General features: G+C 45.5%; 1 protein-coding gene and 1 non-coding gene across 4 annotated transcripts; both read left to right on the top strand.

The window, feature by feature from the left end:
• Window positions 1–6,364: 6,364 nt before the first annotated feature.
• On the top strand, window positions 6,365–84,708 carry SPAG6 (sperm associated antigen 6). Of its 3 annotated transcripts, XM_051820695.2 has the most exons (11): window positions 6,370–6,542; window positions 6,641–6,736; window positions 30,760–30,926; window positions 35,301–35,484; window positions 56,326–56,531; window positions 57,280–57,453; window positions 58,588–58,740; window positions 61,916–62,107; window positions 74,162–74,278; window positions 77,560–77,705; window positions 84,499–84,708. In XM_051820695.2, the coding sequence occupies exons 1-11, from the start codon at window positions 6,518–6,520 to the stop codon at window positions 84,566–84,568; spliced, it is 1,530 nt and encodes a 509-aa protein (XP_051676655.1). In that variant the 5' UTR covers window positions 6,370–6,517; the 3' UTR covers window positions 84,569–84,708. The 3 variants fall into 3 exon arrangements, with proteins under 3 accessions (XP_051676657.1, XP_051676656.1, XP_051676655.1); XM_051820697.2 differs by lacking the exon at window positions 77,560–77,705 and having other exon boundaries at window positions 6,365–6,542; XM_051820696.2 differs by lacking the exon at window positions 74,162–74,278 and having other exon boundaries at window positions 6,365–6,542.
• Window positions 84,709–104,958: 20,250 nt separating this feature from the next.
• On the top strand, window positions 104,959–105,065 carry LOC127483666 (U6 spliceosomal RNA). The gene has a single exon (XR_007910087.2). It is a non-coding gene; the product is annotated as a U6 spliceosomal RNA (small nuclear RNA).
• The last annotated feature ends 38,778 nt before the right edge of the window (window positions 105,066–143,843 follow it).

Genomic DNA, 143,843 nt, shown 5'->3' on the forward strand with positions numbered 1-143,843 from the left:
GTGCAGGGGACTTTCTACTGGAATCAGGTCATTTCTACAGCATCTTCTCAATTTTTGACTTCCTTCCAGCCTTATCAATAAAACTCCTAAGTTTAAAAAGTACACTTTCAAAGTACACATGAACTAATTATAATGGGAAGAAGCAATGATGTTTAGAAAGCTTTAAGCTTTTCATGAGTCAGACAAATTAGTGTTATCAGTGATTAGTTCAGGGGTATTTTTGCTTTGGACATGATTCATTACAGTTTGTTTTCTAGTGTAACTGAAGAATCCAGTCAGAGTGAGTTGGGAAAATGTGTTTACCAGCTGTTTCTTTCTAAATATGCCTCATGACAATTTTCTTAAAATATTTTCACTTGGGTTTTCTTCAAATTGACCCATAATTTTCTAAAGAAAAAGAAGTTACCAGATTTAATGGAACCAACTCACTTTCACCAAGTGATAATTTTACTCAAATAATTCACTTATTAAAATGAGTATCACTTTGGGGAACACATCTTAGAAAATCCAGTATAATAAAGTAAGTTTATCATTGAATAATGTAAGCAACTTTTAATACAGACTTAGACAAATGCATCTTCATGAACCTTAACACATACAACTCATAGAACTTCTCCAAAATGCAGGGACACTGTGGTGCAACACAGGTTTATTATAGCTTCATGGTCTGCAGTGTATTCTGGAAATGTCATTTCCCAGAAAGATAACTGATACCAGTTACTTAGCATCCCTCTTAAATTTTTGCCATACACCTAAAGCATCATGGTTTTCTTTAAAAAAATTCAATGATTTTCTAGTCAACTGGGCTACAAAAAGTCTTTATACTCTTTACCTATTATGCATTCCTAGTATTTCAAGACACTTTGAGCCAGTTAATTGGTAAATTCTCTTTGGGATATGACCACAAACATACTTGAAATTATTTGTACACTTCCAACTTTATTTATAAACTTCAAAGCCCTTTACCCTTGACTTATAAATGAAGACCAATTGCGTATTATTCCACCGGGGAGAAAAAGACACTCCCAAAATAAAAAGCGTTTCTTTATAATTAATTTCCTTAAGATTAAATCTCTTACTAAGTGGGAAAAACTATTAGTATTTTCTAAATAATCTCATATGGTTCATATGAAAACCTTTACTCTTCAATCTAAAAAATAAATATGGGATAACACTGGGATGAGAGATAAGTCAGAGCAGTTCTTCTTTATAAATATTCAGCTTCCCTCTTAAATATTAAAAAACACGAAAGTGTAAAATGTAGTGCAAGGGTCTTCTCTGAAGCAATGGGCTGTGGTGCTATTGCGTCCCGCACTTTAGTCTTCATTTCAGCGGAGCTCACTCTCGGCTCTGATCATCCCTGTGGGCGAAACGGGACGGCAGGGTGGATAAACGGGAGGCACTAAATTTGCTTCAAAGATTCCAGAAATCCTCACAACCTCGTCTCTGCACTTTAATTTCCAGGAGTCAGCGCCTACTCAATTATTCTTCAGAGTGACCAGTGCACAAACGTTTTGACTTGGAACTTAGTATACCGAAATGACGCCAAAAATTAAAAAAAAAAATTTTTTTGGAGGCTGGCACATGCGCAGTGAGATGCAGCTGCCTGCCCCCCTCCCCCCACCTCCCCCTAACAAATAAGCCGTCGGCTCCTCTCCCCGCCTCTGGGATCCGGCCTGCGCCGCGGGGGCTTAGGGAGCTGACTTCGGAAGGTGGCGCAGGGTTCTCACCCTACACCTGGCACGGAGCCTGGAGCCTTCCCCACCCCGCCCGCGGCCGCAGGACTCTAACTCTTGGGAGGGAGAGTCAGGGCGACCAGGCCGACGCAGCGGCCGCGGAGGGTGCTGCAGACCCCGTCGGCTCCGAGTTTATCCCCGCGAGTCGCCAGCTGCCCGCACCTTCCTCGGGCTCGCGGGTCTGCCGCGCCGCAGGGCACTCGGGCCGGGACCTCTGCCCGCGACTGCGCGCCGCAGTGCGATTCGAGCGGGAGGCCCGGCCCGGGAACCAAAGCGAAAGGATAGAGGCCTCCTTTATCCTGCGACCGGCCCGCCGCGCCTTCCCTCGGGATCCCGGGCCGCCGGCCCGCGGCGCCGCGCCGAAGCCGGACGGTCGCCCTCCCCGGGCTCCCGCCGTGCGGCCCTGCGGCGGCCCCGGCCCCGGCGAGGCCCCGCGGGAGGGGGCCGGGGCGCGCCTGTGCCGCGCTTCCGCCCTGGGCCCTCGGGCCGCGCGCGCCGCCCCTTCCTCCCGCGACGCCCGCGCTCCGCCGCGCCGCCTCTCCGGCCTCGCGCGGCCACTCACAGCCGGACCCGGCAGGCAGCCGCAGGAGGCTCGCGGCGCCCCTTCCCCGGCTAGAAACTCTGCCGAGCCCACGAAGCTGCTCGTGGGACTTGCAGAAACTCTGGTCGAAGGGAAAGAGCCGAGGAAGCCAGAGACTTCCCTACACTCGGTCCACGCCGGACGCGGCTGCCTGCCAGATCTGGCCAGCGCCGTCGAGCCGGGGACCCCGGACCCACTCAGTGGGGGCCTCGCCGGCGTCCAGCTTGGAGCTCGCGCGGGCCGACCAGCCGAGGCGCAGCCTCTGGAAGACCCGCACCCGAGGGATGCGTGGGCCGCGTCAAGCGCGGCCTGGGTGGCCTCGAGGGGTCGTTTCCTACGTGGCACTAGCGGCCTTTGTGTCTCCCGTTGGGTGATAATAAAAAGGTGGTAGTGTGCTCTGAGCGACTCCACAATGCTGACATTTCAGAGAGCTGGCGAGGTGTTGAGAGGGAGTGACAGGAGGCTTAGGGTTCCCCATCCGGTGATGCAGGCTGAGGTACAATGTTTAATTACTTAGGAAACTCGCCTGAGTCTTTAAAAAGAAGATATTCCCGTCACTCACATAGCCGCCGCAAGCTCACCTTTTTTTTTTTTTATGTATGTTATTGCCTTTAAAAATGTTATGCTGTACTTTAGATTTCTATGTTAAAAGCCTCAATTTTTAGTATCAGTCATTTTGTACTATATAGTGTCTTCTTTGGGGAGCAAAAACGTTCATATGCGGAATCCCATCAATCACAGCTTTCTTTGAAAGTGGAAAAGATGAGTGTAATTCCTGCACTTGGTAAATTCCTGGAAAGGAAGCCATGGACAGCTATATCTTAAAGACTTTGGGACCAGCTAAAGCGCTGTCATCTTACTATTCTAATGGCCTTCACATTAAAAAGAAACAAAAACTGAGTTGACTTCAAAATAGGGTGGAAAAGACAAGAGCAGGAGATAAGACTTAAAGCATGGATAGAAATATTCATGTCCTTCTTGATGGAAAAGTCCAAGTCTTCTACTCTGCTGACAAACTCAATGGCATGCTTGGATGTTCTGCCCAGACCTCAGTGCATGGGACACTGGTTTCCCAAAAAAGAGACAATGCCACCTTCAAGACAGTCACGTTTGCGCCATCATTATACATAACATTTCAGGTCCTCTAACTTGGTTATGCAGTATGTAATACCTTTGTTTTTAATAAAAGTATGTAAATACGGAGTTATTTCAGTGATTTTTAGATTTTGTCTTGGTAAAATGATTCCCAAAGCTTGACCAATTACATGCAGTTGCTAACTGAATTCCCTATTAAATACTGAAATATTTTAATTCTCTTTTGCAGTAGATTTACTATCAGATAAAACTCAACTGATTTTTATTACAAACAAGCCTTTTATTACTTAAATGTTTTAGATAATCTCACCATGGCACCTACTTTACCCTAAACCCCATTTTGCTCCCTAAGCACTTACAGCGCCTCAAGCTATTACAGCCCTTAAAACAGTGACTAGTAGATGCTTGCTGATTGAGTTAGCACAGGCTGCAGTATATGCCAGTAGAGTAAGTAGATGTCCGTCTCTTACTAGACACAATCTCATTAACAACATGTTTAGCACATTGGTGTTTAATATGTATTTGCCTTGATTCACCTTAATAGCAGTTTTTGAAGTATAGCTGTTAACACCTACTTAGCATATATTACACTTTAACTTTTAAAATTCAGCCAACAGTTGGGGAAAAAATATGTATACTGAAGTTAGCAAAGCTTTTTAAAAATTTTTAAAAAGTACATGTAGCAAAGGAGATCTGTAAAGAAAAACAGAAGACTTAAAAATTGGCTTGTGTTTGCAGACTTTTGCAAAAGTAAAGAAGGAATTAAGTGAACAATTATTCTGAAGTAATACACTATAGCTTTTTACAAAAGGAGCCCCAAACTTCCAAGTAAGCATTTCATGGAAACACTTTTGCAAGTTGTTCAGATATTTCATGTCAGTCAAATGTATTGTTTCAAGTGTCAAATACATTGTAGATCTCCAAATAGGCTGGCACTTACAGTCATGAGTTTAATAACACTTAAAAAAAAAACAACCCTGAAGTATCCTTTTGAATAGTTTTTTCACTGGTTAACTATTAGCTTAGGGGTGTGTGTGTGAGATCTTGGGGTATTCAATTAATTTAGTAAAACAGTACTATTTTGTTTCAAGTTAGTAAGTTGAAAAATGTATCAGAAAATTTGGACTGGTTTTCTTGTCAGTAAAGGTAATGATTACCATATTTTATATTTGAATTACTAGTAATTTCACTTATGTATATCATGATCATTCCATATTACATTTCCCAATAAACTTTGAAGGCTTTTTAAAGAAAGCTAGAATAAAGAGCAGAGATTAGCTTTTTAAATATTTCCATTTTAGATGTGAAATAAAGTAAATGTCCTATATTGTGTTTTTCCTCAGGAACAATAATAGAATTCAACTCACAGACATTGTTGAATTCAACTCACAGACACTGTTAGTAACAAATACTGAGATTCTGTATTTTAAAATAATTAACATACCATTTGAACTTTCCAAAGTTTGTAGCATTCCCTATGTGGACTGTTTGATGTCTGTAGGTTTAGACCCCCACCTCTATGCCCACCACTGAGCTCTTAACACTTTTAAAGTAGGAAATATATAGTAAGACAATTGCTAGAAATGACAGATGTAGGAGCTTAGACTTTTGAGTTATTTAAGGACTGAAATCAAATATGAACCTTGTAGTGTTGAGGGGATTTTCTTCTCATGGTGCAAACAAGGAGCTGAAACAAATAGCCATGGTTTACTTGCAATCTTAGTAATTTCCTCACTCTGTTTTCCCCTACTTCTCTAAATGGGAACATACAAACACTTGACAGGACCTGTTCCCTGGGGAAAATGTGATCACTGTGAACCTTAGGTTTAAAGTTTGGTACATTTTGGCTTTTTCACTGGCTTCTGAACTACAGAAGCCAAAGACAGGTACCTTGCCCTGGGGGGTATAAGAAACCTGTCTACATACACTTACTCTGCTTCCTGATTGCTGACTCCTTCCCCAACTGTTCTGAGACCCACGAGGGATCAGGGCTTCATCAGAGATCTCGTGAGCATTAAGGTGAGACCTAAGATTACTACAGAGAATCACTCCAAATATGACAGCCAGCCAGGTTTGCATGCTGTCTTCTCTTGAAGAAGATACCCAGGAGTTTCCTGTGCTGGTCCTGCCAAGCCACAGCTGTGACTTAGGTACCCGCTCCATTGCTGGTGAATCACTGACGTTGACATTTGCCATTGGAACAGTCGGAATACGGCTTTCAAAGACGAGCTAGAAACCAGTGATAGACTACCTACTTCCATTTTGCTATAAGAAACTGAGTTGTTACATAAGCTAGGGAAAAGTGGCTTCCCAGGTGAAGATTCTCTCTTCTGCAAATGGCATTCAGCTACCTAAATGAAGGCTAAACTTAAAGACAAATACAAAGTGTGTCTTCAAATCACATGAAAGTGAGGAGACAGCAAACTAGCGGTACTTGGGAAAAAGCCATGCAACGCAGAGCATGTGCCATACTGTGTCTTGCTCTGCTTCCAGGGTGTACGCACACCAGAAACGCCACGCTTCAGCAACAATGCACCCGTGGGATCACACGCGTCACGTGCGAGATTCCGCTGGGCCGTCGGCGCTCGGACAGCTCGGCTGCTGCGGTTTGCTTTTCGCACCGCTCGCCCTTCACCCAGGCTCTGTCCGCACTTGGGGCTCTCCCCGCGCCCGGCCCGGCCCTCGGTGCAGTCGGGAAGCCACGCCGGCTGGGGTCGGTGTGCGCAAAACCCTGCACTCCTTGTGGACAACTGTACCACTCGCCAGCCCGGAGGGGCAGCGGCTCGGGCAGGTGCATGGTTCCCGCGGTGGTTGGGCGGGGTGGGCGCTCGCCCGGGCGGCCCCTGAGGACGGAGTTCCCCCGGGGCTGGCCGGGTTCTCGCCGCCCTGCGCGGGCGCTGGGACACCGCGGCCGTGACGTCAGGCCCGGGACTGCCCGTTGCCATGAGACGGCCGGTTTGCGATCCCGTCGGTTGCGCGGGCGCCGAGTGTACACAGAAACGGCAGAAACGGACCCCGTCGGCGGCACAGGCGCCGCCGCGGCCGCGCCTTCCGCGGATTCCCACGACACCTGGGCTCAGAGGGGTCCCAGGCCGCGGCGAGAGCCATGAGCCAGCGGCAAGTGTTTAACGGTAGGGCCGGGGGCGAGCAGTGCCCCGACGGGCGGGCGGCGAGTGGCGGGCGGCGGGCCACGGCGCCCCCGCCGCTCCACAGGGTCTCTCTTCTGCAGTGTTCGAGCAGTACCAGAAAGCCCGCGTCCAGTTCGTGCAGATGGTAGCGGAGCTGGCGAACAAACCGCAGAACATCGAGATCCTGCAGAACGCGGGTGAGCTCTCGCCCTGATCCCCACGGCTCGGTGTCCCAGCCTCGCCTGGCCCTTTGGACCCCGGGCACCCCCTGCGCCTCTGGCCTCGCCTCCCCCGCGTTCCCAAAGCTCCACCTTGTCCCCGCTTCCGGCCGTCCGGCTCCCCCGCAGGCTGAGCTTTTGCGGGAGCCGCGGGATGGGGACGCGAGGACCGCGACTTAAGTTCCTCACCCCCCTCCAACCCGCAAAGGCGGAATCATAGGGATGAAGCCCCCAGACTGGTGAGAGGGGCCCAGTGTTCCCGATTTCCATCTTCACTGAAGTCTGGCGAGTGTCAGGTTGAAAGTCAAGGCTGCACGAATTGCCTGGAAGTCATTTTACGTAAATGAGAATCTACCCTAATCAGACCCATTTTATCCGGGTGCCAGTGCGCGTCACCCTGCCTTTGATCACCTTTTGAATTCTTCACAGCAAAGGAATTCCAGAGTGTTTTGCACACTATTTCTCGTCTTGCATTAATGGAAGAAGGATATGCTTGAATCTTTTCCAAGAAATTTAAAAGTAGTTAAAAACCTGGCTTTGCCTAAATCCTTATGGTAACTCTCACTCCACTCTTCAGTCCGAACTCTTGGAGAAGAGAAAGGGATTTTCTTATCTGTGAACATAAACGGACAGAGACAATAATGGTTTTCTTTGTTTGATTAAGGATGATTCTGATACCGTCTGAACTGTAAGGTAGCATTTTATTACTGCTCTGTCATAAGAAGCCTTCAGTTTACAGAGTGTCGTGTTTAAAACTAATTTAGATTAACACAGAAAATAAAATTAAGAATATTGACAGTGCAAGAATATTTGAAGAGGATGTTTACTATATTTACTTTTTTTTTTTTTTGAGGGGAATTTCGACTGTTCTTATGTGGTAATTTCTTTCGTCACTGGGGTTTTGGTGTTTATTTCTCCAGTGTTTTCACTGGTGTATGTGTGAGTGGGGATGTTTAGCGAGGAGAAAGTGTATTTTATAGCCTCTAAAAAAGCTTTCCAGTTTGCAGTTGGACATAACTGTAGATTCACAAGCAGTTGTAAGAAATAATACAGAGGGATCCCAGGTACTCTTTATTCAGTGTCCCCCCTACCCCCAGCAGTGACAGCTTGCAAAAGTGTTGGATAATATCACAGCTGGGATGCTATTAATAAAAACTCATGGGTCTTATGTAGGTTTCCCTGCAGCTTTGTGCTTGTTTTGTCCAACACAATTTTATGCCACATGTTTCACTCCCTCCACAGTCAAGAGGCAGCACACTTTCATCATCACAAGGAGCCCTTGTACTGTCCTTTTATAACCACACCCACCTGCTGTCCCCAAGCCTGGCTGTTCTCTATTTCTAAAATGTCAATTCAAAATTGATCATTTTATTCTGTAATTGTTTCTTGTGGATGAATTCTCTCCTCCCCCCCCCCCCCCTGTAAATGTGTGGTATGTACAGAGAGTACTGGCCTCACAGTGTTTCAGATATACAGGTTAGATTTATTAGAGCACATCACATTTTTAAAATGCAGTTAATATTTAAATGTTTTCCCTGAGTCCTACTCAATGGCCTTTGTCAATACACACAAACATTAGCTTTCTGGGCAATATGTATAATGACAAATTGAAACCTTATTTTTTAAATGGTAAAATAATTGATATTTCAAAATTTTAATGCAGAAATATTGAAGTATACACAACACTTATGATATAGGAGTACCAGTTTTAGCAGAATAGGGGCAGGTTACCTTTTCCATGAGAATACAATGTAGAGTATACCATGGAATTTAAGGCTAAGTGATCATAATAGTTTAAATTACTGATGACATTTTACACTTATATTCTGGCTTATGAAAGAATGAAATGCAAAATGAATATGACTGTTTTAAAATTATTTGCACTCTGACTGCTATCTTAATGCATGCTAAGATTTTCCTTTTCCTGAATAACTTAATTTATTTTATAGTATCTAGGCTCAATTCAAGCGTTCCTTTAGTAATTTTTAATATAATATCCTTGAATTGAATATTCCACTATATTTTTCCTTTTAATTAAAAAGCAACCTGTAAGCTTTGTTATGAAGACTTTTCTTTACTAATAGTCATTAACTTATAACCATTCAATTGGCTTATTCTTTTTTAAAATTTACCATGGACTTCAGCTTTTTTCTGGTAAGTGTCCTCATTTTGTTAGCATACAATACAAAAGCCCTGAACTCTTGACTTATTGTTTCTTCTTCCCCACCTGCTCCATTTACTGTGTAAGTAAATGCATATCATAGATTTAAGATAATGTGAAAAGTATTTTCCATCTAGACATCATGATCAAAGCAATAATTCCCTTGCTAAGAATTTTTGAGCTCATTTTTTGAGAAAGGAATATTAAAGGTAAATATTGTCAATAGAATTTTTTCATGTTAAAGTTCTGATCTTTTCCATTGTGCTCTTGATGTGCTAATGAGAGAATTTGTCTTATTAAATATGTCCAAAGTAATTAACAAAGCAAACGAAGTGTTGCAAGATCTCTTCTTCAGAGTATTTAGAAAAGAACGAGTTTGATTTCTAATCAAAATTGTTATCAGACACACTGTGTACCGTGTTTATAACCTGTAGGTTTTTTTTTTAAATTGAGCTTTTAGTCCTTTTAAATCAGTAAAATACTTATAAAACATTAAAAAGTTAATGTTTGTTATTAAATCTTTTGTGAACCCTCAAACCATGTATGTTTGAGCCATTACATCTTGCAACTATTTAAAAATGAATTTTGATGCTTCCCCTCTCTGAATAATCAGTAACACATGACTGTAATCGTAGAGATAATAATTGTAGCTTCTACCAATTGTAAATGTTCAGCAATTGGAGCTGGTTGGTTAGTTATAAAATACAAGAAGCATTTTGTGGAATATTGGAATACCAGGCCACTCTTAGGTCTATTTAGGAGGTCTTCTGAAATAATCTAACAAAAGCTCCAAGAAAGCTATTTTTAAACTGCTTAGCTACATAAACTTCTTCTGAGCCTACTATTTATACCTGTGGGGTAAAGTTTTAAAAATGTTATTCTATGATACTTTATATATAACTATAGTAACATAGTAAATAAAACATGGCAAATCAGTAGTTTTGCACATTTTCAGAAGAATAGGAATAAAGAAGTTTAGATAATGGCTTGAATATGTATGTGTGCAGAAAGCTAATTTGCAATTTAGGGCAATTTAGTGAGTTCAGAATTCAAGAAGGTAAGTGATATATGTTGTTGGCATAAAATGATTTTACATCACATGTATCTGGAGCAGAGTGAAAGTCTTCAGATAAACTAGTAGCTTAATGTGCTGTGGGAAGGAAGAGCCCTTAGTAAGCATGTATAATGTATTTAAAACTCTCTTGGTGTACATATATGTGCCGTGTTTCTCTTACAAAACCTGCGGTCTCAAAGGGTATTGAAACTGAAAGGAAAATTGCAAAATGACTTCGAAAACTGTAACCTTTCATGCTATTTAAGTTTGACATATTTTGTTGATATAAAAGGAGTCTTACAGTTGTGAATGTGGAGGCTAATTAACTCAAAACATTGACCTTTTTTAAAAGATAGGGATAGAGAGATTTGTTACATATGCTTAAGTGGAAAATACACCAGAAAGCTACAGAAGTTCTGAACTTGTATGCACCTAACAATGTGTCCTACAAATGATAGAGTTTTCAGAATTTTGTGTTCCCAACCACTGTTTCTACATGTGCTTTTATTTTATTTTTTTAAAAGATTTATTTGTTGTGGCCAGTGTTGTAGCATAGTGTTGTAGTGCCGTTTTAATATTTTAAAACTTTACCTCACAGCCTGTGACTTAGGCACCTATATGAGCAGTTCAAGATCTAGCTGCTCCACTTCCAACCCAGCTCTCTGCTAATGCGCCTGGGAGATGGAAGATGGCCCGAATGCTCAGGCCCCTGTCCCTCACGTGAGAGACAAATTTGGAATTCCTGGTTCCTGACTGTGGCCTTGCTCAGCCCCAGTAGTTGCAGCCATTTGGTGAGGGAACCAGTGGATGGAAGATATCTCTGTCTTTCTGTGTCTCTCACACCCTCTCTCTCTGTAATTCTGCCTTTTAAATACATAAAAATAAATCTTAAAAAAAAAACTGAATAAGGGCTAAGATCTAATTGTTTTTTAAGAAAAAAAATGGATAATTAAAAAAATTCAAGTTACAGATGATCCCATAAGAAGGTGGGGCTTAAAAATGGCAACTTTTGGAGCCAGTGCTGTGGCATAGCAGGTAAAGCTGCCACCTGCAGTGCCGGCATCCCATATCAGCACTAGTTCGAGTCTTGGCTGCTCCATTTCCGATCCAGCTATCTGCTATGGCCTGGGAAAGCAGTAGAAGATGGCTCAAGTCCTTGGGCCCTGGCACTCACATGGCAGACCTGGAAGAAGCTCCTGGCTCCTGGCTCTTGGCTTCAGATTGGCACAGCTCCAGCCATTGCAGCCAAGTGGAGAATGAACCAGTGGATGGAAGATCCACCCCCGCCCCGGCCTCTCCTTCTCTCTCTATGTAACTTTTTCAAATAAATAAATAAACCTTAAAGAAAAGGCAACTTTTGTGGATTCAATTTTAATGTTACAGGTTAAATTTTTGATTTTTTTCCCAAAAGCTTTAGAAAAGTTGCTTAAGTATACCTTAATTCCACTTCACAGCTGAAGGTTGCTTTGGGGCCTTTGCCCTTCTGCCTGGAAATTTTTCTTTTACTTCTTTGCCTAAGTAGTTTCCATTCATTATTTTTTATTTACATATTTGAGAAGCAGAGAGAGAGAGAGAGAGAGAGAGAGAGAGAGAGAACATACTTCCATCTACTGATTCAGCCTCCCAGTGACCTCCAATGGCTAGAGACAGACCAGACAGAATTCAGGAGCCAGGAACTCAGTGCAAGTCTCCCATGTGGGTGGCAGGGATCCAACCACTTGAGCCATTACCTGCAACCTTCCAGAGTGTGTAATAGCAGGAAACTAGAATCAGAAACAGAGCAGGGACTCAAACCCAGTCTCTCCATTCTGATAAAAAATGTGGGTGTTGTAACTGCCAGGCTATGGCTCCTTACAGTAAGTTAATTGTCTTGATTTATGCTGCCCTTGTTCCCATTATTTCTTTCTTACCACAACTGTATTTAGTTTTTGTTTCTCCTTCTCTAACTTTAAATTCCATGCCTACCACAATGTTTAGCGAAGAGTAGATATTCAAGATGTTTAAATAAAATGAAGAAACAACAAGTTGTTTATCTAAGTGCACATCTTTTTAAAAAAAATTATTTGAAAGAATTTTTGAGAGAGAGGAGGAGAGATCTTCCATTCACTGGTTCACTCCCCAGATAGCCACAATGGCCAGGGCTGAGTCATGCCAAAACCAGGGGCCAGGAGTTTCATCCAGTCTCCTATGTGGGCAGCAGGGGTTCAAACATCCTTTGGTGCCATCCTTTGATGCTTTTCTCAGGCCATAGGCAGGGAGCTGGATCAGAAGTGGAGCAGCTGGGACTTAACTGGCTTTCATATGGGATGCTGGCCTTGTAGGCAGCAGCTTAACCTGTTACACCACAACAGCAGTTCTGTAAGTGTACATCTTTTAAAAAAGTTAGATATGACTCAGGCCTTTCTTAGACATAAAGAGTGTTGGATAATTGTCCTCACCACAAAGTGAGTTAGTGACCAAACTGGAACTAGAACCTCCTTGTTAGTTTCTGCTTTCTCTTGTGTTCTTTCTGCTTTACCTTATAGAAATTAGTAAAGTATTTCTAGATGATTCTAGGAATTCCTAATAAATCTTGATGTTAACTGGTGAAACAATAGGTTTTTTTTTTTTTTTTTTTTAGATTTGTTTATTTGAAAGGCATAGTTACAGAGAGGCAGAGAGAGAGAGAGGTTTTCCATCCACTGTTTCACTCCTCAAATAGCCACAATAGCCAGAGCTGGGCCAGGCTGAAGCCAGGAGCCAGGAGCTTCTTCCATGTCTCCCACACAGGTGCAGGGGCCCGAGGGCTTGGGCCATCTTCTACTGCTTTCCTAGGCCATAATAGAGAGTTGGATCTGAAGTGGAGCAGCCAGGACTGGAACTGGCACTCATATGGGATGGAGGCACTGCAGGCAGCAATCTTACATGCAACACCACAGTGTTGACCCCAGGCCCCATCTGTTTAGGTCTTTTAAAAGTATTTATTTACTTATTTATTTATTGAAAGACAGAGGGAGAGAGAGAGAGAGAGAGAGAGAGATCTTCCATCTTCCCAAATAGCTACAATGGCCAGGACTGGGCCAGGCCAAAGCCAGGAGCCTAGAACTCCATCTGGGTCTCCCACATGGGTGGCAGGGGCCCAAGTACTTAGGCCATCTTCAGCTGCCTTCACAGGCACATTAGCAGGAAGCTGGATCAAAAGTGGAGCAGCCATGGCTCAAAATGTTACTCCAGTCTGGGATGCTGGTGTCAGAAATGTTGGTTTAACCTAGTGTGCCACAGCACCAGCCCCCATTCAGGTCTCTGAGAACCAGTGGCTGTCCAACAATTGTGAAACTCAATGGCTCTTGAGGTCTCCTTGTGGACCATCATGGCAGTTGGAGTGGAGGCCAGATATGGAGAACTAACCTTAACTGAAAAATTCCTGGCGGTCAAAGGGTCTGGGAGTAGTATTTAGGGGTTAGCTGGATTCAGAGTCTCGAGGACCTTTTAGATCTCCTCTAACTCCCGAGAAAAGTCTTTCCAAACAAAGAGCACTTGAAAAGCATCCAAAAGTCTGCAATGCATTGGAAGTTGAGGAGCAAGGTAGTACTTCAGAGAGAGCTGTGGGACTGAGGTCCTGTCTGGATCAAGGAGAGTTTAGAGCCCAGGGCAGTCAGCTGCCTCATGAGTCCATGATGCCCTGGGCCTTTGAGATGAACTAGAGCACAGTGAAGGGGGAGGTACTCCATAAATGTGCTTTCCACTTAATCGTGCTTTTATTTTATTTCTTTTTAAAGATTTCTTTATTTATTCAAATGTCAGAGTTACACAGAGAGAGGAGAGGCAGAGAGAGAGAGAGGGTTTTCATTCGATGGTTCACTCCCCAACCAGCCGCAACAGCCGGAGCTGCGCCAATCTGAAGCCAGGAACCAGGAGCCTCTTCCAGGTCTCCCACATGGGTTCAGGGGCCCAAGGACTTGAGCCATCTTCTACTGCTTTCCCAGGATATAGCAGAGAGCTGGATTGGAAGTGGAGCAGCCAGGTCTCGAACCGGCACCCACATGGGATGCCAGCACTTCAGGCCAGGGCGTTAAGCCGGCCCCTCATCGTGCTTTGTGTGAAGTGCTTTTCCTGTTCACTGGAAGCAGAATTCAGGACTTCAACTGAGTAGTTGTGCTGGCCCTAGGAGAAACTCAGGGCTACATTTTTTAAAAAATTTTCTTGCATTGCAGAGGATGGCCTGTGGGAATACAGGTCTGACTGCCCTAATATCCAAAGTGAAATACTGGTTTTGCCATATACTTCATGTTTTCTATCTTAAGATAGAAATGGCTCTACTTTAAATTTATTGTATATTTGACTCTCTTAAAACTCTAGCTGAAGGCCAGCGCCGTGGCTCACTTGGCTAATCCTCCACCTGTGGAGCCGGCACCCCGGGCTCTAGTCCCGGTTGGGGCGCCGGATTCTGTCCCAGTTGCTCCTCTTCCAGGCCAGCTCTCTGCTGTGGCCCAGGAGGGCAGCGGAGAATGGCCCAAGAGCTTGGGTCCCTGCACCCTCATGGGAGACCAGGAAGAAGCACCTGGCTCCTGGCTTCGGATCAGTGCAGTGCCAGCCATACTGGCCATTAGGGGAGTGAACCAATGGAAGGAAGACCTTTCCCTCTGTCTCTCTCTCTCACTGTCTAACTCTGCCTGACAAAACAAAACAAAACAAAAAACAAAACACAAAACAAAACAAAAAAACACCTCTAGCTGAAAACAAATATTTGTGTGCATGTGTACACATGTGTCTCCTCCAGAGGAAATGGGATGCTGGCATCACCAATCGTGACTTTAACACCTGCACCACAATGCCGACCTCCAGGCGGAATGATTTCCACCCACTCTTGTAAATATTTCAAGTCCTATTTGAACAAATTAGAATCACTATTTTAATGTATGCATGGATATTAGATTATATTAGTTCTTCAGTTCGTTTTATTTATTTGAAAGGCAGAGCAACAGAGAAAGAGAGGGACAGAGACAGAGAGGGACAGAGACAGAGATCTTATCTGTTGGTTCACCCTGGAAATGATCCAACAGCCAGGGCTCTTCCAAGCTGAAGCCAGGGACTCCATCTTGGTCTCGCACATTAGTGGCAGAGATTTAACTGCTCGAGCCATCCATCATCGGCTGCCTCCCAAGGTGCATTGGGACGAAGTTGAATTGGGAGTAGAGGCAGAGAGGTGGTACTCAATCCCAGAAACTCCAGTATGGGATGTGTGGGTTTAGGCAGTGGTTTAACTAACTGCAGCACAATACCTGCCTAAGTTTTTCATAGTCTTTGTATAGACTTAGTATAATAATATGCCTCTTAAAAAACTGAAGTTTTTTTTAAATAGACATTTAAGTTTTCCCACTTTCTTTTAATCTGTCATTGAAGACATTGTCTATCTTCTTAGTTTTTTAAATATAAAGATACACTTGCCTATTCAACATTTTTTTTTTTTTTTGCCAGGCAGAGTTAGAGAGTGAGAGAGAGAGAGAGAGAGAGAGAGAGAGAGAAAGGTCTTCCTTTTTCCATTGGTTCACCCCCAAGTGGCTGCTACGGCCGGCGCGTTGCGCCGATCTGAAGTCAGGAGCCAGGTGCTTCCTCCTGGTCTCCCGTGTGGGTGCAGGGCCCCAAGTACTTGGGCCATCCTCCACTGCCTTCCCGGGCCACAACAGAGAGCTGGACTGGAAGAGGAGCAGCCGGGACTAGAACTTGGTGCCCATATGGGATGCCGGCGCCGCAGGTGGAGGATTAGCCAAGTGAGCCACGGCGCCGGCCCTGAAAATAGATTTTTTTGAACCGTATTTCTTCTGAATGTTTTCTCTTCAGATTTTATCCAGGAAACTTCTCGGGGCAGATAATTCTTTGAGTACTGTCCTAGTTCCTCTTTGTGCTGCCCATTTATAGATCGTGCAGTCTTCCACAGACAGACAGATGTGATAGGAATACTGTAAAAGAGAAAACACAATAGAAAAGAAAGACCAATTCAAAATTTGTGCCTCTCTAAACTTTCCAATGAAAATGGAATTATATCTATGTGGAATGATTTTAGGTGAGTGAGCAGTTTATTGTTTATTATTTTTTGAGACCTAATCTTACTAGTTTCTTATTCTTTTTTTTAAAAGATTTATTTATTTATTTGAAAGTCAGAGTTACAGAGAAGGAAAGCCAGAGGCAGAGAGAGTGAGATATCTTCCATCTGCTGGTTCACTTCCCAAATGGCTGCAATGTCCAGGCTGGGCCAGGCCAAAGCCAGGAGCCACAGCGTTGGCCCCAGATTTGTCCTTAAACGTTATTTTTTCACTGGACTCGGATTTTAGAAGCAGCAGTGCTCAGAGAAGACAGCCTCCGTCTCTTGACAGGCAGCTCCTGGCATTTTTCTCTGGTCTCCTCTGTTCTCTCAGCCAAAAGTTCCGCACATCCTGCAGCCTCTTCCTCAGTGGTCTTAGTCCAGGTGTCTCGGAACAACAGGCCTGGGTTTGTGCTGCAGGACACTTGCAGTAACGAGGCGCTGAACCGGGGCTGCCCTGGTCCTGGGTTCCTTACCTTCTCTGTTCAAGTCTGCAGATTCTCCCGACTCTTTAGGACTCTAGGCCACGAAGCATTGTACTTTCGGTCAGTCTAGGAATTAATCTCTCTCTCTCTCTCTCTCTCTCTCTCTCTCTCTCTCAACAATATCCAAGTTCAGGACACTCACATTGCAGCCCCGACACGGATTGGCACGTTCTCTCTGCAGCCCGCCTTAGTCTATAACAGGCCCGCGTGTCCTGAGCGGCAGGCGGACCCGGCAGAGGGTCAAGCCCCCTTGCTTCATGGGAAACCTGCCTTGTGCCCCCTACCACGGATTTGGACCGCATCACTCTTCCATTCTTCAGCTGCAACGTCTGTGGCCGTGCACTTCCCGTTAAATGCACGAGATCCTCTGGCAGCCAGTGGCTGGGAAAGGGAGACTCAAGCTTCACCTTGAGGCCGCCGGTGGCCCGTGAGGTGCCGGGAAGGAGAGGCCCGACTTCCGGGGTGGGCAGGCGCCTGGTTTAGCGGAAGTGTGAGGGAACAAAAATCAACGTCAGTCAAAAATAAATGTCAGCTTTGTTCACTCTAAAGGAGCTAAGAGTGGTTGACGCCATGTGAGAGAAAGCCGGGTGAGTCCAGAGTTTTAGCTGATGTTTCAGTGTGGCCAGCGTTGGTGTCCAGCAAAGAGAACCACGGAACGGCTTTTGGGGTGGCAGAAACCCTCTGCTGACGCCTTTCCCCGTCGCTACCCTGAAGGTGGGGAAGAAGGTAACACCACTGCCCAGTGTGATCCCAGGGACTCTTCAGCAGTCTCACTCCAGAGCAGGACAGAACGGAGAGAGGTGGAAGTCTGAACACACTCCCGTTCTCCGGGCCATCACCTGGGAGGAATCCTGGTCCTGTTCTACAAGTGCCTGTCAGGTTAGTGTTTGGATAGCTTCAGTCCACTTGGCTGGTTGAGCCTTGCTGCTGGCCTGGATACAGTGCTGTGTGCGATTTTTGCTAATCACTTTGAAGAGTTTTCCCTTGGCATTCCCTTTAACTCTCCAGAGCAGACGGAGGGGACGGAGGGAACGACTTCTTTGAGGTTATCTTTCGTTATCTTTAGTGACTTTTAGTTACTGCGAGATGAGCACACGCCTGGTTTAGCAGAAGTGTAAGGGAACAATTTAAATGGCCCGTTTGAGTTCCTTAAAGCTTTATGAGTTTATGGTTAACAGTATGTGTTATCCATATATTTTGACTTCTTATTCCAAAAAAAATGCATTTGAACACAATGTCATCCACTTTGTTTTTATTCTAACTAATTTACCTGAAAGTAGAGAAAATGCACATTAATTTTCACAGTTGGTTCATTCAACATTGAGGAAACATGTGTTGAGTATCCAAGGGCCACATGAATGCTTTGATGCTGATCCTGATACTGATCATGCAAAAAGAACAGAATGGTCTCTGCCCTTGAGGAGCTTATTTGCTAATGTGGAGAAATGTAAATATTTATTTGAAGGGCACCAAACTCAAGATTTGGGAATGAGGGGTGGTGGGCCAGGAGAACATACAGGAGGAGGTGGTGGTGCATGTGTTACATTTCCTAGAAGTGAGCTGGAGGGAACTACATTCAGGCGGAGAGAACATGACATGTAAAGGCACAGACACAGGAGAAAGGTGTCATGGATGGAACAGCCAGTGTTTCAGTGTGGCTGGAGCTGGGAGTAGCAGGGCAATGCAGGGGAGAGCTGGTTGTGGCTGCAGAAGGAAGCCGGCCAGATTACGAAGGACTTGATGTGAAGTTAGGGCTTCTCCTGAAACTGGCGGAGAACCATTGAGGATTTTAATCAGGGGAATGATTGGATCCATTTAGAAAGATGATGTTAACAACAGTGTGGAGAAAAGATTGGAGGAGGTTAAAACTGGGTCAGGAAGCCTGAGTGTTCATTTTTATTGCAGCAATTATGCTGGATAAGAGACAGTAAAGAGGTAAAGTCTGTAGGACAAGGGGTGGGGTTAGAAGAGATGAGTGTGCCGACTCCCAGGCTTCTAACTTCTTGGACACAGAGAGTCATTAACAGAGAAAGAGATATGGCAGTGTCACTGTTTCACAAAGTTGAGATTGAAGTGCGCTTGGGGTAGCCCCATGTCAGTGACTATGATAAGTAGTTTGAATGTAGGAAGCTGGAGGTCAGAAGAGAAACCTTACCTGGAAAAAATGGTCTGAACATGTGGAACTTGCAAGTTCATTTGCAAATGATCCTAACAGCTTATTTCACGTTTCCTCATGTAACTATAAACCTGTAAGTTCCAGTCATTTTATCTGGCGTATAATGTAAGTTGAACTTAACATAAATTTTGTGATCTATATTTTCACTCAGTTTGAAAACTCACAGACAATAGTGGCTGTGATATTGTCAAGAGTCAGCTGTACTGGAAAAAAAATGAGTGAAATTTTGATTTAACACAGTAATCGCAGAAGGCAAGTATGGTAGTGTTAATATTAGAATAATGTGAATTCAATGGATTATAGCATTTAGGATTCAGTCCAAACCTGGCACATAGGCCAGTTTTCATCAGTAGGTGGGCTGTGAGTGACAGCAGGGAGGAGAAACTGGAGAGGTAGACTCTGAAGCTAGAAAGAGTAAATCCTACTTCAGAGGACTGAAGTGAAGGTGAAATGGGTCAACATCTGTACATTTCTTAGGGAAGTTCCTGACAGGTGGGAAACATAGCAGATAAACATTTGTTAAATAAAGAACTACATTCGTAATGAGCTTCTTTGCCTTCAAGCAGAGTTGCTGGCTGCCCAGTCAGTCCTTTACTCACAGACTGAATTACCACTGATCACCCAACAGCTTAAATCGTGATCGACTTTATAATTGTGACAGTGAAAAAGCATTTCACAGAAAACAAGGCAAATAGATATGCAATGCTAAAATTTGTGATTTCCTTATCAAATGTGGAATCGTGGCCAGAGGATACAATCAATGAAGCCCAACAAGGCCTGAAAATTCTTACTCTGAAAAAGGCAAGGGAGGAACACAGCTATGTTCAAGTGAAAACATTGGTATGTTCCTACCAATGAAGGAAGTAAGAACATGTTATATACAGTTCATGGGTTTTGTGAAACTTGCTTCAGTAAAAATATGGTCATATGAATGGAAGAATCCTTGTAGAACTAGAAATGTAAAATTCTGTTTGAGTAAGGCTGATAAGTGTGATTACAATCAGGCTGTAGCAGAAGAACAGGCAATGCTGAAAGTAGCAGTCAAGTGGGTGGTAGTTTCCTTGCCAAGACCGCGGTGCTTAAATAAGGGCCAGCTGTATATTCAGAATCTGCTAGGTAACTTGAGAAATAGGAAAGTTTAAAATACAAGCTCTGTTCTAGAGATGTTTATTACGTTACTGAGGACATAAGGGCATTTATTCACATAAAACAAACCAGAGAACCACATAGCACGCTGTCAAGGATGGCTGCCATGTTTGCACAACTTCACGGGTGCAGTTTACATCACGATCCATAGGAATGACATCTCCTTGATTTGTGCAGTGCACAGCCAGCATAGCCATACATGGCAGACTTGCGGTTTTTCAGTCTTCATTTTAATTTATTCACTTCCCTGAGAGTAAGTGTGGCAAACTTCCAAGCTTCCCAATGGCTTCCCATTCCACTTAGAATAATATCACAAGATCTTCATGTGGCCCACAGCCAATTTGATCTGGCCCTTAACCAACCTTTCTGGGTTTATCTCTTGCCACATCAGCCCTCTCACTTTATGTCTCAGGCCAGTATAAATTTATTGAGGTTTCTTCCTCAGTTTGCAACAAGCATCTGTTGTCCAAACCAGAAACATGGGAGTATTCCTGATTCCTCCCTCTCGGTAATAATCAGTTTGTCTTCTAAATATCTCCTTAGACCATTCACTTCTTCCCTTCTCTTTGGTCAGTACCATTCTCTCCAGGCTCTCTTCATATCTGGCTCGGTTCCTACATCAGCTCCCTGTGTGGTCTGCCAGCCTCCAGCCTTTGCCCTGGTCACCCTTCCTCCCCACTGTAATCAGTGCTCCTTCTTTACAAACTGCAGGTTTGATCTGCTCACTGCACTGACACTAATGCTCAAATAAAGTTCAGAATACTAGAAACAGCTTCCTGGGCACCTCAGGACTGTTATCTCTGCAAATCTCATTGTCTCCTGCCTCCCTGCGTGCAGTCCAGTCACACTGCCGTCTTGTCATGTCAAATGCTTTTCGCTTCCGAGCTTTGTATACATTCCTTCTGGTTGGAATACTCTCCAATCCTTCCCCTCTCTACCTGCTCCAGTATTTTCAACAGGCACCCAGCCTGAGAGCCTTCAGACATTGGATGTCACTTCTGTGCTCCTCAAAGCCCAAGTTCAATGTTTGATTGTGGATTTGCCGAGACCCGCTACGTCTGCGTTACATACATTGTGTGTTGGGGTTATCTCTCACAGTCCTTTTATGAATTGCTTAAGGTCAAAGACCATTGTGGTCAACATTTTGTAGATTCTTAATAGATATATTTCATGAGTGAAGTATTCACTCTACACTAATTCTAAAATATGTGGTTAAAAAAGACTCTATGTGGGACTGTGAAATTTATATTTCTGCATTACAATAGAAAGTATTTATTAATGGGACATTTGCTAATAATGTGTTAATAAAAACATAGTCAACTTAAGAGACTGATTACCTTAGTACTTTAATTTTGCAAGACCTTGAGTCATTTTATTTATTTATTTGATGGTGCTTGCTTTGTCCCAAGTAACCTTCTAAGCATTTTAGAAATTTTAACTTTTCATTCTCACAACCTGATGTTTAGCCCTAGTATTTGTCACCATTTTAAACATGAAGAAACTAGAGCATAGAGGTGTTAAGTAACCTTGCTGAGGACCTACAGCTAGGAAGTGGCAGAGCCCAGATTCCAGACCAGTCAGCCTCCCTCTAGATTCTAGATTCAGTAACTACCTCATCTGTTGCCTCTCAACATAGGGAGTAATGTACCAAGGACAGCAAGATTCTCCTTCTATTTTTTTAAAATTTACTTATGTATTTGAAAGGCAGAGTTACAGAGAAGCAGAGGCAGAGAGAGAGAGAGGTCTTCCATCTGCTGGTTCACTCCCTAGACGGCCGCAACCACCAGAGCTGCGCCGACCCGAAGCCAGGAGCCAGGAGCTTCTTCTGGGTCTCCCATGTGGGTGCAGGGGCCCAAAGACTTGGGCCATCTTCTACTGCTTTCACAAGCCAATAGCACAGAGCTGGATCAGAAGTGGGGCAGCTGGGACATGAACCAATGCCCATGTGGGATGCTGGCACTGCAGATGGCAGCTTTACCTGCTGTACCACAGTGCCAGCTTCCCTCCTTCTATTTTAAAACAGGAATATATTATGTTCTCATTGGACACCAAACAATGCCTGAAGAGTCACCAATGAATCCTTCGCAGTGTAACAGTTATGCAAAAATCACTTCTTCGAAACTGTGGATAACAGGAGTTTCATAGTTAATGGTCACCTACAATGAGCTTTAAACAAAAAAAACATAATGTTGGAATTCAAATTTTTAAAGTTTTATAAAATTAAAATCAACAAATATTTAATGTATTTTGTGGATTTATATTAATTTACTTTAAATAGAATTGGAAGGATAAAACAAGTGGCAGAAATCATTCTAAGTCCAAAAAACAAAGAAGGACATCGAAGGACACTATCAAGGGAGTGTAAAGACAGCCCACAGAGTGGGAGAAAATGTTTGCGAAGCACAGGTCTGCTAAGAGATTGACATTCAGAATGTGAAAACAATTCCCATAACTCAGCAACAACAATGAAACAATCCAATTCAAAAATGAGCAAAGGACTTGAATATATTTCTCCATAGAAGATATACAAATGGCCAATAAGCACATGATAAGATGCTCAATATCACTACTCATTAAGGAAATGCAAGTAAAACCACAGTGAGACACCACTTAACACTCAGGGTGGCTGTCATGAAGAAATGAAACCAAATCAAAAGTGAATGTTAGTGAAGATGTGGAGAAACTGGAACATTTGTACTTTGCTGGTGGGACTGGAAAACTGAAAAACAGCTTGACAGTTCCTGAAAAAGTTGAACATGGGGGTTGGTATTTGGCATGGCAGCTAAGATGCCCATTCAGATGCCCATGTCCCACATCAAGAGTACCTGGATTCTAGGGGGCCAGCACCGTGGCTCACTTGGTTAATCCTCCACCTGCAGAGCCGGCATCCCATATGGGTGCCAGGTTCTAGTCCCGGTTGCTCCTCTTCCAGTCCAGTTCTCTGCTGTGGTCGGGAAGGCAGTGGAGGATGGCCCAAGTGCTTGGGCCCCTGCACCCGCATGGAAGATGGGGAGGAAGCACCTGGCTCCTGGCTTCAGATCGGCGCAACGCCAGCTGTAGCGGCCATTTTGGGGGTGAACCAACAGAAGGAAGACCTCTCTCTCTGTCTCTCTCACTATCTAACTCTATCTGTCAATAAAATTTTAAAAAATTGAAGAAAAAAAAGAGTACCTGGATTCTATACCTGACTTTGGCTCCAGATTCCAGCTTCCTGTTAAGGTGAATTCTGAAAGGCAGCAGTGACAGTCTCAAGTAATTGGGTTCCTGCCTGCCGCATGGAAGACCACTACTGAGTTCCTAACTATCAGCTTTGGCTGGGCTAGGCCAGGCCTCTTTGGGCATTTAGGGAGTGAACCAGCAGATGGGAGTTCTAGGGCTCTTTCTCTTTCTCTCTGCTTCTCAATATTTTTTAAAAAGCTAAACGTATAATTACCATTTGATCTAGCAGCTCTACTCTCTAGGCATATACTCCAATGAACTGAAAGTTAGGGACTCAAATGGGGACATGTGCAACTGTGTTCATAGCATTATTCATACTAGCCTAATTGCAGGAAAAAAGCCACTTATGTCCATAAGCAGATGAATAAACAAAACACAATACATACAAATAATGGAGTATTATTCAGATTTGGATACATGCCAGAACCTGGATGAGCCCTGGAAGTGTGCTCGTGAAATCACCCAGGCAGGAAAGGACAAACATCACATGACTCCACTTAAATGTGGTACTTAGAACAGGCAAGAACACAGAGACATGAAACAGAACACAAATGACTGGGGACTGAGAGTAGGGAAATGGGGAATCGTTGTTTATCATTTAATGGTGGTTTACGTTTCTGTCAGGCATGCTGAGAAAGTTCTGGAAATAGTGGTGTGATGGTTGCCCCACATTCTACATGCACTTAATGCTCCTGAATTATACATTTACAAATAGTAACAATGATAAGCATTATATATATATATATATGTATATATATACCACAATAAAAAAATAAAAATTTAAAAACACAACAGGGGGGGCCAGTGTTGTGGCATAACAGGTTGAGCTGCCATTTATGATGCCAGCATCCCATGTCAGAGCACTGGTTCAAGTCCCGGCTGTTCCACTTCCAATCCAGTTCCCTGCAGATGTGCCTGGGAAAGCAATGGAAGATGGCCTAAGTGCTTGGGGTACTGCCACCCATGTGAGAGACCTGGGTGGAGTTCCTGGCTCAGCCCTGGCTGCTGCAGCCATTTGGGGAGTGAATCAGTGGATGGAAGATCTCTCGCTCTCTGTCTCTTCCTCTCTCTGTCACTTTGCTTTTCAAATCAAAAAAAGCAGGTGAGAGGGTGATTTGGGCAATAAGATTAAATAGATTAAAAGTCCAGTTTGCACTCATTTTTATTTTATATATTAAATTCTACTTAATTTTATTTATCTGAAGGGGGGAGAGAGAGAAAGCGAGGATATCTTCCATCCACTGGTTCACTCCTCAAATGCCCTACAAGCTGAAGTCAGGAGCCAGGAACCCCATCAGGGTCTCCCACGTGGGTGGCTGGGGTGGCAGAGTTCCAAGCACTTGAGTCGTCATCCACTGCCTTCCCAGGATGCCTATCAGCAGGAAGCTGGATGGGAAGCAAAGGTGGGACTCGATCCCAGGCACTATGATACAAGCTGTGGGTGTTCCAAGCAGCAGCTCAACCTGCTATGCTGCAGTGCCTGCCCCAGATATTTGTTTTCAAATATACAAAGCTGAGATTTGTAAATATCTTTGTAAAAAACAACAGATTGTGGTTATACGTTATAATATGACTGTAATATGAAAATGAATGGACTTTTTTGTCATGGGAAATGTTTGACGATTTCTATATGCCATTGGCAAGAAAATTAGTGATTTGGCCTACATTGTATTATAAGGAATTAAGTGAAAGAGTTGTAATTATTTAAAGGTTATAACATAATCTTCTCTACCAGATTATTAGTTCTTAACAGTAGGTACTGCCTTAACTCATATGTATTCCTGTTTCTTGCTACTTGCTTAGCCTATTTTTTAAAAAGATTTATTTATTTATTTGAAAGTCAGAGTTACACACAGACTGAAGGAGAGGCAGAGAGAGAGAGAGAGAGAGAGAGAGAGAGGTGTCTTCCATCTGCTGGTTCACTCCCCAGTTGGCCGCAATGGCTGGAGCTGCACCCATCTGAAGCCAGGAGCCAAGAGCTTCTTCTGGTCTCCCACGTGGGTAAAGGGGCTCAAGGACGTGGGCCATCTTCTACTGCTTTCCTAGGCCATAGCAGAGAGCTGGATCAGAAGTGGAGCAGCTGGGATATGAATCAGCACCCATATAGGATACTGGCACTGCAGGCAGCGGCTTTACCTGCTATGCCACAGTGCCGGCCCCAGCCTATTTTTTAAAAAGATTTATTTTATTTATTTGAAAGGCAAGAGTTACAGAGAGAGAGAGAGGGAGAGACAGAGAGAGAAAGAGAGATCTTCCATTTGCTGGTTCACTCCCCAAATGGCTGCAATGGCCAGAGCTGGGCCAATCCAAAGCTAGGAGCCAAGAGCCTCTTCTAGGTCTCCCACATGGGTGGCAGGGGCCCAAGCACTTGGGCCATCCTCCTATGCCTTCCCAGGTGCACTAGCAGGGAGCTGGATTGGAAGTGGAGCATCCTGGACTTGAACCAGGGCCCACTGGGAAGCTGGTATTGTAGCTGGTGGCTTAACTCATTACGCCACAATGCCAGCTCCAACCCTAATCTATTTTTTGAATGAATGTGGACAGGATCAGTGAGATGACTTGTTTGTTTCTTTTGCATAAGTGTACTACAATGTAATGATTAGAAGTGGCATTTCCGATATGGCACCAGAACAAGAAAAGTTGAAAAGCTATAATCTGTTGGCATGTGTTGGAGGGGTTGGGCATTGTAAAGATTTATCCTTAAGACAAATTTCAGAAATATTTCACATAATCTCATTGGTTTTTATAAAATGGAATCATCTTCTAGATATTGAGTACAAATCTATGAATGATTATTTTTAATATTGGATGTAATGTTAGGCGGTACATAATGAGTACCCAATAATAGCAGTAGCTCCTCACTGGAGGTCTTGTTTATCAGATGCTGTAGCCACATTCAGACTTGTAATTTACTGACTGAAATTTACTCACCCAAGATCTCTGGATTCCTAATGGACAGGCAGATAAACGAAACATGTTGCCTTATTTTCTCTCCTTCCCTCCCTCCCATCTTTCCTTCCTTCCTTCCTTCTCCCTGCCTTTCATACTTCCTTCTGTCCATCATCATTTTTATGCCACTCCTCTTGATCTTTAGCTGTATTTTTAAGACAAACCTGAAATTAGAATAACAGTCACCATGGCTACTCCGTGTAAATGCTAGAAGCAAGTCCTTTTAGAGAAAGAGAAGCACCTATGTACTGATGGGTGTGAGGCACTAAAAGGCAATTCAAGAACTATGAATTTGAGGCAGTATTTTTGGGAGTTTATTTTCTTCTCCAATAAAAATGAACATATTCAGGGTAATTTATTGAATAAGGTTATTCAAAGCTGACAGTAGTTTTTATTTTTACAAGTTTGCAAATTTTTTTATTTTTCAAAAAATTGTAACGTTGTCTGAACTAATGAATGTGGGGAAACTGTGATAGGGCAGAAGCATTAACATAGAAGCCTGACTGATATTGGATATGTGAAGAGAAGGAAAGGAATTGAGTCGTTTTATTGGCCTTATATTTCATGAACCAGATGCAGTGGAAAAATGGAGAAAACATATAAAGAAGTATAAAATGAAGAAAAATATGGGGCCGGTGCCGCTGCTCACTAGGCTAATCCTCCGCCTTGCGGCGCCGGCACACCGAGTTCTAGTCCCGGTCGGGGCGCCGGATTCTGTCCCAGTTGTCCCTCTTCCAGGCCAGCTCTCTGCTGTGGCCAGGGAGTGCAGTGGAGGATGGCCCAAGTGCTTGGGCCCTGCACCCCATGGGAGACCAGGAGAAGCACCTGGCTCCTGCCTTCGGATCAGCGCGGTGCGCCAGCTGCAGCGCGCCGGCCGCGGCGGCCATTGGAGGATGAACCAACGGCAAAGGAAGACCTTTCTCTCTGTCTCTCTCTCTCTCACTGTCCACTCTGCCACTCTGCCTGTCAAAAATAAAAAAATAAAAATATGAAGAATAAAATATTCAAGGAAGAATTTACATTATATTTACATATAATATCAAGAAAAGATAAAATGGAGAAAAGATATAAATATGTAACAATGAGTATATGAACTAGTAAAACATGTTTTTAAGGTGTAAAATATTTTACTTCTAAACTGTAAACTGAGATTCCCCAAATTGGGAGACTTGTGATAGGTTGGCTAAATACTATAATGATAATTAAATACCATCACCCCAGATAAATCACCTCACTTTAAAAATCCTTAAATATACATGCTCAAAGTCTATGGATTTACTTTAAAAATAATCCAATTGAATAACCCGGTATGGATTGATTTCTCAGTTATATTTAAAAAGACAATAAAATACTACCTTCACATAAGTGCATCAAGTAGGCAAAGAAAAGGAAATACCAGAAAAATCTGGAAAAAATTGCATGAAATACATGTGATTCTTTGAAAACTATTTTAAGCATACTTTATATTTTTTGCCTCATGAGTGAATTTATAATGAAAAATTATATATGTTGACACATTTATTTTTTCTTTTTTGAGTCTGACTCCTTTTAGTTAAAATGATGCATACTGGCCAGCACCGCGGCTCACTAGGCTAATCCTCCGCCTTGCGGCGCCGGCACATTGGGTTCTAGTCCCGGTCGGGGCGCCGGATTCTGTCCTGGTTGCCCCTCTTCCAGGCCAGCTCTCTGCTGTGGCCAGGGAGTGCAGTGGAGGATGGCTCAAGTCCTTGGGCCCTGCACCCCATGGGAGACCAGGATAAGTACCTGGCTCCTGCCATCGGATCAGTGCGGTGCGCCGGCCGCAGCGCGCTGGCCGTGGCGGCCATTGGAGGGTGAACCAACGGCAAAGGAAGACCTTTCTGTCTGTCTCTCTCTCTCACTGTCCACTCTGCCTGTCAAAAAAATAAAAAAAAAATTTAAAAAAAATAAAATGATGCATACTTATAATAAAATGTCAAATAACACTCAACAACAGGGATGACAAAACACCTCAATTCCCAAGTGGGTAGAGGGCTTGGATAGGCATTTCTCCAAAGAAGATGCACAAATGGCCAATAAGGCACATGAAAAAATGGTCAACATCATTGGTGCTAGGGAAATGCAATCAAAATCACGTGAGATACCACTTTATACTCCTTTGTATGGCTATGACCTAAAAAACTGGAAAATAACAAATGCTGGTGAGCATGTGAAAAAATTGAAATCCTTATACTTTGCTGGTGACAAACAAAAAATGATGCAGCTGTTCTAAGTGGTTCTCAGATGGTAATGGTTATACAATATTATGAATGCACTTAATACCACAGCAATGGACACTTCAAAATGGTTAAATAGAAATTTTTATAGTTTATATTTACCATTTACATTTTTATATTTATATGAAAGGTAGAGTCACAGAGAGGCAGAGGCAGAGAGAGAGAGAAAGAGTTCTTTCATCTGCTGGCCCACTCCGTAGATGGCCATAATGTCTGGAGCCACACTGATCCAAAACCAGGAGCCCAGAGCTTCTTCCAGGTCTCTCACATGGGTGCAGGGGCCCAAGGACGTGGACCATCTTCCACCGCTTTCCCAGGCCATCGCAGAGAGCTGGATCAGAAGTGAAGCAGCTGGAACTCGATCCAGTGCCCATATAGGATGCAGGCACTGCAGGCAGCGGCTTTACCCACTACACCACAGCGCAGGCCCCCCACATGTTATTTTTATTGTTTACATTTTGCCACATAAAAACAACATAAAGTAACAAAGCAGACTGCAAAGAGATCAACAAACTGTCTTAAGTTGAATCTTCTAGAAATAATGTGTTAACAGTAGTCATTCTAATACCTTATTCTGTGTTGTGAGATATTTCAGAAGTTATCCTCTTAAAAAAGTATAGATAATATGTGCCAGCGCCTGCAGTGCCAGCATCCCATATGGACTCTGGTTCGAGTCCCAGATGCTCCACTTTCAATACAACTCTCTGCTGTGGCCTAGGAAAGCAGCAGAAGATGACCCAAGTCCTTGGGGCCCTACACACACATGGGAGACCAGGAGGAGACTCCTGGCTCCTGGCTTCGGGTCATCACAGCTCCAGCCATTGTGGCCAATTGGGGAGTGAACCAGTGGGTGGAGGACCTCTCTCTGTCTCTACCTCTCCTTTTCTGTGTAACTCTTTCAAATAAATAAATAAATTTCTAAAAAAAGTGTAGATAATAATAAACGCAACACTGATGAGCATGGGGATTATGTGTTGTGAACTATGACCCAAGAGCCAGCAGGAGACCTGTGTGTCTGTCGAGCTAAGCAGCCTGTGTGGGAGCCACACTTGGAACAAGATGATCGCATCTAGCCAACCTGCATAAAAAGTGATGACCAAATGAAGCTGGAACCGAGGAAAAGCCACTGGGCACATCATTAAATGTGTCTGTGAGAAGCATCATTGTCCTCTGCTTATGTTTTCTGGTAGAACTATTTCTCTTATTTTGGCCTACTCCCAAATGGTATTGTTTTCTTCTGTTGTATTTCAAATATGTCTGGATATTACATTATAGAACAATATTGCCATCATTTGCTGTTATGTCTCACTCAGATACATTTTTTCAAGAAAAGACTTCGTTACCGCATCGCGCTGAATGGCCTGGTATAACCAATGAAGTCTGGAAAATCAGGGGGCGCTTGGTGCAGTTTGAGTCGTTACTGCCTTCCCTGTGACCTCAGGCTAGGACAGCACCACGAAGCAGAAGTAGCAGGGGACAGTTTTTCAGGAAGGCAAAATGAATACAAAGAGAGGGACTACCCCCTAACGTGGCCCAAATGCACTCTTACCATTGGTTTCCTGTTCCCTATCCTCTCAATTTTCAATACACACATTATTTAACAATTATCAAACGTTGGGATTCTAACCTGGCTCTACCTTTTCCCAGTTGTGGGACCGTTTAACCTTTCTCAGCCTCAATTTCCTTATCTGTAAAACAGACCTACTAGCTGGGCCTGCTTTATAGGTTTGTTATGAGAGTTTATGGAAAAAAATGTCTTGGAACAATGCTTGCATATTATTAAGTGCTGAATAATTCAAATTTATTTAAATAAAGATAATGTTTAAAATTATTTAAAATGATTTTTATCATTGTTGTGTATTTGGTCTTAGGATGAATATTATGGGAGCTGGTAACATATTTTTCTTCCCTATCTTAAAGAATTTATTTGGTAATAATACTGATGCAGTTTTCCATGGATGTGAAGTCCTAGCCAAACGGCCCTCCTCGCTCCCTCACTCTGAGAGATAAATCCTGATAAAATTTTTGTAATAAACTGTAAATTCCACTAGAATAAGAAGACGCACCAAATGGAAGACTTCAGTGAGAAGAAAGGACCTGACCTGAGCCTTGGGAGATACGATCAGCGAAGGCTGGGGAACGAAACCCTTCCTGCTCACCACGCACCAGGCACTGGACCGTATCCTCCACGACCTCTCTCTGCGTTCCTTGGGACAGCCCTGTCAGGGTCACAGAGCTAGTACTTGCTGAATCAGGGATCTGATTCTCTTCCCTAAGGCCTTTGTTATTTCTGTGCCATGTAGGGCATTTCATAATTCTATGTCTTGGCTAGTTGGATGCTTCAAAATATCCCATTAGTTTTTAATGGACTGTGTGTGTGTGTGTGTGTGTGTGTGATTTTTTACCCTTAATTTTCTTATCTGTGTATATGCCAAATTGTATGTTTGCTTTTTAATTTAGATTTTGCTAATTTCTGCTTTTCATAATTCAACTCAGGTGTCATATCTTTACTGCGGCCCCTTCTTCTGGATGTCGTCCCTTCAGTCCAACAGACCGCGGCGCTGGCTCTTGGGAGACTGGCCAATTACAATGAAGACCTAGCAGAAGCCATTGTGAAGGACAACATCCTTCCACAGCTTGTTTATTCGATGACAGAGCAGAATGTAAGAATTTTGGTTTCTTTTTGTTTTTTTTGTTTGTTTGTTTGTTTGTTTGTTTTCAGAGGCAGAGGCAGAGGCAGAGAGCGCTCTCCTCTGCTGGTTTGTGCCCTAAATAGCTACAAGGGTCAGAGTTGAGCCAGGCCAAAGCCAGGAAATGGGAACTTAATCCAGATCTCTCACATGGGTGGCAGGAACCCAATTACCTGAGCAGCCAGCACTGCCTCCCAGAGTTTGCATTAACAGGAAGCTGGAGTCAGGAGCTAAAGCTGGTAGTTGAACGTAGGCACTCTGATATGGGATGAAGGTGATTCAACTGGTGTGTTAACTGCTAGGCCAAATACCTGTCCCAGAATGTAACAATTTTTAAAATGTATGTTTTCTATTTTCGATTTTAAAAAAAATTCAGTAGTGTAGGCACAGCTGCAAGCTTGTAGGTGTTAGAATTATTAGGATGTTAATACAACCTTAAATTGCATGATATCTTGGTGGTATTTTGCTTTTGGGCTGACATGTAGCTTTATCTCCATTGTTGTCCACATAAGAATAAAGCAGATTTAAAACTTTTTAGGAGGTTATACAGAACGTGGTATTTCTGTATGTGAGAGTTTTAGACAAAGCTGTAGGGTCTGTCTTAGGGAGGTATGTTGGGCCCTACACAAAGAAATGGTCGTTTTCGGGACTCCTTGTGTGCAGGTGAAATCTGGTTAGGGGCAACAGCAAAAGAGGCCTTGGAGCAGGGAGCAGAGAAGCAACCTAAAGGAGAGAAAGAATGTGATAATGGAAGGCGTGATGAAGCATTTTTTACCAAGTATACAAGCACGCCCGCTCTTATAAGCACTGCCTAAAGGTGCTCAGATTTTTCCCCCCACTCTCTGGCACCGCTCTGTATTTCTGTACAGAACCGCCTCCTTGGTTTCCATGATCATTAAGGACCTCCTGTAAGGCAGGTCATGGCTTGTGCATTCTATTCTGCTAGTTTATCATAACCTAGAACTATATCTTTCTTGACATAGCTTTGAGATTAAATCCCTGTTTGGGTATTAAAAAGACAACTGAAAAACTCGAGAAGGATTTGAACACACATTTCTCCAAAAGAATATATACAAAAGACCGATAAGCATATGAAAGATAATCAACAGCATCATTCATTAGGAAATGTACATCAAAAGGTAGTGAGATATCATTTCTTCACACTTATCAGGATGACTATAATTAAAAAAAAAAAAACACACTTTAGCGGCTAATCCTCCGCCTGTGGTGCTGGCACACCGGGTTCTAGTCCCGGTCGGGGCGCCGGATTCTGTCCCGCTTGCCCCTCTTCCAGGCCAGCTCTCTGCTGTGGCCAGGGAGTGCAGTGGAGGATGGCCCAAGTGCTTGGGCCCTGCACCCCATGGGAGACCAGGAGAAGCACCTGGCTCCTGGCTTTGGATCAGCGCGATGCGCCAGCTGTAGTGTGCCGGCCACGGTGGCCATTGGAGGGTGACCTTTCTCTCTGTCTCTCTCTCTCACTGTCCACTCTGCCTGTCAAAAAAAAAAAAAAAAAAAAAAAAAAAAAGAAAGAAAAAAAGGAAAAAATAGCAAACAAGTGTTGGTGAGGATATGGGGGATGTGGGGAAACTAGAACCCTCATCCACTGCTGATAGGAATGTGGAATGGGATAGGTTCTGTAAGAAGCAACTAGGCAGGTCCACAGCCCTTAAATGTTGTTATCAGACTCAGCAGTTCCTCTCCTAATTATGTATCCAAAAGAATTAAAAATAGGTGCTCAAATAAAATGTGTAGACGTTCATAGCCACGTTATTCACAATAACCCAAAGGCAGAAGCAACCCAAGCCCAACAGGTGAATGGGTGAGTGAAATGTTTATCCAGAAATCAAACAGAATAAAGTGCTATTAAATACTACACAGATGAGCCCTAAAAATGCTGTGCCAAATGAGAGAGGCCGGACCCACAGGGCCACAGACTGAAAGGCTCCATTTATGTGAAATACCCAGAATATGCAAATCCAGAGAGGTGAAGCAGACTAATGCTTGCCTGGGGCCAGGCAGGAAGGGAAAGGGGAGTGACTTGACTCACCAGGGGTAGCTTGTTGGAGCAGTGGCAACATCGTGGAACTAGGGATGACTACAATGTGGTGAATGTACCACATTTCGTGGAATTTAAAATTGTTAGAAGGATAATTAGGGTTGTGTGTATTTTACCAGAATAAAAAAAGATAAACATAAACATAAAATAAACATAAAAATAAATCCTAATTGTTTGGAAATTTGCCTTGGTTTTATGGATTGGAGGATCATCTGCTAATACTTGTTATGGCTCTACAAGGAGTCACAGAAATTTTTATTTTTCTTGTGGATACTCCATCTGTTGTTGGACTTTCTTCCTCCTAGGCTCTGAGCTGTTGCCTTTCAGAGCAGGATCTGTGTTTTGGTATCCCTTGTAGAAGGGTCTTAGAAGTCTTCTAAGTGGGAATGTGTGTCCACAAGTTGTAAAGGGACCAAAACAAAGTGTCTGAGGGCAGAAAGGTGAAGTGGCATGAGAATGTAAACATTATTTACATCCACCCATTAGCCTTAAGTCATTTCTCCTAGGGTACTCACTCAATCTCTTTACTCTGTACCAAGTCCTGTGGTTTTGCTTTTTTTAAAAAAGGCGATTATTTTTGTGAGAAGTAGGAGAAAAGAGGGTTAGGATTTGGGGGAAAGTGATATGGAGGATGAGAGAAAATGAGATAAGCAAGTGTGAATTAAAGGTGCTGAAGCTAGGAGTGACTACTGATATCCATAACTTGTTGTCTCTCGGTTTGATGATTCTGCAATATGAAAAGTAGCATGAACTTAAGGTAATGACAAGAAATGTGGCACCATGACTTTTCTGTCTATGGAAAGCTACTTTGAAACTCTACTTGGATTTTTATGATAAGTTAGTGGAAATTTGGTTATTGACATAATTTAAGAAACAAAAATATAAGAATACTAACAGCATGTTTCCTATGTTATCAACATATATTAAATTTTTGGAGGTGTTAAGGTATACTTGATGAATTTTTTCTCTCCTGTAACTTTTATGTATCAACATTTTGACCTAAGCAAGTAAAATGCTTTCAGAATAGGTATAGTTCCTTAGTCACTTTCAAGTAATTAGTGTAAAGAGATAAAAACTCAGAATGTAAAATAGGGAATTCACTGGGTGTTAGTGTTAAAAGGAAATGTTAGGAGGACATCACTAACCAATAAGACAAGTGAATGTTGTAGCCAAATAATTCCTACGCATTTAATTTTTTTAGCATGTTTCAGTTTCATTTTCTCCTTCCTTAATTAGAAAAAAATGTACATATAGAAAATTATTATAAATATGAAGACATTTAAAATGCACACAATAATAAGCAATTTGCTTTTACCTTTTTATTTTTAAAAAAGATTCATTTATTTTATTTGAAAGGCAGAGTTACAGAGAGGCAGAGGCAGAGGCAGAGGCAGATGGCTGCAATAGCCAGAGCTACACCGATCCGAAGCCAGGAGCCAGGAACCAGGAACTTCTTCCGGGTCTCCTACATGGGTGCAGGGGGCCAAGGACTTGCCATTTTCTACTGCTTTCCCAGGTCATAGCAGAGAGCTGGTTCAGAAGAGGAGCAGCCGAGACTTGAACCAGCGGCCATATGGGATACTGGCACTACAGGCGACTTTAACCATTATGCCACAGCGCTGGCCTCTGCTTTTACCTTTTTTAAAAAAAGTATTTCTAGAGGGGATTAAATAACTTACATCCCTCTGTTTGAGTAGTTTATTTTCCAGGAAAAGTTTTTAAATGTATCAGGAATGCTTTGACTGTATGTTCATTTGATAATTGGTAGGTGCATCTCAAGACATGGTTGTTACTTGAGGATAATTTGGGACACCAGAAGGATTAGTTGAGGTCATGAGAGGCCTGTGGTGCTCAGAAGCTGAGGGCAAGTAAGGAAAGTGAAGGGGTTGGTTGGCCCTGAGGTCAGCTGCACATGTGCACCAGCTCCCAGGGGTCCCACGATACCTTTCAGTGCAACGCAGATATGCACACTCTCATTATTTTATTATGGATTTGTGAAAAAGTGTTAGTATTTTATCTTATACACTCTCCAAATACACACTTCCCAATAAAACGTTGAAACATGATCTAAAACTTCCCTGGTTTTGAGTTTAGCTACTGAACGAAAGCAGTGGGGGCCATCAAACGGTCGAAATGCCTGCACAGCATGTTTTAGGATCCTTTCCGTCTTTGTCTTCTGTATCCGAAAGCCCCTGAGCCTTATGTGTGTTGATGTCCTTGAGTTTGGTCTCTGGAATCTGGGTTACGGAAGTGTGCCATTCATCGGGGGTTTGTCTGTCTCACGCCTGCAGCGTTTCTACAAGAAAGCAGCTGCGTTTGTGTTCCGAGCAGTTAGCAAACACTCGCCCCAGCTCGCTCAAGCGGTGGTCGACTGCGGCGCGCTGGGCATTCTGGTGATATGCCTGGAAGATTTTGACCCTGGAGTCAAGGAGGCTGCAGCTTGGGCCCTTGGATATATCTCAAGACATAATGCAGGTAATGGAGCATATTTTAAAACAGGATTGTTGCCGCTCGGATTGATTGGGTACATCTGGTTTTGCCTACTAAGCCATCGATGGGCTTTTAATGATGTTTCTGTACATTAGGAGAGAGAAGTTTTGAATGATGGCCAACTTGATTGGATCATATATTTGCAGAAAACCTATGGCCTTCAGTCTTTTTCTTTAATGAGTATAAGGGAGACTGAAAGAAGGGGAGAAAAGGAGAGCAGGCGGCAGGGTGTGGGGGAGTGGAGCAGATTCTCCAGACCTCGGTTAATTGACCCAGTTGGGAAGATTACTGAAGTTTGTCAGCCCTCAAGGGCTCCTGGATGTTCACTGTCACTCGTGAGAGGGTGCTGTAGACCAGCCAGGCGTCCTGTGACATGTGTGCCTGATGTGAGGAGGAATAGGAGGAGTACCTTCCTCCTCCTAAGAACTGACAGCTGGGGCATGTGGTCATAAAAACCACACAGGGAACAGAATCACCCCCACCACTTTGTAGAAGCTGCTTACGAACAGACAGCCTAAGACGAAAAAACACATGTAAAAATGATCAGCTTTGCCAACGATCACCAAACAGCATGTTAGATCATCAGTGAAAATGTATTTCCCACTTATATTATTTGGAGGTGGGAAGAGTAAGGCAGAACTACAGCCACGTGGCAGAGAGCACAGTGGCATCAGACGATCTGAGGTAGAGTCCTGGCACTAACACTTGGTTGCTGTGTGACCTTGAGCACAGCTTTTAAACTTTCAGAGCTGTAGCCTCTTCATCCACCAACCAAGACTCTTAGTTATCCTGAGAATGATGAGCTCATGCATGTAAAGTGCTGAGACCATACACGCGATCACACATGTCAGGTGCTTGGATATGATAATTAAGGTATTCACATGGACAGGAGAGGTTGTAGAGGCCCTTGTGACAGTGGTGCCCATTGATGTAGGAGCTACAAATTGTGGAAACTTGTGGGAACCAGTTTGACAAAAGGAATGCCAGTCATGAAAGTGTCCATGCTTACTCTCAAAATTTCCTGTTCTGGAAATTCATCCTAAGGAAAGAATCCCACAGCACGTAAAAGCTGTATTCATGCAAATGTTATTGTAGCCTTATTTGTAGTGTCAAAACACTTCAAATATTTGACAGAAATTCAATGGTTAAACTTTGATAGTCTTCTATTGGAATATCATGCAAAAAATTAAAAGGCAATTATGAACCCTACATGGTAACATGGAAAATTGGTTATAATATTAAAAACAGACTAAATTGCATGAGTATATTACTATTATAATAATGTGAAGATAAGTTTTTATGTAGGCATAAATTACAAGGCAGATGTGTTATTACATGGGGTAAATTAAGAATGTGTTTTTTCTTTGTTCCCCAGAATTTACAGTGTGTGTGTCTGTACTAAATATTCACCACTGTGTGTTGAGTAGTTACTGTGTGCCCCATTGTTTCATTTTGGTTGCTACCCTTGGGTGGGTGTGACTCTCATTTTTAAATAGAGGAAGAAACTGGACGTGGAGAGGTTCCTGCAGTTACATTAATGGTGGGATGAGAACTGGAGGCTGTATTTGTCTCCAAAACCTGTGTTAGCTACCACACCATAGGGCCTCACAGAATACTTCCTGAAAGAGTACTGAAGAAAGACTTAAAAACAGAAACAGGAAAGAGCTCTCCCACAGTTATGTTTTTGGTTCTTAAACTGGTGACATTATTAGAGACAAAATAACAAAAAAGCATAGAAGTAACTTGAGGGAAAAAAAAAAACTATTATCATGGCTTAGAATGATTCAGGAGTAACACAATATCAATTAATTAATATATTAATTCCTTAATGTCTAAATTTTGGTTTCCCAAGTAGCATCACCTTAAGGCTATTGCTTAATATGTGTTGACTGAGTAAACTAAGGCGGTGTCTTCAGCCAGAAGCTGGGCCCGTGGGAAGCTGCAGGAGGATATTTAGTAAGGTTTTTTTTGTGTGTCACCAGGACCTGTTAGGGACTGTAGCATGAACATTTCACAGAATGGCTGCCAGGAGCTCTGAGGGCCACCTGTACAGGTGCACTCCCTCGCAGGTGCCCACAGACAGCCTTTCTGCACTTTCCTTTGCTGAGGCCGGGTCGAGATGATTAGTGCTCATAAACAGGATCTGTCATAGGGATCCCGTTCCAATTTCTTATTATAAACTAGGTCCCACATGGGATTCCCACTGTAATTTCCATATTTCACAGTAGTTAGGGATCTGGGACCCAGAAGCTCCCTGAAGAGATTACTGCATCGATTTCTCCAAAGAAAAGGGAATTGTTGTCTAGGAAGCAGTAGATAGAGTCATTGTTCACATCTGTAACAGAGAAAATGGAGGAATTGCCTCCAAATAACCTGATTTCTTTCTCAATCATTTCCTAAAAGGGGAATATATTGAGGTTAATGAGAGGATATTCATTCAATGTTTTCTTCTTAGACATAAAATATTTGATCGGACAGTTTGAGAAATATAAATCTTAAATAGAGATGCAGAAGAAATAAAGTGTACTTTTACAGGCATTAGAAGGAAGAACTTTCCTGTATAGGAAACAAAAATAAAATAAGCATATAATAGAAGACAAGAGAAGCCAGTGAGAACTATCTGACTTTGGCTTATTTGAATAATAAAATTTATAAAAGTTGCTTCTGGGTATAGATCTTAAAGCATTCTACAGGTAACCAAAGGGCACTGGGCACCAACAACCAGAGATTGTGGAGTTTTTCTTTCCCCCCCTGGCACTCTGTACAAATCCTGGTGTTAATCTGATGATTGAACTGCCAGTTATTCAATGCATAGGCTGGTGTTGACCTCCTCTATGTGTTCTGCTACTCAGTGACAGCTGAGCTGGACTCCATCTCCGACTGACTGCGGTCTTTCTTCCTTCCCAGGGCTCTTTCCTGCTCTGCGGAGTTGTTCTATTAACATGTCTGTTCACTTCTTCAGTGTCAGGTCTCTCACTGCTTCTTGGGGATGGTCTTGCCTTTGGAGCTAAAAGGATGCCCTGGAGGCCTGTGCTGGGTAGAAGTGGGAGGGATAGTAGGATTCTGCAGCCTCCAGGCTCCTCTCTCTCGGCTCCTTCCAGGCAGGGTCTCCCGGGCCCTGTGAGTGCCAGCAGCCCAGCAGCGGCAGACAGCGCTGTGGACGGGCACTTGCAGTGACCTCCACATCCTGCTGCCTGACCATCCACCTGCCTGCTTCTCCGTATTGGGCTCACAGACAAGTTTTAAGCATTTGTTTTGGGGACTTCCCAACTTTTACAAATGCTGTCTCTCGGTGGTCAATCAAGCATGCAGAAGAGGAATACATTTGGTAAGGTATCCTACAACTTTTAACCCGCTGTTACAATTGTCATGTGTTGGATGACCAAATCCAAGGGAAGAGCTTCAAGGGTTTATTCTGGTCCCACATCTCTCCAGAGAGGAGCTGCCTGGAAACTACTCACAGCTTGTCAGTCTTCTTACAGTATGAGAAAGAAACGTGTACAAGATCTCATCATTCTTCTTTTGAAGCTCCAGGTCATATCGGGAAGTCTTGCCAGATACCTCTGTTTTTAATCCCTGATGGCTGGTTTCCACATGTGTGACTGCTCTTTCTCTTGTAGACCTGATTTATGTCCAGCTCAGTAGCAGTTAGGAAGGAGATGAGCTAATTTCAGCCAGACATGAGCAGTGCTCACAGAGACTGGCCCACGTGGGCACCACAGAAACACTTAGTAGATTATATCCTGTTTACTAAATCAATAATGCAAGGAAGGAATCAAGACCAAGCTGACCAACTGGGTTGTTTCCTATTTTATAGACAATGATAAAATGATAAAAGGCCAAAGAGCCTTTAAAATTCAGAATTTTTGAAAATATCCCTCTCATGCCACCCAAGTGCAGGTATCAGTAGCCTGAATAGTGTAGAATAGGCTTAGTTAGGAAGAGATAATTTTTTTTCAGCCATACTGAAAACAGTGGTGAAGACACTAAAAGTCTGCTCTCTGGGCATGGGTGTCAGGCACAGAAACGAAACTGCTGCTTGGGATGTCCACATCTCATATTAGAGTACTGGAGTTCAGTCCTAGCTCTACTCTAGATTCCAGCAGCCTGTCAGTTCTGCACCTTGGGAGGCAGAAGGTGATGGCTCAAGTAGTTGGGTCCCTGCCACCCTTGTGAAGAGACCTGGATTGAGCTCCCAGCTCCTGGCATCACGGTGCAATGGATTAAGCCATCACTTAAGATGCCTGCATCCATATCAGAATACCTAGGATCAAGATCAACCTCCAAAGGTTGATCCAGCTCTCTGTTAATACACCTGGGAGTACTGCTGGTGGCCCAAGTGCTTGGTTGGGTTCCTGCCACCTATATGGAAGTCCTGGATGGAGTTCCTGGCTCCTGACTTCAGCTTGGGCCAACTTTGGCTGTTGTGGGAATCTGGGGAATGAACCAGCAGATGGAAGACCTCTCTGTCTCTGACTGTCTCTGTCTGTCTCTCTCTGCTTTTCAAATAAATTTTAAAAAGTTAGCATTTTAAGCTGGCTCCACGGCTCACTTGGCTAATCCTCCACCTGTGGCGCCAGCACACCGGGTTCTAGTCCTGGTCGGGGCGCCGGATTCTGTCCTGGTTGCTCCTCTTCCAGTCCAGCTCTCTGCTGTGGCCCAGGAGTGCAGTGGAGGATGGCCCAAGTCCTTGGGCTCTGCACCCGCGTGGGAGACCAGGAGGAAGCACCTGGCTTCTGGCTTCAGATCAGCTCGGTCTGCAGGCACCACAGCGCCACGCCTGCATCGGCCTCAGGGGAGGTGAACCAATGGAAAAGGAAGACCTTTCTCTATGTCTCTCTCTCACTGTCCACTCTGCCTGTCAAAAAATAAAAAAATAAATAAAAAAGCATTTTAATTATAACTGTTTTATGCTTTACTCAGTTATCTAATTTATTGGTCATTTTCTTTTTTTTTTTTTTTTTTTTTTTTTTTGACAGGCAGAGTGGACAGTGAGAGAGAGAGACAGAGAGAAAGGTCTTCCTTTGCCGCTGGTTCACCCTCCAATGGCCGCCGCTGCAGCCGGCGCACCGCGCTGATCCTGGCAGGAGCCAGGAGCCAGGTGCTTTTCCTGGTCTCCCATGGGGTGCAGGGCCCAAGCACCTGGGCCATCCTCCACTGCACTCCCTGGCCATAGCAGAGAGCTGGCCTGGAAGAGGGGCAACCGGGACAGAATCCGGCGCCCCAACCGGGACTAGAACCCGGTGTGCCGGCGCCGCAAGGTGGAGGATTAGCCTATTGAGCCACGGCGCCGGCTGGTCATTTTCTTTTTAAAAATATTTATTTATTTATTTGAAGTCAGTTACACAGAGAGATAAGGAAAGACAGAGAGAGAGAGAGAGTGAGAGAGGTGTTCCAGCCTCTGGTTCACTTCCCAGTTGGCCACAATGGCCGGAGCTGCACTGATCTGAAGCCAGGAGCCAGGAGCTTCCTCTGGGTCTCCCACATGGGTGCAGGACTTGGGCCATCTTCTGCTGCTATCCCAGGCCATAGCAGAGAGCTGGATTGGAAGAGGAGCAGACAGGACTCGAACCGGTGCCCATATGGGATGCTGGCACTGCAGGCAGTGGCTTTAACCACTACACCACAGCGCCGGCCCCTTGGTCATTTTCAGATTTCAGTTTGTGTGCTAGTTAAAATACATTGTGATTCTTCTGTGTTTTTATTTCCTGCAGTTTTTTTAGTTAGGAACTCTTGGTTAATGAAATCATTTTTTTTTTTTTTTTTAGAATTTTGGATATGGAATAACAGGGAGTAATCAAATAACTTGATTTCTTAGTCATTCAGGCCTATAGCTTCTTATATGAAGCTCACAATCAATATCATCATAGTAATCATCAAAAAGAATGTGAGGATGGGGGTGTTGTGCTTGGGATGCGCCCATCCCATATAGGAGTGTTCTGGATTGAGTCCTGTCTCTACTTCTGCTTCTAAGCCAGCTTCCTGCTAATATGCCTGGGAGGCAGTAGATGATGGCTTGAGTACTGAGTCCCTGCTGCCTACCTGGGAGACCTGGATGGAGTTTTTGGCGTCTGGCCTCAGCCTAGCCCAGCCTTGACTGTTGCAGACATTTGGGAATGAATCAGACTGGATGGACTATGTCTTTGTCTTTATATCACTCTGCTTTTCAAGTAAATAAAAATGTATTGGTAAGCATCTAAAAGAAAGCATTTGAGGCACTTGTGTGTATTACCATTTCTGTTTTTTTTTAACAATATAAATTGGCTAAGATCTCACCTCTATGCCTTTTGACATGAGTTAAAAGAATTGATACAGATAAGCATAAATGATCATCCAGACATCTAGGCAAACATTGGACAGGAATGTGTATAATGCATTAGATGACCGTACAATGTACTAAGTGAGAGATGAATCATGAGGTACATTATCTTCTCTCATCCTCTGGTTCACTCCCCAAATGACTTTAATAGCCAGGGCTGAGCCAGGCCAAAACCAGGAGTCAGAAACTCCATCCAGGTCTCTTGCATAGGTGGCAAGGGATCAAGTACATGGGCCATCATCTGCTGCCTCCCCAGCATATTATCAGGAAGTGGATTGGAAGTAGAGGTAGGACATGATCCAGGTACTCTGATATGGGGAGCAGGCATCCTAAGGGGGGCAGCTTAACCCTCTGTGCCACAATGCCTGCCCCGTTTTCTTTCTTCTTAAGGACTTTATGAAATCCAGTACTCAGTAAACAGACCCTGGGGCAGAAATACAGGGGGAGGTGACATGTGCAGTTATAAGAGGAAGGAAAGTTGTCTGCTCCATAGAATAAATACCTCCTCTATCTAAAAGTACCTAAAATTCTTTTTGTCTAAGGCTTCATTTCTATTCCAATACCTATGGGAGAGATGGCACCTAATGTGTGCTGGGTGGCTGAAGGAAGCTTCAGGAGAAGGAAATACCAGCAGTGTGGAAATAAACCAGGTTTAAATAATGCCTTCTTGAACTTGGTTTATTTCCCAGTCATTTGTATGTCAGTCTACCTAGTACCTTTAAGATATTGAAGAAAAAAACACTTTTATTTACACTTGAGTTTCTAGAGGCACATTAGGCATAATGTACTTGATTGAGATTTGAAAATATTCCAACTGAGTATTCACAGACATCTGCAAGAGCATTATTAAAAGCTCAGGACTAGGGCCGACACTGTGGTGCAGTGGGTTAAAGCCTGGCCTGCAGTGCCGGCATCTCACATGGGCACTGGTTTGAGTCCTGGCTGCTCTACTTCCGATCCAGCTCCCTGCTAATGTGCTGGGAAAGCAGCAGAGGATGGCCCAAGTGCTTGGGCCCCTGCACCCATGTGGGAGGCCTGGAAGAAGCTGCTGGCTTCTGGCTTCGGATCAGCTCAGTTCTGACTATTGTAGCCGTTTGGGAAGTAAACCAGTGAATGGAATACCTTTCTCTGTCTCTACTTCTCTACTTTTTCTTTCAGATAAATAAATCTTTTTTTATCTTTTTAAAAACACAGGACTTTGTTAGCATAAGAATTTTACTTTGAAATAGGACATGCTCATCAATTTATCTTACTATTGGTTTTAAAATCCATACTCTACTAGCAAATAAGAACTATGTTGTTATTTTTTGTTAGCTGATTGATTTTGCAGTTAAGTTTTTGAGACCTACTTTGTTCTTCTCTATCATTCTGTATGAATGAACTAGCTTACTCTAAATGTGTAGAACAATCATCAAAGCATTGTATTCAAAATAGGACCTGTTGGGCGCCGGCACCATGATGTAGTGGGTGAAGCCGCTACCTGCAGTGCTGGCGTCCCATATGGGCTCCGGTTTGAATCCTGGCTGCTCCACTTATGATCCAGCTCTCTGCTTTGGGCCTCTGCATCAGACTGGAAGAAGCTCCTGACTCCGGCTTCGGATCAGCTCAGCTCTTGCTGTTGTGGCCATTTGGGTAATGAACCAGCAGATGGAAAACCTGTCTCTCACTGCCTTTGCCTCTCTGTTACTCTACATTTCAAATAAATAAATCTTAAAAAAAAAAGTTCCTGGCCGATGCCGTGGCTAATCCTCCACCTGCAGAGCCAGCACCCCGGGTTCTAGTCCTGGTTGGGGCGTTGGGTACTAGTCCCGGTTGCTCCTCTTCCAGTCCAACTCTCTGTTATGGCCCGGGAGGGTAGTGGAGGATGGCCCAAGTGCTTTGGTCCCTGCACCTACATGGGAGACTGGGAGGAAGTACCCAGCTCCTGGCTTCGGATCGGCGCAGCGCTGGCCATAGCAGCCATTAGGGGAGTGAATCAATGGAAGGAAGACCTTTCTCTCTGTCTTTCTCACTGTCTTTAACTCATAACTCTCTGTCTCTCTCTCTCTCACTGTCTAACTCTGCCTGGCCAAAAAAAAAAAAAAAAAAAAAGATTCCCTATTGAAAAAAAAGCACCTGTGACTTGGAAAGATCATTAACCATTTAAGAGTAATGTAACCATTTGTGTCCTAATGCTACAACTAACCATAAAGCATTTCTCTGTATCTCCTTAGATTTCACAGTACAGTTTAATCAGCATGGCAGCCACTAGTCTTATGTGACTGTTGTATACTTGAACTGTGGCTAGTGCATTTGAGCAACTAAATTTTAAATCTTACTTTTAGTTAATTCACATTTAAAAATTGATACTCAATGTAGTTACTAGAAAGTTTTAGATATGATTGAGAAAACTTGGGTATGTGGATCTACTTTTCCAACTGTAAACCTTGTGAAATCTAAATATAAATTGAGCACTTATGAGAACTAAGCAGCTGAATTGAATTTCAAGTATAAAATACACACTGGATTCCAAGGGTTGGTATGATAAAAATAATGTAAAATATCTCAGTACAGTTTAAAAATATTTATTGCATGCTGAAATTATGTTTCAGATGGATTGAATTAAGATATATTCAAATGTATTTCACCCATTTCTTTTTACTTTTTAAATGTGGTTACTTTCAAATATTAAATTATATTATGTGACTCACATTTCTTTGGGTAACACTAACTTAGAATTACTCTACCTATGCTTTGTGGATATTTGTTAGGAGGCAATGTGGTAGTTATGCTGTGGCCTCAAAAAGTCATACATAATATTTGTATTTATCAATTACTGTAACTCTAGTGTGCAGTAAGTTAAAAATACCATTTGGGGATAAGTAAATGTTGCTTCAACTTATAGCAATTACTTACTTGATATAAGAGCTACATGGAAAATATGTGGCTAAACTGTCAGTCTCATCTGATGTGTTTGTTTATAAGAATCCACACTTTGGAAAACAGTTTTCCAGTATATGTTAGGTTGACTTGTATGAAATCACCTGTATTTAACTTCTTAAAGGTTTATTTATTTATTTGAAAGGCAGAATGACAGAGAAAAGAGGGAGAGAGAGAGAAGAGAGAGAGAGAATCTTCTACTCTTGGTTCATTCTCCGTCATCCCACAACAGCCAGTTCTAGGTCAAGCTGAAGTCAAGAGCTAGGAACTCCATCCAGACCTCCCCGTGTAGGGCGGCAGGAACCCAAACACCTGGGGCACCACCTGATGCCTCCCAGGAACATTAAGAGGAAGCTGAATTGGAAACTCATTGTAGCTGGACTTGAACCAGGACCTGCTACACCACAACACCTGTCCCTATTTGATTGTTTTTAATCAAAAAAAAAAAAAAAAGGCTTAGTTAAAAAAAGTCAAGAACCTCAACAAACACCAACACCCTCTCCCCCAATAATTTCACTTCTGGTTGTGTAACTTAAGTCTCAGGTGTGCACACAAACACACGCGCTCGTGTGTGTGTGGGACCTGTACTTCCCAGCCTCCAAGGTCCTGTGCCCTCATCTTGACATCTTTGTGTAGTCTCTCCCAGTGTCCTAGGATTAGCCTGTGTGAGCAGCAGACGTCCTGCTATGTCGCTACTGAGAACAGCTATAGACATTCAGAGCTTCTGTCCATGACATACTCAGGTCACTTGCTCTGGGTCCAGTGCCATGTCGTGAGGACCCTACAGAAATGGGGTAGCTAGCTAGACATCGAGGCCTCTCGACAACTGACTGCCGCCACAACTTGCACCAGATTCTGAGCCCAAACCACGAAGCTGAGCTATACCTGGGTTCCTGACCCACAGAAACTGAGATAATACGTGATGTTGTTGTAAGCTGCTATGGTTTGGGTCATTTCTTACATAACAAGAGGTAACTAACCTGTCATATGAATGCAAAAGAGGTTTTTTATGCTATAACGCTTTATAGCAAGCAACCAAACCCAACCAACACAACACTGATTAAACGTCATGAAGGGGGCGCTTGTGTGAGTTACGGCATACTGGCATACGGCATACCGTGGAGTATTAATCAGTAGTTAGAAATGCTGGGTTAGGGCCGACGCTGCGGGTCACTAGGCTAATCCTCTGCCTGCGGCGCTGGTACCCCGGGTTTTGGTCCCAGTTGCGGCACCAGATTCTGTCCCGGTTGCCCCTCTTCCAGGCCAGCTCTCTGCTGTGGCCCGGGAGGGCAGTGGAGGATGGCCCAAGTCCTTGGGCCCTGCACCAGCGTGGAAGACCAGGAAGAGACACCCTGGCTTCGGATGGGCGCAGTGCTGGCCGTGGCGGCCATTTAGGAGGTGAACCAACAGAAGGAAGACCTTTCTGTCTCTCTCTCTGTCTGCCTGTCAAAAAAAAAAAAAAAAAAAAAAATGCTGGGTTAGTTCCATCCTCAGGAATGAAAGTAGACAGCCAAAGCCCATAATGGCTTCAGGGAACCCCCTGGGGGAAGTCAGACTAGGAACAGCTGGTCAGCGGCCACTTTTGGAAAAAAACACCATGCAAACCTTTGGATTCCCCCAGTATTTTGTTTCTCTTTCCTGTTTCCTCTCTCCTTTGCCTTGTAGAGAATTCCATAGCTTTTTACTGTCCAACCTTCTCCATCAGACTGAGCTCTGGAAGGCAGTGACTTCTTAGTCCTCGACTGAAGCAGATTTAACAGCAGTGACGCTTCAATAACAAAATACACGTTTTCCATGTCAAGTTTTTTTTTCAAGTGGAATGCAAAACTGTAGGTAGAGTGAAACCACAATTATTGTTGTAATGCTATATAGAGTAGCAAAAAGAGAAAAAGAAAAAAAAAACTTCTAGATACAAAAAGTCTATTTTGTAAAGATCTGATTGCAGTGAATTTATTACTTCATTCTTTGCCAGGACACTCTGGATCCTCTATGTAGCTTTGCCTTACTTTATTCAGCTGAGTCTCCGCTGCTGAAAGTCTAATATTACACTGGGGTGGGGGTTAAAATTCCTCTAAATTTTCCCCTACCTATTGTGTTCCAAGGCCCTACCCAAGTCAGTATTTCCTCCCAGTTTCTCTTCCTCTGACTTTTCCTTATCACGTTTTGAAGCTGCTTTTTGTTTTTATTTCTTAAAGATTTATTTATTTGAAAGGCAGAGCAACAGAGAAGGAGAGAGAGAGAGAGAGAGAGAGAGAGAGAGAGAGATCCTCCATGTGCTGGTTTATTCCCCAAATGGCCGCAGCAGCCAGGGCTGAGCCAGGCCAGAGCTGGGAGCCAGGAACTCCAACCGGCTCCCCCACTTGGGCTATAATCCATTGCTTCCCTAGGCAAATTAGCGGGAAACCGGATCAGAAGCAGAGCAGCCAGGACTCGAATGGGATGGTGGTATCACAAGCAGCGGCTTAATCTGCTGCACCACAAAGCAGGGCCCTGCTCTCCCTACTTGAGCTCCAAAAGAGCTCTCTTTCTATCCCAGCTGACTGTAATTTTTCACTAAAGCCCCATTAACTCCAGATCAATGGCTTGTTTGAGTCACTTGACTTTAAAGGAGCCTGAATTATTTAGTCTGCAAAGCAAATGTGTGTATATATGTTAACCTTTAAACTCTCACCAGGCCTGCCTGTCAGGGGTAAGCCAATGGCTCTGAAGACTGCAGAGGGAAGTGGGGTGGATGTGATGAGAGTAGGAAAAATGACATGTGAGTTGGTGGGGGGGATATAAAAATCACAGGTAGGCCTTTGTCATATGATATGCAAATTCCTTCTCCATGCTTTCCTCACTTCCACCTGTCTTAGGAGATGTCAACCTCAGCTCAGAGTTAAAGCCAAGGGGCCCAAGTTGTCACCTGTGGGGGGATGGCACCTCTCTTGGCTGTGTAGGTGCAGAACATAGGTTTTGTGGGAGCCAGCCTCTGGGAGGACCCCCAGGGTGCTGCCTTCTGCTGCTCAAATCCTTGTGGATTCCTCCCCCACAGGGCACTGATGAAATAGAGCAGGAGTGAGGGGTGCCACTCCCCGCAGCTTCTGCCTTGGGTCTTCTCTTTTGGCTCACTCACTCTAGGGAGGGTCTCATGGCGAGGAGCAAGGATGCTGCCAACACTCCCTGCCGCAGCTGCAGCCCCAGCCAACACCTTGATGGTAGCCAGGTGAGACGTGCTGAACCTGAACCCCTCCTCCCTTCCTGGCTAAGCCCCTCCTAGATGATGCCTGAGCTATAGGAGCTGAGAGATAGCACATGTTTGCTGTTCTAAGTTGCCGAGTTTGGTTTAGACACCTGAACCAGCTGTAAACTGGGTTAGACCAGAAATGAAACACATTTCTTTTACTTTGGAAGTGCTGTTACCAAAATCCTATTTGGAGGATGGTCAGTAAACAACCAGCTTTGGCGTTGGCTGCACCGCATTGCCTTTTGTTTTAATTTCACCCATGCAAAACCTGGTTGAATAGGACAGCTGATTATTATGAACATAAGATTAATATCATAAGTGGTAGACACATTTTAAATGTATATTTTTAGCCCACTTGATTTCAAAAAGGGTTTGAAGTATTACAGCTGTATATTTTTAGGGCTAGATGCAAAAACCAGCCCACTAAAATTTTATAAAAATTTGTTTATTTGACAGGGAGAGAGAGAGAGAAAGAGAAAAAGAGAGAAAGAGAGAGAGACTCCATTAACTTGTTCACTTCCCAAATGCCAACAGGCAGAGGCTGAAGCTGAGAGCCAGGAACTCAATGCAGGTTTCCCAGGTGGGTGGCAAGAACCCAATTACTTGAGCCACCACCTCCTGCCCACCAGGGTCTGTGTTAGCAGGAAGCTGGAGTCCAGAAACCCAGGCATTTCAGTATGGGATGTGGACATCTTAACCTCTAGGCTAAACCTCTGCCCCTATTTTATAATGGAATAAGTAAAATAGAACTTCTATAGATCTTAGACCTAAAAGCAGTGTTTGAAAATTAAAAAGCAATAAAACTGAACAAAATAAGAGTTCTAGAAGAATTTTGAACTAGTGTGCTAGGTTCATATTTTTTTCTTTGGGTCCCCTTTTTGCTTTTAGAGAACATTTTCAAGTCCTATTTATGAGTTCTCACAATCATTTAATTCTGTGCAAAGTCTTCTCTCCATGCTGAGATTAACTTTTTTTTTTTTTTTTTTTTTTTTTTTTTTTTGCAGGCCAGTTTTTAGGGTTTAGTCAATTTTCTTGGAATTCTGGTCTGAATTTCTTACATAACCTCTGTAGTGGTTCTCCCTTTATGACTTCAGGAAGCAACTGTGGAAAGAACATCAGCTTTTTGTGTCCAGAGAGCTCCCCGCAGGTTGTTCCAGAAGGTGCATGAGTTAAGCCTGAGGTTGTAAATGGTGATTTGGGCTGGGCTGGCCCACAAACCCATGTGTTTCCGTTGGCCCCAACTGTGTTGTCTCACACAGTGTTCTTTAAAAAAAAATAGCCGACACCTAAAACCCAGGCAACTTTGCACTGCAAAACCGCTCTGACAAGGGGTAGCCTGTATCCTGCCTTGGCCACCTCGGGCTGAGGCTCAGGGACTGCTGCCCCTTGCACATGAGGCTGAGATTTTCTCCACATCCCCACCACTCCCATTCTCTGTCTTTCTAACCTCCTCTGGCTTGGCTTCTTTCAATACCCTGCCTGGGCTCTGTGGGCATTTGAGTTTCCCACTGGCAATCTGAACAGATAGTTTTCACTATGATGTAATTAGGAAGAGAGCTGAGAGCACTGTGAAAAGCAAGATCCCTTTGGCTTGATTGGCCTGGCTTTCCCTGCATCAGCCCTGCCTCGCTCTGCTATGCCTTCCCTCATCAGCTCAGAGTCAGTGCTCACCTTCTGCGCAACCAGCTTCAGGTGGTACTAATGCAAGCAATGTTGTTGATGATAAAAATTCTCCCTTTGACCTGTGTTCTTTTTGCATTTTCAATTCAAAAGTTGCACTGAGGTTTTTGTTATTCCAAACTGAAGATTTTGATCCATTTAAATAGTAATACTTCAGATACATTAGTGAGAGAGAAATGCAACTTCAGCCTTTAGTTAGTTACGATGAAATCAAACAAACCAAAAAAACCGACTTTCCCAGGCAGCCCAGGATGAAAACCTTAAGAAAATGCAACTGTGAAAGCAACAAAAACCTGCCACCACCAAATTTCATGTTACTATTATTCAAAAAGTTGTGTGCACATAAGCTTCATAGATGTTACTAGAAAGAATTATGGGAAAACTGAGAGGCCGTGAAGTGTGATGCTACTTCCCACGCCTTGTCACAGTCCCAGGGGGAGGCTGCCTCAGTTCCTTCACTCAACAATGAGCTATTCATGAGGCCGAATAGAACTTGTTATTGCTTTACTGAAAACAGCTGACCACCATATCGGTGGACTGAAAATGTAGTTGTCTACATGTATGCAACAAGTGGCCTTAATATTTGTGAATAAGGTGCTATTAGTTAATTTTATCATCTTTGAGAATTTGTAGTCTAAGAATGGTTAAAAATTAGTAACTCTTAACACTTACACAATGTCACATTTTAAGGGCATGCATTAAATCAGCATGGTAAGTGAAAAAATAATTCAACGATGTTTCTAGTATATACTATAATGGTTTAAAGAAGAATAACTGCACATTCTTAATATTTTATCTGGAGGAGACATACATTCTTTCTTTTTTTTTTTTTTAAGATTTTATTTATTTATTTGACAGGCAGAGTGGACAGTGAGAGAGAGACAGAGAGAAAGGTCTTCCTTCTGTTGGTTCACCCCCCAAATGGCTGCCATGGCCGATGCTGCACAGATCCGAAGCCAGGAGCCAGGTGCTTCTTCCTGGTCTTCTACGTGGGTGCAGGGCCCAAGCACTTGGGCTATCCTCCACTGCCCTCCCGGGCCACAGCAGAGAGCGGGACTGGATGAGGAGCAACCGGGACTAGAACCTGGTGCCCATATGGGATGCCAGCGCCACAGGCGGAGGATTAACCAAGTGAGCTACAGCGCCGGCCCCATTCTTTCATTTTTAAAATAAAAAACTCTCTGCTTTATTGAGAAATAAGCTAAAAGTTTTGTATTTGTTTTTCTTTGGTAATAGAAATGGTAGTATAGTTAGTCCCAATAGCTATATGTATGCACAGAAGAAGGTTTATCTTTAAAAAATAACTCACTGAACAAAATTTGGCAGATACAAATAGAGAAAAAAAATATCACCAGTAGTACCATCAACACAATATAAATACTGTTAGTATGTTTGTATAAAATGTAGCTTTTTTCTTTGTGTTTATTCAACATAGTTATAATCACTCTAATCTATCTTGATATCTAACAGTATAACAGTATATAATTATGTGAAATGTTGTTGCATGTTAGAAGAAGATATATTTAAAAAGAAATAATTTTGGGATCAGGCATTTGGCACAGTAGTTAAAACACCACTTGGGATGGCCCCACCATATTGCGGTACTTGGGTTTGGTCCCAGCTCTGCTTCCAATGAGGCTTCCTGCTCATGCACACCCTGTGTGGCAGCAGATGGTGGCTCAAGTATGAGCACCTGCCCCCCAAGTGGGAGATCTGGGTTGAGTTCTCAGTTCTTCACCTGGCCCAACCCTAGCTATTGTAGGCTTTTGGGGTGTGAACCAGCAGGTGTAACATCTGTCTCTGTCTTCCTGCTCTCTAAATTAATTTAAAAATCCTCCTTGCAAAAAGTTATTTTAAAAATGATAAATTTCTTTCTTTTTTTTTTTTTTACAGGCAGAGTGGACAGTGAGAGAGAGAGAGACAGAGAGAAAGGTCTTCCTTTGCCGTTGGTTCACCCTCCAATGGCCGCCACAGCCGGCGTGCTGCGGCCGGCGCACCGCGCTGATCCGATGGCAGGAGCCAGGAGCCAGGTGCTTTTCCTGGTCTCCCATGGGGTGCAGGGCCCAAGCACCTGGGCCATCCTCCACTGCACTCCCTGGCCACAGCAGAGAGCTGGCCTGGAAGAGGGGCAACCGGGACAGAATCCGGCGCCCCAACCGGGACTAGAACCCGGTGTGCCGGCGCCGCTAGGCGGAGGATTAGCCTAGTGAGCCGCGGCGCCGGCCTTTGGTCAACCTTTTTATGGGCATCAAAGTCTATACACCAAAATTTTGTTTGTTAATATTAATTCTTTGGTTACTTTTTTAATGTTTATTTTTATTTATTTGAAAGGCAGAGCAACAGAGAAGGAAAGAGGGAGAGAGAGAGAGATTTCCCTTGTATTGAGTCACCCCCAAATGCCCACATTTGTTGCAGGGACTGGGCCAGGCCAAAGCCGGGAGCTAGGAATGCTATTGGGTCTTCCACGTGGGTGACAGGGACCCAAGTACTTGGGCCATCATCTGTTGCCTCCCAGGGCGAACATCTGCAGGAAGCTGGATCAGCAACAGAGCAAGACTGGATCCTAGGAACTCCATCCCTAGAGGCAGCTTCATCTGCCCATGCCGCAACATCTGCCCCATATATCAATCTTTCACAGCATAAATATGATAACCAGTTGAGTGTATCTGTAAGCTCAATGTCAAGTGAGACTGTGGCTCACTTGGCTAATCCTCCGCCTGCGGCGCCGGCACTCTGGGTTCTAGTCCCGGTTGGGGCACCAGTTCTGTCCCGGTTGCTCCTGTTTCAGTCCAGCTCTCTGCTGTGGCCCAAGAAGGCAGTGGAGGATGGCCCAAGTGCTTGGGCCCTGCACCCGCATGGGAGATCAGGAGGAAGCGCCTGGTTCCTGGCTTCAGATCGGTGCTGCGTGCGGCTGTGGCAGCCATTTAGGGGGTGAACCAATGGAAGGAAGACCTTTCTCTCTGTCTCTCTCTCTCACTAACTCTGCCTGCAAAAAAAAAAAAAAAAAAAAAATTAAAAAAAAAGTGAGCTCTGTGAGTTTTCTCCCAGGGGAAATAATATTTCAGCTGTGTGAAATTATGTTTTTTGGTTCTGTATGTTTTTTGCTTTTCTTAGAGTAGAAAGGTAGAGGAAAAACGAGCCAGGGAGAAAGAAGTCAGGCCGGAGCGTTTCCTGAAATGACACCCAGTGTCACTTTCCCAGTGATGGGTCATGTCCCCACCCCAAGCGGAGTCTGCTAGAACAGAATGGCCTTTTACTCTGATCTCCTTCCCTGAGATCTAGCCAAGTTCCCAGCACAGAGTGAGTGCTTAACGGACACAGGGAGAGTGACGGAAGAGAGGAGATCCTGTACCCATCCCACGCCTGAGAGAGGAACGCACTGCTATCAGGATTATTTTTAGCTGTAGTGGCAGACTATCAACCGCAAGTGACTAAAACATTAAGGATGCTTTTTATACACATGACACAAAGTTCAGAGTCAGGGTGGTGCCAGAGTCCTTCAGGCAGCTCGACAGTGTTGTGGAGGGCCCAGCTGTTTCTCATTGTGGCACGCAGCTATCTTTGGTGTATGGATGATTTCTTCCTTGTCATGGCAAGGTGGATGTAGCAGTTCCAGATATGAGTTGTAGACTTGACCACCTCCAACTGAGAACAGGTGGGGTGTTCTCCTGTGGACCTGGGTTTGTCACAGAGGAAAACCTTTTGCAGACGCTTGCAGCTGACTTCTGCTCAGGCTCCATAGCCAGGATTGGCTCACAAGCCCACGCTTTGGTTGACAAAGGCTACTGGGTAGATGCTGATGGTGACTGGCATAAAAACACGTGAGGAAGCAACAGTTGAGAAAAGGAGAGAGGAATGCCATAGAAATGAGTGGCGGAGGTGAGCCAAAAGAGCTAGCCTGTACAGTGTGTACTGCATAGTAGGTGTGTGTCACTTAAGCCTGTTGCATTCTTGTCTGTATATGTACTCTGTCTTATATGTAGAATCTGTATGAAGGTGGTTGAACCATATTACTTCTTTTGGAAATTTTATTTATGCTTTTGAGAGGCAATATGTATATATAATATATCTATTTGTATATATACTATATAGACTCTATATATACTATATAGACATACTATATATACTACAGATATACTATATATCTATAGTATATATAAATAGTGAGCAAGAGAGAGAGAAACTGTACCAGAAACAGAGAAATAAAGATCTTACATCTGCCAGTCTATTCCCCAAATGCCTGCAACAGCCAGGCCTGAGCCAGGCCAAAACTGGGGGCCAGGAACTCAATCTGGGTTTCTCATGTGGATGGCAAGGATCCAAGTACTTGAGCCATCACCTGCTGCCCTCTCAGGGAAGCTGAACCAGGACTCGAACCAGACACCCTGAAATGAGATGCTGGCATCCCAGCCAGTGTCTTAACTACTGCACAGAATGGCTGCCCCAACATTATTCCTGAGGACCAATGCATGTCACAAAGGAGCAGATGTCAGTTTCACACATCTGGAGATGTCGGGTATGAAGATGTGAAATTCCAAGCATGGCATTGGCAGGCCCAGTCCAGGTCCTAGGAAACTTGCTCACTTTCCCAGCCAGTGTTTCTCCAGTCATTCCCAGCCTCCTACACGTTTCTGATCCCTGCTCTGAAGAGAATAGGAAACAGCTCAGGACGGGCTTGGGGACCAAGTCAAAGGAACAAGGTTTGCCTTCGCACTAACACGGTAGTATTCAGGCGAAGGAGGAAATGGCACTCTGCTAACTACTCAACAGAAGAATAAAATGTATGAGAATTATAAAACTACTTATAAAACAGAACCTTGAGTTTTTGTTAACAGCACTTTTAAACAATTGTGGTTTATTGCATATTCTTTACTCTTAGAAACTATATATAACAGTGGAAATACATGAGTAGATTAATTGATTCTTATACTCTCTGGAAACAAAATGTTCAGCCCATTATATATATTCCAGGTAGAATTAAATAGGTACATAAAAGTTGATATTTCTGTAGAACACCTGTATAATCTGAATTGAACTGAATTCTTAAGTAACATGTGAATAACAAACAGAAAACGTGAGTGTTATGTTTAGAAATTAATTTGTACATCATATATGCTATTTTCTGCCCATCTCCCTTGGGTGGTGTGGAGCGGGGAGGGGAGAGAGGCAATGATGACCTGTTTCACCTGCTGCCTTGTTGATCCTCAGGCTGTTGGCAGTAGCATTGCAGCGGTTGCCTCTGGGGAGGAGTCTGTTTTATTGCTAGGTTGGTTCACCAGTCTGTTGTTGCTATTGACTTCTATAAAACCCCACAGAACATGTTCCTCTTATCTACCTCTGGTTCTTGAGATCACATATGACCTTCCCACTTTATACAATATTTCACACCAGATTTGAAAATCGAAACATCTAGCTGTTAATGAGCATGGTGTTCATTTATAGCGGTGTGTCATCGGCCCTGGAGTCGAATGAGCCTGGCACATAATAACCTTCCGTTAATACTCGTTTTGTGAAAGAGTGAGTGAGTCATTTCTACAACAGTGAGACTTTGAGGATAAATTATGATCATTTCAGCAAAACAAGTATTACACATTAACCTGTAGTTGCTAACGTTATTTTCTTTTAGAAAAGGAGATCTTAAGTAATCTTTTAAAAAATTAAATACTGTGTTTCCTTCAAATTACAGACTTTCAGTGATATGCTGAATAGATACCTCGGCTTAACAATTAAGACATTTATGTATGCTAAAGCACTATGAATCTGGGCAAATAAAAACATAATTTGCCAGGAAGAGATGATAGAAATGGGCGTATGTGGTAGAATCAAAGAGGCCCTGAGCCTGATAAAAGCAGATGTATAACTCTCTATGGTGCTTTATACTTCTGAGACTTTTTTTAAACAAATATTTTATATGGATCTGCCTGCCTTTTTCCCATTCTCTAGAAATTAAAATATGTTGTTTTTATGGCTATTATTCTTGGACACACAAGTAAATCAGCATGTGTATTCAGAAAATAACTTACTTGATTTCTGACACATAACATGGTTAAGATGACTTTATTTTCGGCATTTTATATATATATATAAAAGTATGTGGCTCTATCGTGAGTCTCATTTTCAAGGTATTTTTGTATGTACAATGAAAATGCAACTTTTAATTTTACATAAAGCTTTTCAGAAAATCTTCCAAAGTCCTGTGAGATGGAAAGAATTTAAAAATTGACATCATTGGCACAAGATTCATGTTAATGTTTACTCATGTAAATAGCACAAAATACTACCTAATTAGTGTGGTTGGTAAATTTTTGGTACTTTAATTTTCTGTGTTATTGTAAACCATGCATAAAATGCTTGCCTATTGAGAAGTGCAGAATTGTCAGAGCTTAAACAGCTGACATCTGCTTACTCTGTTAAAAAAAAAAAAAGAATAACAAGCCATTTCAGCCTAATCTACCTCAAATGTGTTCATGTAAATGGAGGTCCATCTATTGACCTGTGTTCTTTTCAGCTCAGGATTGGTCCACATGGTTTATGAGACCAGGAAGGCTGATTTGAAATGCAGATGTCGAGAGAGTGAAGTACACCCTCCCCTTTTTTCTTTGCTGTATCTGTCAGGGTGAAAAATGGCTTGCACAAGGGTCAGTCACCCATACTCACTTAATTACTTTTCTTGGACCCACAGAACTGTCACAAGCTGTGGTGGATGAGGGAGCTGTTCCTCTTTTAGTCCTCTGTATCCAGGAGCCAGAGATTGCTCTGAAAAGGGTTGCGGCCTCGGTCCTCAGCGATATCGCCAAGCATTGTCCGGAATTAGCACACGCCGTGGTGGATGCAGGAGCCATCCCTCACCTCGCTCAGATGATCGTCAGTCCCAATGCGAAACTGAAGGTATTCTCACATAAGGTCAAAACAGTACTCAAACCCTGCTGCTTACCAGCCGAAAGAAAGAAAATGCGTCTACATTTAAAAGCGATTCGTAAATGACCATCATAAAGCAGATTTGAGGATATCATATGTTTAGTCTCTTAATACGTGAACACAACACAGTAAGGCTTGGACAATAAAGATGTGTTTGGGAAAACTGTGATACTGAAAATTAGAAGTCACAACAGTGGTAACTTTAATACTGAAAATAAGGAATTGAATCCCAGGGTTGGAATGATGATTGAATGTCAGGGTTGAAGAGACCTAAAGGTGTTCTTGCCCACCAGAATAATATTGAAGTTTCTTCTGAAAATTGCCATATTTATACTAACCCTTTTTATAGCTTTCTAAAATCTGACTTTTCAGTGAATAGGCTTACATTATGCCGTTATATTCTAACAGATATTCTATAATGTTTTTAAATTGTTAACGTTAACTAGGCAGTGGAAAGTTCTTCAGGTTGGTATCAACATTGTGCCCATACGGGATGCTGGGCTGGCACTGCAGGCGGTGGCTTTACCCGCTACGCCACCGCGCCTGCCCCATATTTTAGAAATTAAGTATATGCCTAGGGTTTGGGTGTCTCAAGGCTCGGAAATCTCAGGTTACGTTTGCTACATAACTTTTTCCTTCTTTATAAAGCAAGCTGGATGTGTACACAGCTGTTGGGTGACACGCGGGCTCTGGTTCAGTGTTGATTTCGCTCTCACAGTGCCAGGTCCTTTCTGCGCTCAGCCAGATTGCCAAACACTGTGTGGACCTCGCAGAGATGGTCGTGGAAGCGGAGATCTTCCCGGTCGTGCTCACCTGTCTGAAGGACAAGGATGACGATGTGAAGAGAAACGGGTCTATCTTAGTGAGAGAAATCGCAAAACACTCACCCGAGGTAAAATAAACAAATAAAAGTAACGTATAGTCGCTCTTAGTTTTAACTAAAATGCCCGTTGTTTTGCAGGGCCCAGGGGTTGTGCCCCATGATCTGGTGAGCTCGGGGTGTCCCCTGCCCAGCATGATGGGTGAGGGCTGCATCCCCCACTTCTGCCTGCGAGATGCCAGCAGCCCCACTCCTTCTAGGCAGCAGCAATCAAAAATGTCCCAACACTTTGCCCAGTGTTCTCCAGAGGGCAGAATTGTCCCCAGTCGGGAACCATGAGGCTGTGTTGCTAGAGTGTGGGTTTGCAATTCCAGTTTCTCATCCTGCGCAGCTCTGCATTTCTGGGTTATGGGGCTGCAGACCTCTGCCGTCTGTATCATTTTGTGTCGCCTGGAAGCAGAGAGCCTGACATCATGCCTCCAAGTTGGGAGAGATCACAGAAGTCCCTGTCCAGTGTGACCACGCTCACGGCTGCTGGTAACGCAGCAGTTTCTTGCTCTGAGTTCTCAGCTGGAAAAGAGAGACAAAGCAAGGCTGTGTTGATTCCAAAGTTGTATCTTTTTTTTTTTTTTTTTTTGTCCTGTGTATAGTTTGGCTAATCCATTTTCATTTCATTATGCTTTCATAGTCCTCACTCTTTATTTCAACTGACATCTTTATTTGCTTGAGATTTTTCAAAATTGAAGTGCACCCAGCTAGGACTCATTGGCGGCAGAGGGGGCATGATGAGGTTGGAATATCTCAAGTTGGCGTTGCCTTTCGGCATCCAGTGCTTAATCCGCTCCATCCTCACGCACCGTGATTGGACTTTTGATGGTTAGCTAGTTAGGAGCCAGCCCTGGGCTTGGTGTCTAGGGGACAGATTTTGACATCCATTATAATAGAGATAGAAGTTGTGCCATCAATGCACAAGCAATTGAACCACCCAGCAAAGCTCCTCTCGGTGATTATATTTGTGCGCTCGAGACAGCAGGATTATCGCACTGGTATATTTCTTTCATAAAGGCAATCATTTTACTAAGAGGCATCTCTGTTTTCACCAGTCGTTTCTGGGTCCTGAGTGAGTGCGGCAACACTAAGCCAGCACTTAAAGGCCATCGCAGGCTTTATGGTCCCACTTACCCAGTTCTCGCTCTTTTCTCTTAGCTCTCTCAACTGATAGTTAACCGAGGAGGAGTGGCTGCTGTGATTGATTGCATCAGCTCCTGCAAAGGGAGCATACGGCTGCCCGGCATCATGATGCTCGGCTATGTGGCGGCTCATTCCGAAAACCTCGCTATGGCTGTCATCATTTCCAAGGTGTGTTCCCGCTCCGTCTTCCCCCAGTCACTGCAGTAACCACAGATTGAGATTCTCCCACGGACACCGAATGTAGCTGATTGGAGGGAAGGAACTCCCTGAAAAACAAACGATGCACTGCTTCAGTGCTGATTGCAGTATTCATTAGCGAGTTTCCCAAAGCAAGCCTCCAAGTGAGGGAAGTTTAAAAGTCTTGCCCACTGTTGAATACTAACAAAATGTCAACTCTTGACTATTAATATTATGTGTATTTAAATATTAAGTGTATTGGTATGTGGAAGGATTAATTGTGTATATTTACAAACCATGTAAGCCATAAATAACTAAGTAGGGGTGGGTGTTTGGCCTAGCAGGCAGGATGTGTGTTGAGGAGCCCACATCCCACATCAGGGTAACTGGGTTCCATGTCTGGCTCTGGCTCCTAACTCCAGCTTCCTGGGAGAGAGCAGGTGATGGCTCAAGTATTTGGGTCCCTGCCACCCATGTGGGAGACCTGGATGGAGTTCCAGTCTTTTGGCTTTAGCCTGGCTCAGCCCTGGCCATTGTGAGCATTTAGGAAGTGAACCAGCAGATGGAAGCTCTTTCTTTTTTGCACTCTGCCTTTCAAATAAATAAATAATAATTTTTTGAAAAACTGTTGTAAATGACATACCCAGTAGTAACTTTTCTCAGATGTCTCTACGTCCTCCCTTTCCTGCCATCTGAGTGGGAGGTGACAATGACTAAGCGCTTTGTTTTTATCCAGATCCCTTCTTCAGCTTGCATGAACTGAGTTATCTTCTTAGATGCTGGCCATGTCACAGAGCAGTGTTTTTGCTTCTTTGCTCTAGGGATTTGGCATTAGCTCAATTCACAATTTGGTATGAGTCCACCAAATATGGGGCAGCCCTGCATCATAGTGGGTGCTCAGAAAACATGGGTTGATAACTAAATCTAGAACCCCTGGAGAACACACCAGAGGCCATGTGGCATGTGTGTGTGCGTGCCGAGCCTCCAACGCATGGCTTTCTCACTCCCGTGGAAGAACTACTGCCGAATGTTAAACAGAAATGTGGCACCTCTCTCATCCCTTGCTCATCCTCTGAATTGAAAGGAGCCTTGGCCGGCGCCGCGGCTCACTAGGCTAATCCTCCGCCTAGCGGCGCCGGCACACCGGGTTCTAGTCCCGGTCGGGGCGCCGGATTCTGTCCCGGTTGCTCCTCTTCCAGGCCAGCCCTCTGCTGTGGCCAGGGAGTGCAGTGGAGGATGGCCCAGGTGCTTGGGCCCTGCACCCCATGGGAGACCAGGAAAAGCACCTGGCTCCTGGCTCCTGCCATCGGATCAGCGCGGTGCGCCGGCCGCAGCGCACCGGCCGCGGCGGCCATTGGAGGGTGAACCAACGGCAAAGGAAGACCTTTCTCTCTGTCTCTCTCTCTCACTGTCCACTCTGCCTGTCAAAAAAAAAAAAAAAAAAAAAAAAAAAAAAAAAAAAGAAAGGAGCCTTGCATGGTAGTCGTCTGCCTGTCCCACGGTGACTCTCAGCTCCCTTCTTGTTGGCGGCTCTCTGCCTTCGCTCTGCTGTGACTGCTGGAGCAGTAGTGGCGCTTTGGGAAGCGGCACAGCGACTATGTTGCTGCTGTTCTTGGTCCTTGGTTCTTTTGCTGATGGTCAGAAATCTTCTGGCTTCAGGAGACAGAGGAAAGCAGCAGCAGGTGCTCTTGCTTCCTCCCCATCCTCCTCAAACCGACCCAGAGCTCAGCCCTTCTTTGCACTAGGGGTGCTGCGGGCAGCTCCCAAGCTGGTTTGTTTTTCAAGAGAGAGCCGAAGATCAAGCTAGCAGAAGTAGCTGGAGGCAGACCGCACAAGTCCTATAGCTCTCCCTCCTTTTCCTTCGTGGCACTGTTTAGGACTGGTGGTAATATTCTACATTTAAGTGGCGCGTTGTAGTTTTCGAAGTGCACTCATGCCCCTGTGTCCTTTGCTTTGGGAACAACTGGAGCCCCTGGGGAGGAGCCGGCTCCCTTTGCTCCTGCGGCTGATCCGTCTTGTTACCTCCTGGCTGTGCTGGCTCTCCGGAAAGCCACTTCATGCGGAAGACAGGTCTGACCTTTTACACTGGCAGACACACCACAAAAAGGGACCGGGGAAGCAATCTAGCAGGTCTCCTCGGGAACCGGTCCTAACAACCAGAATAAAAGGAGGTGGGAAAAAAAGTGTACATGACGCTTTTGGCCTTCACTGTGGCAGCGTGACCACATGATACTGGTTTTTGTGGTACTAAATTCAAAGTGATTACTAGAGTCTCAAGTTAGTTAGAGAATTATGCCTATGCAGGTTCAGGAATTAGAATTTGGTTTGATTATTTGCTTCTTCCATGGGGATATAAACTGTGATGTATTAAAGTCCCTTTAAGTTAACTTCTGTTTCAGCACATAGATAAAACTGGAAATTGCCTACGAGGCAAAATATAAGCACATTTTAGCGATGTAACACACATGTTCATATCTACTTTGACATTCAATCGTGTTAGAATAGGCAAAAGCATAATTTACAAGTTAATGGAAAATTAACCAAAATTAATTGAAAAATATTCATGTGCTGTTAGGTGATTCCAAGAGTTCATGGAAAACTGACTTCACCTTTTAATTCCATTTTCCATGAACTTTTTGAAGTGCTCTCCTATTTCAGGACTTTGGGAAAACATTTCATATACAAGATGTGTAAGATCCTCACTCATCTGATTTCGAATCCATAGCACTTTTTTTTGTTCTCAGATTTGTTACACTTGGTGAAATGTTATTTCTTGCAAGATTCTAAATTGATGTTTTTTGGCAAGGGTAAACACAAGGTTTTAAAAACCCTAAGCATTTTTTGGATTGTCCTGATGGAATCCGGTTTTGCCTACTTTTGAGTCTGCAGCGTCTGCTGTTTGGTTAAATGCTCCCCTATTCGAGGGGAGACGCTAGGAGAGAGATTCTCAGTTTGGCTGGATTGTTACAGATAATTAAGGTCATTTAGTCCTAGTCATTTTATTGACTTAGAGAAATGACAGCCCCTGTGATGTGCTCGTTTATTGAGCCATTTAGAGAAGAAAGGATGAAGGCTGAAATGATTTCTTCTCATGTTTGAGCCCGTCCGAAGACTCTTTAATCCTGCTCTAGATTCATAACACTTGTTCTTTTGATCAACACCACAGGGTGTGCCCCAGTTGTCAATCTGCTTGTCAGAAGAGCCAGAAGATCACATTAAGGCCGCGACTGCTTGGTCCTTAGGACAGATTGGGAGACACACTTCAGAGCACGCCAAGGCTGTCGCGGTCACTAACACCCTGCCGGTCCTGCTGTCCTTGTACATGGCCGCGGAGAGCTCCGAGGACCTCCAGGTTAAGGTGAGCACGCGTTTCTTACAGGCTCGGGGAACGTTTATTAGACTTGGACCCATTTTAAAAAAATATATCATTTTAAATATCTCAATTGTCATTATGAACAGTGTTGCTTTTGTGAAGAAATACAAATCTACCAGGATTGAGGTTCAGTCTTCTTTGAAAATGGGTTACCCTTGCCTCTGAAACCCAGTGACGTGTTTTAAAGAAAGTGTCTACAACTGCCAAATTGCTTATAGAAACAAGCATCTGGTTATTGCATTTTACAGTGCTGTTAGCTTTTCTTATGAGGGACGAATTGAAGAATAATAGAATACTCGAGGTAGAATTTGGTCCATGTTCCATTTTTAAAATTGAGTGCAAAGAGAATTTGAGATGGCTTTCAAAGGTGAAATGTAATTAGTGAGAGGGTATTTGTGTGTGCTGTGCCTCTGCCAACCTTAAGACCACCTGATCTTTTTGTTACATGTCTTGTATTTGTTCTTTAAAAAAATTATCCACAAGGTTCATTAAATTGAGCATTTTAAAATCGTGCATTTTTAAAAGCAGATTTTGTGAAAAAAAAATTTTTTTTTTGACAGGCAGAGTGGACAGTGAGAGAGAGAGAGAGACAGAGAGAAAGGTCTTCCTTTTGCCATTGGTTCACCCTCCAGTGGCCGCCGCGGCCGGCACACTGCGGCCGGCGCACCGCGCTGATCCGAAGGCAGGAGCCAGGTGCTTCTCCTGGTCTCCCATGGGGTGCAGGGCCCAAGCACTTGGGCCATCCTCCACTGCACTCCCGGGCCACAGCAGAGAGCTGGCCTGGAAGAGGGGCAACCGGGACAGAATCCGGCACCCCGACCGGGACTAGAACCTGGTGTGCCGGCGCCGCCAGGCGGAGGAGTGAAAAAATATTACTAGAAACTAAATTGATTCACAAAATATGAATAAAAAGTAAGATGGGTTGTTTAAAATTTAAAAATTCAAAGAAAGGAGATGTTTTCCAGCATACTTCCTGTTAAAAAATATGTAACTTTTTGAAAGCAGCTTGCAGAATGACCAGATTGAGGAAAGTTCACGGGAAAAACAAAAATTCAAAATAAAATTCATAATAATAAATTAAGCTTAAGTTTCACTTAAAACAGGAAATTAACAAATAGGAAAAAACCTTGCTGAAACTTGACTTTTGGGTGGTACAGTGAGACAGCAAGGGATTCTGAAAGTTACATACAGTGAATCATTTCTTTGACTAAAAACTTTATAAAAGTGAATTTACACTTAGTTGGTAATATTTACATGTTATCTCTCAACAAACTCAGTGCGGGAAGTTGAATTCTAAGAGTAGCATTTTTAAAATTGTTCTAAGACTTTCTAGACCAAAGCACTGATGTGACAGACTCGGGGCTTCCGACACACGTCTGCCGCGTGGAGTGTGTGCTTCGGCAATGCATGGTGGAGACAGGCGGGTAGACGGTGTGTGCACTCCCAGAGGTCTCTCCTGGTTTGAGCTCTCCGATTCTGCAGCTGTCTGGGGAGAAACCACAACTCCATCTCCAGTTCTGATTTGTCCGAGTATGCTGATTTCCATTGACATAGAATTTTAGCCTTTAGGCCGCCTATTTCATTAGCCCGTTATCGTCATTTTCTTTCTGCTTCTCCTAGAGTTTCCTCCTGCCTCCCCCTCCTCTTGGCTTCCTGTCCTTTGCTTGGCCTCTTCTGCAGGCTGTCCCCGGGCTACAGTAGTAGATTTCGAGATTGTCCACAGATAAATGGTTGATGTCTTTAAAATGATTTCTATCCCCACAGATTCTTGCATTTAACAGCTTTTAGTTTCTTTCGTGCTTTGGAAATCAGGTAAAAGAAGAGATGTGCTAAAGTGTGAATCAGTAATTGTGGGTCAATAGTAACTACAGCTTGAGGAACCCTTGCAAATAATCTCGTAGGTAGCACTGTGTACTCTTTATATCCCAATAAGCTTTATATGACTTGATTTTAAGAGAAGTATTATGATGTTATATTGAATAAACACCACTGAAGTAAAATATATCTGAAAACTTCATTTTCTGGAGCTAACTTTTACTGTGTTTTAGTTTAACAAAGGTGATTTTATTAGGCTGTAATTAATGGAAATTAAGTTCCTTCTGCCTATATTTGATGCAGTATTTGCTTTCAGAAAATACTCTGGGTTTTAAATCAAAAAGTGGCATCTCTGTCAGTCTCCTGTTGGCGGTGTTTCGGAGGCGCTCAGTCCGTTTACTCTCCTTTTTCAGAGACTCGATCCTTCCTCTTTCTTCCCCAAGGTCTCTCGTGTTGCGTCAGTGGTTGTTTTAAAAGCTTTGGAGTGAAGTTCATTCAAGTCTGCTTGACTTGATATTGTCTCAGTAGGGAAAGTGTGTCTAGGAGCCTCTTGAGCGGCCCAACAGTGTTTCTTCCTTGTTGCTCTCTGGCAGCTTTCAAGTTCTAAGGCTATGTTGAAGTTCGTATTCCCCCAAAGGCTCATAGGTTGTGTAAGTGTTCTCTAATTGGTTCCAGTCCAAGAAAACCAATGATCAGCCTTTTGGAATCCCTCTCGTGTTGTCACATAGACTCACTATTTGCCTGCTCTTAGCTTATTTCAAATACCTTAATAAAAACTTTTTAAAAAACCTGTTATTTGGCCGGTGCCACAGCTCACTTGGCTAATCCTCAGCCTGCGGCGCCGGCACCCCGGGTTCTAGTCCTGGTTGGGGTGCCGGATTCTGTCCCGGTTGCCCCTCTTCCAGTCCAGCCTCTGCTGTGGCCCGGGAATACAGTGGAGGATGGCCTGAGTGCTTGGGCCCTGCACCCCATGGGAGACCAAGAGGAAGCACCTGGCTCCTGGCTTCTGATCGGCACAGTGCGCCGGCTGTAGTGGCCATTTGGGGAGTGAACCAACAGAAAAAGGAAGACCTCTCTCTCTCTTTCTCTCTCACTCTCTAACTCTGCCTTTCAAAAACAAAAACAAAAACCCTGTAACTTAATAACGTTACCTACATGAATTCTGAGACTACTTGGACATCTGTGTATTGATTAAGAGACATCATATTGTAGTGTTCCATCTCAGTCTGATATTTGAGTCAGTTGATTCTGTAGCATTTTGAAGCTGTGTATAGGATTTTTACATTGTGTTCTTGTGGTCATAGTTCCTCCCTCTTTTTTTTTAGTAGTTTTAGTAGTAGTACATATATCATATAATTTACCCATTTAGAGTGTGCAATTCAGTGGTTTTTAGTGTGTTGACGGAACTGTGAACTCATCAGTACAACCTAATTTTAGAACATTTCAATCTCTACAAAAGAAATCCTGTACCCATTAACAGTCAGTCCACATCCCCTGTGCCTATCTCCAGCAGACATTAATTCACTCTCTGTCTCTGGATTGGCCTCTTCTGCACGTGTCATTTAGATGGAATCACAGGATCATTCAGATAGCTTCTTTGCTGCTTAGTCTGAGTTTCAAGGTTCCTCCGTGTTGTGTATATCAGTATTTTGCTCCTTTTCACTGCTAAATAATATCCCATGGTATTAATATAGCACACTTTGTTTATTCATAACCTCACTAGTTGATGGGTATTGGATCATTGCCACTTTTTGGCTATGATGAATAGTGCTGCAGAGAAGATTATTGATCAAGTTTTTGTGTGGATGTATGTTTTCATTTCTACTGAATATATGTGGGGGGTCTTCAAAAAATTCATGGAAAAATGCATACTATGAAAAAACTATGCATGATTGTCAATTGTGGGGATTTTTGCAGCAGAATAAATACATTTTTAATTATATTCTTCTATAAACTTTTTGAGTATCTTTGTTTCTACAGCTGGAATCTCTGAGCCACTGGTGACTCTGTTTAACATTTTGAGGAACTGCCAAACCATTTTCCAATGTGCTGTACCATTTTACATTACCACCAGCAATGTACAAGGGTTCTAACTTTTCCTCAACCTTGGCAGTGTTTGTTATCATCTTTATTTCTGCTGAGAGCCATCTTAGTATGAACTGCAGTCTCATGGTTTTTTATTTGCAGCTCCCTAATAGCTAATGATACTGAAAATCTTTTCATGCATGTATTGGCCACTCAGATGTCTTCTTTGGAGAAATGTATATTCAAATCCTTTGCCCATGCTAAAATTGGGTTATTTACCTTTTTATTTTGTTGTATTTATTTATTTAAGATTTATTTATGTATTTGAGAGACAGAGTTACAGACCAAGAGAGGGAGAGATAGAGAGAGAGGTCTTCCATCCACTGGTTTACTTCCCAGATGGCCAGAATGACCAGAGCTGAGCTGATCTGAAGGTAGGAGCTTCTTCCATGTCTCCCATGTAGGTGCAGGGGCCCAAACACTTGGACCGTCTTCCACTGCTTTCCCAGGCTGTTAGTAAAGAACTGGATTGGAAGTGGAGGAGCCGGTGCTGTGGCACAGTTGGTTAATCCTCCTCCTGCAGTGCCGACATCCGATACAGGTGACAGTTCTAGTCCTGGCTGTTCCTCTTCCAATCCAGCTCTCTGCTATGGCCTGGGAAAGCAGTAGAAAATGCTTGGGCCCCTGCACCTGTGTGGGAGACCTGGAAGAAGCTCCTGGCTCCTAGCTTCGGATCGATGCAGCTTCAGCCGTTGCGGCATTTGGGGAGTGAACCAGCAGAAGGAAAATCTTTCTCTCTGTCTCTTCCTCTCACTGTCTGGAACTCTACCTCTCAAATAAATAAATAAAATCTTTAAAAATAAAAAAAAGGAAGTGGAGCACCTGAGACTCAAACTGGCACCCATAAGAAATGTCAGTGCTACAGGCAGAGGCTTAACCTACTATGCCACAGCATGGGCCCCTATTTCATTTTATTTTTGAAGATGTATTTATTTATTTGAAAGTCAGAGATACAGAGAGAGGGACACACACACACACACACACACACAAACACACACACACATTCTATCTTCTGGTTCACTCCCCAAATGGCCACAATGGCCAGGGCTAGGCTAGGCCGAATCCATGAGCCAGGATCTTCATCTGTGTCTTCCATGTGGGTGCTGGGTCCCAAGGACTTGGGCCATTTTCTGCTGCTTTCCCAGGCACATTAGCAGGGAGCCAGACTCTTGTAGAGCAGCTGGGACTCAAACTGGTACCCATATGGGATGCAGGCACTGGGAGTGGCAACTTTACTGGCTGTGGCACAGTGCTGGCCCCTATTTACCTTTTTATTTTTTAATTTTTTTTAGTGAACTTTTAAATAAATTTATTTATTTATTTGAGAGGTAGAGTTACAGACAGAGGGAGGGAGGAAGGGAGAGAGAGAGAGAGAGAGGGAGAGGTCTTCCATTCTGTTGGTTCACTCCCCAAATGACTGCCATAGTCAGAGTTGGACTGATCCAAAGCCAGGAACCAGGAGCTTCTTCCAGGTCTCCCATTGGATGCAGGGTCCCAAGGACTTGGGCCGTCTTCCACTGCTTTCCCAGGCCATAGCAGAGAGCTGGATTGGAAGGGGAACAGCCAAGACTAGAACCGGCACCCATATGGGATGCCAGCGCCGCAGGCAGAGGATTAACCTACTGTGCCACACTGCCCTCCCCCCCCCCCCCATTTATCTTTTTAATACTGAGAGAGTTCTTTACAGGTTCTCATAAGATGCATGATTTGTATGTATTTTCTGTGAGTTCTGTGAGTTGTCTAAATACTTTCTCTTTTTTTTTGACAGGCAGAGTGGACAGTGAGAGAGAGAGAGAAAGAGAGAAAGGTCTTCCTTTGCCGTTGGTTCACCCTCCAATGGCCGCCACAGCCGGCGCACTGTGACCGGCGCACTGCGCCGATCCGATGGCAGGAGCCAGGTACTTCTCCTGGTCTCCCATGGGGTGCAGGGCCCAAGCACTTGGGCCATCCTCCACTGCACTCCCTGGCCACAGCAGAGAGCTGGCCTGGAAGAGGGGCAACCGGGACAGAATCCGGCGCCCCGACCCGGACTAGAACCCGGTGTGCCGGTGCCGCAAGGCAGAGGATTAGCCTAGTGAGCCGCAGCGCCGGCCTAAATACTTTCTTGATGGTATTGTTTGTATCACAAGAATTTTAAATTTTAAGGAAATTAAATTTATGTAGTTTTATTGTTGTTGTGTTTTGGTGTTAAATCTAAGAAGGCTTTGCCTAACCAAGGTCAGGAAGACTTACTCCTGATTCTCCCTCCATTTAATCACTGAAACTCTTCGGGCCACAATACTTTCAGGACAAAATTAACTTTACGTTAAGAAACTTTTGAAATATTTTAGGCAGTTTTCATCAAAAACACCCTTTAAGGAAAGCAACAATGAGTGTTTCTTGTTATTTCCATTTTCTGTGACAAAGAATTGAAGTGGTAGCGAGTATTTGCAATTCTATTTTATTAGCATTTTTATGTGTGTTGAGGTTTAAAAAAAAAGTGTTGTCACTTAATGTGTTTTTTACATTATCCAATTTCAAAATGTACCACAGAGCCACTGATACTGGCTCAAAATCAAGATAATGTGGTAACTGTTCACAGAAAGACATATTTATCAATGGGATTGAATGGACAATCTGAGGTAAATCCTTTTATAGTCAGGTGGCTTTTCACAAAGGTGCCAAAGAACTTAACATGGAAAGGCTAGTCTTTGCAATGAATGGCGCCAGAACACTTATAGCCTCATGCAGGAATATTAATTTGGACTTTGCTGTGGCTTGGATGCAAAATGTTCCCCAGAGGCCCTTGTGTCGAAGGCTTAATCCTCAGGGTGGTAACATTTGGAGATGATGGAATCTTTAGGTGGTCAGAGGGGCTGTGCCTTAGAAGGTAGTTCTCCCGAGAGGGTTGTTATAAAAGCCCAAGTGTGGCCCCAGCCGGTCTCTTTTGTTTCCTGTCTAGTCTTGTGATGGCCCCCTCTCACACATGCTCACACTAGGGTGGTTTCCACCATTCTGCGATACAGTCAAACAAATGAGGCCACCTGATCTTGGACTTTCAGCCTCCAAAATAAGATCCTCTTTCTCCGATAAGTGGCCTGCCTCAGGTATTTCGTTGTGGTAAAGAAAAGCTGACTAAGCCAGACCCCTACCTCACACCACACACCAGAATTAACTCCCATCACAGATCTAAATATAAGCCTTATAACTACAAACTTAGGAGCAAATCATTGTGACCTTGGACTGAGTGATTTCTTAGATATGATACCTGTAGCACAAGTGATAAAAAAAAAATGTTGAAGTTTCATCAAAATTAAAAACTTTGATGCTTAAAAGACATCATTAAGCTTCTCCAAGAGAATACCAAATGGTGGATGATGCTGATGCAGCAGGAGGGCCTGGAGGCCATGGGGGCCCTGGAATGGGAGGCTCAGCAGTGGCATTGGGGTCCATCATCACAGTCAAGGTCAGGGCTGGGGCAGAGGCTGTGGAGCTCACGAAGGCAAGATCAAGCACAAGGAGTGGCTCCCCGTTACTAAGTTGGGTCACCTGGCCAAAGACATGAAGACCAAGTCCCTGGAAGAGATCCGACTCTTCGTCCTGCTCATCAAGGAGTCTGAGATCATTGACTTTTTCCTGAGGATGAGGGTTTGAAGATTATTTGTCGCCATCAGGGACTACAACGGTCATGGTCATGTCGACCTGGGTGTGAAGTGCTCCAGGGAGGTAGCCACTACCATGTGAGGGGCCGTCATCTGGCCAAGCTCTCCACTGTGCCCGTATGGAGAGGCTACTGGGGGAAGATCAGCCAGCCCCACACTGGGCCTTGCGTGCCGTGGCTCTGTGCTGGTGCCTCATCCCCACTCCCAGAGGCACTGGCAAAATCTCCACCCCGTCCTCAAGAAGCTGCAGCTGCTGGCTGACACTGATGACTGCTACACCTCAGCCAAGGGCTGTACTGCCATCCTGGGCAGCCTCGCCAAGGACACCTCTGATGCTACCAGCTCTCTGACCCCTGACCTCCGGAAAGGCACTGTCCCCCAAGTTTCCCTATCAGGAATTCACTGAGCATCTGTGAAGACCCACACCAGAGAGTTTATGCTGAGGACCCTGGCTCCACTCGTGGCTACAACATGGGTGTTTACAGAAGAGCAATAAAGTGAATTAAGGCTGTTTTTTTTTTTTTTTAACACCTTTAAGAAAGTGAAAAGGTAAGCTTTACAAACTTGGAGAAAATATTTGCAACTCATAAGTAACAAATGACTTGTATTTAAAAAAATATAAAGAGCTCTTAAAACTCAACAAAAGGAGGCCAGGCACTGTGGCCTAGTGGGTAAAGCCACCCTCTGAAGCATTGACATCCTATGTGGACACCGGTTCAAGTCCCACCCACTCCACTTCCCATCCAGTTCTCTGCTAATGTGTCTGGGAAAGCAGCAGCAGATGGTCCAAGTGCTTAGGCCCCTGCCACCCATGTGGAAGATCCAGAAGAAGCTCCTGGCTCCTGACTTTGGCCTGGCCCAGCCCTGGCTATTGTGGCCATTTGGGGAGTGAAACAGTGGATGGAAGACCTCTCTCTTTCTCTGCCTCTGCTTCTCCCTGTTCCTCTCCCTCTCTGTAACTCTGCCTTTCAAATAAATAAATCTTAAAAGAAAACAAAACAAAACTCAGTAATAGGAAAGCAAGTAACCTGATTAAACAAACTCGAATAGATATTTTACCAAAGAAGGTATACAAATAACCAATTAGCACTTGAAAAGTGGTTTAACACCTTTAGCCGCCAAGGAAATGCAATCAAAAGCCTAAGGAGGGGTGGGTGTTTGACACAGCGGTTAAGCTGCCTGTTGGGATGCCTGGGTTGACTCCAGCTCTGTTCCTGATTCCAGGTTCTTGCTGATGTACCTCCAGATGAGACAGGCATGGCTCAGATAGGGCCCAGCTTAGGATAGGCCTGGCCCGGCCCAGCCCCAGCTGGTATGGGCATTTTGGAAATGAACCAGCAAGTGAGAGCTCTGTCTGTCTGCCTCTCCCTTTATCTTATCTCTACCTCTTTACCTCTCAAATAAATGAAATAAATAAAATTCAAAAAACTTTAAAAAATAATGGTACTACTTCACAACCACAGGAATCCTGTAATCAGTCAAACTGAAAATAGTTAAGTGCTGACCGCCATGTGGAGAGCCTGAACCCACTCCCACTGTTTGGTGAGAACGTTCGATGCTGCAGTCATGCTGACAATGTTGGCCATTCCTCAAAATGTTAAACGTAAACGTGTCATCATTACTCAACAGCCCCACTCCTAGGTGTCCACCCAAGAGAGACGAAAACATTTGACACACAAAGACTTGTATATGAATCTTCATAGCGGAATTATTCATAAAAGCCCAAAGTGGAGGCATCCCAAGTGTCCACCGACTGGTGAATGGATAAGCGAGATGTGGTAAATCTGTATCACGCAGTGCTGTTTGATAATGACAAGGAAGGAAGTGCTGATGCATACTTTGTCTAGGGTGAACTTTACGAATATGATATTCTGTGAAAGAGGCACAAAAGTTCACATATTGTGTGATTTCATTTCTATGAATCGTCCAGAAAAGCCAAATTTATTGAGACAGAAATAGATTGGTAGTTGCCTGCAGGTGGCTGGGGGTTGTGGGAGGAGAGACTAGGAAATGCCTAAAATAGGCATGGGGTTTCTTTTTGGGGAAGATGAAAGCATACGCAAATTAGATCGTGGAGATGATTGTACAGTTTTATAAACTTACTAAAAATCATCAACTGTGTACTTGAACTGTGTGAATTTATGATATGTAAATTTTATCTCAGTAAAGTTGTTTAAAGATCCCAGGGTCAGAATTAGACATGTAAACAAAATCTCAATTAGGGGATGGCACTGTGGCACAGCAGGTTAAAGCCCCAACCTGTAGCACTGGCATCCCATATGGGCAATGGTTCGAGTCCCAGTTGTTCCACTTCTGATCCAGCTCTCTGCTATGGCCTGTGAAAGCAGTAGAAGATGGCCCAAGTCCTCAGGTCCCTGCACCCACGTGGGAGACCTGGAAGAAGCTCCTGACACCTGGCTTCAGATTGGCTCAGCTCCAACCACTTTGGCCACTTGGGGAGTGAACCAGGGATGGAAGACATCTCTCTCTCTGCCTTTCTCTGTAACTCTGTCTTTCAAATAAGCAAAAAATAAATGTTTTTCTAAAAATCTTAATTAGCTAATATTTCTTTCATGCTGGATGCTACAGCTGATTATTGATCACAGCATGTGAGCACATTCTTACCTGGAAGAATATATTTGTAAATTGAACATATTTCTTTTTTTTTAATAAAAAGAATTTCTCCTTATATTTATGAGGCTTAGATAACTTTGATTCTTTTTTTTTTTAATTTTGTTTTATTTATTTGAAAGGCAGATTTACAGAGAGAGAGAGAGAGGGAGGTCTTCATCTGCTGTCACTCTCCAAATGGCTGCAACAGCTGGGGCTGTGCCAGGCCAAAGCCAGGAGGTGGGAGCTTCTTCTGAGTCTCTCATGTGGTTGCAGGGGTTCAAACACTTGGGCCATCCTCCGCTGCTTTCCCGGGCCATTAGCAGGGAGCTGGATTGGAAGTGGAGTAGCTGGGACTCTAGCAGGCCCCCTTATGGGATGGCTTAACCCATGACACCACAGCACCGGCTCAAGCCTATTTCTTTCAGATGAAAAATAGTGAAGCTCAGTGAATTTCCTGTGTCATTGGAATCCTCTCTAGAGTTCTTCCTTAGTGACCGACAGCACCTCGAGTATGACTCAGTGGATGTGATTTCTGCTCTGCATCAGCAGCTGACGTCACTGAAAGCAGTGAGGGTAAACTGCAGATGGTTTGCAGCGGTACTTACTGTACCCAGGTGTGTTGAGAAGTGAGTTTAATGCCAGTGTTGGTTTGTTCTACTTGTGGAAAACAGTTGGACTGCATTTCTTACATTATGTAATCTAATTTATAAAACAGCATTTGAAGGCAAATATGTGGAGAGGAACGAGGTTATAAGACTCTTTAGTTTGGGTCTCCGGGAAACCTTACATTTAAGAGATCTTTTACTGATAGCACAAATGTGCTATGAAAGTTTTTCTGAGCCCACTTACCAAGTATAAAATTCATGGTGTGAAAATAAAAGGGCTGTTTGAGTCCAAGAGCACCGCTAAGCATTCAGCAGCAACGCCACGATCCCAGAAGACCTGACTGGCTGAGGCCTCAGAGTGAGAGCAGGGAAACAGGAGGCCCTGAGGCTGCACTGAGGCCCAGAACTTCAGAGGCAGGTGTGGACTCTCGTACCGAACAGCCACAGACACACGGCTGTGTGAGGCTTCCCAAAGAGGAGGAGGCAGCCCCGACACGAAGAAGGAACCAGCAACAGCGGGGCCTTGGAGCTGGCTGCAGCTTTGGAGGGGGGCACAGGGGACAGTACCCTGTGGTGTCGCTTGGAAAGAGGGAAGAACGCGGGGCGGGGGGAGTGGGAGAGGTACGTGTGGCACCTGCTCTTTTGCTCGGGGGCGGCACATTGGCTGTTGTAGAGAGGAGCGTCTCTCAGCAATCAAGTAGAGTCGAGGAGTTTTGCTTCCATCCGTGGATGTGGAAATTTCTGCCTATGCCTTGGGGCAGCTGTCTGCAAATGCTCAGTGAGCGCTGCTCGCGCTGCACGTTTCTGACCACATGCATGCAAGCTGGGAAACCTCTGGTGAACGCAGAATACCTGATAACGGCATCCTATAGCAAACAGACTCATTTTCTCCTGGTTGTCGACGGGAAGAAACGGAATATTAGTTATTTCACAGTTTCAATACATATAAACTTCTACGTTAATAAAATAAAAATGTGTGAATTTATGGGCTCTAACTTTATGCCTTACAACTTTAATTTCCTCATAGGTATTTTAGGAGCTCAATTATACACTATATGTTTTATGATTTAACACCAAGACCATTGTCAAGGTAGTCTGTGAAAAAACTAATCAAAAGTGGAAGGCGTTTTCCCGACCGCTATTTTTAAAAACAAAGGCAGTCCCAGGAGAGACTGGGAAATGGAGTTGATCTTCCAACTCCAGGAATGTGGGACACGGATTCTTGTGGCGCTCCCGCTGACCCCTCGCTTTCGCACGCATTTGGCTTTGTGTCTCCACAGTGTGAGAAATCCATGAAGAACATCCTGCAGAAGTGCACCCACGTCCCCGCCCTGGAGCCCCTCCTGCATGACGCGCCCCCCAACATCCTGAAGCACGTACTGGAGCAGTTCAGCAAGGTGAGAGACGTTGTCTGCGCCAGGAGGCGGCGAGGGAGCGCCACGGCCTGCTAGCTTGTGCTGGCTCCTGCACGAGGCTCCGCCAGTCAGCTCCTGCAGTTCACCCACAACAAAACACCCCCCCCCGCTCCCTCCCGCATTCTTCACAGCCTCTCTCTCTCTCTCTCAATGTTCCCAAGAAGTAATGAGTATGTCAACACATAGAAACTTTTTTTTTTTTTTGATAGGCAGAGTAGACAGAGAGAGAGACACACACAGAGAAAGGTCTTCCTTCCATTGATTCACCCCCAAAATGGCCGCCACGGCCAGCGCGCTGTGCCGATCCGAAGCCAGGAGCAGGTGCTTCCTCCTGGTCTCCCATGCAGGTGCAGGGCCCAAGCACCTGGGCCATCCTCCACTGCTCTCTCGGGCCACAGCAGAGAGCTGGACTGGAAGAGGAGCAACTGGGACAGAACTGGTGCCCCAACCAGGACTAGAACCCTGGGTGCTGGCGCTGCAGGCAGAGGATTAGCCAAGTGAGCCACGACGCCGGCCCATAGAAACTTCTTAATACAAAGAAGTCGCCCTCCCTGGGGGACACTGCTGAGATCTTATAAGTGGCAGTCACTGGTGCTAAGGAAGGAGATTCAGACTGCAGGAGGTGGGCACCACCACAGACGGGACCCCTGATGACAGCAAGGGATGAGAGAACGGCTGTACCAGCACAGTGCTTGGTGCTCGGGTGACTGTCACCCTGTGCTCCACATGTTCTGCATGGGTGACGGAGCACAGCAGGAGTGCGCCCTGGCCCTGGAGTCAGAGCTCGTGTCTCCCCTTAGCTAACTTACCCACAGAATGGGAATACTAAGAGTGCTTATTTCACAGGATCACTGTAGAGATTAAAGATATTCCACTTTTAAGAATGTGATCCCAGGGGCTGGTGCTGTGGCACAGCAGGTTAATGCCCTGGCCTGAAGCACCAGCATCCCATATGGGTGCTGGTTTGAGTCCTGGCTGCTCCACTTCTGATCCAGCTCTCTGCTATGGCCTGGGAAAGCAGTGGAAGATGGCCCAAGTCCTTGGAACCCCGCACCCGTGTGGGAGACTTGGAAGAAGCTCCTGGCTCCTGGCTTTGGATTGGCGCAGCTCTGGCCATTGCTGCCATTTGGGGAGTGAACCAGCAGATGGAAGACCTCTCTCACTCTCTCTCTGCCTCTCCTCTCGTGTAACTCTGACTTTCAAATAAATAAACCTTAAAAAAAAAAAAAAAAAGAATGTGATACCAACCTATGGAACACTCTAATACCAGAAACAACCAAAAAGTCATTTTGTAAGTAACAAAACATGCAAGTGATTATATTAAAATGTTTTTCTTAAACAGAGGGGAGCAATTTCATTTTAATAGCTTTAATACTATAATAAATGCACGACTGTTTGCATGCTACATTTCTGTAAATAACAAACAAAAGCCATATATCTACAGCATTGCAAGCAGGCCCTTCAGGGAAGCAGAGCCGGTTCTAGGTGCTCTGTGAAAGGGACCCGCCAGGACCTCCAGCCGTGCCTCCAGCATTGCCTCCAGCACCGTGGCTCCTGGGAAGCAGCCATTTTGCATTGCTGAAGCCATCTCAGGGGAAGAGGGAAAGGGAGGGGAGGAGGGGGAGGGGGAGGGAGAGGAAGGGGGAAGGGAGAGAGGGAGGGAGGGAGAGGAAGAGGAGGGAGAGGGAGAGAGGGAGAGGAGAGAAAGGGAGAGAGGGAGGGTTGGGGGAAAGGGAGAGAGGGAGGGGGAGAGGGAGGAGAGAGGGAGAGGAGGGAGAGGGAGAGAGGGAGAGAGGGAGAGGAGAGAGAGGGAGAGAGGGAGGGTTGGGGGGAAAGGGAGAGAGGGAGAGGAGGGAGAGGGGGAAAGAGGGAGGGGGGAGAGGGAGGAGAGAGGGAGAGGGAGAGAGGGAGGGAGGGGGAGAGGCAGAGAGGGAGAGGGGGAGAGAGGGGGAGGGGAGAGGGAGAGAAAATCTTTCTTCTGCTGGTTCACACCCCAAACAGCCACAACAGCTGGGTCTGAGCCAGGAGCTTCATCTGGGTCTCCCACATTCCCACATGCATGTAGGCACCAAGCATTTGGGCCATTTCCACTGCTTTCCTAGGTGCGTTAGCAGGGAGCTAGATCGGAAGTGGAGCAGCTGGGATTTGAACTGCTGCTTGTAGGGGACGCCAGCATCGCAGGTGGCTGCTTAAGAAGCCGCACCACAACACCTGCCTCTTCCTGAAATTTTCCTGTTTGGCTTGACTTTCATACTCACAACTGTAGTAATCTGCTCTCCACAGCCACCCTCCAAGTGCACCTGTTTCCGCTTCATTCTGCAGCGCTCTTGTCAAATGCAGTGATTTTTTTCCCCTTTAAGTTCTCACTGGTCGCCCTTTAAAATCTTCCCTTGGATTTATGGATTCTCTCCTCCTCTTCCATCTCTTCAACATCTCCTTAATCTGCTTTTCTTTGCCTATTGCTTAGTGAACTCATTCATTTGTTAAACATCTGTTGAGCATCTGTAGGACGGTAGGCAGGAGGGAAGTGACTGAATGAGTCACTGAATGAATGAATGCATAGTTTCTGCCTTCACTGACATTGACACATGACAGACATATAAATGGGTAATTAAAATCTTATGCGGTAATGCACTGATAGCGGTTTGACAGAGTGCTGGGGAGTGGGGGCGGGGAGAACCCAGCTCATCCTGGGCCAAGGGCGCCCCAGAGGAGGTTTCTTCACAGAGGAAACACTTGGGCTGTGTTAAAAAGGAGAGTAAGCCAGAATCAAAGGAAACGAGCAGGTGGTGGGTGTGGAAGGACTTCCCAGGAAGAGAAGAGGCCCCGGCAAAAGCAAGAAGAGGCCCGGCAGGTCTGCTTTGGTGTCCCTGAAACAAAGCTTGGGATGGAGCTTGGCTGGTGAGCGGCACCGGGGCTCAGGGCCCTGGCCTCGCTGTCCCGGCACTTGCCTTTCATTTTGCAGGCAGTGCAGTGAGTTGAGTGTGTGTAAACTTCGCGTTTTACGCTTGTGAGCCCATCTCCAGCACCTTGGCTCATGGGCACGGCCTTCCTTCTGTCTCCACAACATAAAAAGTTTAATGGATTTCCTGAAGGAGCACATCTCACCTCCCATTGTCAGCAGATTCGGGCCCATCCTTTTGAAGGTACAGAGAGCGGAAGTCCTCTTCCGCGTGTTCTCAGATGTACCGTGATGACTTCGGGCAGCAATAATGGGACCTGGAGTGGGAAGGCTGACCTGTTTCTGTGCTTGGTTATTGCAGGTGCTGCCGCATGACAGCAAAGCTCGAAGATTTTTTGTTACAAGTGGTGGCCTCAAAAAGATTCAGCAAATAAAAGCAGAACCTGGCTCTCTCCTTCAAGAATATATCAATAAAATTAACAACTGCTACCCAGAAGAAATAGTAAGGTGAGGAACACAGACTTTGGGAAATGTAATATTCCAGACACAGGGCATTTCGTCATGGTTAGGACACTATGTCCTATGTCAGAGTCCCTAGCTACAGTCCTGGCTCCAGCTGTTGCAGGCATTTAGGGAATGAATCAGTGGATAGGAGCGCTCTCCCCCTTGCTCTGTCTGACTCACAAATAATTTTAAAAATTATAGGGGGTCAGCACTGTGGAGCAGGGGGTTAAAGCCCCAGACTGCAGTGTCAGCATCCCATATGGGCACCGGTTCGAGTCTTGGCTGCTCCACTTCCGATCCAGCTCTCTGCTGTGGCCTGGGAAAGCAGTAGATGATGGCCCAAGTTCTTGGAACCCCGCACCCATGTGGGAGACCCAGAGAAAGCTCCTGGCTCCTGACTTTGGATCTGCTCAACTCTGGCCATTGCAGCCATTTGGGGAGTGAACCAGTAGATGGAAGACTTCTCTCTCTCTCTTTTTCTCTCTCTCTCTCTCTCTGCATGCCTACCTCTCTCTGTAATTCTGTCAAATAAATAAAATGAATCTTAAAAAATAAATTAAAAATTATAATGTAGTTTTTTTTAAGTTTTATTTATGTATTTGAAAGAGTTACAGAGAGAGGGAGAGACCAGGAGAGAGAGAGAGAGAGAGAGATATTCTATCCGTTAATTCACTCCCCATTGGCTGCAACGACCAGGGCTAGGCCAGGCCAAAGGCAGGAGCCAGGAGTTTCTTCCAGGTCTCCCATGTGGGTGCAGGGACCCAGGGAATTGGGCCATCTTCTGCTGCTTTCCCAGGTGCATTGGCAGGGAGCTGGATCAGAAGTGGAACAGCCGGGACTCGAACCAGCACCCATATGGGAGGCCAGGCTTTGCAAGTGGCAGCTTTACCCACTACGCCACAGCGCTAGCCCCAAGAGTTGAACGTTTCTGAGACAAGTAATAGACTGCATCACACTGGATGAAATGTGGTTACGGAGCACCGAGCTTAAGTAAGAGCTGCAGACTGGCCGCCGCCTCCTTGCTGCCTCCTCAGCCCCTGCACTTGCTCCGGCCGCCCATTCTAGCCTGCAAGCCCTTTGACAGCTAAGGGAGCCTGAGAGGTGCCAGTCCATCATGGGGGCATGGATTTGAAGCTCTCCGGCCAGGGCTCACCACTCACAACGTCTTTACATTTGCCCTGCACTTTGACAACACACAGTCATGTGCTGCCTAACAACTTTTCAGTGAGTGACCAACTGCATACACCAGGGTGGGCCCAGAAGACTGAAAACTTCCTGTCGCCTGGTGCTGTTGTAGCCACGGCAGTGTCATAGTGCACGGCTCAAGCCTTTGCTTGCGGTGCTGCCCTACGTGCCCTTTAAAAGCGTGGTGCATCCAAGTACGGGCAGTACGGAGCACTGGCGAGTGGCTTATGTATGTACTACGCTTTTTATTGTTGTGTCAGAGTGAACCCCCTCCACTTAGAAAAACTTCCCACAAAGTGAGCCACGTGATGCTGGCAGCAACGTCATGCATCTTGTGTTACCCCCTCTCCCGATGCCATCAGGAGGCCACACTGAGTGACTGACCTGCACCGTTTAGGTTTGACTAAGCACTCTCAGAGTCACACAATCATGAAATCACTTGATGACACATAGCTGGTAGCTTTACCCATTACCACACAATGCTGGCCCCAAGAGTAGGAGATATAAACTTCAGTTTTTAACATGTACATGTTATGTAACTTTTATCAGTTATTTATGTGTTTATTTTATTTAGCATCAGTCGGTTTTAATATACATGGTGACAGCAATTTTAAAGGCACAAAAATAATTTTAAGATTAAAGTTGTTTCCTCTTCACATATATTGAGTCACTAAATTCTTTCCAGAATTGCAAGTTTATGCTTACATACACACACATTCATATATAGTGTAGCAAAGTAATAGTCTATCATAACATGCATAACTACTACTATATATAAGATATACATGGGGCCAGTACTGTGGCTCACTTGGTTAATCCTCCGCCTGCAGCACTGGCATCCCACATGGGCACCGGGTTCTAGTCCCGGCTGCCCCTCTTCCAGTCCAGCTCTCTGCTGTGGCCCGGGAAGGCAGTGGAGGATGGCCTAGGTGCTTGGGCCCTGCACCCCATGGGAGACCAGGAGGAAGCACCTGGCTCCTGGCTTTGGATCAGCACAGCGCACTGGCCGTGGCGGCCATTACGGGGGTGAACCAATGGAAGGAAGACCTTTCTCTCTGTCTCTCTCTCTCACTGTCTGTAACTCTACCTGTGAAATTAAAAAAAAAAAAAAGATATACAAATATATACCAAAATAGTTTGTATAACCTAAAATATGTGTGAAACCACTAAATGAAAGAAACATGAAACTATTTTATCAAGAAAAATAAAATGGATTTTTATGCATGGAATATATGTCTCTTTAGGGAGAATGTCATTTCATGTAAACTTAAAAGGACTTTCAGTTCAATTTTGTAACATAAACAAAATTAGAGGAAAATGGAAAGAAAGCAAACTAAAGGGCTCCCAAATGGACTGGCCTATTAGAATCAATCAAGGTGCTTGCTTTAAAAGAAGTTTTTTGTTTTGTTTTGTTTTTTTTACTACTCTCTTTTAGAAATATTTCAACTGAGCACTGGAGGAAATTAAAAAAAAAAAAACTGTGATATTACAATTTAATCAAGTGCTTTGTGAAAATGCCATCGTAAATTTTTAGCTTCTTGAGTTCTGTGAACTAGGATAATCATTTTAAAAACTAGCTGATTATAGGAGCAAGAGTGTAGATGAGTTGGTTCCTGTCCCAGCTCTGTGATACCATCTTCCTGCTAATTCGTACTTTGGGATGCGGCAGCTGATGGCTCAAGTAATTGGACTCCTGTCACCCACATGAGAGACCTGGATTGAGTTCCTGGCTCCTGGCTTCAACCTGGCCCAGCCCCACTGTTGTAAGCATGTGGGGAGTGAACCAGAGGATGGGAGATTCTCTCTCTCTCTAAAAGACTGAGAGAGGAGGAGAGAGGGAAATAAATTGAAGTGAATCTAAAATTCTTTCATTTCTTAAAAGAATTTGCTAATTATGAAGAAGAATTTTGGCTAGCTTTTTCCGTTTCTGATGGTATCTTAAAGAAGTATGTGAAACTGTCTTTCTACAAAAATTGTCAAATGTAATTTTAAATGGTTTATTTTTGCAATTATTAATTCTCAAGAAGTACTTGGTGACAACTATTAGAAGGGAATTCTTTACAGAACAGCTTATGGGTGGATCCATTCTCTCACATGTTATCAGCCTGAATGTTGATTTCACATTGCTTTCCAGTTTTAGTGATCTTTAGAAATGTTCTAGAAAGGCAAGCGTGTAGGAGAGAAGAGGCCCAGAGCAGCCTGGAAGCCCCAAGCTGCGGCCTGGCTCCTCCACACCCACCAGGAAGGTGTTTTGTGAATTCCTCTGCCTATTGGATGTCCGCCCAGGCCCAGGAGGGGAAGTGGCTTTGGGGACACATCTGATTTGGGGAAGGAGGCCTGCCGTGCAGCCTGGCACTCAGTACATGTCTGGCATCCTGACCATATAAATGACAGCCCCCAGTCTGCATGGGTCTGTGTGAGGTTACTCTCTTCAAGGCCATTCAGAATTGGGACAGACAGCAGCCCCTGAGAGCCGGAGGCAAGGATTCTCCCTCTGTTCCTTTGCTTCTTTCATGCGGGTATGGCTCATAGCTAAGGCTTAGGTGTCAAACAGACCCTCATTCCTATCTCAGTAGCAAGTAATTACTGCCTGACTTGGGAGATAATATTTAACCCTTTAAGCCACAGTTCTGCATCTGCAAAATGTGGATAAAGATAATTACCTGTTTCATAGAGTTAGAATTAAATGAGATAATGTTTAGCCAAAGGGCTTACACACAGGAAGAATTCAATTCAGTAAATATCTGTTACTGTCCTCTTTTAACGCCTCTATTTTCACTTCTCTTTCTATTGAGATTAAACAGCATTAGGGGGATGAAATTTAATGTTATAAAAATGTTGGAAAATGATGTAGCAGTTCTTGGCCATGTATTTTTCACTATTTATTTTGATGATAAATGCACATCAAGCAAATTTTTTGTTCCTTTTTTTTTTTTTTTACAAATACAAAAAACATAGATTGCTCTGGTTAGATTCAAATTGCCCTTTGTGCTAATATAGGATTCCGGACTTTTTCCTGATGAGAAGCGGAGCATCAGATAGGTACTGGTCGGACAGGGGCTTTCTGGCAGTTAGTGGACAACTTGATAATCTCCATCTGTGGTCTGTTTGCCCCTCTGAGAAGTGAGGCAGCGCGAGCGGTGTGCTGTGCAGGGGAGGAGAGGGAGCTGAGTGCTGAGCGCATTTCCTCCCAGTGGGAATCCTGGAGACTGTGCAGTCCCTTTGGTCTTTGGGTTGACAGGCATGGCGGTGGCAGTTGGCTTGGGAATAAATCAGTGAGACCTCAAGAATTATCGACAGATCCTAACTGATTTTTAAAGAGACCTTTACTTTAAAGCAACACTGTCCAATAGGAATAGAATGTGAGCCACAAATATGATTTCAGATTTTCTGATAGCTACATTTAAAAAGTACCATGAAACAGGATACATAAACTTCAATTGATCTGTGTTAACCCAATGTATGCAAGTATTATAATTTTAACTTATAATCAATATAAAATTATTAATGAGTTACATTTTGATAATAGGGTTCTAGTATCTAGTGGATATTTTATCACTTCTAGCATATCATAATTCAGACACTAAATTTGATCAGAAATACTTGTATTTGGATTATGTAAAATTTGCAGCTGAAAAAGTCAACTCATAAGTTGTTCTAAGGATGCTTAAAAGTTTTATAATAATTTGAGTGTTCATTTTAAGTTTAATTCAGTTAAATTTCAGTTTTTCAGACCCACTAGTCATATTTCTAGTGCTCAATAGTCACCTGGGGCTAGTGGTTACCATGTTAAACTGTACAATTTTAAGCGAGTTTTAAAAAGCCTACCTCTTGCATTTATGTAAGAGGTATCAATTTGGTGTTGGACACTTTTTTTTTTTTTTAAAGATTTGTTTATTTGAAAGGCAGTTACAGAGAGAGGAGAGCGATCTTCCATCTGCTGGTTCATTCCCCAAATGGCCATATTGGTTGGAGTTGGGCCAGGCCAAAGCCAGGAGCCAGAAATTCTATCCGGGTCTCCCCCATGGGTAGAAGGGGTCCAAGCACTTGGGCCATCTTTTTTTTGCTTTCCCAGGTGCATTAGCAGAGAGCTGCCCCTGAAGTGGAGCAGCCGGGATGGGATGCTGGCATCACATTGGCTTAACCTGCTGCACCGCAGTGCCAGCCCCAGGTACATTTAGAAGGCCCAGAACGGTGAGGCCTGCTTTAAAACACAGGAGTAATTCGCAGAACCAGTGGTGAACTCCTTAGCATAGGTCCACTTTGAAGAAACCTACTGTACAGGACACCTGTTTGAAGGGTAGCAGCCTTTAGAGGAGAAACTTGCTTCAAGCGAGTTTTACAAATATGATTATTTTTAAATGTTTTTTAAAAAATTTTTAGTTTGTATTTATTGATTTGAGAGGCAAAGAGACAGAGAGCTCCCATAAGCTCATTCATTCCTCAAATACCTATAACGGCCAGGGCTGGACCAGGGCTGAAGCTGAGGAGCTGGGAACTCAGTCCAGCTCCCTCACAAGGGTGGCCCAATTACTTGGGCTATCACCTGCAGCCTCCCAGGCTCTGCATTAGTAGGAAACTGGAGTCAAGAGCCCTAGCTGGGCATCAAACCGAGGCACTCAGATATGGGACACTGACATGGTAGGTACTAGGCCAAATGCCCACATGTATGAATATTACGTATCTGTTTAGCCACAACTGCCTATGAGCACACTGTTGAGAAAATACAGCTCTATTTTGCCCATCTTAGCTTGACAAATTTGGAAGAAGTTAGTATAATGTCAATTATGAGTTTCTGAGTCAAGGATCTGCTGCAAAGATAACAAAGGACAAAGTCAAGTCCCTAACGTGAGGTTTGATCTGGGGAAAATGCCTGTGAAGGTGTCATTGTTTAGAGTGCTTGGGAAATTTTAAAATTACACTTCCCTTAAATTTAAGAAATCCATCTATCATATTCTAGAATGACTGCCAAACTTCCCTTGACATACTTTCATACACATATAAATTGTTTCTATGGCACAGCATGTATCTCACATCACATTAATCAATAATTTAATATTTTCATACTAAATCACTTATGAAATGTTCAATTTATAAATGTAAATGTATATATGATGCCCAAGAACCAATGAAAATGATGAATTTTCTAGATTTATGTGGTATAAATATTTGTAAACTATTTATTAAGTAGTTCTTCAGTGTGAGTTATACTCCTAGAAATCGTTTCTATGGGTGAGCAGATCTGATGAAAACACACACTGAGAAATGATCTTGAAGGCAACCAGGATGCCTCGGTGGAATGAGGACAGAGTCTCTCTGACCAACTGTTCTCCCTGGATGGCAGTCTCTCGCCTGACCACTCCCACTCCCATACATGTTTGCTGACGTCTCCGGCCCAGTGCTTCCTTCTCTCTCTCTCTCTCTCTCTCTCTCTCTCTCTCTCTCAGTAGCCCCCAACCTCGTGCATCAAGCATTCCTGGAGCATGATTACCCAGGGTGTATTTGAGGTTTCACTTGCAGAATTTTTCAGGTACCTGCCTTGTACTGAACATTGGTGCCCATGGTGCCAAATCTTTTTCATAAACATCTAATAGCAACTTTTCTTTTCCAGGTATTATTCCCCTGGATTTTCAGATGCACTTCTGCAGAGGGTGGACAGCTATCAACCTCCTACTAACTAAACAAAGTCATGTTTTTATACCGAGACCACAAAGTCTTTGTGAATAGTAGTTGTTGAAGTTCTTCCTAAATATTTTATCTAAGTAAATAATAGATTTACTCAATGCAAAATACCTTTAAATAAAGTTTTATGCATATATGTGGAAGGTGTCCGGTGCGTAACAAATCTTCCCAGCCAGATGAATCAATTAATTCACAGGCTTTTATTGGGATTCCGCTCCCGGGTGAGGTTTCTGGTCCCAACAGAGCAGGAGCCAGGGAAATCGCGCAGCAGAGGTTGGGAAAGCTTCTTTTACAGATATAAGGCGTGGGAAAGCTTCTTTTATAGATATAAGGTGTGAGGGTTAAAGGTCGAGGCAGGTCTGATCCTCATTGGTTGACCTTTAGGCACCCGCAGGGACCTTGACAAGGACTTTCTGTCCCTGGAAGTGTGGGTAGGGCCTCTCCATTCCCTGAAGTGTAGGCCTTCTCTCCTTGCGGATCCCAAAGCTACCAATATGCAGTACTTTAAAAATTACGAACTTGAATACATGAAGAGCTATTTATAGTCATTTGTATGCATAGAATTTTATCTAAAGGTGGTTTTTTTTAAAAGGCATTAAAGGCCGGCGCCAAGGCTCAACAGGCTAATCCTCCGCCTTGCGGTGCCAGCACACCGGATTCTAGTCCCAGTCGGGCACCGGATTCTATCCCGGTTGCCCCTCTTCCAGGCCAGCTCTCTGCTGTGGCCAGGGAGTGCAGTGGAGGATGGCCCAAGTGTTTGGGCCCTGCACCCCATGGGAGACCAGGAGAAGCACCTGGCTCCTGCCATCGGATCAGCGTGATGCGCCGGCTGTGGCAGCCATTGGAGGGTGAACTGTGGGGAGCAACTGGGAGCAACTCGGACTAGACTAAGTTACTGGAATTAAGACTTATTCTATGCATCTGCTCTCCCACAATATGGCGCTGGGAGAGGAGAAAACAGCTTCTACACAGCTGCCTCCAGTTCAACCAATAAACAGCTCCTGATTGGAGGAGAGCAGTGTACTCGGCGTGTGGGTAGCAGAGTTGGGATTGGCGGAAGAGGACTATAAAGGAGGAGAGAGACAACATGCACCAGGAACATCTAAGGGGAACATCTATCTGAAGGAACACCTGAGCAGCCCCCGAGAGAGCCGGCTGGCGGTGTGCCGCTCCCCCGCGGAAGTGGGGAAAGTGGCAGGGGGAACCGCCCTTCCACGGAGGTGGAAGGGTCGGTAGCCAACCTGGGAAGAACCAGCAGCAAACCCGGGGAGGGCCGAGCAGATAAAAGAACAGCGCAGGGTCCTGTGTCGTTCCTCCACGAAGATGGGGAGCGACAGTGAACCAACGGCAAAGGAAGACCTTTCTCTCTGTCTCTCACTGTCCACTCTGCCTGTCAAAAAAAAAAGGCATTAAAGGGTTTTTAAGGCATTTGTTATTGTTCTTTTAAAAACCACACACGTGCCCCCCCCACCTGATCTAGATGAGAGATGGTGTTTGAAAACCCTCGGTTATTTAATTATTTATTATTTTTTAAATTTTTTGCCAGTCAGAGTTAGACAGTGAGAGAGAAAGAGAGAGAGGGAGACAGAGACAGAGACATAGACAGTGAAAGAGAGACAGAAAGGTCTTCCTTCCGTTTGTTCACCCCCCAAACGGTCGCCACGGCCAGCGCTGCCGATCTGAAGCCAAGAACCAGGTGCTTCTCCTGGTCTCCCATGGAGTGCAGGGCCCAGGCACTTGGGCCATCCGCCACTGCACTCCCCGGCCACAGCAGAGGGCTGGCCTGGAAGAGGGGCAACCGGGACAGAATCCGGCGCCCCGACCGGGACTAGAACCCGGTGTGCCGGCGCCGCTAGGCGGAGGATTAGCCTAGTGAGCCGCTGTGCCGGCCAACCCTCAGTTATTTTGACCAGTTCCTCACAGGCACAGAGAAGGAAAACTGGCCTTGGGAGTTACACAGAAAAATACAGAAGGGAAGCAGTTCCAAGAGGAAGCTGATGGGAGGCACACAGGGCTCGTGAAAAAAACTGCAGTCCGTGGCGAACGCGGGAGGCGGGCTCCAGGCTCCCCTCCTGCGGCTGTGGGCGCTCTCTCCTCCCTGAGCTCCCCGGGCCCAGCGCGGCGTGCAGCGAGGGGAGGCCGCCGGCCGCTCTCAGGGCCGGCCGGAGGCGGGCTCCCCCACCCCTCCTCGCTCGGCCCTCGGCCCGGCCGCATTTCCGGGGATGCGGGGGTCGGGGCGGGAAGCTGCTCACTAAGGGGCCGTGAGGGTTTCGGTAACATCCCAAACACAGCCTTGGCCGCGTCCTGGGCCCGTGGCCCGCCAGAGGCGTCCCGCGGCTGGTTAGGGGCTGTGGGGTGCTCAGGGTCATCTCCCCGAAGAGGAGGCGCCGGGGGCCCGGTGTTCCCAAGTGCAGCTTTCCGTCTCCTCCCTTGTTGTTGTTCTTGCTCTCAAACGCCTTTCTTCGTGGCATTTTCGGAGTTCGTCTCTGACTGCTTTGTTATGTCTGAAAAACTGCGCCATCCCCACGTTGCCCGATTCTTCCGGCCTTAGTCAGGCGGGGATGGCTCAAGATTTCATTTTCCTAATACTTCCTCGGGCCTATTTTGTTTCCTCGCCGCGATTTCTTCAGCTCTGGAATAGGAAAGAGTAACTGTTTCCAATTTGCTGCCTTCCTGCCTGCCCAGTTTGCCTATGAACCTTTTACCAATCTGAGGAAATAAAGTCGTTTTTCTCTTTCTTCTCGAAGACCGTGTCTTTGACAGCCGTGTTGCCCATGACAGAAATTTCTATAGGTGAAAGCCCACCTAGATATTATTGGACGCTGAATTTCTTACCATATATTTTTGCCGTTATACTTTGTGCTTGGAAGTTTTCCCCTTGAAAGTTCATTTCATAATTGACAAACAGAACTAAGAAAGTAATGTAATATTTAATAGGGCTCAGATGGGTATTGTAATTTGATCATATACAATTTGGAAATTTATGCTATGACTACGTTCCTTAACAATGTTTCTTTAAGCAAGATAAAACTCCTTACTTTTTGAAGTCTATTGTGAGGTGTTTTTTTTTTTTTTAAATATATTTCGTTTGTGCTACAGCCAAAACAGCATCTACCATGGGCTATAATCTCTGATATCCTGTCCCCTGGTTTGAACTGTGTCATTTTCTGATTCTCTGTGTAGACCAGCCCCTGTCTCCAAGCGCCCTACCCACGCCCAAGTTTACTTCAAAGGGCATTCTCGTTGGGTTCGGTAACCTGGATGAACAGCTGTTTTTTCAGTACTTTGTGTTCAGGAATAGAACTGATTGAACTCAACTGCTATCATGTCAGTCAGGTTGCGGAAAGAGTGGAATCAGCGGTTCCTGGAAAGAGAGGCTGAAAACCCGGCTTCCAGGTCCGCAGTAGGGGCGACCCTACACGCTCGCTCACTCACCGGATGCTTGTGAAAACCCCATGCAGTGGAGCAGGTAAGAGTCTGTAAACTGTTCTGTACAAGCCTGATCAGTGACTTATGGGAAATCTGATAGCCAATGACAGATGGACACACTGTGGTCCGCAAGTGCGCAGTCTCCCCCAGGCCCCCAGCTCTTAGATAAGAGGAGTTTAAGCCGGATGATTTATGATAAAGAAAAGCTACATTTCCTGCCCTCATGGAGCTTTCTAATATAAACTCATTTGTCCAGACACCGAGAGTAAAATAGGCACAAGACACTGAACATGAAGCAGGCATACTTAATTTAGTATGTAAAAACAGACGACAACCTCGTATTTACAGGACACTGACCTGTTTTTCTAACCCTTTTCTCTCGAAGAAAACCCTGCCCCTAAAGAAAGGATGAAAGGTTTGCTTGTTTCAAAATTTGATTTGAGGTCCTGCTCAACAGAAACCCTGACCTTAAATTCCTGGGCGAGGCCATCTCCAATCCACCATGCTGTGTTTAGAAGCTGACCTTGAAAGGAGGAGGAATGTTTCTGTTGTGTTTCAAATAACCAGCCCCTGAAGACTGGCATTAGCAAATGTTGAGGCTTAGGTAGACTCTGGCTGATTTTGCCACAAAATTCCCTGTTCAGAAAGTATTGATTTGTAGCTATTCTGTTTTTTTTTTTTTTCCCAGAGATTAAAAAGATCAAATGACAGTCTTAACTATTGCATTTCCCAGTTGTCGAAGAGATTTTTGACTTTCAAAATTGGATTTGTTCAGGCATTTTACTTTCTAGTATGACTTCCTATGCTTTGAAAGGGCCTTGGCAGGCCTTACAACCAGGCACATGGTCAGGGATCATACTTTAAAGAATGGCGGGCTTATTGATTGTGTAAATATCACAGTTTTAAAAATTTAGGCAATATATGAATGGATTTTAAAAAGCAAAAGCATCACTCCGGCTGTCACAATCCAGAAAAGAATTGACACGAACAAGTTAACATAATTCCCAATAGCTCTCTAAGGCTTTGTATGGTGAGAACATGGTAGAAAAATATATTTATGTTATGCACCTTACTTTAAAATAATAGCGACAGTCATTTGCTTATTTGGAGGATGGATTTCACTTTTTCTTCTGTGGCTTAGGAACAAGTGTATCCTCAGTGATTGATCGAGGGGTCAATATAAAATATTTATAAATGGGCTCCTTTTATTCATGATTGATATATTTTCCACACAGGTTTTCAACAAAGTTAGATTAAGAATATTACATGAGCCGGCGCCGCGGCTCACTAGGCTAATCCTCTGCCTTGCAGCGCCGGCACACCGGGTTCTAGTCCCAGTCGGGGCGCCAGATTCTGTCCCGGTTGCCCCTCTTCCAGGCCAGCTCTCTGCTGTGGCCAGGGAGTGCAGTGGAGGATGGCCCAAGTCCTTGGGCCCTGCACCCCATGGGAGACCAGGAGAAGCACCTGGCTCCTGCCATCGGATCAGCGCGGTGCGCCGGCCGCAGTGCGCCAGCCGCGGCGGCCATTGGAGGGTGAACCAACGGCAAAGGAAGACCTTTCTCTCTGTCTCTCTCTCACTGTCCACTCTGCCTGTCAAAAAAAAAAAAAAAAAAAAAAAAAGAAAAGAAAAAATATTACATGTAGCATCACAGTGCAAGGTGGTGTGGTGTACATATTTATACATTAATTAAAGCTCCTATTTTTCCATGAATCTAGAACTTGTGGCAATGTACTCCTGCTCCAATTTATTCTAAAATAAAAGCATACATACACATATAATACATGCAACTACTGATGTGGCTGTTGTTTAAGTATTTTTGGAAATAAGGAGTCCAAGTTCTCTGCAGCACAAGCAGTGCAGTGCGACCCGGGCCGTGTTTTCCTCACTCACTCAGGCACGGCCTTTCTCTCAGCTGAGTGAAAGATGCCCTGTTCTCTCCCATCCCCATTGTCGCCCAGCGCCATGGTGAGCTCGCAGGAGACAGGGTGGCCAGGGTGGCGGGCTGGACTGAGGGCCACGCGTCTAAGCTCTCAGCCACCTGTAGGGCGGAGCTGGCCCGCTGACCAGGATCAAGTTTCTTCGTGTCCTCAGCTCCTCCTTCTCTGCAATGTCCTGGTGTGCTGCAAGAGGATCGGGCTTTGCACAGCCCAAGTCAGGGACCTGTGGCCAGTCCCCAAGAACACCTGGGAGACTACGCAGGCTGGTGAGGGTGAGCTCGGGGGGTGCAGTGCCACCACCAGTCCAGGTGGGACCTTTGAGTAAATGGAAAAAGGGGCCCTATCTCCAAGGCACCTTATTTTTATCTGGCAGAAATTATTATAATGTTTGTATTTTGTTGGAGCAAGACACTTGACTGCCATCTGCTGGAAAATTCTCTTTATAAATATGCAAATCTATGATGTCTAATATGTACACCAAGCTACGCTAGAAGTGCTGGTGCCCTTGTATAGTACACAACCTGCACAACTGTACACATACACTGAACTATATTTGCTAATCTTCTTTTTACTTGTAAATGAGATTTGGAAGAGAATTCCAGGTGAATGATGCGAATGTACAGGGGCACTACAAAAATTTTTGATATAGAAAATGTTTAAATCCATGCATAGTTTTTGCACAATATGCATCTTCTATAAATTTTTAAGGCCCCTCATATGCATGAATTTCAAAAGGGTTTTTGCACCTAAACATCTTTTAATTCTGTTCTCCATGAACTTTATGGAGTACTCTTATAAAGAAATTAAAAATGTCAAAGAGTCCAAGTTAACCTCAGTAAAAGAATCAGCATTTCATTACAGTCTTCCAAACACTTGTTCCCACTGCTTCCCTAACTTCCCACTTCCCGGTGGAAAGTATGTTCTACAATAAAACCTGCAATTTAAGTCAGCAGAGATACTAATTAAGTCATTTCTTTTGCATTTATAAACACTGGATGTAAGACCAAATTATGGGACGGATTTTATGTGTGCAAAAGCAATTTTGGAATAACCCACACAGAATTTTCATCTTAACTTTGCAAATCGGATCCAAAACACAATCTCTGAGGACAAGGTGGAACCAGATCTCTGGAAAGCAGCTCTGCTGGCTCCATCCACCTTCCTTCCTCTCAGAGCCCGGGCTGGGATGTTCACCGGTGACTCTCTCTTCCAGCCAGATAGTCTTATTGAAGAGATGATTAGAGTAACCTTTTGCACACAAAAGAAAGCATCAGGCTCATTTTCATACTTAGCAGTGCAATCATGGAAGCGACTAACTGTGAATAAAGAAGAGGGCTTGTTGATAACGGGAGCATTCTTCCAGTAGACAGCATTTATCACCCTGGAAAGGAGCCCAGGTGCTAGGAAGGGTCCTGGAAGCTTGGAAAAGCACAGGGAAGTGAAGTGGAAAAGCCACAGCTGCCATGGAAGACTGGAAGGTGTCAGGTACCTGACTGTGCCCCAGGCAAGCACCAGAGGACAAGTGACAGGAGTGCATTGCTAAGGGGTAATAGTCTTTGCGGGTCTCAGTGAAGGCCTGTCCTGTGTGCTAAGTTGCAGTCTTACAGAACTGGGCCCCTTAACTGGAACTGAGGATGATAGGCCCAGGCAGCAGTGCTCAACGGTCAGAAGCAGGGTTTGTTCAGTTATTCCAATTACAGGAAGATTGGTGTGGCATTCAGGGACCCAGTCCACAGAGAGCTGTGAGATGCTTAATAGAACCCCATGTTCCTAGAGGCAAGGTAAATGCGAAGTCGCCAGGGTGTCAGTTTACAATGCAAAAATAAATCATGATGCTGCAGGTGCTGTGGCGTAGCAGGTAAAGCTGCCATCTGCAGTGCTGGCATCCCATGTGGGTGGCGGTTCGAGTCCCGGCTGCTGCACTTCCAATCCAGCTCTCTGCTATGGCCTGGGAAAGCAGTGGAAGATGGCCCAAGTGCTTGGGCTCCTGCACCCACAGGGGTGACCCGGAGGAAGCTCCTGGCTCCTGGTTTCGGGTTGGCATAGCTCTGGCCCATTGCAGCCGTCTGGGGAGTGAACCATCGAATGGAAGACCTCTCTCTCTCACTCTCTCCCTCTGCCTCTCTATAACTCTGCCTTTCAAATAAATAAATAAATCTTTAAAAATAAGTAAATAAATAAATCACGAGTGGATGATCAGGAGGAGGCTGCAGGCAGCTGCCGCAGAGCAAAGTTCCAGTCACTAGCCCAGCTTCCGGATCCGAATCAGACCTCAGATCTGGAACCCATTTTCGGAAGGAGTGCTGGTCCCTGTGAGAATGGTGTCTGGAGCAGCTGAGCAACTGCATTTAGTAGCGGCTTTCCCAGCATGTCAGAATCCATTTCTAACCCTCATACCAAGTGCCACACTCTGCAGCAGCCTAGATACTGCCCTGTCACTCAGCAGACCCTGTGACATCAGAGGGATGTTACGGGGGAGGAATGCCAGGCAGAGCTACTGGGAGAATCTTAGCATGGACTCCTAGGATTCTGAAGCAAGGCCGTACTCTGGGCAGTAAACAATTGTACTTCATCTGGAAAGAGTTCCTGCAGACGGCTATGCCCGACTGAGATGGAGCATTTGACCATGGGACATCAGGTACAACGCAGTCAGGGATTGCCATCATGGTGCTGTCAGACCAAGCAAGGCATAAAGCAATCCATCATAAGATGGAAGTGGCAGACACAGGAGCGGGCATGAGCGGGGCCTACAGGGCGCAGGTAAGTTGCACCTGTTGGTGACTCAGATCTGCACTAGACTGCACTAGTGTTGACAACTTTTTCACTCTTTCAGCTGTCTCACAGCTGTAGCTGCATGGAGATGGCCCTTAGGGGCAGGGGATGGAGGAGGGAGACATTGACCTTCATTCCTGTGGTCTGACTCACCATTAGAGTTCAAACCAAAAATGGATGCGGCCGTACTACAACCTTACTTAGGGTGACTGAGTCCTCCAAGTGGAGCGCACCTGATCAGCCATTTAGTGTGGGGAGAAGTGTGGCTCAAGGCAAACTGTGCATTCGTGGATGGCGGTGAATGGGGCAGCAGTGTGGTCAGGGGCTGATGAGAAAGATGGGTATGAATACGAAGAATGAAGAACTTTCTGTCCCATGGAAATGCTCATCAAGGCATCCACTACCAAAAAGGCTACACAGGTTCACCATTCAGCCACTATGGTCGGTCAGCCTCTCTTACTCACTTACTGTCATGCTGGCACAGTGGACACGTAAACAGAGTGGCCATCGTGGCTGGGATGGTAGCTAGGATTAGGCCTAACAGTATGGACTTCCATTTATCAAGACTGATCCAGCTACTGCTGCTGCCACACGTCTCAATAACAGAAGCCAGGGCTGACTTCCCCATACTGCACCATCGCTCAAGGACACCAAACAGCCACCCGGAGGTAAGTGTTTTTGATGAACTTCGTCCACCCTGGAAGAGGCACAGATTGAACTAGACTGGATTCTCCTGTATTGTAGGTGTGAGTTGCCTTTCTTATCCTCAGAAGCCTCAGTCAGCACCACTGCCCAAACACTGACGAATGCTTGCCTTTGGGGCTGGCACTGTGGTGTAGTGGGTAAAGCCACCACCTGCAGTGTTGGCATTCCATAAGGGTGCCTGCCGGTTCAAATCCCAGCTGTTCCACTTCTGATCCAGCTCCCTGCTACTGTGCCTGGGAAAGCATTGGAAGATGGCCCAAGTGTTTAGGCTCCTGCAGCCATGTGGGAGACCTGGAAGAATCTCCTGGCTCCTGGCTTCAGATCAGCCCAGCTCCAGCCATTGTGGCCATTTGGGGAGTGAACCAGCGAGTGGAAGACATTCTCTCTCTCTCTCTCTCTCTCTCTCTCTCTCTCTCTCTTCTCTCTCTCTGCCTCTCTTTAACTCTGCTTTTCAAATAAATAAATAAATAAATCCTTTTTTTTTTTTTTTTTGACAGGCAGAGTGGACAGTGAGAGAGAGAGACCAAGAGAAAGGTCTTCCTTTGCCGTTGGTTCACCCTCCAATGGCCGCCGCGGCCAGCGTGCTGCGGCCGGCGCATCACGCTGATCCGAAACCAGGAGCCAGGTGCTTTTCCTGGTCTCCCATGGGGTGCAGGGCCCAAGCACCTGGGCCATCCTCCACTGCACTCCCTGGCCACAGCAGAGAGCTGGCCTGGAAGAGGGGCAACCGGGACAGAATCCGGCGCCCCGACCGGGACTAGAACCCGGTGTGCCAGCACCGCAAGGCAGAGGATTAGCCTATTGAGCCATGGCGCCGGCCAAAATAAATAAATCTTAAAAAAAAAAATGCTTGCCCACTGGCACTCAAGGTCCATGCCACACTTCTTCAGATAAGAGTCCATTGTTTCTGTCATACATTGCCCTTTTCCCAAGCCATTGGCATGACAGAATGGTGGAGTGGCCTCTTAAAGATGTAGCTGAGGCTGTAGCTTGGAGATGATACCTTGCAGGTTGAAATGGCACCCTAAATCAATGACCATCATATGGTGCCATGTCCCCAGTAGGCTGAATATGTGCATCCAGGAACTACGGGATAGAATGATGTAGGACTATCATTTCCAGTGGTATTTTTGCTTCTTATGCCCCAAATCTTAGGTTCTGTGAGTTAAGAGGTCTTGGTCTCCTTTGGGAACTTCATCAGTGGACACAGTGTCCCATTGTGCTTTTTGCTATACTGCCACTCAATGACTTCAGTTCCCCTGTGTCAAGAGACTTATAGGAAAGGAGTCATTGTCCTAGCAGAGAGCCTTGACCTGTCATCAGAGGAGGTGGGCTGTGTCACAGAATTAAGAAAGCTGAGAATGTGCGGCATGCAGCTTATCCAAAGGGGTATCATTTTAAAGAAATATTTTATTTCTTTGAAAGAGTTACAGAGAGAGGAAGAGGAGGAGGAAGAGGAGAAAGAGAAAGAGAGATCTTCCATCTGTTGGTTCACTTCCTAGATGGCCACAGTGGCCAGGGCTCGGCCAGACTGAACCCAGGAGCCAGGAACTTAAGGGGTATCTTGATGCTCATATACCTTGGTTTAATGGTAAACAGACAAGAACAAAAGCCATGTCTGGGGTAGGCATGGCAACCAAGGACTAAGACTGGTGGAGATAGGGTTGGAGTCACCCTATTAGGCAGTCCTTCTAGACCAGCATGGCTGCTGAGACCGAGGCTGGGGCGATTCTAGAGTGAGGGAGAGGGCCCGAGAAGGGGTTGAAGTACCAGCTATCTCAAGCTTGAGATCCATTGCAGCTGGAGGGACTAGAGTTTTCTCACTAACCTTGCAGGCTTCTCCAGTAATAAAGGCCACCAAGAATGCTAGGATTACTGGTTACTAAGTGGGTGCGCACATGGTAAGAATCAGATGGGTCTGAGCAGTCCAAGGGGTGAACTGTAATAAATACTAGAGGGTTCCTTCCATATCTCCTCTTTCAGGCAAAGGCCCAATGACTCATGTACCAGCTCCTGCAGGTTTTGAACCACGCTTTTTCGTTTCTTTACCGTAGAAATGAACTGAGCTAAATCCTCAAACCGCAACCAGAGTGAGTCTTAAAAATTTGCTACATCTTAAAATTAACACCTTAATTTGAACCAAAATAAAACTTTTGAGAACACTTAGTTCAAATTGGAATCCAACCAAACCAGAACGTCACATTTTTCCCAGATCTAAACCCAAACCAGACACTTGGCAGGTATCGCCCTGGGTGGACTCTGTGGCCTTAGGGGCACTGCTCATTAGAAGCTCCAGATTTTCCCCTGGGAACTTAGCTGCCAAGTTTCTTCCAAGGTGTGGTATGCTTGAGGTTAGCAGAAATGGCTAGAATTTTTTAAAAAATACATTTTAAAAATTATTTACTTCAGAGGCAGAGGGAGAGAGAGAGAAAATGTTCCCATCCACTGGTTCACTTCCCCAATGTCTGTAATTGCACTCGGAGCCTGATTCCAGTCTCTCACATGAGTGACAGAGACCTAATTACTTGAAGCTTCACCTGCTGCCTCCAGGGTGTGCATTAGCAGGAAGCTGGAATTGGGAACCTAGCCAGGACTCAAACCCAGGCACCCTGACATGGGATGCAGTCCTCCCAATGGGCATCCTAACCACTAGGCCAAATTCCTGCCCCTAGAATTTTTTTAACTTATCTTTTAAAATGTGTTGGTTCAGATAGGGGAGAAAACTTTAGTTATTTTACAAAAAGTAATTCCATACTCCAACCTCATACCATCCTAGTCACACATAAACAGAAGTGCTTCCCAGCTGTGGTTATTTGGGAAGTCATTCCACTTCTCATCTGAGATAGCCTAAGGAGGGTTCTGGATACCAGAGTATGAAAGCATGAAGTCTTTTTTTTTTTTTTTTTTTTTTAGGATTTATTTATTTTAAAGGCAGAGTTACAGAGAGAAGGAGACACACACAGAGAGAATTGAGAGAGGTACATACACAGAGACACATACACAGATAGACATACACACACAGATCTGTCTGGGGCTGAGCCAGGCCAAACCCAGGAGCCAGGAACTCCATCTGTGTCTCCCATGTGGGTGGCAGGGGCCCAAGTAAATGGGCCATTAGTAAATGGGCCATTCTTCTGCTGCCTTCCCACATGCATTAGCAGGGAGCTGGACTGGAGATAGAATAGCCAGGACTTGAACTGGCATTCATTTGCGATGCTGGCTTTTTAACCCCCTGCACTACAAGGCTGGCCCCCACAGCATGCAATCTTAACCACTTAACACAGACAATTGCCTCACAATTCAGGCAAATTTCTTAGGGGCCTCATCCCAGGTTGGTACAATTAAGAAACTGCAATTCATATGAAAAATTATTCTTGGAAGCCCTCAGGTCATTGTCCACAAGGAGATACAGATCTGGCTTCATTATGCACCACGAGGGCCGACATCACACTGGGGTCGTTTTAGTACCCAGTGCAACACTCAGGCTCATTGCCTGGTACTCAGCTGGTGATCAAGAAAAAAATGAGGCCGGTGCCGTGGCTCACTAGGCTAATCCTCCGCCTTGCGGCGCCGGCACACCGGGTTCTAGTCCTGGTTGGGGCGCCGGATTCTGTCCTGGTTGCCCCTCTTCCAGGCCAGCTCTCTGCTGTGGCCAGGGAGTGCAGTGGAGGATGGCCCAAGTCCTTGGGCCCTGCACCCCATGGGAGACCAGGAGAAGCACCTGGCTCCTGGCTTTGGATCAGTGCAGTGGGACAGCCGCAGCGCGCTGGCTGTGGCAGCCATTGGAGGGTGAACCAACGGCAAAGGAAGACCTTTCTCTCTCTCTCTCTCTCTTTCTCTCTCTTTCACTATCCACTCTGACTGTCAAAAAAAAAAAAAAAGATTGAATGAATGAATAAGGCTGCAGAGTTCCATGGCCATCCCAACTGCTGGCCACCCTCATGGCGGCTTTGGCCAACACGCTTTTACGTTGTACTTTGTCCCAGCATGATGTGGTTCTTTTCGGGCTCTGTCCTATTTTGCTGTCATTCTGCTGTCTACACTGTTGATATCTACCCAGCTCAGGTGAGCAGTACCTGAACTAGTTCTTCCTCTTACAGATTTAAAGTGGTAGCGAAAAGGACATGTTTGGAAGGAAAAGAGCTGCACTAGAGGGTGCTTTTCAGAGTGTGACAACTCGGGTGTGTGTGTGTGTGTGTGTGTGTGTGTGTTTATGCCTGCCATTCAGATTCTCCCAGGAATTTTAGATTTGCCACAGAAAGGCAGTGATTGTGGAATCAGTGGAGCTGGTAGCTGAGTCATTAATGGAAGTCCTTTGGGGAAACTAACAGATGTCAGTCTCTGGGGTCCTGGGAGCTGCTGTGGGCCAGCTCTCCCTGAGAGAGGCTTAGCTTGGATCCCATGAGACCCTTGCACGTATGCCTGCTAAAGAAAGACTTTTCCTTTGGATCTCTGGGCTGCTTTCTGTTCTTCGAAAACAGAGGAAAGGCATCTTGGAAGGTGGGTGTGAGTGGGCGGGGCTCTGGAGGAAGTGGTGGGAGGAGAGTCCAGTGGCAGACTGGGTGCAGGCTGGGAAAGGAGCACTTTTCTGCTCAGAGTCAGCTGTGGGCCAGAGGCCTCCAAGCAGGCGCTGGACCTGCGCAGTGGAGCTACCAGGGCCCTCATGAGCGAGGTGGGCTTGAGCAGGCAGCTAGCACAGCAGTGAAGCTGCCGCCTGCAATGCCCCATCACCTCCTGGAGTGCCTGGGTTTGAATCCTGGCTCCAGCTTCCAGGTGACGACTCAAGTAGTTGTGTCTCTGCCATCCACATGGGAGACCTTGATGAAGTTCCTGGCTCCAGGAGCAAGAGGTTTAAGGCATTTGGGAGCAGTGGATGGGAGCTCTCAGTATAATAAATAAACGAAATATCCATTTCAAAAGCGGTGGAGTGCTGGCTCTTCTCTTCTCTGCTTAGGGACATCTCAGTTCTTGCTCTGGCCACTTGAATTCCTCCTTCTCCCCCTGCCTCAGCTGCCTTCCACACTGCTGTCTTGAGCCCAACAGGAGGGCCCCCGGATATTCTTTCTGATTCCAGAATTTTTCTGTGACTCAGCCTTTTTAGGCAGCCCAAGGAACTAACTCAAACAGGACTTGACCCTTGCCCTTTTTGCCTCATTTTCCCGAGTATTGCATTGTGAGAGTTTAGACCAGAGATGCCTCTGGTCCAGCATCTCGAAAATGAACTTATTGGATGCACCTGGGAAGGAAAGGCGACGTTGGGAAAGGGAAGAGTTGTGAATTTCGGAAAAGCCACAATAAATCTGCATGGGAAGAGGGAAGAAGACGACGATGACTCGACCATTTATTTGAGGCATGTCTTCCTGACAGTTAAACACAGTGGTTTGTTCTGTTTTCTGCCACTTGAGGCTTATTTAATTAAATTCATGACCTAGGATGCTAACCAGCCCCACATCTAAAATAATTGCTTCTCTGTTGGTGAGATGTGAAGTTGGGATTGATTTTTCCCTCCGGCCGATAGCTCTCCTTTCTGACCCATGAATGTCATCTCCACTCCCCTCCCCACGCCATTTGATCTCTGTATTTGATCCCTGTTTAGTAGTACACTTCGCTAAACGGATGTCTGAGTAATTAAAATCCCACATGGGCACACTCTTGAGCCAGTTACATCTACTTAACAGTCAGCTTAGAAACTCAGTGTTCTTCCTGCCCTGGGGTCACGTGTCACTAGCATGTAGCAGGTTTAAAATATCAGAGTTCACTCCTGCTTGCTGTGTTTGTCTTCCTGTATCCTTAGAGCATCTCTTTGCATTTCCTTCCTGCATTTCTCTTACAAGCTCCTGATCTCTTTCTCCTTCAACTCACCTGGATTTTCCACCAGCAGTCAAATTCTCATTGGATGAATCATCCTAGATTTCATTCATGCCAGCACCAGCAATCAAAAAAAAAAAAAAAAAAAAAAAAACCTCAGAATGATGTTGTAACCACAGATTAAGAGTGCCTTTTATTTTTTTTCCCCTGAGGCATAGCCAAAATATTTCAGTTTGAACAATCTTTAACCTATCTGAGATTAAATACTGGAAACCTGTCTGATTACTCCAGGTCCCCAAAGGATTTTGAAGACAAAGAATTCTAGAAGGAAAGAATGCATGTGTGGAGCAGGCAGAGGGTAGGAAGGGTTTACTACAAGGAATTTACTCACTTTTGAAAGAGCATAAAGGTGGAAATACTTATGCTAAAGAAATACTGTCTTTGATAAATCTTACAGTAGTGGTAGAACAAAACTTGAGGATTCTGCAATAATTTACTGTAGGTAAAAGGATTTCCCTTGCAATTGATGTAGCATACTGATTTTAAATTCTGAAGAACAAAACATTTTGAAATAAGTATAGAATATATGCATCTGTTCTGATATTTATCAAGTCAGACTTAAACAAAATCAGATAAATGAGTGACAGCCTTATAACAACAGGATTAATTCCATACTTTTCAGTAGGTGGAGTTCTAGTGCAATTAACATGAATTACTTTATAAAAGTAAGCTTCTCAGAACATGGGTGTTTCTTTGTAATCACAATATTTCAGAACTAAAACTGTGATCTAAAAACAAGGCACGGTTTCAAAGGTTAACAGATATTGCTTTTGTTCTAAATAAGCAAATTCTAAAATTACTTCTATAAACTTTATTACCGTGATTGTCTTTGGAAACTCAGTGCACAGCCTGTTGTTCAGTGGGAACTTGGTTTTGGTGGCTCAGAAACAACTTCTAGTCTTGTTATGGAAACTAACTCAGGCCATGTAAGTAAACAGAGACATCAATTAACAAGATTCCTGGACAAACAGGGACGGGAGGAGCCCTCGAGCTGTGGCACAGCAGGGTTAACGCCTTGGCTTGGGGCGCCAGCATCCCATATGGGTGCCGGTGGTTCAAGACCCGGCTGCTTCACTTCCCATCCAGCTCTCTGCTGTGGCCTGGGAGGGCAGTGGAAAATGGCCGACGTCCCTGGGCCCCTGCACTCTCGTGCTCTTGGTTTCAGATCGGCACAGCTCTGGCTGTTGTGGCCAACTGGGGAGTGGTTGGGAAGTGAACCATTGGATGGAAGACCTCTCTCCCTCTCTCTCCTTCTCTGCCTCTTCTCTCTCTGTGTAACTCTAACTTTCAAATAATAAAATAAATCTTTAAAAAAGAAAAGAAAAAAGAAAAAACCAAACAAGGACAGGAGCCAGTATTTCAGAAAGGTAGAAGGCTCCAGCTCGCGGATTGCTGAGCGGGCGCTGTGGCTGTTCTCGGCGTGCCCACCCCTTGCTAGGAGCCCAGCTTCCCCTCCACCGGGCTTGTTTAAATCTGTTTAAAAGTCGGGGCTCTTCTTTCCCTGATTCCAGCTTTTAAAGCCTGCGGAGGTGAGCAGGATGTAAGGATCCTGGCTGAGCCTCGGTCTTTGGAGGAGTGGCAGGTACCTTTAGCAGCTGCCTCTCTGTCCTCATGGTGCCCACTGGGCTTGGCTTCTCCTTCAGTGACTTTATTTAGAATGATTTGTTTAGGCTGATTTTTTGAGTTTGCTGGTTATTAACGCCATTAAAATACCTGGAAAAAGGTCACAGTTAAGAGGATGCACCGCTGGGGCTGTCAGGAAATCAATCAATTGATCTCTTCCCAGGACACAGGGGGAGCACAGCATTCAAGGAGTGCTTTTGAAACAGAAACTGGAGAAAAATCAGCATTTGGCATCCACATGTCTCCTTGTACACAGTAGGAGAGGTGAGAGAGAACAAGCAAAAGAAAACATAAACAACAAAACCCTAGCGCTCTGAAAATGGGAAAGTGATTCTTTCACATAAACTCTCGTCTTCAAAGAAGCTCCCTCACGGTTTGTGCTCATCCTACAATGATGTTCTTGCCCAGTGGGTTTTGCAATTCCTTATCTCAAGGGCTGTTAAGGACCTGGGTGCAAATACTCACTCTCTAATTTTAGGATATTCGTGACAAATATTTTTCTATTCTGCAATTTATCTTTTAATATTGAGTTTTTTTAACATATATTCTAAACAATCATGCAGATAAATCTCTGATTTTCCACTGTTGTGTGGTTAGTTCTTTCTCATCCCAAAGTAAATGAATAAATATTGATTTATATTTTCTTTTAGTACTTTACCGTTCTCTTTTTACAGTGGCCTCTTTAATCAGTATGGGCTGTATTCCAATACATAGTATGACATGAGTGAGCATTTAGGCTGATTTCTTCTCTCCCAGATGATTGGCCTGTTTCTCTGTCCTGCTTATTGATAATTCGTGCTTCTTTTATGGGTATATTGGATTTTCATTCAGGGCTATCTGTTCTAAATATCAACCTATTTCTCAGCCTTCTTTGTAATTGCTATGGCTTTATAATATGTATTAATATCTGGTAGAGCAAAACTCTGGCTACTACCTCTTCCTTTTCAAAGGATTCTGCCTACTCTCTAATCTCCTCCACATGGAAATTAATTTGTTCAACTTAAAAAAAAACTCACTGGAATTTTAGTTAAAATGGCAAAAAAAAAAAAAAAAAGAGGGGGGGTGGAATGGCATAGCAGGTAAAGCCGATGCTGGCATCCCATAGGGGTGCTGGTTAAAGTCCTGTCTGCTCCACTTCCAATCCAGCTCCCTGGGAAAGCAGTGGAAAATGGTCCAAGTCCTTAAGCTGCTGCACCCATGTGGGAGACCCGGAATAAGCTTCTGGCTCCTGGCTTCAACCTGGCCCAGGCCTGGTTGTTGGAGCCACCTGGGGAGTGAATTAGTGGGTGGAAGATATCTCTCTCTCCCCTTCTTTCTCTTTCTCTCTCTTTCTCTTTCTCTCCAACTCTGCCTTACAAATAAAATTTTAACAAAAAGAAATAAATATATTTATCTAGGAGTATAATGTATTTTTCAATTTGCTTTTTTTTTGCACAGATATCTTTCAACCCTTGCCAATATTATTCATATGTGAGTAGGAATTTTTAAAAACTTTATTTATTTGAGAGGCAGAGACAGACTGACAGAGTCCCCTCTGCTGGTTGACTCCCCAAATGCCCACAATGATTTGGGCTGCACCAGGCCAAAGCCAGGAGCTAGGAAACCAACCTTGGTCTTCAAGTAGTTGGCAAAGATCCAACTACTTGAGTCATCACTGTTGCCTCCCAGGGGGTACATTAGTAGAAAGCTAGAATCAGGAGCTGGGTCAAGATTTGAATACAGACTCGCTGATATGAGATTCAGGCATCTCAAGTTGTACCTTAACAACAAGGCAGAGTCACAAAGAGGCAGAGGCAGAGAGAGAGACAGAGGTCTTTCACCGACTGGTTCACTCCCCAGATGGCTGCAACGGCCGGAGCTGCGCCGATCTGCAACCAGCAGCCAGGAGCTTCCTCCAGATCTCCCTCGCTGGTGCAAGGGCTCAAGCATTTGGGCCAACTTCCACTGCTTCCCCAGGCCATTGCAGAGAGCTGGATTGGAAGTGGAGCAACCAGGTCTTGAACCAGCACCCATATGGGATGTCAGCACTGAAGGTGGCAGCTTTACCTGCTGTGCCACAGCACCAGCCCCAAGTTCTTGATTTTTAATAGTTATTTTATAATAACTTTTCAATTGGGTCTCTGATGTTTTCCTGACTAAAGTATTGACTGCAGGGCTGGCAGTGTGGCATAGCAGGTGAAGCTGCCCCCTGCAGTGCCCGTATCCATTGTGGCTGCCAGTTGGAGTTCCAGCTGCTCTACTTCCAGTCCAGCTCTCTGCTATAGCCTGGGGAAGCAGTAGAAGATGGTCCAAGTTCTTGGGCCCCTACACCCACATGGGAGACCTAGAGGAAGCTCCTGGCTCGTGGCTTTGGATCGGCACAGCTCCAGCTGAAGGAAGACCTCTCTCTGCCTCTCCTCTCTCTGTGTAACTCTGACTTTCAAATAAATAATCTTTTTTAAAAAGTATTAACTGCAAATAAAGGCAGTTTTCTACTGCTTTGCAACATTCTACCTATTATTTCTGCTTATTGTCTTGTTACAGAATTATTTCAGCATAATTTTAAACAATAGTGGTGGAAGCAGGCACCTTTATACTTTCAATGAGAATGAATCTACAGTTATATCATTAAGTATAGAAATTTTAAAATACACACAAGAGTAAGTTGAATGATAAAAGAACATCCAGGTGCCCCTCACCCAGCTTCAAAACGACCAATATTTTTACATACTCTTTTGATGGGATTGTAAATTAATCCAACTTTCTGGATAGTAATTTGGAAGTATCTCTCCTGATACCAATTCCATCTGCAATTCTGTTGCTAGGCATTAATCCTACCCGTACACCTGTGCCAGCAGGCAGACACTCAAGGATGCAAACTGGAAACATGTATGTGATTGCAGAAAATGGAAAAGGAGTCTAAATGGTCCCCAACAGATGACTGAAAAATTAAAGATTCATTCATATAATTGTACTCAAGTCTCGTGAAGAAATTTGATGGGAGAAAATGCTCAAGGAACTTCAGTGAGTACAGGACAATACATACAGCAGGATTCCATTTTTTTTCCCCTCAAAGGGGTTATTTATAATTTTTTAAGTGCATGGAAATTTCTGTTAGGGTAGTCCAGAAACTGGTCATAGAGGTCTGGTAATGGACATTTGGCACAGCAGTTAAGACACCACGTGGGATGTCCAGAACTCACATGGTAGTGCCTGGGCGGGAGTCTCAAGCTCTGCTCTCCATTCCAGCTTCCTCTGCTGCACACACTGGGAGGCAGCAGTGATGGCTCAAGCACTTGGGTCCCTGCCGCCCTCACGGAGTTCTGGGCTTCTGGCTTCAGCCTAGCCAAGCCGCTGCTGTTTCAGGCATTTGGGGAGTGAACCAGCAGATGGGAGAGCCCTGTCTCTCTCTCTGCTTTTCAAAAGATCTTGATTTTTAATAGTTATTTTATAATAGCTTTTCAATCAGGTCTCTGAAGTTCTCTTGACAAAAGTATTAACTGTAAATAAAGGCAGTTTTCTAAAGGAAGGAAAAAGGAAAAGAAAGAAGTTATCATTCGGGAGGGACGATGAGGCATGATGATGGGACGTTGAGGAGTTTATGTCTTCTATCCTTCCTTGTAGTTCTGCTGTCTTACTGTTAGCATCATTATTTTTTATAAAATTAGGGGGAGGGTGTTGTAGGACAGCATCCCATATCAGATCTCTGGTTTCAGTCCTGGCTATTCCACTTCTGATCCAGCTCCGTGCTAATGTGCCTGGAAAGCAGTGGAAGATGGTCCAAGTGCGTGAGACCCTGCCACCCACACGGCAGACCCGCATGGAGTTCCTGGCTCCTGGTTTCAGCCTTGCCCAGCTTTGGCTGTTGTGGCCATTTGGTGGTTGACCCTGTAGTTAAAAGATCTCTCTCTTCTTTCCTCCCATTCTCCCTCTGTCCCTCTCTCCCTTTTCCCCTTTCTCTCTGCCTTTCAAATAAATAAATCTTTAAAAATATTACCAAAACATCTGATATCAACTATTGATTTAATATTTATAGAGAAGTTTTTTTAATTTAGTTGTCTTAAGCAGGAGTTGAGTGCTCGCTTCGGCAGCACATATACTAAAATTGGAACAATACAGAGAAGATTAGCATGGCCCCTGCGCAAGGATGACACGCAAATTTGTGAAGCGTTCCATATTTTTGGCCATTGGAGGGTGAACCAACGGCAAAGGAAGACCTTTCTCTCTGTCTCTCTCTCTCACTGTCCACTCTGCCTGTCAAAAAAACAAAAACAAAAACAAAAACAAACCAAAAAAAAAAAAACAACAACAAAAAAAGCAGGAGTTGATATTAGATATTTTTAATCATCTATCAAAATGATTAAGTTTCTTCTTACATGGCCTAAACGGTTGACTGGTTTATATCTACTATTTTTCTGCTATTAGAATATACTGCTTTTTCTAGGATACAACCTCCCTGATCATGCTAACAACAACTTACTTTATTGAGTTTATTTTGCTGGTATTTTGGGGGAATTTCTGGGCATTTAGGTTTCTTTTGTCAGCTTATATTTTTTTGAGTATTTTGTGTCAGTTTATAGGCTTTATAACAAAAATTGCTTAATTCATAAAATGAATGAATTGAACTTTAATATGTGTATGCATTAGCAAGGGAAGTACATGTCCTTCAGAATTTGCAAGCATCTGCCTGTAAAACTCTAGGCAAGAAGCTTTTGTAAGTTCTTCCCTGGCTTTGATTCACCTAGCTTTTTTACTTTTTGATTCAAATTGGCAATTTGAGTTTTTCCAGAAGAACATGTATTAGCACACACCTGATTTTACATAGTAGTATTATGCAATTTTAAAAGACAATTCTATCTGTTATGTCCCCTTAAAATTTTAATTTATATTTCCTCTGTGTTTTTGCTCTTTCAGCAATTTCTCTGTGTTTAAAATTTTTTTTCCCAAAGAATTCCCTTTGGAATTGAATAATAATTGAATAATACTTGTATTTGTTTTTTAATTCACAATCCCTGCAGCCATAATCTCTTTTTTCTTGGCATTTACTTTAATTTTTAAAAAAGTATTAGCTCACTTATTTTTATTCTTTCTGGTTCAATTTTCTCCCCTTACTTAACAATGGTACTAAGCTCGGTGTGGTTTCAGATGACTTTAGGGTATTTCTAAAAATTAAATTTCCCTCAGGAGAAAGGTTTTCTATCACTAATGATGTCATTCAAAAGAATCTGACTCAGACTCTTGTGGCAAATTTCAAAAGAATTCTAAAAATGTTTGAGTAAGGGCAATGCAACTGCACCAGGTTTATGACCCCTGCTGAAGGGACAGATACCTACTGCAAGGCATTAAACCCAAGGCTCTGCCCTCACATATTTGGAAAGGATTAAGTGCTAAGATTTAAAGAGGAGCTCTCCTATTCGCTTATTGGGATATCTTCTGATTCTGCAAAGATTTTTTTCTTCCTTTTTTGTGCAAATGTATTTAAACACATCGTGTGTATAGCCTGACTTTATTTCTGCCTTCAACTGAAATCAACCTCTTCAAAACATTTTTCAAAATCAAATATTAGGATGAAAAACTTCTCCCTGCCAAAAGTCAATTCATTATGATGATGTGGATGAAGGCAAAGCAGGTTTTTAGAAATACTTTTGAGGTGTTTCAACAGACTAGAGTTATAAGGAACAAGAATAAATCTCTAATAAAAACATTGTGTCAGGGGAAAGGTAAATTTGCAGGTGTGACCTCTGCAGGGGCATGCAGCAGAAATCACCAGATCCATGTGTTTGTAGATTAGGTAACAGTTTTTTAGTGGCCAGGAAAGGGAGGATTTTGTGGTCAGAAAAGTGGAAATGTCCTATTTAACATATGACCCTGGCCAGACCCATCTCAGATTACTGTTGATGGAGTTACAGATGGTTGCCAGCCAGGTGGGAGGGAAGCTGAAGCCAGACCTGACACGCCTGCAGCACACAGTGGAGCACAAAGCCAGTGGCTGTTATCATAAAAACATCAACTTATTGGAGTCTCTGATATTTACAAATGAGGCAAACAAAAATTGTGCTGGAAAGCATTGTGAACCCTAAAATGTTGCTAAAAAGGGCTTCAACATATTCAACATATTCTGCCCTGATGACTATAGGAAAAATAGAACGTGGTTTTGTAAGCAAAGCAAAAACATGTAACTAGATCCAGAGACTCAGACCTTCATGATCTGAACTGAAAGTGTTTTGTTTTGTGCCCACATGTGTCTCAAGCTTTCCAAGCTCCCAGATGTTCAAAGCAGGTCAGTGCCTACACCTATGAGCTGACAAGGTACCACCAGGAAACCCAAAGTCTGATCTCTGCCAGCTTTAAATAGGGGCATGTCTACACACATTTATACATTCGTGTTGGTTGGTCTCAACTGGTTGCCTTTTAAAATAGTACTTTAGGGGCAGATTCCGGTAAACCGCCACCGCCTGCAGTGCCGGCATACCATATGGGTGCCAGTTGGAGTCCTGGCTGCTCCATTTCTGTTCCAGCTCCCTGCTAATGCACCTGGGAAGGCAGTAGAAGATGGCCCAAGTGCTTGAGCCCTTGTACCCATGTGGGAGACCCTGAAGAAGCTCCTGGCTCCTGGCTTCAGATCGGTTCAGCTCCAGCGGTTGTTTCAGCCTTTTGGGGAGTGAACCAGAGGATGGATGAACTTGTTCTCTCTCGCCTTCTCTCTGTGTATCTCTGCTTTTCATATACATAAATCAATCTTTTCTCTCTCCTCTCTATGTATCTCTGCCTTTCAAATACATAAATCAATTTTGAAAAAAAGATAGTACTCTAATGCGACAGTAAGCCAGAACCAAAATAGAGGGAAAAATAATCTTAATTTTGTTTGTTGTTGTTCTGAAATTTTCAGAAAAGCCCAGACCTCAAGCCCCAAGTTCGCCAAAGGACTCCCTGAAAAGAAGATGGAGGCCAAATTTAAGGGCTAAATTGTACTAGAAGGTATGATCCCAGGGCAGGAAAGGGTGAGGGAAAGTGAAAAGGAAAGCATTCAAAAACTCATGGAAAATGCGTGTTAGGAAAACATTGCAAAATTTTTGCTCCAAAACGAGCTTATCTTTTAATCCCATTTATCCACCAGCTTCTTTAGGTACCCGCATCCAAGGCAGTGCATTATTGAGCTGGTTGCCCCGCGTCTTGTCTCGGCCCCCACCCCTACGCAACCCCCACCCCCCACCCCCACCCCCACCACCGCTCCCGCCCAGGGCCGGACCTGCAGGCCTCCAGGACGGCTGGGGGGCTGGGGCGGGGAGCAAGGGAGGGAGTTCACAGTGTCTGCTCAGGCTCTGCCCCGCTTTCGTGACCGTTGGCTTCTCGGGTCTCAAAGCCCCTCTCCTGCTCCGGATGTCATACCTGCCCTCCCCAGGCAATCGCCGGCGAAGCAGGCATCCTATGTAAGGTACCGCACCTGAGTCTGGGCAGGTGGGCGCCGCCTCACTCAGCCCGGGAGAGGCCTCCGGAGAGGAAGCTGAGCCTGGGCCCTGCGCCAGAGGCTGGGGCGGGGGCGGTGCAGGACGGCTGCGACCTGAGCTTGGCGTGGCGCTGGTATTGTCAGGTTCTCAGAGGACCGGAAGAGGCCCCTCACTGCAGAGCAAGCATGCGCTCCCAGGTTTTGTGAGGTGTGTCGTCCTCCACCGCCCTGTCCCGCCACCTTCTTTAACCCTTTTGCTCCCAACTTTTCCTGAGAAAATCGTTTCCTGTCATTTGAATGTGAGAAACAGGCCTCGTTTAGAACGGGTGACTTTCGGCACCTGCCTAGGTCCTGCGACGCGGCCCTGTCACTGGTGGCCCCCAAAGCTCCCTCGGCTCCTCCGCCTTCCATTCTGTCCCTGGCTCACCCCATCCCCAGGCAAGCGCAGTCGCTCAGCACCGCTGGCCTCTTCCGGAATTTGACACAGATGGAATCAGACAACTATGCTCATTTGTCTTTTCCTCCATAACGTGTTTTCCAGATCCATTTTGTCGCGTGCGTTAGTGCCGTGTCGGTACTCAGTGGACTGGGGGGAACTGGTTAGATACTGTCAGGCGATTTTACCTGCATGATCTCACTTCAAATCCTCACAACCTTCCTGAGACCCCCGCCGGGCCCGCGTTTGTTCTAGCGAGGGAGCCCCCGGGTCCGCGGCCCGCGGTTCGGCGCGGCCTGGCGCGGTGTGCGCAGGCGCTCGAGCCGCTGGCGCCCTCTGCGAACCCCCGCGCCACTTCCCCGCTCATCCTCTTCCGCGGACCCTGAGGAAGCAACATCCTCCCCTGGCCCGCCAATTGCTCAAGGCGAGGGGGTCGGGGCTGAATTACCCAACGTGTCTGTGGATCCCTCGCTGCTTGGCAGACTAGGTCGCTCGGGAGGCTTTTAAAAAGCACTGCTTTTCTGGCCCACCCTGGACCAATTAAATTAGAATCTAGAGAGTCCCAGCCCTTGTGTTTTTAATACGCTTCCCAGGGAGACGCTAATGAACCACCGGTTTGATAAGCAGTGCAGTGAGCAGCCCAAGTTCTCAAGCTTCAGGTTTCAGAATCGCCTAGGGGCCTGGGTTTTAATCGCCTGGGGGGCTTGTTAAAAACCCGGCGTGCTGGGCCTACCCCTGAATTTCTGATTGCGCAGGTTTGCGGTGAGGCCTGGAAACCAGCGTTTCTTCCAGCTTGGCAGGTGGTGCTAATTGTGCTAATGCTGCCAGCTCCAGGGTCACACTCTGAGAGCCGCTGCTCTAGACACGAGCACAAACAGGGACGTTTAAAAACAGAAAAGAAAGAAAAAAGAACAGTTCGGATGTTTCAAAGCTGTGAGTTCATTAACATGCACGTCGGAAACTTGCTGGCCTCTTTATTTTAGGGCTTACCGTGTAGTGTCATTTTGATTTAAAAAGAGAGAAGGAACTGTTATAATTCTAAGGGTAGGTTCTGCAGGTCTTACGCCTTGTAATTAAGTTCCCCACAAACCATTGCGTTTCTCCATGTGAACTATTCCTTAAGCTAGATTTTGCTTGACCATAACAAGTCCTGGAGTGACCAACAACAGAATGTTATGTGGAGAAGAGCAAAATAACACACACACACACACACGCACAGCCCTCACCCCTTCCAGTGTGCTTCTCTTGGCTCCTAAGTGTTAAGTGATATATATTGCATGGTCAAGCCTAGGACAGGGATCGTGACACGTGGAGGCTATGTCAAGGTCCTTGCAGAGAACCTAGCAGAGTTATGGAAAAGAAAAACACTTTTGCTTGTGAACAGCTTTGCCATCTGTTTTTGCAGTTTATGCTCTTCCTACCAGCCCTTGAGATATTTCTATTCTACACGGAGAAAAGCAGGTGGAGGGAGCTTTGCGACTTGCCCAGAACCTACAGCCAACACGTATGAAGTGAGGACTCGTGGCTCCCAAACTCTGCATTCTTTTCTGTATACCACGCTGTAATTCAAATGCCAGAACACTGGATTTGAAGGAAGAAGGAAAGGATTTGATGTGATTGAACCGTTGTAAAGTGAAATGTAAGAAGAGTGGGGTTTTCAAGTCTATGAAACAGTTATCATGTAGTTAGAAAGGATTTAGAGGCAATTTTTGATGACTGAGGGGAGAACTTCATGAAAGCAAATCAACAGACATAGAAAAGATTTGAGGAGAATCATTGGTATGGTTACCTCTTCATCCTAGGATCAGAAAGAAATGTTAGATTGGACATAAAGACTCATGGGTTCAGCTAACTCCTGCTGTGGTACCAGTCACCCCAAAATATAGTGGCTTAAAAAATATATCTTATTTGTTCACAACTCTTTGCGTAAGGAATTGGGTATGGGAGGAACAGCAACTCTTCGCTGCCCCATTGAGGTCTTGACTAGGGTCCCTCAACTGGGGCTGGGGGATCCAGGGCCTTCTCCTCATGTCTGGCCTTGTGTAGTTGTGGGGGTAGGCAGCGTGGGCCCCTTCCATACCATCCCTCTCTCTCTCTCTCCCGTCTATCTGCACGTAGCCTTGTGTGATTCAGTAGTCCAGTGCAAAGCGTGACAGGGATCACAGCGCATTCCTTTGGCTGCATCCTGTTTGTTAGCGAGTCAGAGGGCCAGCGTGCATTCAGGGAGTTGGAGTTGAAGGGAGGATGGTACAGGCACACTGCAGAAGGGTTGTGGTTGTGCGTGAAGGAAGCCAGACACGTAAGAGTCCATTATATATGCTTCTATTTATATGAAACTCTAGAAAAGGCAAACTAATCTACAGTGACTGAAAACAGATCACTGGTTGTCTGGGGCCTTGGGGTAGGGGTTGCCAGCTAAAGGCATGAGGGAACTTTCTGGGGCTGATAAACTCATTCTGTAACTTGGTGGTGGCAGTGTGGACACAGGTAGATCCATTTGTCTAAGCGTATGCATTTCATTGTGATTATTAGTAAAGTAAACCTTAAAAACAGTAGGAGATAGGGATTTTCATGACCATCTTCAGAAATAATTTCTATCTGAAGGGACCTTAGAAGATTCTCTGGTCCACTGTCTCCATTTCACAGACAAAGAAACTGAGGCTCAGAATTTGCCAAAGTTACTCTGCTAGGTAGTGAGAGAATCAGGACTGCAACCCAGACTCCTTTTCTCCACGTCTTCTAATGGGGTGAAGGGAAACAGTGTCCCACTGTGACTCACTCAGGAGCTCGCCTGGGATTAAGGGCTGGACTGCACCAGCTGTCAGCATCCCTTGGCGCCCTAGAAGTTTCTAGGACTCTACAAATACAGGCCAATACAAAAAGGACAGAGCAGAGGTTACTGTGCTCTGAACCGGGTACTGAGAGGCTATGGGCAAGTCCTTGTTAACTACTCCACAACTCATGTCCATAGGAAAGGTGAACAGAGTGCCATTTAGAAATAGAGTAGAACACTGTGTGTGCATGTGTGCATGTGTGTGTGTGTGTGTGTGCGTGTGCGTGTGCGGTGGGGAGAATGAAAGAGGAGTGGCCAGGTCCAAGCCCTGCGCTGTCCCCAGGGCTATCGTGGAGGGCTCTGATGGGAAAGACAAGGGCGGCTGTGGAACTGTCCATCATTTTCGCTGACCTGGCTTTCACTCAATTAACAAACCCGCCTTTCAGGCTGCAAGGTGAGAATTATCACTCATTCTTGTAAAGTGCTCCATTGAGGTGAAATCATAAACAGTATTGCAACCAACCCATAATAATATGCCAATGTTAGTGTCTAGGAAATGTGAAAACAGGAGTACAATCTACTCTTTATAGAATACTTTCCCTGCTTGGAAAAAAAAAAAAATGACTTTGAACCTCGTCCAAAGCGTCTCAGACATTTATCAGATGTCTTCAGCTCCTTTGGATGCCAAATAACCTTTTAAAAAATATCTACAAGAGAAGGCAGAATGCTGTCGGCTGAGGTGATTTGCTGCTGGTACTTCAGAGAGCAGTGCCCCGCCGAGCCGGGGCAGCCACCAAGAGAACAATGGACTTGAACTGTGGGTGGAATCTGAACTTCTTACTAACACAGAGCCACATTTGAAAAATGAGTGATTCAGCAGGGTAAGTTTTGCTTTTTTTTTTTTTTTTTTTCCAAGAGAACCTTGCTCAGATTTCTGAAGCTTGGGCTTTTCTTCACTTGAGTTTTTAGTTTTGTTACTTTCCTGGTTTTCTGATACCGATATCTTGAAAATTATTACGTAAGGAACATGTTATTGAACAAGAGAAAGGCTGCCAGTTTGCGTCTGGAGGTGTGGTTTTAGCTCATAGCTGCCAGCGGGAAGGAGCCTGTTGTGTCACAGAAGTGAAATGCAGTTGCAGAATTAAATCTGCTGGCCCAGCGCTAATGCCGGGTGGGAAGTGGGCATCTGTGGTAGTAATTTCAACCAAAGCAATCTGTGTGGTTTGGATTACCCCAGCAGGTGAGGGTTCTGGTCCTGAATGGATTCCCCTGGCTAAAGTTGGGTTAGGAGGGAAAAACAGTACTTGATATAAGTAGGAATAAAAGCCTGAGGCTCTCTGAGCTTAACCTCAGCAGTCCCATGACATTCAGCTTACTCTAGACTAGAAGGTCTCAAAGACGTCTTAAAATGTCTCTGCTTCCCAGTACGTGATGCTGATCATAGCCCATGCAGGTTTCGCCTGGGCAGGTGCATGCATTGCTCAGGGGTTTTGTCAATAGCATTGGTAACCGTGCACAGGTAGCCAGTGCCACCCTGGGGGACCTCAGGAGCCCAGCAGGACACAAACCCACGAACATCTCGGCATCTGCATCTTTGCCTACCTGGGTCCCCCTGCCCACCCTTCCCAGTCTTCTCCTAGGAGTGAGGTTCCTGTCACCTCCTGTTTTCCACACTGCCACCCTAGGGTTAGGGGTCGTCCGCACACACAGCACCTGACACTGGGCCAGTTAGATTGACAGCAGTTTATGAGTCACAGACCCTCACAGCCAGCTGGAGAGGAAAGCAGCACCAGGGAGCCAATGGTGGCTGTCCTGAGGGACCCAGTGCGTGATCAGGGGCTGTGGGAGGGGGCTTCCTAGTAGCCCTGCCTCCCACAGGAAGAGGTGAGTGGCTTATTTCCATTCCAGGTTGGCAGGGAACCCCAACTGCTATCAGGGAGAGGCAGAACAGCACCTGGTCCATCCTATAAGGAGGGTGGCTGTGCCAGGGGACCTCATTTGATGGGGTTAGGTCATTGGTGTCTCCCCTGGTTTCCCCCAGATGTCAAGTTGTACATAATACTGGACTTTAACTCCAGGCCCAGCGAAAAATCAGGTCATGAAGCGAAAAATCAGGTCATGACTTCTAGACCACCCTGGCCATACCCTGGTCCCAGTGGGAGCGAAAGCAAAATGGAGTGAGGCACTGACCTTTCTGATCAGTGCTTTGAATTGGACACGAAGTCAAGGTTCCCTGAGCATCTTCATGTGCCAGCACCAGTCCAGGCACGGGGACGAACAAGAGGGGCCCAGTCCCTCCTCGGAAGGAGTCAAGGGGAAGAGCTATGGAGGACGCTGATGATCCCAGGGTGCCAAGTGCAGAAACGGAGGTGTGTACTCGTGCAGTGAGAGCAGAGGTGGGACCTACTCACCCAGCCTGGCCACTGAGAGGGGTCTCACAGGCACAGGTGATGGTGGCCCTGAGCAGGCTGTGGAGCCTGAACCAGAGTCTGCCAGCCAAAGAAGGGGAAGTTCAGGACCCTGGGATGGGTGGGGGTCTTGTCCCTGCTTTCTACTTCCCTCACTCCTTTCCACCACCCCACACCACCCTTGAGTGCTTCTTCCTCCACCGCATCTTTTCACATCTGCACAATCAGGGCCATAGCTGGCGGGCCTAAGAGTGATAGGAAAGGGAGAAAGAGGAGGGGACTGTGCTGAATGACCGGCTTCCCCAGGCTGCCAAAGGCCCCAGGCACAGACCAGGCCCTGCTACTGCTATCACTATCACCTATCACCGCTCAGACCCCCTGCCGAGTATCCTCAGCTGCTCTCGCAATACACACTTCCTCTGCCCTTTGGCCAAAAGGGATCAACTCTTCCCAGAGACCAGGGAGGCAGGAATGAAGCAGCTGGTTTTCTGGAGCAGAAATAGAGGAACGCGAGCTGAAGCTGGCGTCACCTGCCCAGGCGCGCCGTCACCTGGGTTCCTGCCTCAGGTGGGCGGGTCTCCCAGCCAGATGCAGTTCTTCCGTGACCTTCTCAGGAGCAGATCCTGAGGGTCGAAAATTACCTGCGGCCGGCGCACCGCACACGGCGCTGATCCAAAGCCAGGAGCCAGGTGCTTCTCCTGGTCTCCCATGGGGTGCAGGGCCCACAAGTACTTGGGCTATCCTCCTCCCGGGCCACAGCAGAGAGCTGGCCTGGAAGAGGGGCAACCGGGACAGAATCTGGTGCCCAGACCGGGACTAGAACCCGGTGTGTTGGCGCCACAAGGCGGAGGATTAGCCTAGTGAGCCGCGGCGCCGGCCGATGGATAAACCTTTCTCTCTGTCCCTCTCACTGTCTGTAGCTCTACCTCTCAAATAAAAATAAATAAGTAAAATAAAAGAGACCTAGGAGACACACAGTCAGTTGCAATGTACAGACTAAGGGGGAATCTTTTAATGAAATTATTTTTAATTGAGTTGTGACATTAAGAGAACAGGAAATTTGAATGTTGACTGAGTATTTGATGACACAAAGGACTCATTATTAGTTGTTTTAGATGTGTTGATGGTGTCTCTATTATCTGACAACTAGCTGTTAAAATTTAGAGATAAGCACTGAAATGTTTGTAAGTGAAATTGCATAACCTCAGGAATTTGCTTCAAAATAGTGTGGAAGGGAAGAAGTACACAAGAGAATGAGTGGTGCACAGTGGCTGGGGTTGTCGGCTATTGCAGGTGCGTGAGGGCATGTAAGGAATCACTGTGCACTGCACGTGTTCTCATGCGTGCTTGAGATTGTTTACAAATCAAACTGTTTTCTGAGGGGTGAGTGGTGTGGCATAATGAGTTAAGCTGCTGCCTGTAGCATTGGCATCCCATATGGACACTGGTTTGAGTCCCAGCTGCTCCACTTCTGATCCAGCTCCCTGCTAAAGGCCTGGGAAAGCAATGGAAGATGGCCCAAGTGCTTGAGTTCCTGCATCCATGTGGGAGACCAGGATGAAGCTTCAGGCTCCTGGTTTTGGCCTGACCCAGCCCTGGCCATTGCAGCCATTTGGGGAGTGAACTAGCAGGTGGAGGACCTCTCTGTCTCTCCCTCTCTCTTTGTAACTCTGCCTTTCAAATAGATAAATAATCTTTTTTAAAAATTGGCAAAATGTTAATAATTATAATAATTATGATTTTTTGAAGATTTATTTATCTACTTGAAAGGCAGAGTTAAAGAGAGGCAGAGGCAGAGAGAGAGAGGTCTTCCTTCTGTGATTTCACTCCCCAGATGGCCTCAACAACCAGAGCTGTGCCAATCCGAAGCCAGGAGCTTCTTCTGGGTCTCTCATGTGGGTCAGGGGCCCAAGGACTTGGGCCATCTTCTACTGCCATCCTAGTCCATAGCAGAGAGCTGGATTGGAAGTGGAGCAGCCGGGACTTGAACCAGAGCCTGTAAGGGATACCAGCACTGCAGGTGGCGACTCTACCCACTATGCCACAGCACCAGCCCCAATAATTACTTAAAAATTTGTTTTCTGATACAGTAACTATCTTATTTATTTATTTGAAAGGCAGAGTGATAGGGAGAGATACAGAGAGAGGTCTTTCATCCACTGGTTCACTCCCCCAAAGGATTGCAATAGCTCCTGACCTTCTCAGGAGCAGATCCTGAGGGTCGAAAATTACCTGCGGCCGGCACACTGGTCCAGGCTGAAGCCAGGAGCCTGGGACTCCATCAAAGTCTCCCACGTAGGTTTAGGGGTCCAAGCACTTGAGCCATCTCCTGCCGCCTTCCTAGGCACATTAGAAGGGAGCTGAGTCAGAAATGGAGCAGATGGGACTTGAACCAGCACTCTGATAAAGTGACGATAGCATTGCAGGTGTCAGCTTAGCTCACTGCACCAAACAGAATTTAAAAAACAGAATTTAACAGAATTAAAAGGGTATCCCTCCCCTCACTGTGAAAAAAATTTAATGTATAGACGTGTGGTTTTAAATGTTATTATTAACATCATATTATTTATCCTTTATTATTTTATTATTGTATTCTAAGGTATTTCCCACAGGGGCACCTTCATTTTCAAGAAGCTCGGTAAAGCTGGTTAGGATCGCCTCTGCTTCCCAGGGTGACGTAGGACACAGTGCATCCCCCAGGAAGCCGTAGAACTTCACTGTTCTCTCCAGTTGCAGGCAGTCCTCAGGTGCAACGGGAATTTGGAACAATGATTTCTAAGCAGAGTCACTGACAGCGTTAGCAGCAAGTAGATTCTGAAGTTTGTTCATATCCCAAAGTCCAAAGTTCTACGAGTTAAGCAGCAAGTTTGCAAGGGTGCTTATCGCTGTGGTTAATTAAACAAGGTGTGGTGATACCGACAGTGAGCAGTGCTTTGGAAAAAAAAATTCGTTGAATCTGTTTGCACGATATTCTTAGGAAGAAAATTGTGTTCTATTCTTCATCAAATTAACATTGCCTACAACTTGAAAAATAAGAAATAGTTTCCAAAACCTAAGGATTGCAAGTTCAGACTTGTATTTTCATTTGTCAGAATCTGAGGACTGGGGCTTGTTACCCTGCAGCTGCTGGTCAGTCCCCGAGAGCAGGGGGCGTGCACTCGCTCAGTCCTTGGAACTCATGGCTGCCATTAGGTGTGTGGGTTTTATTAACATAGCAATGTTACATGTTAACGTTCTATTTTTCAATTAATTCAAACCCCCTCGATTTTAAATGTACCTGAAATGCGTGTGTACATGTGTCTGCGTGCTGTGTGCAACTGGGAGACAGGCATGGAGGCAAAGAAGCAATCTGCTCAGGAGGGCTCCTCCACCAGCCAACGTGCTAAGTGTTTTGGGGGTGTTACTTCATTTGGCCCTCCCTGTACATAATCGAGAGGAGTTCTGCTCTGCCTGCTTTGCACATGGGGAAAGTATGGCACACAGGAAGTAAGAAATTTGCCCAAGATCGCACGGATTGCAGGTGGTAGAGCAGGAAGTCAAATGTAGGTTATCCTGGTTTTATGCTCGTTTCCATTCCATGTTATCTGATTAATCGTTTTCTCCTCAAAACTGCAAGCTCCTTGAGGACGGTCTTTGATCAGTGTTTGGGGCCTTTGCAGCTCCTTGACCCAAGTAGATGTTTAATGAAGACCACTGGATAGTCCCAGGAGAACCTTCCAGTGTCGGTGCCACAGCTGGTGCCTCCTTGGGCCTGGCCTTGAAGGCTATTTGCTGACATTTTCTAATCCCGTTTTTGGAACTGACCATGGGTGATAATCCAGTAGCCATTTCAGAAAAATGCCTGAGAACACATCTGGAGGTTTAACATTCCAACAAGAAACGTGCGAAAAGGAATGATGCCAGAGACTGGAGTCAAGGTTGAGGAAAAGAGAGATTGAAATTCAGAAAAGGACAGATCAGCCAGAAGGGTTGACACAGTTTGAGTTTCACTAGAACAGGTAGAGATGCTAACAACCCTGGGAGAAAATTCCTACTTGGGATTAAATCGAAATACCTGCTGGTTCTGTGAGACAGCGTATCAGAGATTAAAAATATAAGGACTGGCTCTGTGGCATAGTAGGCTGAGTCTCCGCCTGCAGCGCCGTCATCCCATATGGGCGCTGGTTTGTATCTCAGCTGCTCCTCTTCTGATCCAGTTCTCTGCTGATGGCCTGGGGAAGCAATGGAGGATGGCCCAAGCGCTTGGGCCCTTGCATCCATGTGGGAGACCCAGAGGAAGCTCCTGGCTTTGGATCAGCCCAACTCCAGCCATTGTGGCCATTTGGAGAGTGAACCAGCACTTGGAAGACCTTTCTCTCTGTCTTTCCCTCTCTGTCTGTAACTCTGCCTCTCAAATAAATAAATAAATTCTTCAAAAATGTATATAAAACCAGACCATTTGCTGAATCCTCTCCTCCAGCCCCGGATATCTGCCTGCCTTTGCCTGGCCATGAAAGAGCAGCCACCTGCTGGGGCATTATCAATGGTGTCAGTGTGGCCTCCTCAGAGTGAGACTCTTGACACATGCTGCCATGGGATCTGATAGGTGAGGTATTAAATATTGGCTAATCACGTTATCTACCACTTAGTGCATGCCCCATATGCACCAGAAGTGGTGCTAAGTATGTTTCACATTAAAAATCTAATCCTCGTAGAACCAAATGAAGAAACAGGGCTCAAATAAGTGATTTTTTTGCTAGGAGGTGCAAAAATGGGTAAACCTCTAAAGCCGGGCCTGTTCCTGCAGGGGTTACGCTAGATGAGGGTAGGCAGCATTGCTAGGAAAATAGATTTGTGATTAATAAGCTTTGTGAGAAAGTTTGTAAGCAGTTAGTGTTACCGAGCAGCCATGCTTCAGGGAAATCTACAGAAAACCAGGGAGGCAACAGATGGGCCCAAGAGTACAGGATCACTGGTTCAAGACCCCAAAGGATTCTCTTTAGCAGAAACTCGGCATTTTTCAGTCAGAGTGAAAAGTCAAAAAGTAGTGAGGTGGGTGTTGTGGCACAGCAGGTTAAGCCACTGCTTGGGATAACCATATTCCATGTCTCTCTGTCTCTGTCTCTATGCCTTTCAAATACAATGAAAATAAAAACATAAAAATTTTTAAAAAGAAAAACTCTGCAAAGATGTCAAAAATTGTTTGCATCAAAATAAACTTATCTTTTAACTCTACCTTCCATGAATTTTTCTAAGTACTCTGGAGCCAGCATATTCATAGCAGAACTATTCCCATTAACCTCAAGCTAAAAACAGTAAAAAGTCTCTCTACAGTAGAATGGATAGGTTAATTGTGGCATATTTAGGCAATGGGATTCCCACACAGCAGTGGCATGAAGAAACTACAGCTCTACGCAGTAATATGCATGGCATCTCATAACATTGAATGAAGGAAGACACACATAAGCGAGCCATACTGTGTGATTATATTTATACAACATTAAGATGTTTATAGTAAAACACAAAAACAAATTGGAAAGGTAACTTCTCAGATGGCATTACCGCACAGAATCATACGTGTGGGTAGTGGCCAGGCCTGGTAGGATTCTGGGGAGCTACTTGATAAGCTGTCTGCCACGTGGTTTGTTTGTAAAGATTCAGCATGCTGGGGTTTTGTGGTGCAGCAGATTGTCGCCAACTCCATCACCCTGTATCAGAACACCAGTTCAAGCCCCAGCTGCTCCGCTTCCCATCGAGTGCCCCACAAATGCACTTGGGAAACATTTGGGTCCCTGCCACCCATGTGGGGGACCCAGACAGAGTTCTGAGCTCCTGGCTTCAACCTGGACCAGCCCCAGCTGTTGTGGTCATTTGGGGAGTGAACCAGCATATGGATAATCTCTGTCTCTGTCCTCTCCTGTTGCTCTGCCTTTCAAAGAAATAAAACTTTAAGGTAGTACTTTAAAAAATTAATCATATTGTGCACTGTGCATTGATGACTGGCCGACTTCTTCATGTTTGTTATGCTATGATGCAATTTGCAAAAAGATGCACAGTGGGTTCTCTGAAAAGTCTATTTAAAGAGGTCTTTAAAATCCCAAGTTAACTTTGACCTTGTTTCTTCACTAGGACACATGAACTAAATTCTGAAATCCCATAGCATCTAAAATACGGAAACATTATGATGCTTTACGTATTACAAATTATTAGCCGCAATGTGTTTTTCTGTAAATTAAGAGTTGTTTATTTAGAAAGAAGTCCACTTGCTAGTGTTTTTGTAACCAGAGTTTGGTGAGAAGCAGGTGAGTTTTGTTTGGCCTGAAACTACCCCTACAGTACGTGTGCTTCTTTAAAATGCCACTGGTTGCTGCTTTGTGAAGGAACAGGAAGGAGTGACAGTAACTGATCATTTCGAATAAGATAAAGTCTGGGTGTTGGAGTTTAGGCTGCTAGCCCGAGGATCACAAGCTGGGTGCTGTCTGAACAACTGAAGTGAGCTCTCATGGTTCTGGGGATGGAGGTCAGAGCTCAGCGTGCCAGCAAGGCTGGGTCCCAGCAGAGGCCTGTCCAGGCTTCAGGCAGCCATGTTCCATTCATCCTGGGAGCAGAGAGAGCTTTTTGGTGGCTATCATGATGGCACTAATGCCACCAGAGAGGGTTCCACCCTCTTGACCTACTGGCCTCCCCAAGCCCATCTCCTAATAATATGACATAGGGCCTTAGGAAGCCACAATATGAATTTTGGGGTAGAGGGCAGAACACAAGCATTCAGTCCATAATAATGGGAAATAAGGCCAGTGCCGTGGCTCACTAGGCTAATCCTCCGCCTGCATGCCTGCACCCTGGGTTCTAGTCCCGATTGGGGCACTGGATTCTGTCCTGGTTGTTCCTCTTCCAGTCCAGCTCTCTGCTGTGACCTGGGAAGGCAGTGGAGGATGGTCCAAGTGCTTGGGCCCTGCACCTGCATGGGAGACCAGGAGGAAGCACCTGGCTCCTGGCTTTGGATCGGTGCAGAGCGCCGGCCTTAGCGAACATTTGGAGGGTGAACCAACGGTAAAGGAAGACCTTTCTCTCTATCTCTCTCTCTCTGTCTAACTCTGCCTGTCCAAAAAAAAAGGGGAAGGTAAAAGAATTCCTGGCACCACTGTGGAATTAGAACACGAAACTTTTTTAAAAAACCACTGAGTAAGGGGCCGGTGCTGTAGCGCAGCAGGGTTAAAGCCCTGGCCTGATGTGCCAGCATCCCATATGGGCGCCAGTTCAAGAATCGGCTGCTCCTCTTCCGATCCAGCTGTCTGCTATGGCCTGGAACAGCAGAAGATGGCCCAAGGCCTTGTGCCCCTGCACCCACATGGGAGACCCGGAAGAAACTCTTGGCTCCTGGCTTCGGATGGGCGCAGCTCTGGGCATTGTGGCCATCTGAGGAGTGAGCCAGCAGATGGAAGACCTCTCTCTATGTCTTTACCTCTCTCTGTAACTCTTTCAGATAAATAAAATAAATCTTAAAAAAAAAAAAAAAACACTGAGTGAGCTGATAGCAGCAGTGTCCCCTGCCACTCTGGGCTCAGGGCAGCAAATGCAGGTTTCTCCCTCATCCCAGTGTGAGGTGTGTCACAGCTGCATGCTTGTTTGGATATGTTAACTGAACAACTCTAGCTGCTATCATAGCTTAAAAATCACAGACATTGGGAGCTGACGTTCTGGGTTCCAAGATGGTGGAGTAGGGAGGGAGCTTACTGGTCTAGCCCAGGAGAAGATAGTTTAAAAAAAGTGGAGAGGCCAGCACCGCGGCTCACTAGGGTAATCCTCCGCCTTGTGGCGCTGGCACACCGGGTTCTAGTCCTGGTTGGGGCACCGGATTCTGTCCCAGTTGCTCCTCTTCCAGGCCAGCCCTCTGCTGTGGCCAGGGAGTGCAGTGGAGGATGGCCCAAGTGCTTGGGCCCTGCACCCCATGGGAAACCAGGATAAGCACCTGGCTCCTGCCATTGGATCAGCGCGATGCACCGGCCGCAGCGCGCCGGCCGCGGTGGCCATTGGAGGGTGAACCAACGGCAAAGGAAGACCTTTCTCTCTGTCTCTCTCTCTCACTGTCCACTCTGTCAAAAAAAAAAAAAAAAAAAATGGAGAGAGTGTAGTCTCAGGGAAGAGTTAGGTAGAAAACGGCAGAGGAAACTCTCCTGAGCCTAGAGGGACACGGTGGACCTACATGGAGGGGCGCCCACAGCTCGGAACTCCAGCAGCTGACAGCCTACGTACCAGCGTTGGAAAGTGAGGTGAGACCAGACCGCAGCAGCCCAAGCTGCTGGTTAAAAAGCTACAGGAAGAGCCTGGAGGGAACCCGGCTTGGAGCCCCATGGGGGATAGTGTACCAGCCAAACTAGAGGAGGGAAAAAAAAAAAAACAACACAGGACAGATACACTTCTCTCTCCCTGATCACTTTACAACTGCCCAGTAAGAAGCCGGTAGAGGAATCACCATTTTGGACACATAATAGCTGTGCCAGCTCATGTCTGTGCCCAGCAACCAGCTGGGTGGAGACTCCTGAATCTGGTGGGGAGAACTTCCGGGGGCTAGGAGCTTGTGACAGTGTGAGGCTTCTGTACCAGGACTGTGAAAAAAACTGAGGGTGTGTGGGAGGACTCCCGGCGTGGCTGGGACTTGAGCAGTCACAGTGGGAGATTCTACATGCTCAGGGTTTCTTGGGAGCCGGGGTTGTGGTGCAGCAGGTTAAGTCACTGCCTGCCATGCGGACATCCCCTGTGCACGCCAATTCAAGTCCTGGCAGCTTTGCTTTTGCTCCAGCTCCCTGCAATGCACCCAGGAAAGCAGCTGCACCTGACCTAAGTGCTTTGGCCGCTGCACCCACGTGGGAGACCTGGGTGGAGTTCCAGTCTCCTGGTATCTGCTGGGCCAGGCTGTTGTCATTTGGGGTAGTGAATCAGCGGATAAAAAAAATCTCTGTCTCCCCCCTCCCCTATAATTCTGCCTTTCAAATAAGTCTTTTTTTTTTTTTTAAAGAAACCCACATAGATGTCACTCAAATCCAGCCAGTTAAATTATTCTTCCTTCCCACCAAGTTGAACACAAGTCTGTTTTTAGGAGCTGGTTTATTTCTTCCCACCTCTTACACTTGCATCCCCCTCCTTGGGTATTTAGTTGAGTAAGGCATTCGACTTCAAGCTCAAGGCCCCAAGGCAAGTTTTCACACCGGGTCTGCATGTAGCCCAGGGTCCCTCCAGCATTCTCCTTCCACAAGGCCCTATGGAATGGTAACAGTGGCAGTAACAGCCACCATTTGTATCACGCCTTCCACATGCTGCCAAATGTTCTAGATGTTTGCAGTACATGAACTTTTGGGTTTTCCCAGCAACCCTGGAAGGCAAGCATGGGACGGTCTCCAGCACCATTCCGTTTCACGAAGAAAAGGAAGGGAGGAGAGGTGAGTGCGTTTGTCCGGGGCTGTGCAGGTGTCAGGATTCTGGGCCGAGACTCTCCTCTTTGCACTGGGCATTCGCCTGGGCAGCTTTCGAACCCCATTGCCTGGGTCTCACCGACAGCGCCCCTCCCCCATTCCAGTTTCCGCTGTGATTGGGCAAGGGTGACCTAAGGAGCTGCCAAGGTCACCTGGCAACTCAGCGTCCCACAGTTTAGCCCCAGGGTAGGCCCAAGTTCCTGCGACTTTCCCCCATTAAGAACAAGGTGAGGCGAAGAGAATTCCGTCCGAGCAAGAGTGCCCGCGCGCAGTCAGCCAGGCACAAGTGATACGGCTTCTTCATCTGCAGAGCAAAGGTTGTGCGATGAAGAACCTCTTGGTTCCTATCAGCGCGAGGCTACGGAATCAGGACGTTGACCCCCTGACTATCCACAAGTGGCCGGGCCAGCGAAAATCTAATCCGAGGACCAGCTTCCTTCAGCCCAGCTTCTTATCGCCTGGTGTGCCCTCCAGGAGTCACCGTCTATTTTGGTTTGGGCTTAAGCAGGCCGGAATGAGGAATGGGGAAACGGCTTGTGTGTGTGCGAGTACACATGTGAAAGTCATTCCGAAGATAAATTCAATGGTTTCGAGGGATTATCTGCTCTTTTGCATTACCCACCTCACTGCCCCCTCCAATAGCGTTGATAATTGAAAGTTGCCTGAAGTCTGATTGCCAACAGCTGAAGGCTCTGTGTTTCCAAGGAACCCCTGGCCCTGCGCCAAGCCACAGCCTGATTAATTATCCCTTTCTGCCGTGCTGCTCCAGCCCTCCCCGCTCTGCCCTCGCCCGAGGAGCCTGCAGTTCCAGGAGCACCGGACGGAGCAGGGAGTCCCCCAAATGAACAGTGCCTATTTCGGGAGGCAGACAATACTTCAGAGAGACCGGTCGCCTCTCAGCTCTTCTGCTGGCTGCCGGACTTATTGATCACACCCAAGACGATAATGGGGCCCCCGGCGGGTCTCTGCAGTCACAGTGGCTCCCCGCCCCCCGCCAGGGGTTCAGCAGATAGGTGGGCCTGCTTCGAGCGGATGCATCCGGAGGTGGCCAAAATATTCTATCAGTGACTCCAACGTGAGAACAAGACACCGTGGCCGAGAGAGATCATGCCTTGCCCCCAGGGGCTTCAAAGAGTACTTATCCTCTGTATTTTATTTCCAGGTGTCAGAGAACACTCTGATGGCCTTTTCTAAACCCAGCTCCTAAGCATTCGGCTTTCACAGGGACAGTGAGCAGTCCCCGAAGTCGTGGCCCCAGCCTGCTTGTGATTCTGCCGGCAGATGACCGGACAGCCCAGGGATGTGCCCACCTGCAGGAAGGGCGCCTGGCCGCTGGGAGGGCGCAAGTGCCCCCACAGGTACCTCTTCCTCCGCAAGGGCAAGGGTTTCCAGGGCAGGACTCAGGCTCAGAGACTCCAGGTCGGAGACGCCAAGTCCCGGCTGTGCCTGCCCAGGGCCAGCTCCGCACAGGTCTGCGGGGCCTCCGGGAGGGTGGCTTCACTCAGCCCCCAGAACCCACAGAGCTCATCTTCCCGGCTGGGAGCAGCAGTCCATCCTCAGGCTTCTGCAGTAATCACCACCCTGAGAATCAGTTAGATTTTACACAAGTTTCAAGCGAACCTTTTAAGAGAAGGGTCCTGTCCCGGAGGCAGCTGGAGGGAGAGAAATTCCCTCTCAGAACTTGTCCTTTGAAGTGGGGTCCCTGCACGCTCTGCTCAGAGCTTTTCACCGATTCACTTGTAAATCGATCTGGAGGCGGTTCTTGCCTGTGTTGGGGGGCTCAGGGGAGCGCTCCCCTCCAGAGAGGTCGTTACAGACACTTCCACCAGGTCAATAAAAAGAAGTGGGGCCTCTGTTTCTATTAGTGCAAAAGCCGAGTTCTTAGAAGCCGGGACCCTGGTGTGGGCACAGCACCTTATAAACACCTCGCTCTCCTGTCCAAGCCAGATAGCTCCCTATCCTACACGTCCTGCATAGCATGTGCTTAGCTTGTCTGAATGCCTTCCCTCTGAAGAAAAGTTTATTTAGCCTTCAGAACACTCATTGATTTTTAAATAACAATAGAGCTTTATGAAAGTACTTGAGCTTAGTCTAAAATTGTTTCACTGGACTGCATATGCCACAAATTTACTTGACTGTAAAATAGCAAATTGATATTGCCTTTATCTCTTCACTAAATTACTTTATAGCTTTATCTGTTGCCCTGAGAATACTTGTTGAAAAATATGGAGGCCTATTAAATTTTACTAGTCAATGAAGGAACGTAAACTGAAACGAGAAGATAATGATTTTTTCCCCATCAAATAGTCAAGGAAATTAACATTGTCCCTTATGACTGGCATGCCGTCTAGAAACATCCTAACCCAGAACTATTTTTTAAACAGGAGGAAGAGTGTTATTTGCAAAGTTTTTTGCACTACTCTAACTTATAAAAATAATCCAAATATTCAATTACAAGGAATGGCTGAATGACCATTTTGCAATTAAAAATGGTTCTAATGAAGAACAGAGAAATGTTGGTGCTGTTACAAATACAAGAAAAGCAGGGTATGACATAGGTATGGACTATAAGAGCAACTATAACTTGAAAAAAACTGGGTAAAAGAGGTGTTCCTGGGGATGGCCCTGCCCCTCCTTAAACGTTGCCCTGAGGTTTTTTTGTTTGTTTGTTTTGTTTTTTAGATTTATTTATTTGAAAGGCAGAGTTACAGAGAAGCAGAGGCAGGGGGAGAAAGAGAGAGGTCTTCGATCTGCTGGTTCACTCTCCAAATGGCCACAATGGCCAAAGCTGGGCTGATCTGAAGCTGGGTCTTCCACATGATTACAGGGGCCCAAGCACTTGGGCCATCTTCTACTGCTTTCCCAGGCCACAGCAGGGAGCTGGATCAGTCCTGACTTGAACTGGTGTCCATATTGGACATTGCAGGCAGTGTCTTTACCTGATATGCCACAGCGCAGGCCCCTGCCCTGAGACCTGAGGCAGATCCAACGGGGCCGCAGCTCCTCCCCCGCTGTTCCCACACGGCTCTGCTTGTGTAACATAGCCTATTCTCCAGTGCCACCTGCCTCCAGGCCTTTGCACATGCTGCTTCTCTTGCTCACACGACACTTGTTTCTTCCCCATCTCGGTGCATCTCCCAGGCCACCTTGAACACTGCTTGCTGTGCCATCTAGTTGTACTTTCATTTTTTTTTCATATTGATCTGGGGCAGATTTCACGTACTCTACAGAATGCAAGCTCCTAGGATGCCTGTGATAATGTAAAGAAATCAGGCCGGTGCCACGGCTCACTAGGCTGATCCTCCGCCTGCAGCGCCGGCACCCCGGGTTCTAGTCCCAGTTGGGGCACCAGATTCTGTCCCGGTTGCTCCTCTTCCAGTCCAGCTCTCTGCTGTGGCCCGGGGGTGCAGTGGAGGATGGTCCAAGTGCTTGGGCCCTGCACCTGCGTACAAAAAAAAAAAAAAAAAAAAAAAAAAAAAAAAAATCTGAGATAGCTTCACAGATCCCTTACTGTGGGCCCAGGGAAACTTAGAGTCTGTGCTTCATGAGCCGGTCAAAGGTGGAATAAAGACGCATTTAACAAATCTTCACTCACATTGTGCAACAAACTGCAACTTACCTGAATTTGCTGGCTCTGGTGGGACAAAGACCTTGGAAATGACACAGCTGCCCCTGGAAACTGGGATAGCTATTCCAGGCTGCCCAGGCTCTACCCAGCCTGGACCCTGGCTGGTATCGGACAGACAAGTCCAAGATTGGTGAATAGCAAAGCACAGCTACTGCCCTTCAGGCAGCCAAGATAACACACAATGAAAATAGAAACGCTGTGTAAAGCGTCTGTGATGAGAAACGTATGGGGCAGGAGCCAGGCAAGGTTCATGACAGCCCCTACAGAAAGCCTCTCGCTATTTCCGACAATGCAAAATCAATTTACATTTAATACATTTTAAATTAGTCAACTCATCTATATTACTTGATGTGACTAATGAGAGCTGAAATTGTCTTTTAAAAAATTTTATTTAAAATCAGAGTAACAGAAAGGCGGGGGATGTCTTCCATCTGCTGATTCACTCCCCAGGGAATAAATCTTTTAAAAAAATTACGTTAACTAAAGCATAGGTAGGGAGGAATCCCTCCTAATAGAGGAGCTCCCTCATCCTTTCAAAGGATCTCTGTAGAGATTATTATTTAATTTTTGAGGTAACTTTTTAAAAAAGATTTGTTTATTTGAAAGGCAGAGTTTCAGAGAAGCATAGGCAGAGAAAGAGAGAGAGAGGTCTTCCATCTGCTGGTTCACTCCCCAAATGGCTTCAATAGCCGGAGCTGTGTCAATCCGAAGTCAGGAGCCAGGAGCTTCTTCCAGGTCTCCCACGTGGGTGCAGGGGCCCAAGGACTTGGACCATCCTCTACTGCTTTCCCAGGCTGGCACTGCAGGCGGCGGCTTGACCGACTATGCTACAGCCCTGCCCTGAAATTGAGTCTTAGTGTGGTTCATGAGTATATTCAGCTGAGGTTTATTATTCCTAAAAATGCTTTGTGTAATCACCATAGTTTATTGCTAAAATTGCTGGGTTTTGTAATACAAATATATGAAACTCATAATTAAAATGCTGTTGTCTATTAATGCTACCATAGCATTCTCCCCAGGCAGACACGTTTAAGAAATTTTGAACCCCTTGCCTATTCCTGTTGAACTCTGGTCTTTACTTTTGACTTGTTTAACTCTTTATTTAGTGGTACATCAAACCTTTGACTATGATGTAAATTAAAAATCTCGAGGCTGGGGCTGTGGCTAGCAGGTAAAGCCGCCATCTGCACTGCCAGTTTGCCATATGGGCATCGATTTGAGTCCTGGCAGCTCCACTTCTGATCCAGCTCTCTGCTATGGCCTGGGAAAGCAGTAGAGGATGGCCCAAGTCCTTAGGCCCCTGCACCCATGTGGGAGACCTGGAAGAAGCTCCAGGCTCCTGGTTTCAGATCAGCACAGCTCTAGCCATTATGGCCATTTGGGGAGTGAACCAACAGATGGAAGACCTCTCTCTCTCCCCCTGCCTCTGCTTTTCTGTAACTCTGCCTTTTGAAAAAATAATGTTTCAAAAAAGTTATCTCAAAAATTTAAAAAAATCCATACAGAGAGAGAGAAAAAAAAAAAAACATCCTTGTATCTTTTAAAGGACAAGGGAGCTCACTTGGGAGAGATTCCTCCCTACCTATACTTTCTTTAACTTTATTTTTTAAATATTTATTTATTTATTTATTTGAAAGGCAGAGATACAGAGACAGAGGCAGAGAGAGCAAGAGAGGTCTTCCATCTTCTGGTTCACTCCCTAACTGGCCACCAACAGCTGAAGCAGGGCCAAACCAAAGCCAGGAGCCAGGAGCTTCTTCTGGGTCTCTCCGTGGGCGCAGAGGCCCAAGGACTTGGGCCATCTTCTACTGCTTTCCCAGGCCACAGCAGAGAGCTGGATCAGAAGTGGAGCAGCTGGGACTAGAATTGGTGCCTATATGGGATGCTGGCACTGCAGGGGACAGCTTTACCCACTATGCTACAGCACTGGCCCCATTAGCTTTAAATTTAAAAATTGAATGGCAGTGAGATTGTGAGAGACACACACAGAGAGACAGAGAGTGAGCTCCCATCTGCCAGTTCACTTTCCAAGTGTTCCCAATAGCCAGGGCTGGGTTTGGACTGCAGCTGGGAGCTGGGAGCTTAACCCACATCTCCCATGTAGGTGACAGGGACCCATTTTCCTGAGCCATCACCTGCTGCCTCCCAAGGTCTACATTAGCATGAAGCTGACAATAGGAGTGGGACTGGGACTTAACTCCAAATACTTGGATCTGGGGTGTCAGTGTCTGAAGCAGCATCTAGGTCAATTGCCCGTCCCACGTCAGCTTTCTGAAATCAATAACTTCTTTTAATTATTTCCAGTTCCCATCGAGGAAAAAGGAAGTCAGAATTAATTGGTTTTCCATTTTTGTTAGATGCTCAGAGCATGTGACCAGCAAGAGGGACAGGGACTGCCCCAAAGAGTTGACGTACTTCCAGCAAAATGGCAAGTTCGTGACATTTTAATTCACCAGGGCAACTCTTGCAGCTGGCCTATCTATGATTTCTGGGAGGCTTTTTGAAGTATTTAAAATAGTCTTAGGAGTCCTTCCACCAGCATGAAGGTCCTTGATGGGCAGCAGAGTGGCCAGAGCAGGCTGTGCAGGCTCTGGGGGCCAGCCAGCAAGTGCAGGCCCGGGTTACACACGCTCCTGTGAGAAGCAGTGGGGTCGAGTGGATCTGTTTCCAGGGGTGGGGGCAGCTCTCAAGGTGAGGAATGAGAACTAATTGATGGAGCAGAGGTCAAAACAAAGCAAAGCTAAGTACACAAAAGCAAGCCCGTACAGATTTATATTTTAAAGCTTTCCAAAAAGCTTAAGTGGTACAAAGAAAAATGCAAAGAGAGACCCCAGCATACCCTTCAGCCACTGGGGACAGGTGAAAGACCGTGTCAACAGGGGAAGGTGGCACTGGGTGTGGGAGGCTCCCATTGTTCTCCGGCCTTGTCCCCATGGACTCACAGTCAAGTCCCAGCGTGAGGGACCCTAGCAGGAACAGCCACAGTTTTGCATCAGTTATAATTGCACCCAAAAAATGATGGAAGGCATGTGCTAGGTCAGGCACTGTGATAAGCCTCTCACATGAGGTCCATTAGTTTAGGCTGGAGGACACCACTTGGCCTAGAGGTGCTATGATCATCATTCCCATTTTTAAAAAAAAATTTTTTAAAAAGATTTATTCATTTGAGAGGCAGAGTTACAGACAGACAGAGGGAGAGACAGAGAGAAAGGTCTTTCATCTGCTGGTTCATTCCTCAAATAGCTGCAACAGCCAGATCTGGAGCCAGGAGCCAGGAGCTTCTTCTGGGTCTCCTATGTGGGTACAGAGGTGCAAGCACTTGGGCCATCTTCCACTGCTTTCCCAGGTTATAACAGAGAGCTGGATTGGAAGAGGAGCAGCCAGGACTCGAACTGGAGCCCATATGGGGTCCCGGGCTGCAGGCAGAGGCTCGACCTACTTTGCTACAGTGCCGGCCTGGATCATTCCCATTTTACAGTTGAAAAAACTGAGGCTTAGTGACTAGCCCTCAGTCACACGGCTAGAGAAAACAATACCTGGGACCCAGATCCCAAGTCTGACTGCAAAGCCCTTGCATGAAACTAGACAAGGAATGACTAAACGATGCTGGAGTCTCTCCTGGTAAAAAGAAAAGGATTAAAACTAAGCTGTTTGGGGCTGCTGCTATGGTGTAGTGAGCAAAGCTGCAGCCTGTGGCACCAGCATTCCTGGGCCTGGTTCTAGTCCCGGCTGCTCCACTTCTGATCCAGCTCTCTGCTATGGCAGGGGAAAGCAGTGGAAGATGGTGCAGGTGCCTGGGCCACTGCGTCCACATGGGAGACCCGGAAGAAGCTCCTGGCTCCTGACTTCGGATTGGCCCAGCTCCAGCCATTTCAGCCATTTGGGGAGTGAACCAGAAGATGGAAGACCTCTCTTGCTCTCTCTGCCTCTGCCTCTCTATAACTCTGCCTTTCAAATAAATAAATCTTAAAAAAAAAAAAAAAAAAAAAAAAAAAAAAAAAAAAAAAACAGAACTAAGCTGCTTCACTAACATTTCTAAGGAATGTAGAGACCAATAGAGTAATCTGAAGGCCATGGCAGGGGTGGTGTCTTTTCTAGGAAGCTTCCTCCTCCTCTGGCCACTTGCTGCCTCCTGCTCTGCCCTGGTCTCATGACCAATGGCGTGGGAGCCAGGATGGATGTCACACTCTCTCCACACCCTCTTCCCTGTTGTCCCTCAAGTGTTTGGGAGGAATCTGGGAACCCGAGGGCGGGGCAGATGGAGCGCTTGCTGAGTGAGTGACATGCGAAATTGTGTCTGCTGCTTGGACACTGCTTCTTCCCCCAAGCCAGCAGGCTGGGAAATGTTCCCGGGGCATCAGGAGTCTGCTCCGGGTCCTTTCCACACCGACAAAGATATTTTCTGATTGCAGCCCACGCTCTCTTGTGCAAAGACTTCATCAACTTCTTTGTAGATAAGTTTTCAAAATGTTGCCTGAAGTTCTGCTTTTCCCCTATGTCTTAGGATGGCAGAAAATGTGACTACGAGAGAGGGATCCTCATCACACAGCTCTCTAATTCCTTTACAACAAATTCTCTTAGTACAATTTCCCTAGCAACGAGGAAGATGTTCCACGGCCATCTTGAAAGACATTGCGTTGAGTGTGTTCACAGTGGGTGAGTTCCTTTGTCTACCCTGACACGTCTAGGATTTAGTGGGTCTGAGCCCCATCGGGGACACTCAGCTGCTCAGCCATCAAGCAGATTGCTTTATGATCCGATCTGACAGTTATAGACTAGCAAAGTAAGCAGAAGGTGGCCACAAGATGGATGGGTCTTCAAAGGTCTCGCAGGGGCACTCTGTTCTGGAACCTGCAGTGGTTCCCAGGATCCCATGGGATCCTCCTGAGATTGCACCTCCATTCTCCTTTCTCCCCAGCACCCAGGCTCCTCCCTGCTGCTGCTGTCTCCTCAGGGGTGCCCAGCCCTTGAGAACTCAGGAGGAGAGAGGTCCCAGCACTATGGCAAGCAAAGGAAAACTGCCCCATCAATTAGCATGCCATTCACTGGCCTGACAAGCACTGAGCATTTGAAAACCAAGGACAGGATTTTGTATTACTGTCTTTAAGACTTTAAAAGAAAAAAAAAAAGCTTTATATAAGGACTGTTAACATTTGTCAGCATTTCTACCTGAAATAATAAAAACCAGAGAACAGAAGCGGCCTCACGGAAGACAGCCGGCTCCCAGCCACTGAGATGTATTAAAATACACGCCAGCACAGACTTGCTGTCACTTTAAACATGTTGTGAATCCCCAAGCCAAGCAAGATGTTAGGGGCTTTGTGTAGCCGGTACTAAAGCAAAACGCAGAAGCGAGCAAACAAACCCAAGCAAACAAAAGGCCCTGCATGCTGACTTGGACAAAATAAACATTTCATTACTCCCCTAACCAAGACACCCCCCTGACTGAGGAGATGTAATTCCAAGTTGCCACCTTTCTGGTGTGTCCTGTGTGGGCAACTCTAACAACAGAGCGCTGGTGTTCTGTGGCCTTCCACGCTGGAGGGGGCCTGGAGGAGGACAGCTCTGCCCACAGTGCAACAGGTGCTGCCTGGGGCCTTGGTGGGGGACTGCACCCACACGCTACTCTACGAGCTCCCTGACATCACCCAGAAAATGAAAAATGGAGTATGGTTGAAAATGTGATTAGATGGTCTCCAACACGGATCTCAGGAAGGTTTGTGGGATTTTTTAAAAGAAAGGGGATACATGGCGGTGGGGGGTAGGGGAAGCAATCACTCAGATCACTTAGGCGGCTCTGTAACTCCATCCCCCCACCCCACTCCATTCCCACGGGTAGCTCCACACCCCCATGCATTCTCCAAGGCTTTCTTCTTCTTTCACCTTGGTTCTTTCTCATCACAACTTGGAGGGAACCATTGTTTCTTTAAAAATGGGAATGTGGGCCGGCGCCGTGGCTCAATAGGCTAATCCTCCAACTTGCGGCGCCGGCACACCGGGTTCTAGTCCCGGTCGGGGCGCCGGATTCTGTCTCAGTTGCCCCTCTTCCAGGCCAGCTCTCTGCTATGGCCAGGGAGTGCAGTGGAGGATGGCCCAGGTGCTTGGGCCCTGCACCCCATGGGAGACCAGGAAAAGCACCTGGATCCTGGCTCCTGCCATCGGATCAGCGCGGTGCGCCGGCTGCAGCGGCGGCCATTGGAGGGTGAACCAACGGCAAAGGAAGACCTTTCTCTCTCTCTCTCTCTCACTGTCCACTCTGCCTGTCAAAAAAAAAAAAAAAAAATGGGAATGTACACACAAAGGCTACACCCTGGCCCTGGATGACACAGCCAATAGGCCAAGAAGTAGACACCACAGCCGACCCCTCTCACGAGCAAAGCCTGGCAGTCCGGCTCCAAGCTGTGGGATCTCGGGGTCCCTCTACCTTCCCAGCGCTGTCAGAATCACCAGATGGATGATTTAAGGGTCTCTTGGCAGGCAGGGGACGGACTTAATGATGGTTTTATTGTGCTTCTATAGAGGCCTAGTGGGCCTCCAAGGAAGCCAAGTGCCACGTGCAGGAAGTAGGGCCTGGGCCTCGTTTCTTGCTAGTGATCAGTTGCACATGTTGGGAAGGGCATAAAAGGAAAAAAACAGATGTTTGCTGATGGGCTGTCATCCCGAGAAAGGGGTCCCACGCTGGCCCTGCAGCTGTCCCACCTGAGTGCGCAGAGGGAGAACCCCAGCTTCAGTGCTTCCTCCAGGAGTCTGGCCCAGCGGCTCTTCCCCTCTAGGACTGCTGGCTGGAAACTGGAAGGGCCAGGCAGCCATCTTGCCTAGCACTGGGGACACTTTCATCTCAGCTCCAGACTCCAGCTTCCTGCTAAGGCAGATCCTGGGAGGCAGCAGGGATGACTTACGTACTTGGGTTCCTGCCACCCGCACAGGAGACCTGGATTGAGTTCCTGACTCCTGGCAGTTGCAGGCATTTGGGTTCTCTCTCTGAGATGGTTTTTTCTCTCTAATCCTCTCCTGGGGGTGGGGTGGGGAGAATTTACCGCCATTTTGACTCCATAGCCATTTAGCTTAGTGAAGAGTTGCCGTAGCAACATGATTTCTGCAACAGGTTGATGGAAATGCATGCTCTCCTGGCTTGAAAAGAAAATTGGGCATTCACTCCCCCACCAGATAATTTATACACTGGAGCAGACAGTAGCTACAAATTCTGACTTTATTATTATGATTTTACATTTCAGCACGTGTTTGATCAGGTCCAGAAGTAGAGAGAAGAGTATAAAATGGCATGCATCTATGGCCCAGCTTCAACAATTGTCAGCACATGACCAACTTGTTTCATTCATATGCTCGCTCATTCTCTAGCCCTATTCCTGTGTTAATTTTAAACCAACCCAGATATTACGGAACTTCAGCCACAAACACATCAGTATAAGTCTCTAAGAGATAAGGTTTATTTTATTTATTTGAAAGGCAGAGTGATGGAGAGGGAGCTATAGATAGGGAGAAGGAGAGAGAGAGAGAGGGAGAGAGAGAATCTACCATCCTCTGGTTCTCTCCCTAGATGGCCACAGTGGCAGGGGCTGGGCCAAGTCAAAGCCTGGAGCCAGGAGCTCCATCCAAGTCTCTCATATAGGTGGCAGGGGCCTAAGTACTTGGGCAATTATCTGTTACTTTCCCAGGCACATTAGCAGGGAGCTGGATGGGAAGTTGTGCAGCCAGGATAAGAACCACTGCTCTGATATGGGATGCCAGTGTCCTAAGAGAGTTGGTTTAACCTGCTGTGCCACCATGCTGGCTCCATTACTCTATTTCTAATTAACAGTTCTCACAGGAATGGTAAATAAAAGATGAGAAGATCTCAGAATACAAGAAATCTGCCTTTCTCCCCAAAGAGACTATTTAAACTGCATCTGTTCACTTTTCTTAATATCTCTACTTCAGATACTTTCTATATTTTGGCTTAAAATATAAAAACACTATATAATAGGCAAAGTTCCAAGTTTACTAGCTTATCTCACTTAATTCTCACAAACAACATCACCATTTATTCTTCACATCAACCCTGACATCCCACAGGGAGGTCAGTACCTCAACCAATATGAAACAGGATGTGTACATGAGCAGACACATTGCTTCCCCCTTGAAATGGCCCCATGTTTAGCTTACAAACTGCAACACATCCAGCAGTGCCTGTTTTCCTGAGCCTTGCATTCTTGTACCCACCCTTGGGAGCTAAGAGACTCTTACTGAGCGGCCCCTGTAGGAAGCACTCTGGGTGACTGACTGCATAGCCTTGAGACAACTGTCTATTTTTATCCCATGTGGACTATGTTCAGCTGTGACCTGTACTCCACTAATCCTGAGCCGGATCCTTCGATGGAGACTTTGGGAAGGCACAATCCTGAGAGGCAACACCGTGAGACAGACACCATGCTGGATAGACCAGCTGTGTGATGAGAGCCAGTAGCCAGCTGCCCCCATCACAGCTGACTGCGTTCTGCTGCAGTGGTCTATCTACTGGGCTTCTGCAGGCAAGGAGCCAATTTGCCATGTGTTGGTTTGACTTTTGCGTCTAAGACTAAGTATGTTTTTCTAGATTTGATTCTCTGATCTTTTCATTTTTCTTTCAAATCAAATAATGACATACCTGGCAGCAACTACAATGCAGATTAGATTTTATAAAAAGCCATATAATTTAGGGAAAATACAAGTTCTTAAATTGAGGGAAAAGGTGTCATCTGATTTTCCACTGTGTCTGCCCTACTGACACTTTTCAATGTGCATTTCCCAGTACTTCACAGACTGACTCCTTGGAGACTGCCTAGGGAAAATTAGTATACATTACTTCAAGTTGAATTTAAGAGGTAAAAATTCCACTTGGACTGTCATGGCTAGTAGAAATCTTAGAGTATAAGAGATGGGCAGATCTTATGTGATAAAGTGATCATATTAAGTATGCAATTGATCATATACATAGGACCATCAGCTAAAGGGATCACATAAATAAGACCAAGAATTACAAAGGAGAGAAAGTTCCAACATGGGAAGCAGTCCACATAGCAGACTCATAGAATGACAAACACCATAAACAGTACTCTGACCTCAGAATCAGCCCCTAAGGCTTGACGAAAAACACCATGAGAGCATTTCAGGCATGGAAAGCCAAGACATAGTGGCAAGAACTGTTCTGCATGAAAGATCTCTGTAAGTGAGATCCTGGTGGAAAGAACAGGCCATCAAAGAAGGATGTCCTTAATGAAGTCACAGCAAAGCCTCACAAGTGAGCAGGAGCTGCTGCTCCCTTCCAGGCCCTTCGAGACATATTGATGCCCAAGAGCCCGAGAAAAAGCCCAGACCATGTGTCCTGAGTCTCTCCCGAGCCCACGCAGGCTGCCAAGCCCGGGCTCCCCATCTCCCCATGGTGAGTGGAGCAGGCCCCTGCCCCGGCCCCTCCAAGTTCCTGGTGGCAGGATCACTTCTCTTCTGGGCACAGAGTCGGCAGGGCTGTTGGCCCGCTGCCGTGAACGCCAAGCACAAACTTTCTGCTCACTTCAGTGTGACCGCTTGTTAGAAACCAAATGGAACCCCGTGGTTTTTTTTTTTTTTTTTTTTTTGACAGGCAGAGTGGACAGTGAGAGAGAGAGACAGAGAGAAAGGTCTTCCTTTGCCGTTGGTTCACCCTCCAATGGCCGCCGCGGCCGGTGCACCACGCTGATCCGAAGGCAGGAGCCAGGTGCTTCTCCTGGTCTCCCATGGGGTGCAGGGCCCAAGTACTTGGGCCATCCTCCACTGCACTCACTCCCTGGCCACAGCAGCGTGCTTGCTTTTGAGCTGATTTGGAGCGCGCTCACTTAAGCGCAATCGAAGCGGCAGCCTTTCCTCCGCGCCTGACCGGATCCCAGAGCGCTCTGCCCGCCGCCGCACTCCGCCAGGCCTTCTTCCCACAGTGGCCGGGGACTTCCCCGCAGGCCCCTTTCACACAAGCCTGCAGCCCGCTGAATCTAACACCAGAAAAGCTGCCTGCGTCTGAAAGGAAAAAAGCCTTGTGTTGCTGCTGCCATCGTAGTTCAGAAGTACAGAGAGAGGTCTCAAGATTAGTGACGAAACGACACCCCAAATTTTACATTTGTTTTTACTGATGTAAAAATCACAGTCCCGGGGTGGCCATGTGGCCCAGCGGTTAAGATGCAGCTTGGGTTTGTGTCCCACATCAGGGTACCTGGGTTCAACACCCAGCTCTGGCTCCTGACTCCAGCTTTCTGCTAATGTAGACCCTAGGAGACAGCGAGCAATGGCTCCACTGGCTGGGTTCCTGCCACCTACTTGGGAGACCTGGATTGTGCTTTCAGCTCTTGGCTTCAGACCCAGCCTTGCCAAGGGCAAATCTAGGCGTTGGAGAGTGAACCAGTGGATAGGAGTTTCTCTCTCTCTCAAATAAATAAAACTGAAAAAAGAAATTCACAGTCCCCAAAATAGGTAATGCTATATCTTGTATTATCCCTTATCTTATTATATTTTTTAAAAATTATTTATTTATTTGAAAGTCAGAGGTACACAGAGAGAGAAGGAGAGACAGAGGTCTTTCATCCTCTGGTTCACTCCCCAAATAGCCACAATGGCTAGAGCTGCACCAATCTGAAGCCAGGAGCCAGGAGCTTCTTCTGGGTCTTCCAGGTGGGTGTGGGGGCCCAAGGACTTGGGCCATCTTCTACTGCTTTCCCAGGCCATAGCAGAGAGCTGGATCGGAAGTAGAGCAGCTGGGACTCGAACCAGCGCCCATATGGGATGCCGACACTGCAGGAGGTGGCTCTATGCACTATGCCACAGCACTGGCCCCTATTATTTATTTTAAATGTAGGTATAATTCTATGGACAGCAGGAAATCCTGGGACAGCTTATTGAAACAAGACAGATTTTAAGAAGTAAATAACGCGCTGGCGCCGTGGCTCACTTGGTTAATCCTCCGCCTGTGGTGTCGGCATCCCATATGGGCTCCAGGTTCTAGTCCCGGTTGCTCCTCTTCCAGTCCAGCTCTCTGTTGTGGCCCGGGAGGGCAGTGGAGGATGGCCCAGGTGCTTGGGTCCCTGCACCCATGTGGGAGACCAAGAGGAAGCACCTGGCTCCTGGCTTCGGATCAGCGTAGCTCCGGCTGTAGTGGCCACTTGGGGGGTGAACCAACGAAAGGAAGACCTTTCTCTCTGTCTCACTCTCTCACTATCTATATCTCTACCTGTCAAATAAATTAAAAAAAAAAAAAAGTAAATAACTTGAGCCTAACAACTTACTGTGAAAAAAGTCCTGGCACCAAGATAGGTGAGTGACTTATCAGTAGTAGACAAATTCATTGTGACTTACTATGTGGCAAGTACGACATGAAGGATATTATATGAATTACATAACAATTTTCCTAACACACAAGTACTCGTGTTATGTCTCATTTTTAAAGGAGAAAACTGAATCTAGGGATATAATCTTGTCCAAGGTCATATGGCTAGCAATAGGTCAAGCCTGGCAGCTTCCTGTCCAGGCTCACTCTGATACCCAGGCTCTCACCTTTCCAGCCACACTGCCTCCTGTACACTCCTACCAGGCACCCTCACCCTCAACACCCACTCCAACCAATCAGGCTCTTTGATTCAGTAAGAGTGATTTCTCTGTTCACAAGTATTAGAGCTTCAAGTTTGTTATTAGTGTGCCCAGAAGAATAAGCAAATGAATTTGCAGGAGTGAAAGATATGTATGACAATCCATTTACACAAGTCTTAAAACTTCCTGAGAAATGTAAAAGCTTTTTGAAAGGCAGAGGTACAGAGAGAGGATTGAGAGAGAGAGATCTTCTATCTGCTGGTTCACTCCCCCAAAATGGCCACACTGGCCAGGGTTGGGCCAGACTGAACTCAGGAGCCTGAAACTCCATCCAGGTCTTCCACACGGGTGCAGGAGCCCAAACACTTGGCCCAACCTCCACTGCTTTCCCAGATGCATTAGCAGGGGACTCTGGACCAAGGCTCATCTAGGATGCTGGCGCTGCAGGAGGCAGCTTTATCTGCTGTGCCACAACATCAGCCCCTTGAGAAATTTGTAAAATGGTTAAATGTATTCAGCTGAATGAGGGACGTCGCTATAATTCTGTATAGGCCTTATTTTAGGGTTGAAATCTGGGTCAGCTGTGGCTGTAGCACAACTTCCAGCAGAGTGAATACTTTTTTCTCTGAGTTTTCCCACTGACAAAAAGCATGAGTCTTTTTCCACAGGAAATTATCCTGAGCTGAAAGGGGTGCAGTGGGGTTGTATCTGGTGGGACGTCCTAGAGAACCTCCTGGCGGGTTTTAACCAGGGTTACAAGTCAGGTGCCGCCCTCTTCCTACCATATAGGCAGGTCTTCAAAAAGTTCAGGGAAATGTGATTTTTTTTCCCATTGTATTTTGTTTTTTCCTATGAACGGATTTCAGAACTTTCCAGCACTAAGATGACATTATCTTTTAATCCCTTCTTACCACGGACGTTTTGAAGTCCCTTTGTACGTCTTTTCTCGTGTGGCAGGGATTTCTCTCCTGACGTAGGCTGGCTTCACACAAAATTCTTGGCTCTCGCCTCTGGACCCAGTGTTTGTCACAGAACTGGTGCGTGCATATGACCACAACGGACGCCCACTGCCACGTGGCTCTGCCCCTTCTTTGGATTCCCGACCCTCATTCACACAGCTGTGGGCGTGAGCTCCCAGCAGCCCCCTCCCTACAGGCCCTCCCACATTAGAACCTGGCATCCGTCTATCATCTGGACATTTCCACCTGCACGTTCCCTGGACCCTCAAACCCTTGTATCCAAGATCAAATAAAACCTTTCCTCTCCAAACCTGCTTTTCTTCAGATTGCCACTCAGTGAAGACCCCCAGACAGAAACCTGGGGGCTTCCATTGCTCTCTCCCCCATCCCCACCTGTACCTGGTGACCAGGATTTGCCTCTTCTGTCTCTGGAACTTAGACCTCTCTCTCTGTGCACAGCCTGCTCTCAGCTTCAGCTTCCTTAGATCTCGCCTGGATCAGTGCCAGTTTTCCATGACACCTGAGTTAACTTGGGATCCTTCCGGGGGGCTCTCTAGTTTGGGCTGGATGTCCCGTATGTTTGCGTTGCATTTTGTCCCGGGTGTGCTCATGGACGTTGCCCTGTGGATCTTCTTCCAATGCACCGCAAGCTTCTTGAGAGCAGTGCCTGGGCTTTGTCTGAACGGTCAGCTCTGGACAGCGCCTGCCTGACACCGGGTCGAAGCTCAGGGACTGTGGGAGGATGATCTGCAGTTGCCCCTGTGTTGGGGGATCCTGATGGAATCTGACACTGCCTCTCCACCTGGGGCTAGGGGTAGTTTCCCCAGGAGCTACATCTCTACATTTGTCCATGGCCCCCTTTGCAATAAGCAACATCAACAGCATTTGAAACAATGTTATGAAAAGTATCAGCCAGAGATAAGCTCCTGAAAGGAAATGGATAGGTCAAACAGGGTTCAATGCTGCGGGTTGATTTTTGTGCTCTGTGTAGTAATGCATTGGTTTTTCTACATTACTAAAAACCCAGCATATAGGGGACGGTGCCAGTTTGAGACCCAGTTGTTCCGCTTCCAATCCAGCTCTCTGCTTTGGCCTGGGAAAGCAGAAGATGGCCCCATTGCTTGGGCCCCTGCACCCGTGTGGGAGACCCGGAAGACGTTCCTGGCTCCTGGCTTCGGATCAGCACAGCTCCGGCCGTTACAGCCGTTTGGGGAGTGAACCAGCAGATGGAAGACCTCTCTCTGCCTCTGCCTTTAAATAAATAAATATTAAAAACAAAAATAAAACCAGCATAAAATACACTAGCATTATACAGCATATACTTAATACACAATAAAATGACAATGCTGGCTATGACTTTCCGAGTGCTGCCTGTGTGCCTCCTATTCTGAGTGGTATGAGAACATCTCATTTGGTGCTCACAATAACTTCTTAAAGTCAGTGTTATTATTATCCCTGTCTTAAAGCTGAGGGACTGGAGCCCAGACACGTTCAGCAAAATGCTGAAGGTCACTGGCGGCCGGTGCTGGCAGCAGAGATGGGCCTGGCCATCTGCTTTCAGAGCCCATTTGTAGTCACTACTGCCCAACTCAGGGCACCCGTGACTACAGCTATGTCAGGCTCTGCTCAGCTGAGCTCCCGGCCAGCAAGTCAGAGCTGTTGAAATATGGTTTGCAAGCATGCAGAGAGAATGCAGGATTTTGTTGCTAACAACCTTTCTGATACTTAGGTAACTTACTCAAATTCAAATAATCTTCAAATGTCACACATGATAAAAAGTTTACCATTATGTCTTTTCTTAGCTACAGTTAAAAGTAGACTTTATTAGAAAGAAATTACTGCTCAAAAATTTCATTTTCTCTCCCTCCCCAACATGATCATTTGCTCATATTATTTAATATGTGTAGGAATGGAGATTATTTTAGAATGTATGGAAAACATATTTAATGCTAAATCACAGATTTTTGCAACCTCTTATTTCATGGTGGAAGAGTGGAAACCAGCTGCTGGCTGCTACCCACACCTTTGAACAGGCTTTCACCTTCCATGGCTCAGTTTGTGCTGTGAATTGGGAAAGATAAGCATAACATGGGCCAGAACTGTGTCGGTGTGAACGTGGCTATGGTAGCCCAAACCATGTAAAAGACAGCCCAAAGAAGCACTGCCCAAAGCAGCCTCTGACCTGACCACAAGGTCTCTACCCCACTGAGCAGGTTTGTGATTTAAAAAAAAAATGTGATTGCATGAATATGGGTGAGGAATACAGCCTTAAATTTTATCTTATCTCTGTTGTCCACTGACCTGTATTACCAGCCATAAAAATGTGATCCACTCTGCCTGCTAGTTGGAAACTCCACAGAAATGGAGGGGAGAGCAGATTCTATTAATTCACTGCTTTACACACAAGCTTAAACTGTGTCTGCCCTGAGTCCTGGCTCATAGGATCAGCATTCACAGTGATGTTAAGACCACTGCTTCTGGGGGCTGGCGCTGTGGCCTGCAGTGCCAGCATCCCATAGGGGTGGCAGTCCTGGCTGCTCCACTTCCAATCCAGCTCTCTGCTGTGGCCTGGGAAAGCAGCAGAAGATGGCCCAAGTCCTTGGGCCTCTGTACCACGTGGGACACGCAGAGGAGGCTCCTCTTCGGATTGACACAGCTCTAGCTGTTGTGGCTATTTGGGGAGTGAGCCAGTGGATAGAAGACTCACTCTCTCTCTCTCTCTCTGCCTCTCTGTATAACTCTGCCTTTAAAATAAATAAATAAATCTTAAAAAAAAAACCAACACTTTCTTAGTTATCATCATTAAGCACCAGTTCTAAGTTTGTGAACATCACTTGCCATCACGTCATTGCAGAGTATACAGTGAGTCAGGTTCTCAAGGATTTAAGGAAATGCGGAACAGCTTTTTACAATTAGGAGAATCATGATCTACGACAAAATTACCAATACGGCACTTAAAAGCTGCACACAAATGAATGCGGCAATTACTGCTTCAATATGAAGAAGTAAAAAACAAAGAAACTGTTGTTAAAATTGCCAAGCTGCTCCAGGAACGTCCCGGGCCAAGTCACTCCCCAATTTGTCTGGTTTCTCAGGGAGCATGTCTGGACTATGCTCTCTACAGAGAAGACAACCCAGAACAGAGAACAGCCAGGAGCTTCAAGTACGTCTACAGGAAGGGACTGTTCACAGCAAATGATCAACATCATTACGTCAACATAATAGCTGATAGCTAATAGTTCTTTAACATCCTTTGAAAATGAAAATTGTAGACGTTAACTTGGCATTGAAAATTCATGAGAACATTTGTTAGTAAAATATATCTATAGGAAAGGCCTTCAAAAAATTCATGGACAAACGGAATTAGAGGATAATGTCAATGTTCCATTAACTTTTTTGAAGCCTGCTCCTATTTGAGAAAAACTATAAAATATTTCTGCAATATTTGCTTGACAGTATTTTAAATATGAAATTTGATATTTTCTATGCAAAATTGGATGACATCAGCTATCTGGTCAAAACTCATACAGCTGGAACTTGACATCTTTGCTTTTCATTCTATGTGAACTACACTCCAATTAGACACAAAAATAATCCTCAAAACTCTCAAGGTCACAAACAAGAAAAGTCTGAGGGTCTAGGGAGATGTGAGGACTGCACAGAACGTGGTATCCTGGGTGGGACCCCAGAACACAAAAAGGAAATTGAGACATGTAGTGTGGAGCTCAGTTAATGACAATGCATCAACACCAGCCCATTCTTTAGGACAAAGGTGCCACAACAACAGTGTAAGATACTAACAGTGGGATGGGGGTGGGGTGGGGGTGGGGTTTCAACTTTTCTGAAGTCTAAATTCAAGCTAGACTTTTTTAAAGCTTATTTTTAAAAATAGAAGCAAGCAGAATAGAATCGGAAATGAATAATGTAGCAGCTATCCAAGACGCTGGAGGAAGGTGAACAACACGAACACTAAAATATCAGTATACCTTACCTACTTCAAGCGGTAAGTGGACACTAGTCATTGAGGGCCAATGTTCTCTATCTGCTCGGCATGAGCACTGAATAGACCACCCTTCCATCAGCTTTGCCTTCCCCTCATCCAACAGTGCAGGCTGTCATTACCGCGCTGATATTCTAGCTGGGCTTATGTTAAAAATAAACCAGTGTAGTTTTTAGTTTCGGCGCGAGCATCGTCCTGATTGCAAATTATCTACCGCCGCCGCTCTGTCCTGCGTGAGCACCGCCTTCACCCTTCCCAGATGAGAAACCCATCT

The sequence above is a fragment of the Oryctolagus cuniculus genome, chromosome 13 (genome assembly GCF_964237555.1).
Source record: "Oryctolagus cuniculus chromosome 13, mOryCun1.1, whole genome shotgun sequence".
In the NCBI taxonomy this organism is placed as follows: Eukaryota; Metazoa; Chordata; class Mammalia; order Lagomorpha; family Leporidae; genus Oryctolagus; species Oryctolagus cuniculus.

What these genes read in the sequence shown, in the direction of transcription:
- SPAG6 (XM_051820695.2), top strand. Translation starts at nt 6,518, where the DNA reads ATGAGCCAGCGGCAAGTGTTTAACG. An exon ending in TATCTCAAGACATAATGCAG is followed by an intron (nt 35,485 to 56,325) that starts GTAATGGAGCAT and finishes TTGGACCCACAG; the next exon opens with AACTGTCACAAGCTGTGGTG. An exon ending in TACCCAGAAGAAATAGTAAG is followed by an intron (nt 77,706 to 84,498) that starts GTGAGGAACACA and finishes TTTCTTTTCCAG; the next exon opens with GTATTATTCCCCTGGATTTT.